The sequence below is a fragment of the Ascaphus truei genome, chromosome 14, assembly GCF_040206685.1.
Source record: "Ascaphus truei isolate aAscTru1 chromosome 14, aAscTru1.hap1, whole genome shotgun sequence".
Taxonomy (NCBI): domain Eukaryota; kingdom Metazoa; phylum Chordata; class Amphibia; order Anura; family Ascaphidae; genus Ascaphus; species Ascaphus truei.
In genome coordinates, this window is record NC_134496.1 from 37,543,020 (window position 1) to 37,687,198 (window position 144,179).

Genomic DNA, 144,179 nt, shown 5'->3' on the forward strand with positions numbered 1-144,179 from the left:
GAAAGAATCCTCAAGCTCCACTTCATCCTTGTGCATATTTTTCAAAGAAATTTTCCTCCGCCCAAAGGAATTACGATGTAGGTAACCGGGAGCTCCTCGCTATCAAGCTGGCTTTGGAAGAGTGGAGGCACTTACTGGAAGGCACAGAGTCGCCAGTCACGATACTTACGGACCATAAGAATCTTCTGTACATTGAGGGAGCACGGCGACTAGGATCTCGCCAGGCAAGATGGTCCTTATTCTTTACTCGCTTTAACTTCCTCATTTCCTACATCCCTGGTTCAAAAAACATTAAAGCCGACGCCTTGTCACGACAGTTCCTGGTAGAGGATAACAATGTGGATCAACAGGAGACCATTCTCCCTTCCACTTGTATTTTGGCTGCAAATACTTTTAGTGCCTTAACGGACATTACTAAGGCTCAGAACAACATCCCGGCAGGACTCAACGTTCCGGAGGACCGGTTGTTCACTCCCCGTAAATTCCAGAGGAGAGTCATGGAGTGGGGACATTCATCCAAGACTGCAGGCCATCCTGGCACCAAAAGAACTACTGAGTTCATCGAACGCACATTCTGGTGGCCCTACATGCGGAGAGACATACAAGCCTTCGTAGCTACGTGCGCTACTTGTGCTCGAAGCAAGACGCCACACAACAGACCAGCAGGTCTCCTTCAACCACTACCCATCCCAGTACGTCCATGGACACATATATCGATGGACTTCATCGTTGAGTTGCCCAAATCTAGAGGCATGGACACAATACTTGTGGTGGTGGACAGATTTTCCAAACAGGCACACTTCATCCCTATGAAGGGTTTACCCACTGCACCAATGTTATCCGAAGTTTTCATCAGGGAGATCTTCAGGTTACATGGGTCCCCTCAGGTCATAGTGTCCGATAGAGGATCCCAGTTCATCTCCCGGTTCTGGAGGGCGTTTTGTAAAAATCTGGACGTTACCCTACACTTTTCATCAGGATATCACCCCCAGACCAATGGACAGACGGAACGCACCAATCAGTCTCTGGAACAGTTTTTGAGGTGCTTTATCGCTGACACTCAGGACGACTGGGCGGAACTTCTCCCATGGGCAGAATTCTCCCACAATAATCTACAGAACGAATCATCCCGACAGTCACCATTTATGGTCAACTATGGCTTCCATCCGTCGGCACTTCCTTCCCTCATCTCCAAGTCTGGAGTCCCGGCCGCAGAGGACAGGATTCGCCACTTACAAGACCTATGGCAGAAGATCCATCGGAATCTACAGCACGCTGGTATATTACACAAGAGACAAGCGGATCATCACCGAAGAGAGGTCCCAGGGTACTCTGTAGGACAAAGGGTTTGGTTATCTACCAAAAACATTCGGCTAAAGGTAGCTTCACCCAAACTGGCACCACGTTTTATCGGCCCTTTTCGCATCACCAAAAGGATCAACCCAGTAGCCTATCGGCTTGAACTGCCAAAAAATATGAGGATTCCTTCTGTATTTCACTCATCCCTTCTTAAACCTTATCATCAAGACTCATCCTCCAAAGGACAATCTAAACCTCCGCAAACCATACTGGTAGAGGGCCAACAAGAATACGAGGTTCAGACCATTCTCAACTCCAGAATATCCAGAGGAGGATTACAATATCTTGTACACTGGAGAGGCTATGGCCCAGAGGAGAGAGAGTGGATTCCTCATCATCAGGTACATGCCAACCGCCTCATCTCTGCCTTCCACCGTAGGCATCCTGAGAAACCATCTCTGGTTCGCCCGGAGGTCTCTCCTCAAGGGGGGGATACTGTCACACTTGCCTCTGATCCGCGCGGAGACCGACTCAGGGAAGCACCACGGGGCAGAGTCATGCGCCCACGCACTGCCAGGGCAGTGCAGGCGCAGCGGCGTGATGGCGGAGCTCCGCGAGACGCATCGCGCACGCGCGTGGGTTGCTCGGCAACCAGGAAGCAGGAGAACGTGAGGGAGCTGCTGGAGCCTCCCACAGGCGGAGACTTGCTGAGTAAACCGCATGACGTCATCACGTCGCGACGCGCATCGCGCACGCGCGCGGGTTGCCCGGCAACCAGACCTAGCATCAGGAAAGCCTAATTGCAAGCTGTTTTTGATCAGTGTCTCTCTGACACCATTGGTGGACCAGTACACACCCCTGCAAAGTAAATGGACCCTTCCCACATATATACCTGCTTCTGCCTGTCCTTCATTGCTGAGCATAAACTCCTGTTTATGCATTGTGCTCACCGCTGCTGTCTAGTTTTGTCTTGAACTTTGTCTGACCTGTTTGACCATGCCTGTTACTTGGATTTCTACACTCTCCAGCACTTTGACCCCGGCTTCGTTACTCGACTACTCTACCTTCTATTACCCAGGACCTTGGCTACGAAACTCTACCTACCCGGACTCTCCAACCCTGGAACACGGCAAGTACCCTGACTACCCTGACCTCTCCAACCCTACGACGCGGTACGACTAGGACTACGCATTCCGGACAGGACTGCGTGGTTGTGGGTCGGTGCCTATCAATCCCCACCTCAGCCCCGCGGTCTTCCGTCCTGTTTGTGGTGAGCGCAGCGTGACAGTAACATACCTAGAGAGGCAGCGTAACAAATCTGAGACACACTCACGATAACTAGCATCCATCCCAACCCCCTCTTCCCCCCCTCCCCCCCTCTTCCTCTTGGATCAATGTTTGTCTACCGGTTTGTCTGTCCGTATGGTTGATTGTTTGTCGGTCTTCACGTTTGTTTGTCTACCCATGTAGTTGTCTACCTGTTTATGTATACGTCGTCTGGATGAGTCGTGTGTCAGCCGACTAATCGGCAGGGCGGTTAATGATCCGGTGACTGAGCTTTTACACCTGGTCCCCCCCGATTAGAAGGGGGGTTTGACACCATAATATGGACCCCGGAAAGCGAGCCGTGTCTCGATACCCCTTTAGGCCCACCAGTCTGACCACAGATTAAAGTTCTATTCCATTGATATTAGTAACATTATACTTCCAGATACACTGAGAAACACCATGATATAATGTATTTTGTAATGTATTGTATTGTATAATATTATAAAATTATAAACTAATAAAATTTAAGTTACAAAAAAAAAAAAAAAAAAATTAATATCTTATTTCCCAAGACTATGGTATGCCGGTCTCCATATCACTAGCTTTTGAGAAGCAGATTAAATCACAGAATATGTAGAATTTTTGTTTTTTCGACTGTATTGGTTCCAAATTAAATGACAATTGCTGGCTGTGTGCTAACCTAACTGAACTTCCACCACCATTGACATCCTGATTATGACATCCTGCTTATTACATATCCCTACTTCCATCAACACCCACTAGTGTCACACCAACCCCACACCCATTATCATCATCAGAGCCAGTTGTCAACTTGCCAGTGGAATAATGTTATATGTTAGTATTTTGCCATTGTGTGTGGGCCCACAAAAGCCAGCACTTATCCACCATTGGCAACAGATGTAAAATCAATGGTGGTACAGTGCTTGGCTTGTTCTATGTATATCCTCACTGTTTCATCTCCAAGACAAGGGTGGCAGAGAGAACCTTTATTTATTATTTGTTTTATATTATTATTGTTTATTATTAGACTAGTGTCCACCATCACTATCATCATCATTATTAGACTGTGATGACCCTTCCACCAAAGCAGCCAATAGCCAACACCTACCCACCACCAACACAAGTGTCAACTGTCCGCCCCCTAACACCACCACCATTGTCATCTTTAATAGAGAACAATGTTCTTTTAACCAAAATGGCCAGCTAGAACTGTTAACCTTTAAACTATCAATGTAACTACACAAACCTATGAAACTCGAACTAGAACTATTAAAGTAGAACTATGAAACAAACCAGAACTACAATTATAAATCAAAACTATAAACCTTGAACCATATGCTCTTGCTAATTTAATGACAGTTGATCCAACATTTTTTCACATTGAGACATTAAACACTTGCACAACACCTGCACAATTCAGAGTGAAGTATTAATATGCAACATTTCTAGATATTTATTGACTTACTGTGCATATTGTTCATGCAGCTGTGTCATTTTTCACACACAAACTCACTTTTAAGATGATGAATATATGGTGCAGATGTTATAAATACTTGAAATTGTTTGCTCTGCTATTCTTTTACTGAATTATAATATTTTATAAATATATCTAAAACTACATTACAATACTCTCCCTGGCCCATTGTGATGGCAGGGGCAAAATGGCATGCACGTTAAAGTCCACCCATTGCCCCTTCCTCTCTGGATGGATCTGCAGGCTTTCCCTTATTAGGACCCAAAACCCTGGGATTTACAATGTATGTCTGTATTCTGTATGTAATGTAATGTTTGGTGCACTGTAAAAATGTATTTCGTTGTTCCCTTGGTGTTCTAATACACTTACCCAGCCTGACCACCAAGGGATCCGGGTTCCCGCTAGTGGAGAAGGGGGAGGTGCAGGGTAGGGGACAAAGGCAGAGTGCAGATGGGTAGCCCTCATGTCTGGAAGTTGCGGTCCAGGACATTTGGCACTTTCGTTGCCATAAGTGACCTCGCCACAGGGACACTCAGGCACCGGCTGCTTGGCCACCAGGGTAAGTCCCTAACCTTAGCCTAACCTTACCCCCAACAATAACCTAACCCAGAGATACTGAGACTGAAAGCTGGCGAGCGGGAGATTTGAAAATGCTTTTGTGCGAACTGCATCCGGAGGTCTGAGAGACCTGAAACCCCTACGTACATGGAAGTACAGCCCAACCCCCTTATAACGCTGTGCTTGGATCCAAAGAAGCACATCACGTTATAAGCGTATGGTGATAGAAATAATGTACAATTGTATGCATTGTACAATAAAGTATTTAAGACACCAATAATCGTGTTGTAAAGTATTCATAAATACGAAAATTGGGAGCCACGCTTGCATCGCGTTATAAGCGGATTCGCGTTGTAACGGATCGCGTTATAACAGGGTTGAGCTGTACTTCTGGGTAAGCCTAACGAAGAGGTGCCCAGAACCTAGTTAGTATCCCCCTGTAACCCCTGTTTTGGTGAGTGTAAGCTCTTTTTTTGTGTTATTCTGTGTCTGCTGGCCCGAGACGGAATAAATATCCTTTGACTCCTTTATCCTGTCTACTGCCTTGATCCTGGTGAATTGTCCTGGTCTCCTGTGATACCCATTTTCTGGCAAAATAATGGAAGAACAATAAAAAGTCTAAAAACAACATCCAAACGTAATCAAGTTTGAAGCAAGGATCAAACAAACCAAACAGGGCCTGGTTCCCATGGAAATGCTGTAATCCAGGGCTGCTCAACTTCAGTCCTCAAGCCCCTCCAACATGTCAGGTTTGCAGAATATCCCTGCTTCAGCACAGGTGGCTCAATAAGTCCTGGCTTCAGCACAGGTGGCTCAATCAGAGGCTCAGTCTTTGACTGAGCCTCTGATTGAGCCACCTGTGCTGAAGCTGGGATATCCGAAAACCTGACCTGTTGGGGGAGCTTGAGGACTGGAGTTAAGCCCCTCTGGTGTAGTGAATTTGGGGCAGGTTTACTTACTGCATCCTATTACATTCCCCAAATAAAAGTGATTGGATATGATCTTTCTTTCACAGACAGTGTGGGAATCATCCAGACCTATATCCTTATGGTCATTGATTTCTATCAAATCTCAAGTGCAACTCCAGCAAGTCCAGTGTGAACCTCATCAATAAACGTCATTGGGATGAATAACCATTGTGTTGTGTTCATGCCACACTGCAAATCTCTCCGCTGCCTAGAACAAAGCTCAATCACTTGGCAGCTCTATTTTTAGCTTGTTGTGCATTGTGAAAGGGTTTAACACAGTTCTCTGCTCAGAGTAGGTGGATTTTGTTTCAATCAAACCCTAGTGATTGACAGCGACTATAGTCATGTAATTGTTAAGAAAAGGTTGAATTGTGGAGACTTTAATGAAAGGAATAAACTGCTATTACACTGTGTAATAAACTCAAAGGGTCCTTACTAAACCACAGTAATTTGGTTGAAAAATCACTACAGTGCTAAACAACTATGCAGTTGTGTGCATATTAAAATAGGCTGTACACTATTTGTTATGCCTACATGGTAACTGTAAGTGTCATAAAGGTCACTGGTAATATTGTATGTATTTATTTTTGTATCTATATAGTTCCAAACAAGTAAGGGCTATACAAATCAGACCTTAGAATTAGATATTAAATTGTAATAAACTACAATAATTCTCAGAGCCACGGCCCTTTTTCTACATTTGTTATGTTGTTCTGTTAAAATGTTGAATTTTAAATGGTATTTGTAGTTCATTTAGTTTAGATTTGAGGCCTGAAAAAATATGTTAACTGTTACATTTGTAAATGCTGGTATTGTAGCTTTTTTGTCAGACGTGCCCAGAAACATTATCAAGATAGGCTTAAGCAGGCATTAAATATTCCGGTAAAAAAAATGCAAAATGAATATCACGGCTTGATAAGCAACCGCAGAATTTTCACTTTACTCATAAATGTATCATTTGAAAGTATTAAATCAAGTGTTATTAAAAAGAAGGCAAAGATACAGGAATCACAATACAATTAGATCTCATTGGGCTGTAAATACAATAGTCAGTATCGAAAGTTAGACATTCAACTGAACGGTCATTATTGATCACTATTCGCTAATCACTATGTCACTTTAGGGAAATGACCACATGGTATTGAATGCTTACATAGCCAAAACATCTTTATAAATGGATCCTTTTCAGTGAAAGCAGCAGTCCAAGCTGCCATTTTTTCCCTTTAATCTGTGCATCAATACAAGCCACACAATGATAAGTAATTAGCTAAATTGCTGATGATCCGTTCTCCTGTGATCGATCGGCGAAGATGCGGCTCGGGAGTCAATGGTTAAATCACTGTCAGTGCAGCAGAAGAGGACCAAAGATGCAAAGTTCTGTGGGGAAGATCATGTGACCGGGCAGTAACTAGATACAATTGGTGCACTGCTAGAGAGAGGGCAGGGCTCAAAAAGGTGTGTGCCATAGCATTTTCAGAAGAGGAAGCAGATGTGACTTTGTAAATGGTTGCTATTGAAACAACTATACACAAAGAAAAACCCGCACAGCTGATGATAACCACAGTGAGGTGCTGACTGGATGGAGACTGATTGTATCATATGGGAGAAAAAAGAACCCAGTCTTCCAGCACTCAATCACAAACAAATGTAGAGTTGTAAATTTAAAATACTTTATTAATGCCAAGAATAAAAAAATGGGTGTTAAAACGTAATTAAACGGTGTATTGTAACAGCACGTGACTGTGTCCAAATGTTACCCACCTTGAGCTGGGTGGGTGGATGTAGTAATAAAAGCCCTTATGGATATTCGGGATTTGGACTGCTATATGTTATAGCTTCCTAAAAGGTATAGGAAAGGAGCCTATAAGAACTCACCCAGAGGTTTTGTCAATGTAAGTGTATCCGGGTATGTAGTGCACACTCACAAGATACACTTATGGTGCAATAGTATTGGTATACTATGCAAGGTCAGACCGTATCCACCCCTGTTGTGGGAATAAACTGCTCCCTGCGTGATGTCTTAGTTGGCGCTAGATCTTTTGCGGATTCATATTACGCCCACATAATAAGGTAAAACACAGGCTTATAAGCAAGTATGAGGTGAGGTATATATTAGCGTTTATCAGGTATAGTTACTGCAGAGTGTTGATTCACCATAGGTGGTAGTAATAATGCCGTGGTGTTTCTATTTGTACTATAAACCCTGAGGGCTCACCTATGGTGGTGTCAGTGAGGTATAGGTAATCTCAACTCAGTATAGAGGTCTGTGTGTATTTATAATAGCCTGTTGAAGCAACCTCCACTATATTGTGGTTGCTGCAGCTGAGGTCAGCACTGGTTATAGGGCTAATAAATACACATAACAACTGACAGAATATATGAATCTCCTGAGTAGATGAACGCACTGACAAAATGCAGCTAATACCAGCTAATAGGGTATGTGTGGGGTTAGTGATGGGATGGAATCAGTGTTCACTCACCCCACCCCCCTTTCCCTGTATAGCAGCTATATACCAATTGTGAGTTTAAATAGGGGCCGGTCTAGCTGTAAGTCGCATAGTCCCCTATATCAGCGCTGATCTTGGTTATATCAGCGCTGATATGTTCGAGGACATGCCTATCTGTAGGTGGGTTGAATAGACACCTAGAGGTAAGAGGATCACGTTGTATGGTTACAGAGCGCGATCCCGGCTTCACATGCACGCCGGGGGGAGCCGTGAGTCACTCAACGCGGATCAATATCCATCTGCTGTTGAATTTCAAATGAGCAGGCTTCCCGCGTGTGCAGGAGAGGATTGCCTGAGTAAGAGGATCGCGCTGTATGGTTACGAAGCGCGATCCCCACTGAACATGCACTTTGGGGGAAGCCACAAATCTTTTAACGCGTTAAAAGATGGGGTGGGGTGAGTGAACACTGATTCCATCCCATCACTAACCCTGACCTCAGCTGCAGCAACCACAATATAGTGGAGGTTGCTTCAACAGGCTATTATAAATACACACAGACCTCTATACTGAGTTGAGATTACCTATACCTCACTGACACCACCATAGGTGAGCCCTCAGGGTTTATAGTACAAATAGAAACACCACGGCATTATTACTACCACCTATGGTGAATCAACACTCTGCAGTAACTATACCTGATAAACGCTAATATATACCTCACCTCATACTTGCTTATAAGCCTGTGTTTTACCTTATTATGTGGGCGTAATATGAATCCGCAAAAGATCTAGCGCCAACTAAGACATCACGCAGGGAGCAGTTTATTCCCACAACAGGGGTGGATACGGTCTGACCTTGCATAGTATACCAATACTATTGCACCATAAGTGTATCTTGTGAGTGTGCATTACATACCCGGATACACTTACATTGACAAAACCTCTGGGTGAGTTCTTATAGGCTCCTTTCCTATACCTTTTAGGAAGCTATAACATATAGCAGTCCAAATCCCGAATATCCATAAGGGGTTTTATTACTACATCCACCCACCCAGCTCAAGGTGGGTAACATTTGGACACAGTCACGTGCTGTTACAATACACCGTTTAATTACGTTTTAACACCCATTTTTTTATTCTTGGCATTAATAAAGTATTTTAAATTTACAACTCTACATTTGTTTGTGATTGAGTGCTGGAAGACTGGGTTCTTTTTGCTATTGAAACAAAAAATGTTTTATTACATTATAATACATTAAAAATGGCAGAGTTTTTTTTTTTAAATGAAAAAGGCAACAAGAAACCTACAATGTATTGAATATAGCAAATAAAAAGATCACTTGTGAGCACATTCACATGTTTTAGGCAGGTCTGCAACCCTGCCTTTCACCATTATCACCCAGCATACAGTGTTTCCACTGCAGCAAGGGATTCTGGGAAATGACATGCAAATGATCACACCTTTTGCCTGAAAAAACATTGTTACATGGAGCCCATGTAAGCTAATGCTCGCTGTTAACACAGCTTTAAAGCACAGCATGGGAATCAGATGCAAAGCCAGAGAAACCATTCACAGACATGTTTCAACCTTAATGGGTATCATCAGTGTGAAGTTGGTTGTACTGCTGGCTTTGCAATTTTCAAGACTGTAGGGTTTACCATCATGTTTTAAGTTATGGGGGGTGAAAAAGGCAACAAGAAACCTCCACTGTGTGTGTGTGTGTGTGTGTGTGTGTGTGTGTGTGTGTGTGTGTGTGTGTGTGTGTGTGTGTGTGTGTGTGTGTGTGTGTGTGTGTGTGTGTGTGTGTGTGTGTGTGTGTGTGTGTGTGTGTGTGTGTGTGTGTGTCTGTGTGTGTGTGTGTGTGTGTGTATATATATATATATATATATTTGCTTTCCTGTGGAGGGTTTTTGTCACTTTTTTTACTCACCATAACTTAACTCAGTATTATGGTATAGCCTATCCCATAGCCTCTTTGCATACCCAGTTAAAATCAACCCCACACTGATGAGACCCATTAAGGTCGAAACAGCTGTCTGTGGGTGGTATTCTGGGTATGCACCTTAACCCTGGCTGTGCTCAAAGCTGTGACCATGCAGCAAGCTTAAGCCTATAGGGAACCATGTTAAAAATGGTTTTTGAGGCAAAAAGTGACACTGCGTGCTCATTTGCATGTCATTTCCCAGAATCCCTTGCTGCAGTGGAAGTGCTGTATGCTGGGTGATAATGGGGAAAGGCGGGGTTGCAGACCTGCCTAAGACATGCAGATGAGCATACAGTTGTATTTGCATATATATATATATATATATATATATATATATATATATATATATATATATATATATACTTATACATACACCTGCAGCCTTTTCTCTTTTTGAGGAATAGTTTTTTTTATATACATATATATACATTTTCAAATTACAGTCTTATGAGTAGCAAGAATAATTGTCTATTTTCATGCTGAAAGGTGTTGGAGTTCCGTGAGCACAATGGCTAATCCAGGGTTTCTAGTTCTTTCCCTTTGGTACATTTCCTGAGGCGTTCCATAAACCTGTCAATAGTTTTTTCTAATTGTTACTGTGAACTGAAATAAAATATCGAATGACTACTAAATGTTACGCTTACAATTGGATTTACAATGGCACTTATCATGCTGACAGACAGTGTTGATAAATGTACATGCTTCTATTGTTTTTAAATAACATTAGAGTTTGTTTTCCCAGGGGAAAGCCCTTCAGGTTAGTGTAAGGCACATTTAGGTGATATGGCACAGGGGTTGAGAAACAACATTTCAAAGGGAAAAGGAGTAGCCCAGAGAGTAAATGCTAAATTTGAAGCAGGGGAACCTAGTTCAGTTTCTGGTGTCAGCGCCTTGTGACCTTGGCTAAATCACTTTATCTCCCTGTGCCTCAGGCACTAAAAACAGATTGTAAGCTCATCTGGGCAGGGACTGTGTCTGTAACATTCCTATGTGCTGTGTGCACTATACTGTAATTGTGAAGCGCTTTGAATCCCATTTGGAGAAAAGTGCTATATTAAATAAAGTTATTATTCTAAAATGTGCTGCTCCCCCATGAAAAAAACTTGAAAGTGAACTCAATCAATGTGATTTTCACCCATTTGCAATGCGTTGCTGGCCCCTTCAGGAACGTTAAAGCGGAATAGAAACATTATTGTTTCCTAAGTATTTTTTTTAATTGTATTTTACATTTTGACTTAAAAAGGCCCAAGCCTGTAGTACGTTCACATAGCAACCCCTGCTGTTCATTTTCACTTGCTTCTCCGCACCTGGCAGCACAGAGCTGCTTTCTATGCAGACTACACAGTGGAGTTATCAAAGAAACTGTTTTAACATTGAGCTTCTTAGACCAGATCCAGAAGTCCGTTACTGACTTATCAAGGCGCTAACCGAAGTTAACGCCTCATCAGGAATTAAATGGTATCTTGAAAAGGGAATAACGTTAGGTTAAGACGTGTTTTCGGCCAGAAGGGGCATTGTGTTAATTGTAACAGACATTAGTGCTAATAATATGCAAAAGCGGCATTCTCCCCCAACGCCTATACACACAGGGTCGTGTAAGTTACCGCAGAGATTTAACCTGATGTTAGTTAGGTCAGACATAAAGGTGGTATTACTCTCATCCAGACCCCAATATGTGGGTGTGGCTATCTCTCCAGCAAAAGCCATATTTCAGGGTTCTGGGTGGGAGTAACGCTACCTTTAATTAAAGGAGCAAAACATGTGAAATCTTAAATCTGTTTTTTTTATTTTTAATAAATTAGTTCTGTAGTATTCGATAATAGTGACTGTTTTTTTTATTATTATTAAACTGTCAGTGCCATTTTTGAGTTTAAATATACTGAGCGTGCTTTAATTTCTATACCAGGCTTTAGCACACTTCCCCAGAAGTGCAAGATCTTTGCAACACTTTCCTATTCTTGAGCATTTGTTGCCAATGTTCCCAGCAGTTTGAGCTGCAAACTGTAACAATAGTCAATGTTACCTTAGTGATATCAGGATACACTGTAGCTGCCGAGTTACACTGACTGAAGGATTGATTGGAACTGAAAGGCAGCCATTATGTTAGGCACACAATCAGGATTTCTACAGATTTATAATAGGATCACCAAATGATTGCCAGCTTGGGTAAGAATGTAGAATTATACATAGTCACATGCTTTACATATTAAAATAATAAGAAAAAGGGGGAATGTAGTATTACTGTTTTAAGACATAATTAACACCAGGTTGTTTGACGTTAACGCAAGGCAGTGACAACTCAATGCGACATTAAGCCCTGTGCTAACGAGAAATACAGTGACTTGTTTTGCAAATAATTTTCTTTGTGCATATGCATTAGCCTCAAGCAAAATAAGTGGGGGGAGGAGGGGGAGGAGAGGGGGGGGAGGAGAGGGGGGAAGGGGGGGGAGGAGAGGGGGGGAGGAGGGGAGGAGGGGGGGGGAGGAGAGGGGGAGAGGGGGGAGGAGAGGGGGGGAGAGAAGGGGGAGAGGGGGTGGAGAGGGGGGGGAAGAGGGAGGGAGAGGGGGGGAGAGGGATCCCAATGTAGAGTATAATAAATAAATACAATTAAACAAAAACATGCAGTGTAACTACACTTTTAGGGCTTTTGCTCCTTATATCTGTTAATGTTGTGAATATGTATGGAATAGTTAGCAGGTAGAACAAGGAAACATTTAGTCAATGACTTTCAGTGGTATAAAAAAATTAGCAGTGTCTAGACACACTTAATAATCTTTTAACTAGCCCTCATTACCATAAAAAAAAACCTTAATTGGCAATACTGTGACCTTTATCCACTATTACGCTAAGAAGATAAGTAGGAAGCTTGTGACATTTACTTTATAAATGCCATGAGTTGAGGCATTATGTAGTGTTATGGGACTTCCGTGCAGTTCATCAACGTCAAACACATAGAAGTCATTCCCTGGAGACCTGGGTAAAACGAATAGCAATGATTTAGATTAGCCAAATAGCTCTATCTAGTGGCGCCAACATTAATTACACTATCGTAGAAATCGATCATTTTTAATTTATAATAAGATTAACTGTTTAAAGCAGGGGAGGTCAACTCCAGTTCTCAAGGGACACCACCAGGTCAGGTTTAAGGATATCCCTGCTTCAGCACAGGTGGTTCAATCAGACTGAGCCACTTGTGCTAAAGTAGGGATATCCTTTAAAGCTGATCTGTTGGAGGCCCTTAAGCACTTGAGTTTTGAATGGTAAACAAAAGTGTTGATGGGTTTTTACAATCTTTATCTAATATATTTTGGTGATAACACTATTTGACAGTTCTCAAAACCAAAAGTTAATTGTTGTTTTGTCCTTTGTATCATAATTATGAAGTCCTCATTAGTCAACTAGATAAACATAAGTAGCTCAAATGCTTAAATTCAGTGAACCCGGAGAAAAGTTAAACATTCATTTGTAAAAGGGGCAAATAGTTACAAAATGTACTTAAAGGATGATTGAATCTTTTTCAGAAAGACAATTTTACCTGCTACAATGGACCGGTCCAAACGGCACTTTTTGTTTTAGGATATGCAGTTTTTGATTACCTTATTGAAAATGAATTACCTAAACTACCAATCAATTAGTTCCCCTTGTGATTGATCAGCAAAGATCCTGCTTCCCAGGATTCACTAAATGGCTGCCTTTCAGTTTCAATCAATCTTTCAGTCAATGTAACTCAGCAGCTACAATGTATTCTTATATCAAGGTAACACAATCTATTGTTACAGTTTGCAGCTCAAGCTACTGGGAATATTGGCAACAAATGATCACAAACAGGAATGTGTTGCAAATATCTTGCACTGTTCACCATTGTATGTTGCAATAAATATTTTTCATCTTCACTCTACTTTGGGACCATGATTTTTTCATTTTACCTAGAAGAGATTTGGATTGTCTTAGGAGTGCCCTGGAGCCTGTTTCTCCTTTTACATGCATTTGGCCTTCAGAGGCACCCGTAATGGGGGAGAAGGAGGAGTTTACACTGCGGATGTGCAGTGCAACCTGACAGTGGAGGACGGTCGCGGGAGCTCGGTGCGGAGTGTGTGTGTATCGGTGAGAGGTGATTTCCCTACTGCCTCATCTCAGATAGGAAGCGGACGCGCAGGGCTGAGGTAGGGGTCCACCGACCAGAGCCAGGAGACATTGACCTGTTAGAGTAGTCATGATCCAGGCAGAGGTCAAGGCAGGCAGCAACGGTGCAAGTCTGGATACAGGCTGGAGTCAAGGCAGGCGGCACAGTAGCAGTGGTCGGGGTCACAGGCTGAGGTCGGCAACAGGGAATCCAAAGAACAGGGTGGGCTCAGGAACAGGGCAGGCTTAGAGACAAAAGCTCAAGAGGGCCCGGAACATACAGGAAAATATACTATGCTCAGGTAGGGGCTGGGAGTCAGTGACTGCTATTTAAGCCCTGGAACAGGTGCAGCCAATAACAAAGTTCAGGAACAGGCTTGCCAGCAACCAAGATGCCCACCACAGCCACATCAGGGCAAGTTCCAGCAAAACCCTGGACTGGAACCCTTACATCCACACACCTGTAACCTGTATGGTGAAAACCGAACTCACAAAGTTTCTGATATTTATGTAGGGTGGGGCCTCCCAAATTCAACCCTGAAGAGCTACCTAATTATTTAATCACCTGATTCTAATTATCCCATATAATTTTGCTGATAAAACCAGGGTTGCACTTACTTTTGCATATTCCCTGATTCTTAATTACTCATTGTTAGTCTGATTCATACATCATTTTGTTTTAAAAGACAGTGAATTTATTAATACTGTATTAACACTATTTGATATTTAAGAAACAAGTGGTTATGATTCAAAAGGGTTATCATGGAAAAAATATGGAATTTCGGTAACTATCATTGGATTTCACAAACATTTTCCCGCCACTGATATATTGAGTTTCTTTTATTTTTATTTGATGTTAATGTATGTCATTGTAATGCTTTATTTTATGTTTACTGGGCTGCTATTAGCCACCTTTGGCTATTAGGGCTATTGGCCATTACATAGAGTGGGGGGTCAGGTTTGTTGGATGAGGATGTGGAGATATTGGGGGTGGGTGTTGTGGGTAGATGCCCGGGGAGGGTGATTAGGCCTCTCAGAGGGATTATGGTAGGGGTTAACACCTTGTTTGCCTTAGCATTTAGCATGCTTTACTAGCCTCTTAGGTAGCCAAGGGGGGTAGGTAGTGTAGTGTTCCACCATTGGTAGACAGAGACAACAAAGGGTTCATGCATTTTCTGCCATAGGGCTTGTAATAACTTTTATTCTATAACCATATGGAAGAAATATGTTTTCCCTCCCCCATTGCATCACTTGCCGGAAATTACTCCTATTTATAGGTGGAGTTAATTACTGCATCGCGGTCGCCATTTTTATATCGCACCAGTTAAATTATTACCACAACGTTGATGACTTGAGCCATCACATTGCAGTAAAAGCCCCCACGTTTTCTATTATAGTATCAGGTGCAATATTAACTCCGGTTTAATGAACTTTGATGACTAGGCCTTTGGAGTTCTATATGTGGTTAAATCCCATTACCATAATTTATACCATAATGTTGTTGAACCCTTTTTCTCACGGAATACATTTGTACTCAGATCCTGTAAACGATTAATGAAATACATAATTACACCATGCATATTTTCACAAAACCAGAGAAATGTGGATTTACATCTACAGGCGCGGCTCTTGACAATCAATGACAATCTATACAGCTATTGGTTTGTACAGTATATTAGTGCCCTTGGTTGTTATCATGGGAAAGGAAAGGGACTTGCAGCACATGGCATTGGCAGTACATCTCAGTGAATGAAAGACTGGATGTGTACACCACTGGCGCAATCTAGAACTGGCATGGTCGGTGGAAACTCTTTCTGATTTAGCTGTATTATCCCAAGAATGATGCAACAGTTTGATGATGTTCCAGGAATACAAATATCCGATCAAATAGCTCTACTAGACTACAAAGCACAAATATAATACAGATGAAAGGAACATTGAACAATTTATAATGTACCAAATAAACTCATATGTTATACTTTATTCTCAGCCCTCCAAAAAGTTCCAAGACTGTGCCTGTCTTCTTTGTGTTGTGCTTATATACAGTTATATACTCTGAATGATAAATGGTTATTTTTGAGAAGGAGTGGCTCAGTGAGTAAACACACTGACTCTGATAACAACAACACTGAGTTGCAAACAGGGGAGCTTGGTTCGATTCCCAGTGTCAGCTACTTGTGACCTTGGGTACTGAGGTATCCCTGTGCCTCAGGCACCAAAAACATAGATTCTAAGCTTTCCAGGGCAGGGACTGACTGTAAAAACATTCCTGTTTGCTGCATACTGCGTGCTATACTGTAATTGTGAAGCGCTTTGCGTCTCATTGGGAGAGCAGCGCAATATGAAATAAAGTTATTATTATTTTATCTTGCATAACAACATGAATAACACCAATCAGCTGATTTCAAGCCACATAGCTGAAATAAATTGCCATTCATTTTTTAAATTGTAATTAGGGAGACACTAATAAAAATTCTCTTAAAATGGAAAAATCAAATTTGTAAGGCCTCAGCCATGTTATTTGCTTGCTTGCTGAAGCGTGCTGAAGCGTGCTGACGCGCGCTCCCGCTCAGCACTGAGCCCCTACAGCCGCAATTAGAGCGGCTTTAGTAGGGGCTTGCCTACGCTTCCGCAAGCGTGCGGAAGCTTAGGTCTTAGGGGATTTTAAAATTCCCCCGCTTGCCGGCGTGACAGGCCGGTCATGTGAGCGGTTCGCCCAATGAGGGCAAACCAGCTCCGTGACGCCACTGGCCCACCCCCGGTCCGCCCATAGCCCGCCTTCAGCACACCCCCGGCCCGCCCCCTGACGGCGCGCAGGGCAAGCAACCACAACTCAGCGCGCCTCAGCACGCCAGCGGTAAGCATATCCGAGGCCTTAATGTTTACTAGTTTTTTAACCGGCCACTGGAATAATTATGAGAACATGTTTAGGTGCAGTGGTTATTGTTAAGTAATGGGGGGTGGAGTGGGGGGGTTGGACAGAAACAGTTATTGAGTTTTAATGAATAGCACATGAGTTCACAGATGTGTTGTTTTATTTTGAACACCAAAGGAATGAACCATGATTCATCCATGTACCAAAACTCCTGCCAGTATCTGTAACTCAGACTTTGGATCGGCTTTCAAAATGTGCTTCAGAAAGGGTTGTTTTCTGTTTCGAGCCTTTGTTGAGACACTAACACAATACATTACATACAGTAAGTTATGGTGGGTAACAAAGTGACAAACTCCCTTCCCCGTACAGTGTACAGTAAATAGAAATACCACTTGTGAGCACATTCACATGTCTCAGACAGGTCTGCCACTCTGCTTTTCACCATTTTCTTTGCATGCAATGCTTCCACTGCCGCCAGGGATTCTGGGAAATCACATGCAAAAGAGCACAGTGTGTCACCTTTGCTTCATATCCATTTTAACATGGACCCCTACAAACCTATGCCTGCCGCATTACAGCTTTTCAGCAGAGCGTGGTTAAAGAAGAGCATTGCCAGTAAACTTACTCATCTATTTCGACCAATTTCCATATTGAAAATGACCAAGCTGAACTGGGGGTTTACGTGGGTAAGACAGTCACGGTGACATTTAGCCGGACCTTAAACTCAGGATATGTTTAATAAATAAAATAAAGACAAGCAGAACAAATTACTGCTTTAATACGTGGTTATATTTCAAAGATTAAGAGTTACCAAAAGCCATTGAATTGCTTCTGCACTTGGCTAAGAAGACAGCTATAATTCATTTGAGTTTTAATCATCCACCCACATTTAATCTGCTGTAATAAATAATTATCTCTGTTGATCGTGGAAAAATGTATTCTTGCAAAATAAAAAAGATCTTGTTTACAGTGTAATATGTAGAATCCATTAGTGCAGATCCTATTATATTTAATATTAAATACTGTATGTTAACAATGTATTGTTGGCCCCTCCTGGAGCATAACCCCCCATCTCCTGGGCCCTAACTCTACGAGAACCTCTGGTTCTGCCGGTATGCACCTCTTGCTCCCAGAATGACTGAGCAGATAATCAACAATGGCACAAGTCAATCAATAACAAGAACACCACATTGTCTTTATTGATTGGTTTGCTGACAGTGACATTGATCATGATCTTATTACCCTCCCTAAAGAATATTCTCTTCCCAGTGAAAGAAAATGACAGCATAGCCCAGGGTCTGGAGTCTGTGTTCCAGGAGACCAACTCGGCCTCAGAAAAATAAAAATCAATATGTATCACACATTGCTGCTTTAAATAATTGTCATTTTAAAAAGTGAACTTGATGCCAGTCAATAGAGGTGTAGATGACTGCCTTATCCACTAGTGCAAAATTATTTATTACATTTAATATAAACGAATAAATAAAAGAATGGAATGTCTTTTCAGGGACAGTGTGTTTGCGATATGAATGGTCTCTCGCATACCTGAGCAGAGATTATTTCATGAATTCATTCTTCTCGTTCATCCACTTGCTTTCCATCTCTAGTTACATATGTATTGATCTGATAACTGTATTTCATATCGTCGCTGTAGAGGTAAAACTTTTTTTTTCACCTTTTTACATGAAAATAAGCTTAGTAAAGAAAAAAATTCTAAGGATTTATTAAAGACACTTAATCTTCAGAACTTGTTTCCTGTCAAAAATAACATTTAATCGCCTTTTCCTCAGTACTCAAAGAACGTAGTTAATGACTTTGACCTCTACAATGATGATATAATAATACCTTTATTTCAAATAGTACCTTTTTCCCAATAGGACTCAAAGCACTTTGCAATTAAAGTACAGTATAAAGTACAGTATAAAGTACAGTATAATGCACGATACACAGCACATAGGAATTTTAACAGACACAGTCCCTTCCCAGAGGATTTTACAATCTATGTTTTTGGTGCCTGGGGCACAGGTAGAGAAAGCAACTTGCCCAAGGTCACAAAGAGTTGACCTTGGGAATTGAACCAGGCTCCCTTAATTCAAATGCATGCCTATACTCACTGAGCCACTGTCCCTGTAAGTACTAAATGGAGAAAGGGCAGAAGTGTTGCCGTGTATGAATCCACTATGGGCAACAACAATTTAGCATTGAGTTCTCATGTAGGAATGGGGGTGATCAATGTCCAATATATGGAATGTTTAGGAGAACTTTAATTACATCTCTTACCCTACTTCAGAAATAGAAAAGTACAGAAAAGTGTAAGGTAAGTGTATCCCCCGCGACATCATTCTGTAAACACTGATGGTAAAATCAACAGCTCGTCTTTTTGGTGGGAGGGTGATCAGATACTAACACACTGGGTGGAAATGAGAAATATTTTACTTCAACGTTGCTAAAGATGAAGCCTACTCTTCTCTATGTTTAGTGGTTGCTAGGTCATAATACTGGTTGGTACCAGAGCAGTAAAAATGCTGCTTGTTACCAGAGCAGTAAAAATGCTGCTTGTTACCAGAGCAGTAATCATGCTGCTTGTTACCAGAGCAGTAATAATGCTGCTTGGTACCAGAACAGTAATCATGCTGCTTGGTACCAGAGCAGTAATCATGCTGCTTGGTACCAGAGCAGTAATCATGCTGCTTGTTACCAAAGCAGTAATCATGCTGCTTGTTACCAGAGCAGTAATCATGCTGCTTGTAACAAGAGCAGTAAAAATGCTGCTTGTAACCAGAGCAGTAATCATGCTGCTTGTTACCAGAGCAGTAATAATGCTGCTTGGTACCAGAGCAGTAATAATGCTGCTTGGTACCAGAGCAGTAATCATGCTGCTTGTTACCAGAGCAGTAATAATGCTGATTGGTATCAGAGCAGTAATAATGCTGATTGGTATCAGAGCAGTAATAATGCTGCTTGGTTTCAGTGCAGTAATCATGCAGCTTGGTACCAGAGCAGTATTAATGCTGCTTGGTACCAGAGCAGTATTAATGCTGATTGGTACATCACTGCAGCTCTCCCTTTTCTTATAACAAACGCCTACAAACCTGAGTACAAATTGTTTCTCATGATCTGTACAAGGTACTTAGTAACTATCTACATAAGCATTATTCCTTTAAAAAAAAAACTATTCTGTTCTTCTTGTAGTTACCAGTGAGTGGAATGGGACATATTGTTATGATTATAATGTAAACCACAAGTATCAGTAGAAGAGAATGCATTGATCTGGAGCGCCATTGTATAGCAGCGGTGAGAAGATTGTCTCTACCATTCACAGCAACTTTATTTCACATGCTTACTGGTACTTCCATGATGTTTTTAATACCATTGGTTGCCTAAATTGCTTTTTTTATGCAGGTGGCAATAATATCATGTGCATTAGACCTTTGTTTAAGGTTGTGTGTGTCAAGTATGACCATTTACACTGAGTTTTAATCGGGATACTGTCCAGTCCTTCTTTTGCGTATTATGAACCGAATCTCAATAGACCTGAAAGCTTCTAAGTGCCGTGTCTAATTTAAATGTTAAACATTCCTATTGCCCAGATGTTTCCAACTATTTTTGTTAAAGTTCAATGATGTGTGTAATCTGTGCTAAGAGCAGAAATGCTCATTATGATTATTCAAACCATTTCTTTTTAGCGATGATGGCTCCTGGTTTATGTTAAGTGAAAGATATGATTTTCTGCATGACATTTCATAACTACAGGTATTTGGAGTATTTCAAGCATGTCAAGCACTTCTCAGGATTCCTCCCATCGTGTACAGGGACATTAGCAACCAAAGGTCTCCTTGAAACAAACTATCTTGCCATATGAATGACATAATCAGATTTGAAGGTAGTTGATGCAAATGAATCTATCACATTATATGCTCTGTATATTACTAATACTAAATCAGGAAATGCTTGGTATACCATTCATGCAATACCTCACATTAGAGCAGGGGTGGCCAACTCCAGTCCTCAAGGGCCACCAACTGGTCAGGTTTTAAGGATATCCCTGCTTCAGCACAGGTAGCTCAATCACTGGCTCAGTCAATGTAACGGGTGCCCACCACAAACTGGGCCACGAGGCCGAGGTGGGGGGCACGGCCTTAGTGTCAAACTCTGGAGGGGAGTATGCTGCTGATGCTGCCATCTCGGGGCAATGCCTGCGCCCGATCCTCACAGTCAATGACTGAGCCACCTGTGCTGAAGCAGAGATATCCTGATCTGTTGGTAGCCCTTGAGGACTACAATTGGCCATCCATGCATTAGAGCAGCGGTGCGCAATCTATGGGGCGCGACCCCCAGGGGGGGCGCGAGACTGCCGACGGGGGGCGCGGGGTTTACAGAGGCCCCGCGCGCTTCCCGAAGGCACTTAAATTAAGTGCCGGGGGAGCTGCAGGGCCTCTGTAAACCATACTTACCCGTGGCTCCGGCGGCTTCCTCCCGGCGTCGCCATGGCAACGCGGCGTCAAAATGACGCTGCGAGGTCATGTGACGTCACGTTGCTATGGCAACGTGACGTCATTACGCCGGTGCGAGGATAACTTGGGGTTGGGGGGGGCGCGGGAGTGAGGGGAGTGCCGGCAGGGGGGCGCAGGGAAAAAAGTTTGCGCCCCCCTGCATTAGAGCATCTAACTTTAGGGACAAGCACCTTCGGGACCACTCCCCCACCAGTGTATAATAGTCAATCATGTGATAATTCAATACTAAAAGTTTTAGCCCCATCTGAGAATTTAAATATATGATCCAATGAAAGTGCAACTGCAAAAAGCTTCACTAAAACAACAAATGAAAATCACTTTTTGTTTCTGTTTCACATTTTTTTATTGAGATTTTACAGGGGAAAGCATGATAATATATCACAGACCTAGGCAGAGGGAGGCAGACCGTCACGACACATGGCTATATGCCGAGTGGAGGAGGCATAGCTCAAGTGATTTCAGATGAAGCGTTCTCTTCCCTAGATCTAACGGCCATGCTCCCTTGCCGCGCACCACACCAGCCGGGCGGGCGCGCACCCAAGGAGCCAGGTCTACGTATCCCCTTTGGTACGAGAAAGAGAGGGATAGAAAGTTGGACTAATGGTGGGAAGAAACGGAAAAAGGAGAACAAGAAGAGAAGAGAAGGGGAAGGGGTAGGAAGGAAAAGGGATGGGTGTGGGGAGGAGGATGAGGGGGAGGCACCCCCCCCCACCGGAGGTCCCGCCCTGGCCAAGTTCCAGGACGCTTCTTAATGACGCCAACATCCAGCGTTTTCGGTTTTAGTCATATGGCCATTCATCCCAGATTTTGTTGAATTTATCAACATCTTGTTTCAAAAGAGCTGATAGCAGCTCCATTGATCTGACCTCCCTTATTCTGACTAGCACCCTTTGTTTGCTACGCGGTTTGATCTGCTTCCATTTTGCGGCAATTGCGCAGCGAGCTGCTATTAGGATGAACGATACCAGTTTTTTGGATGAGTTTGGGAGATCCTCCATAGGTTTTGCTAATAAGAATGTCAGTGGACTCAGCTGGACCTCTAATCCCAACGTCTCCTCCACCAGGGAGTGTATCATACTCCAGAATGGCTGAATACCTGGATACGTCCACCACATATGTACCAGGTCTCCCTTCTGGCCACAGCCCCTCCAACAGAGGTCAGACAAACCTGGGAAGACCTGGCTCAGCCTACTCGGGGTGAGGTACCAGTGAAGTAGAATTTTGTAGATATTCTCTTTAATAGTGGTGTAAATTGATGTTTTGGCTGCTGCTTCCCAAATGTCCTCCCAGTCATCTCTATCTATCTCTAGATTGAGGTCCTCAGTCCATTTTAACATGTAGCAATGGTTGACGGGTATCAAGGACCGTGCTAACCCTTCATATAGTCCTGAGATCAGACCCTACCGATACGCCCCTACTGCGCACCGCTTCCCAAAGTTAGTAGGTTTTTCAAACTTAGAGTTGGAAGCAACTCCCATCAGGAAGTGTCTGATCTGCAGGAAGCTGAACAAGTAGGGAGGACTACTGGGTGGTGTTTCTTCTGTAATTCAGAGAAAGACATGAGCTTTCCCGTCTATCAAATCGGAAGCCTTTGTTATACTGGTCTTTTTAAATTGTTTAAAGTCCCTGGGATCGCAACACTTTTGATTAAATGGGATGTTGCTAAAGGTGCTATTGCACAAGTCTCTCGGTTGCAAAACCAGGACAAAAGTAGAGCAAAAAAAGCCTGCACCAGATTTCTCAATGTAAAACTACCATTGATTTCTATTCTTGGGTGTATATGGTGCAATATGGTGCTAGAGAGACAGAGAGACAGAGACAGAGAGACAGAGAGAGATCAACATTAAAGATTGTTTCCCAACCCCAAAGCATTTAATTGGGGTGTGAATTGAAAAAAATGTGCGTTACTTTTTAACTCTGAGAGAGAGAGAGAGAGAGAGAGAGAGAGAGAGAGAGAGAGAGAGAGAGAGAGAGAGAGAGAGAGAGAGAGAGAGAGAGAGAGAGAGAGAGAGAGAGAGAGAGAGAGAGAGAGAGAGAGAGAGAGAGAGAGAGAGAGAGAGAGAGAGAGAGAGAGATTGGAGAGGCAATAGGAGAAATAAATAGGAGCAAGAAAATGGTGCCATACTTATCAAAATAAAAAATCCCATTAAAAGGCATGGCATTTTCATTCATAAATCTGGTGCTTAATTGTGCAGCTGGAAGACTGATACATAACTCTTAAAGTTGTCATGTGTCTCTTTGCTTCAGTCTACAGACAACACAATCATATTGAAACACTTAATTCATCATCGTATTAGATAGATAGGTGACCTTATTATAACAATATGATCATCAAAGCAAATCTATGAACAGGTTCACTCTGGCTTAACCAACCCTGCAAAACAAATGAATTCTCTACATCAAGAATATCCTACTAGGTAATGGACATCTTCCAAAGTTGGCTTCAGCTGTTATTCCAAAGAAGAACACAGTGTTTGTTTGTTTGTTTAATTACTATTGTTTTATTAATATATGATGACTGCATTGTTTAAAACCAAGGTGTGTGCATTATAAGCCATGGGGTATTTCTTCATTTCGGTTATTTTTAATTCAATCCCAATTTTTTAGTGCACGCTTTAGGTCGAGTACAAACTTGCTTATTCCAGTCTGGAAAACAGAGATTTCATTGTAGGACGGGAAGCCTATTTAAATTAAATGTTTGATGGTGTACTGTAGCCTAATGAAACAATAGTAAATTGACATGGGTTATTGTAGTTATTCATTAAAGAGCTATAGTGCTGATAGGGCATTACTGCACGCTAACTCCCGTTGAAGGTAATAATAATAATATTATTAATAATAATAGTTTGTTTTTGTATAGCGCTGCTAGTTTTACATAGTGCTCTACAGAGACATGTTGCAGACACAGTCCCTACTCAGTGCCAGAGTCAGAGTCTTTACTCGCTGAGCCGCTCCTTCTCCACTGATGGTAATGGGAGTTTCCGCTCAGCAGAGCCTGCTCTTTCGCACTTTATTGAATAACTCCCTATGAATCTACTATTCATTGCACAAGACTCAGGGAGAAGGAGTGACTCAGTGAGTGAGGAGCCTGGTTCAAATCCATGTGTCAGCTCCTTGTGACCTTGGGTGAGTCACTTTATCTTCCTGTGCCTCAGGCACCAACAAATAGATTGTAAGCTCATCTGGGCAGGGACTGTATGTTAAAATTTCTATGTGCTACATATCGTGCACTACCTCAGACCCAATTAGATTCTTGGCTGTATCTCATATTTTGCTAGCCTTGATTCTATCAGCCCCTGTGCGATCACATGACAACGGCGTGACTGCGGCGGAACAGAAGAGAAGGAGTTCTCCTCTTCCAGGCAGATTGACATGAGTGCAGAACGCGATCTCTCATAAAATTGAATAGCACATAGCTACTACATCATGGGACCTCTGGACTGCCAGACCCCGTGACGTACTAGCAACATCAAACGGCACCCAAAGGGTTAATATATTCCACCAGGGCAAGGTGCGAGTAAAGAGCAGAGCCTATTTATTCATTGAGATTTTACGTCTTTACTGGCACTATTCCCTAAGCCTTGCCAGCATTTTATCAGATACGTTCTTTCCTCTGTTGCTCGACTGCTAAAACTCTGACTCAGGCCCTTATTCTCTCCCATCTCGATTACTGTAACCTCCTGCTGTCCGGCCTTCCTGCCTCTCACCTGTCTCCCCTACAATCTATCCTAAACGCTGCTGCCAGAATCACTCTACACTTTCGTAAACCTGTCTCAGCGTCTCCCCTGCTGAAATCCCTCTCCTGGCTTCCGATCAAATCCCACATCACACACTCAATTCTCCTCCTCACTTTTAAAGCTTTACACTCTTCTGCCCCTCCTTACATCAGCCCTAATTTCTCGCTATGCACCATCCCAACTCTTACGTTCCGCTCAAGGATGTCTTCCCTATACACCCTTTGTATCTAAAGCCCTCTCCCACCTTAAACCTTTCTCACTGACTGCCCACACCTCTGGAATGCCCTTCCCCTCAATATCCGACTAGAACCCTCTCAATCCACCTTTAAGACCACCTTAAAACACACCTGCCTAAGGAAGCATATAAGTAGCTTTGTGGCTGGTACTATACACCTCATACATAAATATTGGCCCTTTGCAGACACACTTACCAGAACGCCCTTCTACTGTCTCTTTTTCTTACCTACCAATTAGATTGTAAGCTCTTCAGAGCAGGGACTCCTTTTATGTCTGAAGCACTTATTCCCATGATCTGTTATTTGTATTATTTGCTATGTATATGATTGTCACGTGTAATACTGCTGTGAAGCGCTAAGTACATTAATGGTGCTATATAAATAAAGACATACATACATACATACATACATACATACATACATACATACATACATAAATCACTTGCAGACTCTACTAAAGTGGCCCAGTGGCTGGGGGAATCCTTAATGAATCAGCTTGGGCCCTACCTCTTGCTGCCCTGGAGGTCACAGTCATGGACAGCCTCTGCCCCCCCTTATCCTTCCCCCCCAACCCCCACACCCACACACCAAGTTATCTGGGACCAGGTTACGTAGAGGAATGCCAGGCCCCACCACTAAGCAATTAGCGCAATATAGTAAATGAGATCCTAACTTTTGGGGTAGCAGCATCAAAGCATTGCGTTCCTGGACCATATAGCAGGGAAAGTATGAAGACACTGATCTTAAAAGTGGAACAAGGCAACGACACGATCCAGCACTAGCTCCTTCCTTGTGACATTGACAAATAATATATCCCTTAAAAAGTATTACACTCACACTGTAAACTCTTCAAGACAGATATTCACCGTGACTCTGTTATTCTACTATGAATACAGCTTAGATTTAGCAAAGGCTTTTGATAAAGTGCCACACACAGGGTTAGTGTACATTGTAAAGGAAATTGGACTCGGTAAAACATTTTTTGCGCTTGGATTGATAATGGAAGGTAAGGGGGGAACCTTCTTTGGGAGAGGTTTTCCCCAATTCCTTACACAAGGTAAGTAGGGGGCAACCGGAAGGGGGGCGCAGGGGAAAAGGATTGCGCTCCCCTGCCTTAAGGTTTGAGGAAAGGAGATTTCACCAGTAACAAATGAAAGGGTTCTTTACAGTAAGGGCAGTTAAAATGTGGAATTCATTACCAATGGAGACTGTAATGGCAGATACAATAGGTATTTTCAAAAAAAAGGTTGGACATCTTTTTAGTAGAAAGGAAAGGTATACAGGGATATACCAAATAAGTAAACATGGGAAGGATGTTGATCCAGGGAGAAATCTGATTGCCGTTATTTGGAGTAAGAAAGGAATGACTTTTTCCACTTACTGTATGAGACATTGGGTAATATTTCACAAAGGGCTTTAGTTTGCCTTGCTCTGGATCAAAATACTGTAAATACAAATACAAATATAAGATAAGTACAGTAACTGTCATCTAAACTAAGTATAGGTTGAACTTGATAGATGTATGTCTTTTTTCAACCTCGTCTACTATGTAATTGTTTGCACTGTCAGAGTTATAAAAAATAAGCTACTAATATATTAAAAGTCAGAAAAGCAAAGGTTTTTCCAGCCAGGTATAAGGTAATCTGAGTGAGGTGTAACAAAGTATTTGTTTTTTTTGGCCTCTTGCTATTTCCTTTAATTTAGTTGCTGACAGAGAGGATCTCAATGTTCTTGAATAATGATCTAAATGCAATGCTACTGGCCAGACTGAAAAAACTATACCATGTTGCATATTCAGTTTTAAAACTTAATTTCAATGTTCATGCACCAACATTGTGGTTTTGTAAAATATATTTCGCTATCGGCCCTGATCAATGTGACTTTAGAAGTGTTGCCTCGCAGTTTTTCTCACCTAGAAACTCCTAACAAACCTGTAAAGAAAGAAACACATTATATATTTTGTAATAGTTATTGCTGTTCTTTCCTGAGTCCTCTTGCTTACATTTTTAAATGTAATTTTCATTCATCCTGTGTAGCCAGAGAGGATGGTGTAGTTATTGAAATCAACAGAATATATCATTAGTTTAGTTTTTTTGCTTGTTTAGGGCAGGGGTGCGCAAACTGGGGGGCACAACATTTTCTGGGGGGGTGCGGCAGTTATAGAGGTCCAGCGCTCTCCCCCAAGGCATTTAAATTGGATGCCGGAGGACTGCACAAGGCCTCTATAATCACATTTACCTTACCTTCCAGTGACATGTCGTCATGGTAACCCGGTGTCAAATGCCGCCACGGGGTCATGTGATGTCACGTTGTCACATGACCCGGCGTGTCATTTGACACCGGGGCAGAGCAGGGGGGCGTGAGCCGCAGAGGAGAGCAGGCAGGGGTGCGCACAGGGAAAAGTTTGCGCACCCCTGTTTTAGGGTACAATAATATTCTTTTAATATCATAGCAAGTATCAAAACACCATGCCGGTGTCACAGCCTCTTTTGCAATAGTCCTAGCAGATGTCATGTTTAGGAATGACCAAATAAATATATTGTTTTTCAATAGTATGATTTCATCCAGTTTTGTTCTAGCTAGAAATGGTCATTTGAAAAGCTTCCGATTCTGAGTATGTCAGAACCTTTTCATCTCTCGCGCATTTGCTTTACTTTGGAAGGAATGCTTAATGAGATCCCTAATTAGCCAAATACTCTTAAAGTCACACACATCTTTATCATTCGTTATCTCTTTCAAGACACATCTGCTATAGCCATTATCACATCTGTTTCACATCCTGCTCTGAACAGAAGTCTACAACGGGGGAGGGAAAAGAGAACTCCAGGGGTTACTGTATCAAGGCAAAAGTGGTGCAATCTTGAAGCAAAGATTTAACAAAGAATTTTTTTTATTGATTTCAATTTGTTGTTTTCTAAACACACGGTGCAGATTTTTTTGCCCCAGAATGGATATAATTTAGCTTTATACATGTGACCCCTCCTTACCCGGCTCAAAAAGAGTGTCACATCGAGGTGTCTTATATACAGTGGTGGTGCTAAGCGTCTCTCATGCCTTCTCTCAGGGCGCTGGCATCTGGACAAACAGGTTTTCTTTTATTCTACATCTTTGATATCATACACTCTTCTTCCCTGGGTGCTCAGGCAGCATCCCAGGGAGGCACATGTTTAGTGGATAATTGGCAATCTTTTGCATGTGATCTGAGGCTTTCCAGCCACCTACCAGGACTCTGGGCATGGGGTGCACCTCTCATCAAGGATCCCATCGTCCTATCACCCTGTGCATATCCCTGCTAGTTCATACTTTGGTTGGCTTTTGTGCTACTTGAGCTTGTTTGCAGGCAATCTGAAGATATGAGCCGCTGAACTCCACTCAACAACTCTGCCTGGTTCCAAGGCTTGAGTCCTGGGCCCAGGGAAACTGCATAACCAGCCTGTAGTAGAGTATGCAGAACAAATATAACTGAAGGTCGCAGCTAGGGATTCTGGAAATTACATGCAAATGAGCATACCATAAAAATGCTATTTTTTTTGCCCAGAACCCCTGAATCTCACAGATTTTGATCTCTAGAGGCTGACATATTTTAAGTTCTGTCAATGTCTGCAAGTTAGGCACTACCTTTAGAATTTGCCTATTTCTTTACATACCACCCTGAAATGAGTTCATTTTGGGGTTGTTAACTAGTCTCTTTCATAAAAAAAAAATATTTGATATTTATCCTGAATATGTATATTGCTGGTTTTGTTCCAATTTTGCAGTTCAGAGACTTTAGTAAAAACAAACAAACAAAAAAAAAGACCCCCTTTATTCTGGTCATTACTGTATTTAATTTTGTCCTCCAGGGACTAACTGGGTCATTACCCAGTATGGCCACAGGACGGCACTGCCGCCTTGGATCCACCGAGGTGGGCTGCGTCTCTCACTACACAAGCCTCAGGCAAGAGTCCCAGTTGGGACTGGCAAAGTGAGAAGTGTGAGACAGCTGCTCTCTATAGCATGCTCGCTTCACTTTATAGGTGGCTATTAGCACTGTGCAACGTGGGAGGCTAGATTCCTATCAGCATATTGAACGTGATTAGAACTCATTGGATTCTGTGTCCCCCACCCAAAGGTGGGGAGAGAGGCTGCTTCCTCCACCCTTCCAGGCAGGTGGAGCTGCGGCTCCCACACTGACACAGGAGTTGAGCTACACAACTTCACACCCCCTTGCTGCAAACCTCCCTGGGAGAATCCCCACACAGAACTCTGCTCAGGCTGGCAAGATATGACTTCCGCAGACTCAAGTAAGTCACACAAGCCCAGGCTGCTGCTTCTCTGTACAAACTTGCTGCAGACACTGTATAGAACTTGTTGATCAGAGATTGGGTTTAATGTTGGGGGAAAAGCTTTATACCTTACTGATCTCTGAAAAGAGGTACTGAGTCATCCTTTGGTAGTATCATTTTAACCTCGTGTGTGCTTGGAGCAGAGCCCTCCAGCAGTGGAGAGGTTAAATTGCAAGAGTTACACCACTCCTATCGTAAGTGTTTATTGGGAGGGGGAAAGGGTTAAAATTTATAATCTGGGGGCCCATATATAGGAGACATTTTAGGGACTGTGTGTGTGTGTGTGTGTGTGTGTGTGTGTGTGTGTGTGTGTGTGTGTGTGTGTTACTGTCAGAAGGGCCAGTCCCTTAACATACTTTCTGTAGCAGGTGTGTAATGTTACACATCAGTGCAGGAGTTCTCAACTCCAGATCTCAAAGTCCACCCAACAGGTCAGGTTTTAAGGATAACCCTGCTTCAGCACAGGTGGTTCAATCTTTGACAGCTGGGCTATCCTTAAAACCTGACCTGTTGGGGGGATCTTGAGGACTGGAGTTGAGAACGCCTGCATTGGTGCACAGGGTTGGCTTTCAGCCCAGATGCTTGGCTGGGGAGTGTTTTGACTGATTGGGAACCATTGCTAGGTAATATTGTATATACCTCTCCTCAGGTATTGAAATAGGTCAAGCTGCAATAAGTCTAATAGGTCTAATTTGTGATCACACTAATTTGTGGGGACTTTAAAACCCTTTCCTTACAAAGCTATGTTTTTCTGAACTCCAACACATTTGAAACTTGTAGCAGCTTTTATTGCTGCACTTTCCCCTGTTGTTCTGCCACCCTGAAAATATGGTTTCTATTTTCTTTTCCCATTGAATTTGGCACAAACCAGAGCACAATTCCCTTTTAAGACCAGCTACTTCCTGACTGTGTATTACATTTGGAAGTGAATTAAACTGCAATGGCACAGAGCTAGATTGCAGGGAGGAATAATCCCATTAGACATGGGGGTGAAACAGTTTTAGAAAGATTTGGGGCAGGGCTCCTCTAAGGGAGACACATGAGAGCAAGTAATGAGCAGATAGGGTAAATTATTTTTAATGTTAAGTAGCATATTAAATCCAATATAATATTATTCCAGTTATTACTTTGCAAAGGGCTGGGGCCGTGTGCATTCTGCCTCTGGCATGTGAGCACCCATTTGGAAGCACTTTGGGGGCACAAACAGCTTCTGAATTATGGGAGGAGCGGCTCAGTGAGTAAAGACACTGACTGGCACTGAGTTTGAAGCAGGGGAGACTGGCTCAATTCCCGGTGTCGGCTCCTTGTGAACTTGGGCAAATCACTTTATCTCCCTGTGCCTCAGACACAAAAAAACATAGATTGTAATCTCCATGGGGCAGGGACCGGTGCCTGCAAAATGTCATTGTAAAGCGCTATACAAGAACATGCTATTATTATTATTATTATTATTATCCATCATGCGTTCAATCAATATTAAGGGGGGTCTATTCATTAAACTGGGATAGGGCCCCGATTAGCACTATCACACGGAAAGTCCCATTGACTTCACTCTGCACTATCACAGTTTAATGAATAACCCTGTCAAAGTCAATTATGGTTTGGTGAGCGTTATGTAAAAAGTTCTCGACTCCTCACATTGTGGCTGCATTAACTGTATATTTTCCTCCTTTTTTTTATTTCTTTGTGTGTATCGAACTGTATGTTGTCTGACAAACAAATTTACATCTAATACAGAATTTTTTAATCGCATCATTCACATACTTATAGAAGCAATTCATGTGTTAAGGGACTCCGTTTTGTCATGTGTATCCAGGGAGAAAGTATTTTTAGGATTGACCTTTCTTCCGATGAATAAGAATTGAAGCTCTAGGTTTTTAAATAAATACTGTAGTAGTATTCAATACCACCAAGTTCCATTACTCTGATTCCTGGTTTGTACCATTCTCTCTCTCTCCCCCCCACCCCCCTTAGGAATGACCGAAAGTTTGAGTACAGCCAACCTTCGCTAGGATCTGGTGGGGTTTTTTTTTGGAGGATGAGCAGGCGTTGCTATGGAGGCAGAAAGTGAGGTGGAGTTTTCCAACAATGATGTCAAGTTCATTCCACGGTGGAGGAGATCAAACCCTCACCCTCGGCAAGAAGAGGGACATTACTGTAGCCGCAACCCTAGACCCAGACCACAGTCCTATCAGAGCCCCAGTGGATTGCTGGTCACAGACTTCCCGGTGGAGGACAAACACTCTTTTACATTGACTCAGCCTGCTGAAAGGATCACAACTTCCCCAGAAAGCAGAGTCCCTCGGCAAGGGGAGGTATTCCTGTACAGTCCTAATGGGAGAATACCATCGTCATCATCTCTGGAATACAAAGCTGGATCCCCAAGTCACAAGCTCTCATCTCAGGTCCTAAAGGTGGTTTCAAATAATTCCATAAGTTTTACTGCCAATGGAAGTCTGTACTCGCCAAACCAAAAATTGATTATTTCTAGCAGGACATCAAATAATATTACTCTAACCCCTGAAAAAGAACAGATTGTTTTTGGTTCCACCACTTGTTCTTCAGCTAATGGAATGGTGACTTCTAATAACAGCAGTCAACCTCTACAGATGCAGCCCAGACAGATGTCAACGGACACAGATTTCTTTCCTTCAGACTCTTCTTTACCAGGTTCACCAAACTCTACTTCAGATGAGAAACAAGTGCTCCAAAGAGTCCCATCTAATCCGAGTTCCATAACAGACAAGCAGTCCATCATTTTGAGCACTCATAGTGCTGCATCACTCAAAGTGGGAGTACAGCAAATCATCCCCAAGGGCCTAGCCTCGGGAATAAAGGTGAAAAATAAAAACAGCACTCAGAATATGGAGTCTAACAGAAGGGTGCTTAAGACCCGCAGTATGGTGGAAACCAGCACTGCAGCTTTGGGGGTGGCAGCAGATGATGGAATTGCAGAAGCCAATACAGACAGCCCAGGAACACTGAGGAGAGGGCTTAGGTCTACCTCTTATCGTAGAGCAGTAGTGAGTGGCATTGATTTCAACAACCCAGCAGATCTAAAAAAGAGTCATAGAATGTCTCAACCAATTCTTAAAGCGGTCGTGGAGGACAAGGAGAGGTTTTCTAGCTTGGGAAGGATAACGGTAAGGTTGTTTTCTTCCTCTGGCATTATTTATGTAATAGAAATGGGAAATGTCAACTCAAGAGTGTGTGTGGTCTTTCAGGAGCACCAAGTACCATCTATGTTTTTGTTTTTGATTTAAACACATTTAAACACATCTAAACATGTCATGTATATAGATGCAGCGACCATTATTCTAATGTGTCACGTGTTGTATACCTCGGAATACCCATGTCATGGCGCGTCATTACCGCGTGTTTTATACCTCGGAATACCCATGTCATGGCACGTTATTACCGCGTGTTGTATACCTCGGAATACCCATGTCATGGCACGTTATTACCGTGTGTTGACTCGTGTTTTATCTAGTGCAGAAAATGGCATTTTAGTGTTCTGGTTTTTAAACACCTGCAAATTGACACAGTACTGTACTGTACACATTACAATTCATTATATTAACTGCATTTTGAGTAATAAAGGCATTACCCCCCCCCCCAAATGTTTTAATTTAATCCCTGTATTACACGTGTGTGTGTATATACATACACACTCCCCCCCCCTTTTTTAATAAAAACTACAAAGATAATAGCAGTAACAAACCTATATAATATGTGACAATGATATTTGAATACAGTGTGTTTAAACATAGCTAATACTGTATATAGCTCAGTACAGTAAATATCGCAGAGTGAAAGAGTAGTGATGTATAAATAGGGAATCGCAATGCAACACTCATATGAAAAACTTGAATAAAAGCAGATATAAATCAAACCTGTCCCAGAAGGAGATTATCGTTTCCAAAGACATCTGACAACCGATGACCCGCAAGCTCAAGGAACAAATTCTAGGAGACTTTCGCAGCTTCAGAGATGATAAACTACATAATATGGAAATAGCTTAAAAAAGAGAAGATGGAAGTGCATGCTCCATAGCGCAGTACTGTATACAAATAGATACATCAAAATCTCATGGATATCCACTCGCAAGGAGAGAAGAATAAAGCACATGTTAGATTACAGCTCTTGAGAATACAGGACCTCACACTTGGGGAATATGCTGGAGATGATGTGTGAGTGGCAGTAACCCAATGCCGGACAAGAAGTCCAATACTGATGAGGAGAGCTCTTAATAAGGTGTAAAAGGCCGCAAAACAGAGCACGGAACTGCGCTTGCAGAGTATAAACACAGCAGATCAATACTCCAGCGTGCTCCCAATTCTCTACTCCTGTCCCGTCGAGAGCATAGTGACATCCATCATAGCCCAACGCGTTTCATCATACAAACGTGACTTCAGGGGAAACAATTATTATTATTAAGTTGTTCCCTTGGAGAAGTCGCGTTCCTGTCACGAAACGCTCATCAGTTGTTTTAGTAAATCTATTTTTATACAGTATTGCGCTACGGAGCATGCATTCTTCCTTCTTTTATACATACATACTCTTGTTTTTCCTATTTTGGTTCAATTAAACATATGCCAAAACATCCTAATTAATTAAAACATTTGAATGTGTAACACCCTTTCCCCCACCCCCGAGGGAAACGGCAGATAATAGTTTTACAGTGCGAACCTGTTAGGCTTACAGAAGGCCTAAGCCTCCGCTCCTGGGGAGCCTGGGGTGGCTGGTTCAGCGCCTCCTATCGTGGAGTCCCTCTCTACTCTGATTATATTTATAAGGCTTCAATTCAATCTAATAAATAAGAAGGTTCGCAGGACGACGGCTGATATTTGGTGAAGCACCTGGGTAAGGTCCATTAGCTGTAAACTGAATCATTCCAAACCCCATGAAAACATGCCAGTGAAAAAAGAATGTCTAGCAGAAGTAACAGAGCTATTTACCCTAGAAAAGTAAAGATATTTTTTTAAACATAGATCTGAAACGTGACTAAGTGCATTCCTCTGAAAACGTCTCCAGTAGATGTGTTTTAGGTGGAAACCATTTTGCACCCTTAGAAGCTGTGAAAATATGTTGAATCCCTATGTGGTCCGTTATTTTATCATTGATCAATTCTGCTTTTATGTCTCTTCTTTCTAAAAGAGGAAGATTCTAAGGGGACAAGGGACATTCGGGGGAGAAGGTAAGAAACTAACTACAAATCTTATGCTTCAAGCTTTGCAAGTTTCTTTGTTTGTTACTATGTTTTTATTACATCTGAGTGCAAAAAGAAAAGTAGAAATCCCAGTTGTCCTTATTCCTAGCCTAGCATTATTCCATAACGGTTGGTAATGCTATGTAGACTGAGTAATTGGGTAGAATGTATTTAATTATTCCCATTTGGCACAGTTGGGCAGATATTGAGAGCTGGAAGTACACTTTTGGGTTCCTGCAAATATCTTTACTTCAGTTCTTAGTCAAACTCTCTGATTGGAAACTTAGTGCCAACTAGAAGTGAATTGTAGAAAATCCATTAACAATCAGGTGCTGAAAGTCATGTACAGTACACCATCCAATACGCTGAATAGAGAGACTGTATGATTGTGAAATCCCTTCATACACAGAGAATTACCTAACCTTGATGGTGAACCCTCCCGTACGGTCAAAGTGTACTGATAGGAGTAACATGGTTAATAATTAAAAAAAAAAAAAAAAAAAAATATATATATATATATATATATATATAATTTTTTTCTTTTTTTTAAAATTTATTTATTTTTAAAAACCGGTATAGATACCGGTAACTTCTTTTTGTCTTTATTGACACCAGGGACCCTAAAAATAAAAGGGGGAGGATCATTGTCATGGCGTCTTCATCACCCCCAAAGATCAGATCATTCGTTGAAAGTATGTACATCACTGGATCAGTTGGCAAAAAGGGCAGTGTAGAAGAGAAAGCAGGCAGAGATAAAGGCAGTAAAACCCACCCTGTTTACAAACCTTGATTTATAAATAATGGTATAGCAATACTTCTATATAAAAATATATTTTTTTTTTAAATCAAGGCTTTACTAATTTAGTTTCCAACTATTATTTTAATTAGTTCACATTCGTACCAAGCACTCACTACTTCACCATTAACAGATTACAATCTAGGAGTCAGAGGTTATCTGTTTGAGGATATTGTTGCTAGGCACACGGTATAGTTCAGTACTAATTGAGACTTATTTTGTAAATTGATTTATGTACAGTAACTTAATTGGTTACTTGGATAAAAAGGAATTCATATATGGTAAGGTTTCCAAAGCTATTTGCAATGTGTGATATATATATACCTGTAATGTAATAGAGCATTACACACACTTTAGAGATTTGTTTCCAAGACATTAAAGAAACGTACACAAACACTGGCAGCTTTTGTTGGAAGTTTGCCCAAAGTGTAAAGTACAGCCTTGTGCTATTTGACAGTATCCCTCAGACTGAAGTAGTTCTAGTCTGAATATAATTTCAGCCAATGGGGAGTTTGTGATTCTTTAAAAAAAACAACAAAAAAACCCAGTTTATCACATTTATTAAGCTTAGAGTTGTGTTCCTTTCACATTTCAGGTAGTGCTCAAAAGTGACCAACCCCAAAATTCAGGATCCGCTTGGAGGGAATCAGTTTGTGTTTATATGTAGAGATGGGTGGGGGGGAAAAAAAGGCCAAACCTTAAATCTCGGATTTTTGTTTTTGAGAGATACTAAAAACCTATGGTTAAGACAGCAATGGCTATTATTAGTTTAAGAAAAATTGAACTGCAACATTTTCCTCGCTGGGGGTTAAATATTGCTGTGTGTGCTGGGTAGTGGAAACATTTGAAGATGTACTGTCCTCATGAAAGGATTGATATACTGGATGGTAATTAAACTTAAGGCTGCCTGTTGCCCAAGCAAGCGGAACATTACAACTCTGAAATTATAACCTAGTTCTATCTGTGTTAATAATAATGGACCCTTGTTATTGTTGAGTCAGCAGCCATCTACTGTACAGTCCTTTGTAAAGGTGCAATGACAGTTTTGTTGCTTTTCTGGTTCAGAGAATGCTGTACTGTACCAAAACTACAAGGAGAAAGCTCTGGACATTGACTCAGACGAGGACGCTGATTCCAAAGAACTGAAATCGGAAGACCGGATAATTGTTGAATATAGACCTTTAAGATCGACCTGGAGTCAGCTTTCAGTGGTACGTGTCTTTCTAAGATCTGTCGGCAATAAAATGTATTCTTATGAATGTATTGTAATTTTATGTTTGCTTTCCAATCAAAATGACCCAACTCGCATATCAAAAATAGAATTTGCTGTACCACCCTTTTACCATTTACTGTGATGTTCAATTTAAATGTGATTTGATATTAAGTTGACATGGTTTTTGGGACTTAATCATTGTAAAAGAATGATATCCCACTTTGAGATTCCTTGGACCCGCATTGTACCCCCTCCATTTTCAGAAATGTATGAGCTGAATCCCTTTTATTTATGCTAAAGTTTGACACTTAATTCTACTGAAGACCATATAGACTTTTGAAGCTGTTTCAAAGCTTCCTTTTTTGCTAAACTGGTCCAAAAAATGTAATTACATTGATCAATAAAATGTAAACCCATAAAAAAAAAATGAAAATAATCTGGTCCCCTTTTGACTGCCATTTAAATTGATGTCTCAGTGGTGATTGCGGTGCAATAATCCATGTCAGAGTTTGGGGAATCCTGACGATTGCCCACTCTATTACTTTATATATTCTGTTGCACAGTGTGAAGTTGAGTTTTTGGGTTCCCTCAGAATGAAACCTTTCTATACTTATCTTTAGCTATGGAACAATATTACAATGTAACATTCTTAGGGGTGAAAGGAAGTGATGCATTCTCTAGCAAGGTGTATTGAACTTGCACCAATGAGAGTACTTACCAGTGATAAAACTTGCAGGAGACTGCACAGATCTTTGCCATAGTTTGTACAGTAAAAGTGGGAATAACTTGCATGCCTTCCATCCATTGTCTTCAACTACGTTTATAAAGTACATAAAGCTTTACACTCTTCTGATCCTCCATACATCTCAGCCCTAATTTCTCGCTATACACCATCCCGACTCTTGCATTCTGCTCAAGGACGTCTTCTCTCTACCCCTGTTTTATCTAAAGCCCTCTCCCACCATAAACCTTTCTCACTGACTGCCCCACACCTCTGGAATGCCCTTCCCTCAATATCCGGCTAGCACCCTCTCTACCCACATTTAAGACCCACCTCAAAACACACCTGCTTAAGGAAGCATATGAGTGGCTCCATGGCTGATAAATAACACCTCATACATTAACCTTGGCCCCTTGCAGACACTTAAAAGAATGCCCTCCTATTGTCTCTATACATTCTTCCTACAAACAAATTAAATTGTAAGCTCTTCGGAGCAGGGACTCCTATTCCTAAATGTTCCTTTTATGTCTGCAGCACTTCTTCCCTTTATGTATTGTTTGCTATTTATATAGATTGATATGTGTATAACTGCTGTGAAGCGTTATGTACATTAATGGCATTATATACATACATACATATACATACATCTTTGTGGTTTGAGAAGATGGGAGTGGCACTGCTATGGCGAGCTGTGAAAACCGCGTGGAAGTACTGTAGTAACAGAGAAGAGTTTGTGCATTGATGTTTAGTGTGTGTAATGATTTTTCTTAACGGGTAATTGAAATGCGGATTCCATTGGATGAGGATTGTGTTTTAGTTGAACCAGAGCCAGTCTTTGTGTTAAAAAAAATAAAATAAAAAATATTTAGTGAGCTTGACTCCTGGCATCTGAGCTGTAGCTATTAGCTGAACCTACCGGTAAAAAAACACAAATGTTGCATCTGTTTGATTCATTTTTACTCTGGATGTCTAATGACCTTCGTGTGAACCGATTTTTCATCATCTCTACCGTTGGGGGAAGTAAAGGGGGTTATGTGTATATAATGTTAATGGTGTTTGGCTGTCCATGTTTGGTTAGAGAAATGTATATGTGAATAGTTATGCCATACTAAGTTTCGCTAAACGTTTCTAGCTTCCCAAAACTCTCATACTCTTGTCAGGTCTGCAGAGTGGTTTTGTTTAGTACTGTACTTGTTCCCATGTAGTGAAAATAAGCCCTAGGGATCTCCCTGTGGTGTTTAGAAGATGTTGGATTACATTATATGTGGAAGGTAGGAGTCGGCAAAGGCTTGAATGAAACCAGACATTAAATAGATGTAGTGGACCTTGATGTTCTGGGGGGGGGGAAAAAGCTCCATTGCCCATTGCACCCCTGCCTTCCAGTAGCAAATACTGTACTATCCTGGCCCATGAGATTTCCGCAGGGCTGGCCTTGGGCTTTGCGGGGTGTAAGGCGGCACACTGGTACACTGGCTCTCAGTGTAGGTTTGGAATGCTTGCCCTTTCAGGATATGTTTTGATTTAAAAAAATCTGATACTTTGTTCAGGAAATATGTATAATTGGAATAGTAAGTGTCCGGGAAGTAAAAATGGATGTCTTGCAAGAGCCCAGTGCACGCCAAGGTTACCTCTGATACTAGAGATTAAGAAAACAATAACTTTTAAAACTTTTTTAAAAAAAGAGCATGAAAATGCCCAGAGGGCATGATATGTGTTTAAACTCATGTATTTGCTGCTGCTGTTTTTTCACTTCTACCAAAGAATCTCTGGGACATAACAGTCACCCCAAAGGCATCAGCCGAAGGGCAGCCAAAGGGTGTCGCCGTTTGCTGCTGTGACAACTGCTCGATTTATTGGGTTGGGTAAAATATTTCAGCTGTATAATTGAAGCATTTCCATCTTTGCACGTTACCCTGCTCTCACAGTTCTACCTCTGCACAATCCCACTTGCTTCTTCCCAAACACCAGCTCCTTCAACTAACAAGCAGCTATCACAAACGCCAACCTTCTCCCCCCCCCCTGTACCTTATGTTTCCACTAACCCTTCCTTATAGATTGTAAGCTCCTTGGGGCAGGGCTCTCCTTACCTACTGTAACTGTGTTTGTTACTTATTGTTTTTTCGTCCTCCAACCCTGCTGTACTGCGCTACGGAATATGTTGGCGCATAATAATAATAATAATTTAGGATCCGGAGGAAGGGGATTTCAGCATTAAGTATTCTATTCACAATTCCAAGTTTTTAATATTCATTCTGAGTACTGCACTGGGAAAACCACCCAAGGCACTGGGTATTGTTTCCAGGCACTGGGCATTCTGTTTCTGACGGCAGCGTGGTGAGAAGAGAATAAAAAAAAGTGAGCAAATGAAATGCTGCCCAAGATTCTTCAAAGCGCACATTGCTTATAGATTGTGTTGGTCACAAAGGCCTCTTGAGACATTGGGTTTGTGAACGCTATATGTTAACATAGGAGTTTCTTATCACTTAGCCATAAATAGATAAATGATGATGGAATGTGTGTGCTCTGCCCATTTCTGCTCTAACTGTAATGCAGTAAAACCAGTGTTTGGTGACCGAAACTGATCCTACAGCCACAAGTTTGGCTCATTTATCATATTGTTATGTGCCTAAAGCATTACGGAAATATAAGAATGGAAACCTCAACTTTCCAATACGTCAAACAGAATTCTTCCGCCGATGTTAGTTGGGGAATCGACTTTCCAGGCTTTTGGTGATCCGCAGCTCTCTTCTCCCATGGTACAGCGCCTCCATTCCCACAGGGCCTATCGCAGATAGGTGCAGTCCCCTGTAGAAAACATCTCTCCCCCCTCCCCCTGGCAGACTGCAGCCTCAGACAGGACTATAAAAACAGATAAGTTGGTTCTTTATTCCTGTACAGCAGTAGACGGCATACATCACAGCACACTCTTCTCTCTTTGCTCCCTGGACTCAACCCCCACGGCTTGAGGCCCCAAGGGTCTATCCCAATCTCCCACACTCCCTGGTTAAGCATGAGGTAGCTGCTTCCACTCCACTGATGGAGGGAAGGCCTGAAACAGGTCCCCGGCTCAGCTTGGATTACAACCCACTCCCCCTGAGGGGAGAGGATAAGACACACCTCTCTCACTGAGGAGTGAGAGAGACAGAACCACAACATTTAGAGCTGCAAATCTTTTTTGTTCCCAGGGGAGGGCCCCCAGGTCGACGCCCTTATTATAGGCGGTACTTCGGCCTTGGCCCACCTTGTCACTTCTAGGTTTGTTTTTACTGCAATAGGGTAGAGAATAACCCTAACACTGCCTGCGCTGGTACCAGGGCTTGTGTTAGGCAGGGAAATTAGTAGCCAAGGGGGTAGCTGGCTACACTTACAATGCATCTGATCTCAGACGCGCTATTGGAGAGGGTTGGGGTTGCTTACAATGCATCTGATCTCAGACACTATTAGAGAGGGTTGGGGGTGCTTACAATGCATCTGATCTCGGACACTATTAGAGAGGGTTGGGGTTGCTTACAATGCATCTGATCCCAGACACTATTAGAGAGGTTTGGGGTTGCTTACAATGCATCTGATCTCGGACACTATTAGAGAGGGTTGGGGCTCCTTACAATGCATCTGATCTCAGACGCTTTTCGAGCGGGCAAAAGGTTTAAAAAAAACGCAGATCTAGGTTCTACCTATTTTATACCTGGCAAACTATTACATTGACATGTTCTGCAAGCATTGGAGGATAGGCACCTGCTTCACAGCATTTTAAATAAGTGCCAATGAGCTGCATATCATGTGTGTTCAATGCTGAGAAATACACATTGCAAGTCAATCTTCATATACCTTAGAACATCACAACCTCTATAGTAAAGGAGCAAATGACCATATTGTTTGTTTGTTTACCATCAACAGTTTTGTTGGCAAAGAGAAAATACAGTAACCCAGGAACATTATTCTGACTGAAGGGACCGTTGAAAATATAAACATGAAACTGAAATGAATGAAAGCATTATGCCAGCATTGTTATATACAAAGATAACGGTGTAAAGCTAAAATGAACAGTGTTTGCACATGAATTTTAATATGTAAACATTCTTTCGTGATTTTTGGAGATCAAAGTCATTGTCATCAAATGATTATGTACGAAATGTGTCACTTTAGATGCACATGATGCCTAGGGTCATATTTGATAGAAAATGTCCTTATTTATAGAGAATCTTCTTTTTTCCATATCTTTATTTATCATCCCATTTTAAAACTTGAAATGAATTAATTTTTGTGCATTATTGAGGCCCCTCATATTGTGAGGCCCTGAGCTGTTGCTTCGATGGCTTAGGCCGCGTCCATAGTAGAACGCGCTAGCTTCCGCGTTCCTCCGTGACCCGGCGTCACGCTTGAAATACAAACATGTTTGTATTGCGAAGCGCTGCTCTCCCTGTAGCACATGTGCATGCGCACTATGCGTATATGCATTAGCGTCCTAGTGTTTGTTTCTGCGCGAGCTACGTAGCGCGCACTGTGGATGCTGCCTTGGGCTGAGGTTATAATACCTGCGCGATGGACCGCATAGCCTCGTACACGCCTGCAGCCCCACCGGCCTGTGAACTTGGCGACCGCGTCAAGAAGCTATTTCACCCTCATTGGCTGAAATGCTCACGTGACGCAGACGTCACGCGGCCTTTCTTGAAAATAAAAAACATTTGGTCTCTTCAAAACGCAGTCGCACCATCGAACTAGGGACAGCCACATAGGCATTAAGCAATCTGTGCTTGTCGCGCACGCTAGCACAATCGCGCTGACTATAAGATCAGCCTTATGTGTAAGTCCCACAAAGGGGTAACCATATTCATTAAAGCTTCAGTTTAATGATGACATACAGTAACTCACAATTCTTGTAAGAAAGTGGCCAAGATCCTCATCATGATAAAAGGATCCTGGAATCGAGCAGACCACACAGCTGTTTCATTGAATGCTCAGTTTCTTAATGTTGCCTACTTTGTGTTTTGTGAACTCTCTTTATAGCGGTTTTGGTCCCTGGTACCAGCTGAGAGGGGAAACAGAGATAAGAGCACCGTGGCATCTTTCCAACTCAGACATATGGTAATTAACAGTGTGTAAATATGTCATTATGTACTTTAGACGAGGCATACAGAGAGCGGACAAGCTTTTGTTGACCAAGATGAGATCTATTTTTGCTATCGGATATGTTTATGTTGCTGCTTCCGCGTAAAAACTAAATATTTCTCTTAACTAATTTTCAATTTTGTTTTCGTACCCTCCGGTTAAAAGATGGTGGAGGGGAGATTTTAAAGCTGCAGGAAGCGGCTACACTTTGGAAAATGGGTCAACAGGTAAGTTTTTCAGTATATCCCTGCTTCAGCACAGGTGGCTCAAAGACTGATTGAGCAACCTGTGCTGAAGCAGTGATATATTTAAAACCTGACCTGTTGATGGGGGGGCAGGGGGATTGAGGACTTGAGTTGAGATCCCTTGCTGCATAAGTTAACTCCTTTGCTGCTGGACGAGCCTGCCACACATTTCTCCACAATACATTGTCTGGCAGCAAAATGGTGCATATATTTCCAGCCCACAGAGCACCTTCTTGGATAATGTTACATTTCCATGAACAGGTCTATTACACAGATTGTGTTGCTCCTTTGCTTTGTCTGAGGAAGGGGCTGTGTCCCCAAAACGATACATTTTTGGTCTGCTAGAGCAGGGGTGGGGAACGTCAGGCCCGAGGGCCGAATAAGGCCCTCAAAATCATTTGGTCTGGCCCTGCTAAGGCAACTGCTATAACCGGGGTCGCACTAATTTTTTTTAAAAATGGCCGCCGCGCGCCTGATTGGGAAGAGGGAGGAGGGTGTGTGAGGCGCCGGCAGCCCTACACGATCCCCAGCAGCCACCGTACTAGCCCCAGCGATCCCCCAGCAGTCACCGTACTTCCCCCGCACTCCCCCCGCAGCAGTCCCCGCAGCATTCCCCGCACTTTCCCCATGCTTCTCCAGCAGTTCCCCCCGCACTTACCCCAGCATCCGCCCTACACGATCCCCCCAGCAGCAGCAGCAACTACCAGAGGTAGGGGGGCAGGGTTCTGTGTGCCTGCCTGCCTGTCTGTGTCTGTATGGCCCGCAAACTATGTTATAAATATCCAAATGGCCCTTGGCAGAAAAAAGGTTCCCCACCCCTGCTCTAAAGCTTTGGACAAAGATGATGTGGTAATCAGGTAGCAGAGTAATTATGTAAAAGTTTTCTATACGGTTCAGTCTGTGATATCACCTGCAAATGAAACCTTCTGATGATTTACAGGCCGTCCTCGGTTATCCAACGGAATCCGTTCTGGAAGTAGCGTTGGATAGTGAAACCGTTGTAAAGTGAGTCCCATGTTATTCAGTGGCGGTGAGTGTCGGATAACGCATTCAGGCGTTGGGTAACGCATTCCGGCATCAATAAACGGCCGATAGGGTTGCATTTTAAAGCATTGGATATGCCATTCATTGTAAAGTGAAACGTTGTATAGCGAGGACTACCTGTATGTGGGTGTTAAAGTATTTTATTCGAAAATATTTTACAAGGAAATAATATATGGAGTTGCCTATCGTTTTCAAGTATGTCCTGGGCGCAGACATATGACAACTCATCATGTTGTATTTACAGACCTTTTTTATGGACAGTTAGGGATAATATATGCTATGGGTGTATTTAACCATGACAGACCAGATTAAAATGGGAGACAGGTCAAGTCTTGAAAGAACTTTAGCAGGAGGCAGTTTTGAGAGTCTTGGATAGATTGTTCCAGACGTGAGGCGCACGGTAAGAGGAGGAGCGTCCAGATTCCTAGTTGAACCTGGGGACCGTGAACTATCTCTTGGAGTCAGATCTCAGGTGATAAGTGCTGCGTGTGATAGGGGTGAGGAGCTAGTTCAGATAACTGGGTAGCTGGCCCAGAAAGTATTTGAAGGCAAGACAAGAAACATGTACATGGCACCAGGTTTAAAGAGCGAACCAATCACGTTCTTGGAGCATTTTGCAGTGATGTGGGTTCTAGTTACAATAGAAAAGACCTACAGGTGTGAGTAAATGCAACATATTTGTTGGGGGAGCGGGGAGAAGTTTCCCAGAGAGGTACATCAATGCTAAATAACTGTATTATAATAATAGCTTTGTTTCATATAGCGCTTTTCTCCCAGTAGAACTCAAAGCGCTTCACAATTACAATATAGTGTGCGGTAAGCAGCATTGTACGTAGGATTTTTATAGACACAGTCCCTGCCCAGATGAGCTTACAATCTGTTTTTGGTGTCTGAGGCAGAGGGAGATAAAGTGACTTGCCCACGGTCACAAGAAATCCAGATTCAAAACAGGCTCCCTTGCTTCAAACTAGGTGTTATGGTTTTCAGTCAGTGCCTTTATTCTTAGTATGGAACTAGTACCTGCTGAAAATATATTCTTTTTTTTTTTTTTACATATAATTGTAATAGACATATATAAACATCCTGCTTTCACGAACTGCTGCTTTCACTCTTGTAATCTGTAATCTGTTACTACATTATATTACACAGTAAAGTGACTCGAGATACGATGCCTGCTTGCATTTGTAATGTTTTGGGGGTTTTTTTTGTGAGTGTTGAGGTTGTCTGTCACTTTCTCATTATAAACAATGTGTTGGTGCCTAATATTTACATGCGTGTTATGATCTCAGAATACAGTACTTTGATTTTCTTTGTGATCATTTTCTTGTTGTGATGGGTGGCACTTATCGCCTATTCTGTAATGGGACGTTCTGTGCCATAGTCCTGGAAATTAGAAGTACAAGTACTTGGCAAGAGATGTTTTGGATTGATAAATAGGATGGGAAAATACTAAGCAGTTGTAGCACATCATTTAATTGATGAGTGGCATTGCTGTCCATGGAGGCAGACAGTTTGAAACTGAAAGGAGGTATACAGTTTCTGCTGTAAAATTGTACTAATGCCATGGCTGATATTGAATGTACCCTTGTGTCTTCCAAACAAAGAGCAGATTGTAGACTTCCATTCTGATGTGACTTGTGAAATATGCTTCTGATTTATATTTTGGGATTTAAATCATACTTGGAGGTGCTGTGTGATGGAGTATTAGAAACTCTCTTGCATTCAATGAGTAAATGGAGAAAAGCCAACAGTTACATATGTTTTGTGGTGTTCCAAACGCATTTTTCTGAGACACTCGTGATTCCAAGTCAGAAGTGATGTAAACAGATCTGATAAACAAAAACAACTTGCACTCACCATTAGCATACTAGTTATGCACTGGCCTCCACCGATAGTCATTCAAACAATACAGGAACAATGGTTTGGATCGGCACTCGTAAGAAAGACTTACAGTGTCTGTGTAACTAGAATCTTCTTTTATTGCAGAGTGTTTTGGAGAATTTTCACAAAAATCAAAAAGAGGAGTTAGACCGAATTTAGACATCTGCTGCTCTAGACCACAAAAAAATGCTACGTTTCAGGGCCCATGCCTCTTCTTCAGGCTCCTGAAACAGATCTGATATGTCCAGTCCCAAATCATCTTTCTGATAATGATTTCCAGTTTCTAGGCAAGTGAAAATGCATGTGAATGGTACAGTATGTTGGTGTTTAATTGAGAACATGCAAACACAAATTGATGTGTAAAACAATTAGCTAGATCAGGGTGTATATTTGAAACTTCAGCAGATTCTGCTAGCCTTCCTTCCAGCTGCCAAGCACTGTAGTCTGGAAATAAGCCCAGGTGTTCCAAATGTGCAGAATTCAATCTCTCTCCCCCCCCCCCCCCACCCCTGGGGACACATTATTTTTGCATTCAAAGCCACGGTCAGTTGAATAAGTTGATGGGGTCAGGATGAAATATTGAGAGATAAGAGAATGCATTATGCACAGGTTCTGAGGAAGTTAAAGCTCAATCATTACTCACTTTCAGCATTACTGTGTATATAGGACATTTGTAACAACTAACCCTTGACTACTTTTCTTAAAATAGGCAATATATGCAAGTAATGCAATTCCATACGGAATTCTTCTATTCTACAACATTCTATAGGCAACTGTTTTAAGAAGTGATGTCAATGTTTTATTTGTGACATAAAAGTACTGAAAGTATATTTAGAACTCTGTGTTTTTTATATTTTGGACAATCCTCGTCAGAAACTGATCAATACACATTTGATTAAAAATAAAAAGCCTCCATCTTGCGTGCTCCTGAAAAGAACATGTCTATGGGCCGGAAGTTCTGCTGCTTTTAAAATAAAAGTCAAAGGGGGTCATACAAATCCCAACTGAAAAATTGGTGCCTTATCCACTAGATTTATTAAAGAAATCAATACTTTTGGTGTTAGTAGATCTGGTGCAGTATTTTAAAGCGGGAGGCTTTGATTAAAAAAACATTTGTAGTCTTTATTAAGTGTACACACAGAGTTTAAAAAGAACGGTAGCATCAACAAAACACATAACTGTGTGTGTCTCTGTGTGTGTGTGTGTGTGTCTGTGTGACCATTTTATGCTCTTTAAAAGTTAAGTTCCCCCAATGTTTTTACATAGATATGAAGCAGAGGGTCCCCTGAAACCTGCTATTTTGGGGGGATTCCCTTGTTTCCGAGATACTTAATGGGAAAATTAGCACTAGTACCGTCGCCTCTAGGAGAAACAAAATGGCGGGTTAAATCTTGTGTCACGTGGGCCAATAGGAAACCGTAGCATTATCTGTCTCGGCTTCATACTGTCTTGCATGATGTGGGGGAGTTACGAAGTACCGGCAGCACCTTTTCCAGTGAGTATCTCAGGAATCGGCAGGCACCCGGAACTGAAATGAATGGGGTTCAGCCTCACAGACCCCAGCCTCACAGACCCCCTGCTTCCCAACCATATCCCATTTCCCTATCCCTAAGGGAAATAGCGGTAATTACGGTCACTGGTGCTACCTGTTAGACTTACAGAAGGCCTGAGCCTCCACTCTTGGGAAGCCTGGGGTGACTGTGTGTTCTATCTCTCTGGTGCAGTGCCTCCACCTATGAGGGTCCCGCGTAGAAGGATGACTCCTCATAGGAACACGTATACATTTATGGTATACCCTAATAACACAATCACAACAGGGTTACAATAACTCTTTTACTGTGGTCCCACAGTAGGCCCAGTTAGTATTAAATAGACCAATAATAACAATAATACAGGGATAACAATACAATCCTGGGATAACTAGCCCCAATAATACTGAGGGTGCTTAGGCACATATCGCCCGGTGTCCAGCAAACAACCGTTGGCCAATGTATGTCTGAGACAGCGCTACCCTGCCACTTGTGATGGTGCACGTATACCTTCCTGGTTAAGTCCTTAACCAGGGAATACTTCCAGGCGGAGGATGATCAGCGACAGGGTCCCACATTGCGGGGTCTCCGACAACAGCACCTCACATCCGGCTGCTGCACGGTGACAATGCCCACCGGAGGAACTCCTCTCCTTACTCTGTTCCTGCTCCGCTGCTACAGCTCACTAATGGGAGATCCCTAACTGTTTGGCTGGCTCTGCACACTCCACTAAAGTGAAGGGACTGCCTGGGGCCTAGGGGTAGTGTTTCTGGCCTAGTGCAGGTGCTTGACTGGCTCCCCGGACCTTCCTCTCTGCAGGCTCCGGATCAACTGTCACGCCGTGCCCAGTCCGCTGAGGAAATCCTGCTTAGACAGGACCTCCCCTTCTGGTGGCGCTAACCACAACATGGCCGACACAACTTTGCTGCTTCTCCCGAGCAACAGAGCCTATCCCCCCCCCCCCCCCAGGAGGTAAGAAGGGGGACCCCTGCTACATCTAAAAGAGGGGAGGCTGAGGGGAATTGCTCCTTCTTTTAAAGAGCTACTAATTTTTAACAAGAAGCAGTCCTCCATTATATAGGGTGACCAGATTTCCAAAAGTAAAAACCGGGACACAATAAAAATGTATTTAGAAACAAATTACATTGCTTAAAAATAAATATTATAATGGTATTTGTTCAATGGCGTCGCCATTTATACTCTCCCCGTGTGTGTTTGTGTAACTCTCACCCCTGTGTGTGTGTGTGTGTGTGTGTGTATCTTTCTCTCCCCCCAGGTCTGTGGGTGTTTGTGTATCTTTCTCTCCCCCCAGGTGTGTGTGTGTTTGTGTATCTCTCGCTCTCCCCCCAGGTGTGTGTGTGCTTGTGTATCTCTCTCTCTCCCCCCAGGTCTGTGTGTGTTTGTCTCGCTCCACTCTCGCTCTCCTGACCCTACCTCTCATGGGAGCGGGGGGAGTCCATCTTTGGCCCTGGTTGCAGACAGCAGAAGTACTCGCTGCTTCTGGGTCTTACTGAAAGGCTCCTCTGCTGCTAACAGTCAATTAGTGATATGCGCTCCAACATAAAAGTCCAATCATATATTGTAAATCCTTTAGGTAATAATGTAGAAAAATAGGTACTGGGGCTAGTGAGGTATGTATTCATAATGTAGCATATACCATTAACAAGAACTCTAGCCCTGAAGGCTGAAGGCTGAAATATGAGGGGAGTCCAGAGGTAGGTAGAAAGAGGAATATCTACTCACAATTTGTATTGCCCCAGTCCTGTAGTTCTTGGTGGGCGTGCAGCCAGGAGAATGCAGAGAGATCCAAGAGAAAAAACTCCAACGCACAGCCCTGAACAAAGTAGGTCCCACAAAACTAATAAAAATATATCAAATGCTTTATTCTTCCATAGTTAAAAAAACGGAGGTAGGTACCCTCCTACGCGTTTCGGGCAATCCGCCCTTTAAGGGCGGATTGCCCGAAACGCGTAGGAGGGTACCGATCCTCTGCTGCTAACCCTGCCCCCACCCTCCTCTACCAGGCCAATCATCTGCTCTCCTCCCCTCCGGCATCCCCTGCTCTGTGAAAACTGTGACATTTTGGTGTAGGTCAGCCCAACGGGACACATCATAAAAAACGGGACTGTCCCGGCTAAACCGGGACATCTGGTCACCCTAACATTATAATAAGTAATACGGCAGGCATAAGGTTGTAGGGGTCAATGTTAAAATGGGTGAGAAGTAAAAGAGTGACACACTGTGCTCATTTGCATGTCATTACCCAGAATCCCTGGCTGCAGTGGAAGCACTGATTGCTAAGCTAAGCGATAATGGGGAAAGACATGGTGGCAGACCTGTCTGAGACATGTAAATGCACCACAAGTGGTACTGTATTTTTATTTGCTGTATATTATAATATCAAACTCTTACATGAATTTACTGGGGTTGTCTAACTAGAAATAATTGCTCCTAGTTTCATTCTGTTATACTTTGTTCTTGTAAAATGTTTCTTCTATAAAGCTCTTATTGGTAAGGCTCATATTTAATGAAAACAGAAATTGTCTTTCTAGTTTTTAACATGCTGTTTTACAACAAAACCAAGTGTAGCCAGGAACCCACACGGAAAATTACAGTGTCTGAAAGGTTTTCTGTGTCTGTTCAATTAAATATTTACTTAAGTAAACAACAAATATAATGGATATAATGTTCTGTACTTCGGATTTGTTTACGGTGTCATTTCATGTTTGTTTGTCTTGCATTCCTGAACTGGATATGCCAGTTGGGCTAAAGGGCCTCTCCGTTCCGCAATAATCCGCTATTATTGGCAGTGAAGTCTGGCTAAAATATTGAATGCTCAGTCGCATTTGGCAACTGTTGTGGAAAAGGAACTCTATTACTGGTAATTATTGTATGTAAAAGGACCATACAGAGCTGACCTGGCGGACCATTTAGTCTGCGTGTTGGGGGTATATTTTCTCTCAGGAGATGGTGCTTAAAAATCAGGAATGTGGACATACTCTGTGTCATTATACAGCACAGTAGGTTCCTTTTTCGGGGTTATTCTCCTTTGAACGGCCGTGTGCTCACACAATGTTTTTTTATTTTATACAAGCAATGACACTGAGCCTATTATTGCCAAATGTTTTTAGAATAATTAGAAGGGAAGTAACATAGCGTGACGTGGATGTAAATAAAAATATACATTAAGCCAGACCAGTGACGCTCGATATGTTTGTTTCTGTTTAGATTTGACTGATTTCATACTTCCTGCATATAAAACAAATACACAGATGGTTTCCGGTCTTCAAAACATTAAGTAATAATCAGAGAGAAGTCTTAGCTATGCATGTGAGATATGTATGTATATACATGTTGTATGTATATACATGTTGTATGTAATTCTAGTTTGAGTGTTGCTTTGTATGAAAAGTGCATTCTCCCTTTAGTGTATGTATGGGTCTCTAAAAAGAAGCAGTATGATGTACACTGGATATTTGTTGCGGACTTTTTTTTTTTTTTTTTTGCAACTCCAATTACTGTTGCTAGGTGGGGCTAAACCTTTGTCTTGTGTTCTTTCTCCTGTGTTTCTATTGTCCTGGTTCCATCTCCTTCTGAAATGTGTAAACATCTCTGCCTGACGAGCCCCACATGGGAATTCATTTATAACCACTAGCTACAGTATGTGCAGGAGAAAGCAAGTTCATCCACCATCTCCTTTCCCATTCAGCCCCCGAGGGGCCTTCAACACACAGCTGTAGAGTTCAACACCGAATTAACCAACTACAAGGAAGTAGTAAAATGTTGGAACCTGGCTGACTTTTTATACATATATTCCTCATCCTGATTTTTTGGTGTAAATGCTAAACACTGTTCTTTACTGCACTATAAACTGTTTAGATATGAGTCATGCAATGCTGCTGTGAACATGAAAACTTCATATGATACAACGTAAAACATTCATTACGAGCTAATTTGTTTCTAGGTGAGAAAGAACGGGCTGTCACAGACCATCGGCCAGGAAGAAAGAAAAAGGCAAGAGGTATTTACCCCAATCATTTTTCATGTTCCTCATTTGCTCAGTTGTGTGTTGTGCATGTACAACATTGTTTTGTAAAACAGCCATTTGTATCCTTTGTGTGATTTATGATTTAATGGCTTTGTTTTGGCAATAGTTTGTAGCGTAGCAGTACACAGTTTCACTTGATACTGATTTGATATTATATTCAAATTAAACGTTACAATATACTCATCGTGGTTTTTTATTTATTTAAACGTTCCCACAGGCGATGTTTGAAGTAATATCTTCTGAACATTCATATCTACTCAGCTTGGAAATTTTGATCCGGATGTTTAAGAATTCCAAATCGCTTAATTCCACCTTGACCAAAACAGAAAATCACCACCTCTTCTCCAACATTGCAGATGTCTGTGAGGCAAGCAAAAAGTAAGCATTTTCCTAGCTGCAGATAAAACTCTCTGTCCCCGCGATTGTGTGTGTGAAGTGAACTACTTTGCTGTTGGGACTTGAAAATATATACAGGGGGTTTTAAAGAGGCAATCCAAGCAACTTAAATAGAATGAAAACATTTTTTTTGTTTTGTTTTAATATATGCAGCATTTGATTACCTTTATTGAAAACTAAATACCTAAGCTGCCGATCAATTCGTTCTTCCGTGATCGATCGGCAAAATGCTGCTTCCCAGGATTCACTAAATGGCTGCCTTTCAGTTTCAAATCAATCCTTCTGTCCGTGAAACTCAGCATCTCCAATGTATTCTTATATTACCAAGGTAACATTATCTATTGTTACAGTTTGCAGCTCAAACTGCTGGGAATATGGGCAACAAATGATCACAAACAGGAAAGTGTTACAAAAATCTTGCACTTTAGGGGAAGTGTGCTAAAACCTGCTATATAAATCAAAATATGACCAGTATATTAAAACATTAAAAATGGAATTAAGAATTCATTTAAAAAGAAAAAAGGTAGTAGAGGCATTCCCCGCATTAACATACGCAATGGGACCGGAGCATGTATGTAAAGCGAAAATGTACTTAAAGTGAAGCACTACCTTTTCCCCCACTTATCGATGCATGTACTGTACTGCAATCGTCATATATGTGCATAACTGATGTAAATAACGCATTTGTAACAGGCTCTATAGTCTCCCCGCTTGCGCACAGCTTCGGTACAGGTAGGGAGCTGGTATTGCTGTTCAGGACGTGCTGACCGGCGCATGCGTGAGCTGCCGTTTGCCTATTGGGCGATATGTACTTACTCGTGAGTGTACTTAAAGTGAGTGTCCTTAAACCGGGGTATGCCTGTACTTATTTCCTATTATTACGGCATGTATTTATTTAAAAAAAAAAAAAAACTCGTAGGATATTGTATAGATTGCTCTTTTAAAAGCAAAGATGTTGAGTGGGTAATATGCTTCATCTATTTTGCTATTATCTTAGGCTGGTGTTATCAACCAATAAAAAAGGATTCTTGTGATCTACACTATTCAGCGTTAATTGGTTTGTGACTCTTAATGTTGACTTATATTGGTTATTGGATGTTCAACTTTCTCCCCTTTCTTGTATAATCTTGACCTTTTCTTGGGATGATTTGGGTGTCTGGGCCGACTGCTTCCATGTTTGGGATTGTGTTTTTGATCTTCATCATTGAGGGAAAAAGTCTAATCATGTAGGCATAATAAATTAACGGAGTGGAAGGGTATGGAACAGGAGCGACTACTGTGCAAAGAGTATGTCAAAAAGTGTAACAACTGTATAACACTGCAGTTTTCAAACCTTTTATATCGCAACATCTAGCAACTGAACTGATTACTGCAGTTTCTTAAACTCGCCAACTGAAGAATCGAAGCTTCTTGAGCCATTCAATATTTCACAATGTTTACTTGCATTGATTTTTTTTTACACAGATTTGTTCAGATCTTTTCCTTTTGGCGTACTGGACGTAACTGATACTTGATATTGAGTAGCTCTGATATTATGGATTGGGCTTTCCTATCCTCTATACAGCAGTACTGAGGGCATGTGATGTTGATGTATTATTGTATAATCCGGTATTCTGGATTATGCTTTATTTGCGATTTATGTAAAACTCTGTGTACATGACGCAAAGCGGATAAAAATGATGAGATGTAGCAGATGTTATTGCCCTCCTTGACTATTGTTTTCAATGGTGCTACTGTTAAATAACGGGCCACCATTAATGCAACACATTGCAGTAACGTTTGCTACATCAATATATTCAAAGCAGAAAATTATAAACATTTTCAGAGTAAAGTGTTTGTAGATTGTGTTGTAACTATAGATTACAGGCATACCCCGCATTAACGTACCCAATGGGACCGGAGCATGTATGTAAAGCGAAAATGTACTTAAAGTGAAGCACTACCTTTTTCCCACTTATCGATGCATGTTCTGTACTGCAATCGTCATATACGTGCATAACAGATGTAAATAACGCATGTGTAACAGGCTCTATAGTCTCCCCACTTGCGCACAGCTTCGGTACAGGAAGGGAGCTGGTATTGCTGTTCAGGACGTGCTGACTGGCGCATGCGTGAGCTGCCGTTTCCCTATTGAGCGAGATGTACTTACTCGCGAGTGTACTTAAACCGGGGTATGCCTGTACATTGTTTTAGGGAAGGTTATTGTATTGTATGTCTTTATTTATATAGCACCATTAATGTACATAGCGCTTCACAGTAGTAATACACCTGGTAATCATATAAATAACAAATAATATAAATAACCGGTCATGGGAATAAGTGCTTCAGACATAAAAGTAACATTAAGAAAGAGGAGTCCCTGATCTGAGGAGCTTACAATCTAGTTGACGTTTAACTTATTCTAGATCAGTGTTTCTCATCATTTGTTTTTATTTATTATTTTTTTAGCCCATGTTCTCATTTGATAAACATAAAAATCACCTCCCCCAACAATTGCATTTGAAATTTAATGTATCGCAACTAAAAGCAAATCAAAGCATTTGGAAATTTAAAAAAAAAAAAAGATTTTATTTCGATCTTCAATTTTTTACATTGAACATACATTGTTTGCTTCATTTATTCTCCATGTGCTTGCTTACCACAAGCTTTTGGATTCACGGCACTGTAGGAGACAGAGCACAACGTAGGTCACTTTCAACGTCGAACCTGTCGTGCTGCTTTGTTTTTATAGCCGCAAGTGCAGAAAAACCAGCTTGGCAAAGGTATGTTTGTGAAAATGGGATTCTCGCACGCAGAGCCTGCTCACTTGTTTTGGGGTAGACACAATATTTTAACCAAAAATTCTCTAAAGTGATTTGCTGGAAGTTATCTTTGGCAATTGAATCAAACTTGAGTTCCAAAAACTCCTCTTGGAGATCCTCTGGCAAAGAGTGATCATACGTGGTAAAAGGGTTCCTCACAAGCTTCCAAATGGGACGAAGTCTACAGCGTAACTCAAAGATAAAGAAAGATAATAGGTGCACTACTGCGCATCATAGGCTGATGCAATAAGCTGTGTACTTTCTACAGTTAGAAAGTGATAGGTATAGGTTTTTTATTTATTTTCGTTTCCAAACACAAGCCTCCCCTGAAACCCTGATATACCCCTTGGTTGAGAATCGCCATTCTAGATGTACTGTTATTTTTGTAGCTATTAATGATAATGTAAGCTTGTTTTATCCATCGAAACCTTTTGGAATATGACACAATATCAGCATCTTCGAAAAGGTTATATAAGGAGAAGCACTCAGCAGTATGTTTGAAACATATCAAAACATTTATTCTAACAGTGATGCTGTTCAGATAACTATGTTTTGAATGAACTTTTTGCAAGTAGAGACAGAGACTAATTAACCTGTGTCTGGTATTTAGCGAGGTACTATGTGCCCGCAGCACTTGATCCTTTCCCCTTCATATATCCATTTTCAGAAAAGAATATTGTAGATCTGAGCCTTTTAAAATTAAAATCCTTTGACACGTTCAGAGCGGAATATTGAGACTCATGACATATGTAACATATTTCTTAGATGTTAGATCATTTCATTTACCGTAGTATTGTATGTTTGAATGCTTTGTGCACCCCTCATTGATTTATTGAATGGATAGAAGAATATAACCCTTTGGACATTGATAAATGGAAAATTGGATGAATTTCTTAAACTTTGCCTCGGGAAAAAGTTATTTTTCCAGCAGTGCTACAAAAGGAAATCCTCTGGCTTTTGTTCAGTGAGTGTTTTTTTTCTTTTTTCAGGCTTTATCCAAGGTATCCGATAGTTTAAACATCTTTTCAAGAAGAGAGTGAGCAGTATTTAGTGGGCAAACAGTCCCTAAAGTCACTTGTAATGTTGAGATAATTCAATAAATAGTTCCATTAATTATAATTATTATAGCCATTATCCAATGTACCAGTCCAGTCATTACTAAAACTAATATCGGCCCTGATTTAATTAAAAGTAGTACAGTATCTTGCTTTTAGCTCTGAGAAAGGGACAAATCATTGGTAAACCACTTAGTTTGCTAAATTGTCCTTGTACTACTATAGCCAGTCATTTTAAGTATATCAAAAGTTGTTCTTAAAGTCGTTGTATGTTTTGTGAATGAATGGGAACATTCCAAATTCTAATTCCTGAGCATCCTCCTACAGCTATAACCTGCCAAACAACAAGGTGAAAATACCAGCACAGACCCCTCAGACCTAGATCTTGATGTCCATAAGCTTGTGTTTATTGCTTGCCATATATCATCTATTCTATTTAACCTCTTCACTGCTAGAGCAGCCTGCAGTGCAAATCGGCAACCCATTGTTAATTGCACATTTGTAGTTTATTTCAATGTTGGTCTATGACCCCATCATACGTAGGACATCGGTCAAATGTCTAGATACGGTTACAGCTGTTTCAGACAAAACCCCTTTATTAAAAACTGCATGAAAAGTTATGGAATTCCTGTATCTTAAAATCAACCTGACCTTCCATTCAAGATGGAGCATATTTCATTGTATTTAATTTTTTTCTGTTACTGCTGCAAGGAGTTGAGTTCAAATGTCTGTTTGGCTAGTGACATTTCTCAATGTTTGACAGATGAATGAGCATATCTGAGAAAAATATGCCAAGCAAAAAAAAGAGTTGGTCTATTGTGGGTTTGGCACAAATACTCCCTCATGCATACAGTATGTCAGAGGGTATTGAATGGAGGGGTCATCAATATGTGTTGGAACAATGCTATCTTTGTAGTGTACTGAATACTGACAGAATGCTTAGCCTCTTCCTGGAGGCTCCTTGGAATCTGTGCCCCCTTTACAAGAGGAGAGTGATTTAAACAGTTGGCGGTTCCCAGCCATGTGTGTGTTTATAGTGGCCTTCTCATACAATATGTGGCAGTCACTATGCATACTTTAACTTCCATGACATTTCCTTGGCTTCTCCTTTTTTTCAGCACAGTCCTTTTTTAGGTTTATTGAGAAGTATTTGCCATTGAATGGAATAGTAGAACATAACTGTTCTGCAATGCATTCCAGTAACCTCCGTCAGCTACAAGTTGATGTCATAGAACATCTAACAGATGCATTTTACAGATGTGCATATCAACCCATGCTATAAATAGTTGGTGCATAGTATAACGCTGTGACCCTACTCATTGTCATTATTTTCTCTCCCCGGAGCCCCACCCCCCCTTTACATTCCCTTTAGCAATCTGGTGACATACAGTTCTAGTTTCAGAGCAAAATGCCATCTAAAATAATATTTGCCAGACACATTAAAATACTAGAATACCCCTCACGCGTTTGACTTTAAACCAAAAGTTTCAAGCCTATAAATGTATCTTAGTATATAAAATAAATATTAAAAAAAGCACGAGTGTTATTTTGGTTAGTGCCTTCATGTTATTTTAGCTTCAACATACCATATGTTTAGGACTTACTTCATTAGTACTCTAGCTTATACATTCAGTCCTGGAGAGGCCAGAAATCCCTTGCAGGAAAATGTCTTCACTTGCCGTGTTTAAGCACTGGGATTTGATGCACATTCAACATTTCAGAGATACTTAAAAATGCTTATTAAATTCAGTCACGTCCCATCCCAACCTCTACTTGAAGTGCAAGAGGAGAAAAGGGACTGCAGAGATATTATTCAGGTCCTCTGTAGTGCTTCAGATGCAGGGAGAATGGAGGAGCGAAAGTAAGATACTTTCCCTGATTGTGCTTGCTGGACTGAACTACGTCTTGTTCATAGCTGTGTAGACAGATTTGTTGTAATGCCAGATTTAAACCTAATGGTCCAGTTTCACAAAAGTTGTCTTAATAAATTTGACCTTATTCAATAGTTTAGCTGTGCTACAGAGTAGACGTTTGGCATCCATCCCAATAAGATGGATGATCTTAAGGCTTGTAAATGGAACCCTGATAAATACTGTAGCTGGCAGGTTGGGAAGAGTGAAACCACATAATGATTATGGAGAGATTAATGTTTGTGGTTTCTCGTCTGAGTACAAGTCTCAGAGCCATGGCCATCTAAGAAATCTCTGCGGGCAATATTTGCACTTTATATCTCCTTTTATTACAAACCACTTTATTAACTAAGCATGTGTTTTTTTCTGTTTACAATACAGTACAATACAGTACTACATGCAGAATATAGGGCTAAAAGCATCAGATATAAATATAAGGAACAGGGAATCTAAGTGGTATGGCTTTATGTAGTGTCCACCTGTATGTCACGTATGGAAACAACAAATCGAGCATGTTTTTTTTGTTAGACACACACGTCTCTCTTTGTTTTGCTACATGTTTGCGCCGATAACTAATATATTTTTTATACCATCAGAAGGCCCCATTGCCTGTATTTACTAAGCAGTGCTACCCCATAGGACACCTGTTGTTGTTTCAGATTGATTTGAGGCAGGGGACAAAATAATTTGCCCAAGTTCACTTTGTTGATTGAAAATAAACTCAATCGTGTGCATTTAAGGTGTACCCTTAACTACTCCCATCAACCTGAACCTTACATAATTTCTCCTTCTCTTACTTGTTTTTTTTTTAATATTCAAACCTGCTATAATTATTACAGCTTAATACTTCTAGATATTATTCTTTTTAATGACTCCTTTGGGTTTGCAATGTTCAATTCTTACAATGCGAAAGTGCAATATGTTGTAGGTGTCTGGCAGATCAGATGAAACTGGCTGGTAAATGATATTAAAATATGGTTAAAGCTTTGTCCCATTAACTGTATACATGGACGGCTCGGATAGGGAGATGGAGTGGCCCAGTGAGTAAAGACTCCTGGTTCAATTCCCGGTGTCGGCTGCTTGTCACCTTGGGCAAGTCACTTTATCTCCCTGTGCCTCAGGCACCAAAAACATAGCTTGTAAGCTCCACGGGGCAGGGACCTGTGCCTGCAAAATGTCTCTGTAAAGCGCTGCGTAAACTAGCAACGCTATACAAGAACATGCTATTATTATTATTATTATTATTATAATACTGTACATTTACATACTGTTTGACGCATCTTCCTTCAGCATTGTCCCTACAGCAGATGGCTACTTAAAGAAATAGAAAATGTTTTTGTCACTTTGTGGATCAATGTCTCATGTACTCTTTTTTGGGGGGGGGAGGTTGGGGGAGAGAGAGCATATACATTTTTCATGCAAAAGCTCTGTTTTTTCTCTTCTTTTTTTTTTTTTTTGATCTTGTAGGCTCTGCTTTTCAATTACAGGAGGGGAGTGATCCTGTCAATGAACTTGGAGTTAATAACATTCGGACTCGTTTTTATAATGTGTCCTATAACTGTTGGAAGACCTTGGAACACATGTAGAGAGTAGAGCATTGCAGGCTTTTTTTGTCAGCAGGGGAGTTTTAATTTGAGTAATTATAGCCGACTGATAAAGAATTAATCCATTCGCAGATATCCTTCAGGCTGCAAGTAATCACTGCAGAGGAATCCTTCATTCTATCAGGTGCAGATATCCTATCGCTGTGGCATGTCCGTACACGCTACTTTATAAAAGGAGACGCAAATCATGGTTTCTTTACCCGTCAGAATTGATATTTAAAGATTTCTGAAAGTGAACACTTTATTGTCTTGACACATCCTCCCTGAAACATAGTTCATGTGTACGTAGACTCCGGTGCAATGTATACTTGGCTTTGCCTTTGTTATTTCAAGAATGTTACTGTAACTTGAAGTTTCCATGTGCTGGGATTTTTGATTGATAATTGACTTTTGCCTGCACGCTGGAATCAACTGGAGCTCAAGGTCCTAACTAACTGGCAAGGCTATTGGAAGTAAACCAACACCTATGTTTCTTTTGTGATAATGCTATCAAACCGTGTGCAAAGTGCATTTTAATTTTAGTCCGTAGCTGACATTACATGTTGAAATACTCTGTAGTAGTAACTTCGTCTTGGGAAAAGTAGGAAGGGCTCCGGCCATGTTCTCTAAATTTGTTCTGCACTATTTTGGAAAGAACGATGACTTGGTCTCCTTGTGTAGGTTCGATGACTTGGTCCAATTCAGCAGGCTGATGATATTGCCCAGTGTTATATTTTCTTACTAGATCCAGCAAAGTTAATGTAATGGTGTTTCCCCGCCTCTCTGGGAGACTTCACTGCTACACAGTGGGGTGTGGTGCATATCTGCAGGCTTACAGTGGATCTGAGTATCCTGTGGTGTTGTGGAGGAGAACAGGACAGGCTTGGGGTAGTAACTGATTTTCTCACGATGACAGCGCCTCCATCTCTTGCAGGCACCAGGGATGTGGGGACAATCCCTGCAGGAGAACTTACTTCCCCTCCCCCTGATACATTGTAGTCTTGGGCAGGAAGATATCTTTGAACAGGATCACTTTATTTAGTGCACTGGCAGATGTTACAGCATACACAGCATACTTCACTTCGTTGGGCTTCACCCTCAGGATGTACCCTGGACCTCCACTCCAGGCCAAGGGGCCCTGAAGCAGTCCTTGCTCTTCACTTACTCCCTGGTGGAGTAAAGGGTATAGTCTCCCCCTCCACTCCCCTAGGAGAGGGAATGCAGATTGGCAAAGCCCTGCACAATTGTTAGGGTAGACCAGCCTCTTTCAAGGTGGTAAAGACACTGACTAAATTAAGCAGGGCATCTCCTTAAGTACAAGGGAAGTAGGTACCAGATCTGAATCCAGTGATTGGACACACACAGGCCTACTCCCACCGCCTCCCGTGTCACTCAAAGAAGCTACTATGAGTGGGGAAAACCCATGATAACTCCTGCAGGCCTGCTCTTACCAGGACTTACTGCCAGGGAGGGCAGACTTAGTGGCCAAGGAAACCAGCCTGGCTACATAAAAAAAAAGCAGCGAAATATTAATTGCGCGAGTTGCGTTTCATCTGTGATTTCTGTTCATTGTGTGACTGACAAGGTTTAGTTTCTCTGATGGTCACATCCTCTGTTTTTTTTTGTTTTATATAAATGTTTGGGAAAGAAACACTGTCATTTATAATTCGGTAGAAAAGTCAGATGGCTGTTGGTGGCTAGAAGGGCTTCATCGCGTGTTGTGATCTGGCTTTACTTAAGGCGAAGAGCCAAACTCGCTTATGACATTTCCTGTTAATTTTCTTTGGACATTCCTCCTTCTCTTCTAGCTTAATGATTTTGATCCCCTCCACTTGCTTTAGTGAAAATATCATGGTAATAATGGTTTACACAGGAGTAGAAATATTCTGTCTTGTGTTGTCTGATATTATTGTACCAGTAAGTGTATTTTTTTTAGGCCTAGAGCAGGGGTGCTCAACTCCAGTCCTCAAGCCCCCACCCAACAGGTCAGGTTTTCCAGATATCCCAGCTTCAGCACAGGTGGCTTAGTCAAAGACAGCCTCTGATTGAACAACCTGTGCTGAAGCAGGGATATCCTGAAGACCTGTTGGGGAGGGGGGCTTAAGGACTGGAGTTGAGCACCCCTGGCCTAGAAGTGTGTGTGTGTGTGTGTGTGTGTGTGTGTGTGTGTGTTATTCATACTGGCGGAAGGTGAAAATGGCAAATTGGCCTGACAGCATGATGAGTCATCTGAAGGAAAATGAATACCACACCCTGTAAAAGCGAAAACTTTTTGTCCAAGTTAGATGAAAAGAAAATTGTTCAATAAGAGCATTGGTGTTCAGGGCAAGTTACTATACCATGTATCATGAATGATTATTTCTGTAATGCAATATGAGCCCACCATTCATCAAGTTGTCTGCTACGTTACACCTCAAGCTATTGTTTCCTATTTATATGCAGAGAATAAAAGACCATGTCTCATCACCAGGTCACCCCCCTCTCCCCAAGAAGCAAGATATTGTAATGATTCCTAATGTTAAAAATATACAACATTGGAAGAACCCAAGCATTATACTGTAAACAATCACCACATATTTGAAATATGGACATGTACATATAAATGGAAAAGCTGTTTGTGTTTTGTGTTTTAAACTTTACACTTGGTATTTTCCATTTGCCCAAGACATTACTAAAATATACATTTAACTGATGGGAAAGTGGCATGTCAGTGAGTATGGAAATCACACAATCTCAGCGTCCAGTAAACAAGTTGTCTTTCATGACATGTCGCCATCTAAAATGACTTGCCTTTCTTTGAACTACGTTTTTGAGACAAACTGAGTTATATACAAAAGATCATTTGTTCCTCTTATTCAAAGCAATCCTGATCTTTTTTGGAAAGATAATGCCAATTGCACAGTCCAATTACGAGCATGAGATGACATTTGTTCTTTTCCGGTACACAAAGCTTTATAAAGGGACAGTCTATAAAAAAAAATAAACCGTTAAAGTGAATGCGATATACTATTGCTGGGATTCATATTACTCGGGTGTGGGGTATTGCACGCGATCCGGGATCGTATTGTGACACCATGCATGCAGGCTTGATGAATATGCCCCTCTGTTTTAAACTAGTTCACCAACAATTGGCATAATATCTTGGTGAGTTTAAACGTGTATGAAAGCTGGTACTTTATACGTTGGAATAGGTTGTCCCAAATCTTATGTTTCAATTAACCACACTTGACCGTATATTCATTCTAAACACTTGATTGAGTTTTTTGAGTTGCTGCATAACAATTTAGTAAACAGACTGATTCCGTGGCAAAAAAATGTTTTATTTGACTCAACAGTCAATAACTCATGAAGCTTTCTTCATAATGTCTCAGATTGACTTCTTCCATGTGTCTATTTTAGACTGTTGTTGTTTACAATATTGACCAGACTGGGTTCAAGCCCTAGCTTTGCTTCTAGGACGTTTCTTCCTTCTTTGACTTCTTGTAGTGGTAGAGATATTAAGTTTATTGACATTTCATAACCAACAACATTGATTCCTTTAATCATGATTAAGCAACCCAAACTGTTTATTGATTTCATGTTCCTTAGGCTGTGAACTTGTGTTTAATTATTTAGCACATCATTTATCACAAAAAGGGTGTGGGTATAACTTTAACACATCTAGATATAGGTTTATATAACAATTGTAGCGTGTACATCATCTTTGGTATTTCTGTTTTTGATTAGTTATGAGGAATGGACTTTACACTCATTCTTGTAATGGTTTTTATTGGTTTAGGCTCTGGATAGTCACGTATTCAGTCTACTCAAGGTAATAGTGGCACTTTTATTTTCAAAACATGGCGTGTTCTACAGATCAAGTTCATTCTTCGAACATCCGTTTCATGTACATATCACACACCACCACAGTAAACGTGTGTATATATTTTTCATTACAGTAACCTTTTCAACTTGGTAAAGGAATGAAACATCTGTGGGAAAAATTCCAATTCATTAATCTTATCTAACACTGGAATTTCACCATGTGAATGTAGGATTAAAAAGGAGAAGCTAGTACAGTAGAAAATGTGTTCACAAATAATTAGAACTACATTGGACAATTTTGTTATTTTATAGGGTTATTTCAGAGATGACGTTATAATCATGTGCACGTTTCATTAAAAAGGTGCTTTTGGATGCCCAGTAGAGCCAGATAATACTATTGAGTCTTTGCATAACAGCAAAGGGATTTAATGTCTGTTTCTGTGCTGCAATCCTAAAACTATTTATCCCAGTTAATCTAAGATGTAGAGGAATCATCGTGGCCCTTATTAACATAAGAATGAAAAATATTTACATCTCATGCATCGACCTTGCAGACGCATTTTCAGGACACCCTCCTACGGTCTAAGTTTTCCCCACTTACCACATAGATTGTAAGCGCTTCGGGGCAGGGACTCCTTTTCCTAAAAATTACTTTTAAGTCTCAAATGCATATTCCCATCATGTGTTATATTATCATGTCGCGTGCATTACTGCTGTGAAGCTCTATGTACATAGACAGTGCTATATACATACATACATACATACATACATACATACATACATGAGTAGTGAATTTGGTTGCATTACCCAAATTGGTTACACAGGTACAGATGCAGCGGCCGTTATTCGAACATTTCACAGAGCCGTTTTTGTGTGCTCTGCTGTATTCCACGCGCCATTCACACCGCCATTCACACCGTCAATCACACCAGGCACACCTGTGTTTACCGCGGTTGATTTTTTTGAATTTCATGGATTCTGATTTCTTTGGTGCAATTCTTTGCATGTCCGTGGCAGAAATGAATGAATTAATTGTAATGTGTACAGTACTGTGCTACTGTGTCAATTTACAGGTGTTTAAAAAACAGAACTCTAAAATGCCATTTTCTGCGCTCGATAAAAACACGAGTCAACACGCGGTAATGATGCGCCATGACATGGGTATTCCGAGGTATACAACATGCGTCTTAAGGCGGTATGGTTGGAAGAAATCACGCGCCATGACATGGGTATTCCAAGGTATACAACGTGTGAAATGTTCGAATAACGGCTGCTGCCTCTGTATATGTCATAAATCAATCAATCATTACAGTATTAACAAGTTTTATTTATTTAAAATGGGTTATACAGTTGACCTGTTTAAGGCCAAATGACACAATCATTTTTTGACATAATTACTTGTGAATATGCTCCATTGAGGGGAAGCAAAATAGTTTTCAGATCTCACTGGGGCACCACAGGCCAATAGGAAGCATCAACGTCCTCATTTCTGGCTTCCTATTGGAAACATTTAAATACCCTTAGAAAACAACGGTAATGATGAAAATCCCCCCCCCAACGGTTCAAATGCTGTAATAATAAAAATGAATTGATGGCAGAATTGCTGCTTTAATACTCTGGCAAACCATTTTTTTTATTTGTGCAGAGCAACTCGAAAGTACTTTACGAAAAGCCAGCTCACTGTTGTGATTTCGTTGTTAATACATTTTTATGGCTGTTAGCAGATCACAGGAGACCAAGAGAACTCGATGTTCTACCAATGAGAAGCGCAATCTGTAAAATATTTCAGCTCTGCACTTATTACTCAACACCATACTTAGAGCTGGGATTATCACAAGTAAACATTGTGTTTGGCAATCAATGGAATGCCTGCAACATCATTTCTCTATCTTCCTTTGCGTGTTTCACTCCAATAGATGTGTTAAGTTTAAAGCAGCTATCCGCTTAAATATTGAAATGTATTATTTAACAGGATTGGAACCCCCTAGCTCATGGGGTTAGAGATGGCCGGATCTATCAGTTTGGTTTACAAGAACTTATTTTCCTGAATTTCAGGAAAAATGTCAAAAAAAAAAAAATCTTCAACATCGTGTCTATTTTTTCCTTTTCTTTTGCTTGCGGACTTTCTACACATGGAAGTTCTCCGTGCAAAAGTGTTCCAAATTTTCATGTATGCAGATCTCCGTATTAGGAAGCGACAACGTCATTAGTTGAAATGGAAAGTGAAGACGGGCAATGTCCAGATCCAGGGTGGTCACCAGAGCTGAGAATAGAGCCTCTTTTTTTTTATTATTGATGATTTCTATGAAGATAGGACCAAACACTTGAGCACCACCCATTCTCTACATACTGAGAATAGAGCCATTCGTGTTCGGAAGAACCCTTGGATGCAATGGTGTAGAAAAAAATCAAAAAATCTGTTTTTAGTGTATTACAGGATTTCAGTATCTGAATGCAACTATTGCGTTTGTATTAATAACTGATTAATGATGCATTTTTTTTGTTTCTATAGCAACCATTTATACATCTCTTTCTCTTCTGAAACAGGCTCTGGCACACCCCTTTTTGAGCCCTGCCCTCTCTCTAGCAGTGCACCAATTGTATCTACTGACTGCCTGGTCCCATGATTTTCCCCACAGAACTTTGCATCTTTGGTCCTCTTCTGCTGCAATGACAGCAATTTTGTGAACCCCTGAGCCACACAATGATAAGTAATTAGCTAAGTTGACGATCGATCCATTCTCCTGTGATCGATCAGCATCGTGGCTAATTACTTATCATTGTGTGGATTGTAATGATGCACATATTAAAGGGGGAAAAAACAACAACAAAAAGGACAGCTGGGATTGCTGCTTTAAATATACCACCTTGAAATAGATATGTAACTAAAATCACCAATCTGTGGTTTTCTGCGTGTCCTTATGGTAGCTGATAACTATAATCATTTGCTTTTTTTGTCTTGCAGGTTCTTTAAAGAACTAGAAGGAAGACATCAGAGAAACATTCTTATTGAAGACATTAGCGATATTGTGGAGAAGCATGCCAAGTCCACCTTTGATCCATATGTGAAATATTGCACTAATGAAGTTTATCAGCAACGGACACTTCAAAAACTAATGTATGTAGTTATGCAGGCATTGTATGTTATGCATATAAGTATCTTCATTGATATGTGGTTCATGGGTCTCCTTTTCGCCTGCAATTTGATGAGTCTATTCACTGATAGGGAGTCTGGAAAGTCAGCACTGAACATTTAGGAGACACGTTTTCATTACGTTGCCCTTCCTGCCCGGCACCTAGGGAGTTTACATCAGATGTCTCTTAACTTGGCTTGCTCAACGTTGATTACTTTGTCAGGGTTCTGGATCCATGCAGGCTGGGCATAGATAATGCAATGAAATGCGCCAGTAACCTTATTCATACAAGCAGCATTTTTATTAATCACCATTGATGCACTCTCTGGTATATCGTACACTTGACTTTATGTATAGTGTCACCACTGTTCTCTGTATGGGCTGTCTGTATCTTCTTCCCTAGTTTCCCATATCTCGGCCAGTTTGGAAGGCACTGAGGCTTTACTAACTCCTGTTAGCTGAAGGATCCCTCTGCTGTGTATCGTCAGTAGTTCTCCATTGTCTGTTGGGCCCCTCGCTACTTTCTATCCATCAGTATCCCCGTCTTGGGTAATGAATGCCATCATGTGGTCTTCTGAGTGAGAGTCAGCTAAGGACCCTCCGATGGGGCTTGTCCAACTATGCCCCAGGGCTGAGGCCTGTGGAGCCCCCTTTGGGCATAGGATGCCTCTCTATGAAGTTTTACAGTAATGTGAAGCCATCTCTGAGGGTGCTATCTAAACAGGGCACTGTCCATAACTAGAAAACAAAGGGGATCCTTACCCTAGACTAGTGGTTTCAAACATTTTTTTTGGTTAAGGAAAAATAAGTGAAACTCTGAGGAACACCCAACCATCTCTAATAGCAACTCTGTGATCAGATGCAGTGTCAATTCTTCTGTGTTTGATACAATTTTCAAATGGCCAGAACATTGCAGGGAATACTTTAAGAATGCGTGGGGAACTCAAGGGTTCCTAGGAACCTGTTGAAAAACACTGCTCTAGACTAGGGGTATGCAAACAATTGGTGCTGTGCCCCCCTGGAGCTTGCGCCCCCCTATCTTGTTTTCCGGTGTCAAATGGCGCCGCGGGTCTTGCCCCCCCCAGTTTGCACACCCCTGACCTAGACTATACATACTCCCCTGTGCCCCCGATCAGGTAGTATCTTTCTGGAGGGCACCCTGCACCCCCAGTCAGGTAGTATCTTTCTGGAGGGCACCCTGCGCCCCCAGTCAGGTAGTATCTTTCTGGATTTTATTTTTCACACTTTTTTTTTTTTTTTATATCTTCCATCTATATACGTCACCTACATTCAGGAGTAAGCGACCGGGTATTTCCTTTTCCTTTTTTAGACTATACATATCTATATTATAAACCTATAGACACTATTCACAGTGAGATCCCTCTTCTTAGACTCCTCCTGGGATCTAACCTTTTAGAAGCCTTTTCTCTCATCATATATATATATATCTCATATCTTTCTCTAAAAAAAAAATATATACATCTATATCTCGATCATGCCATGACATCACTTTCACTGGGCCGAAGAGGGCGGGGCTATGGTTCTGCCTAGTCCCCCACCCTTTATCAAAGTTGAAGCATAACTGATGGACAACAAAATACATTTATATCACATCAGTGTTGCTGTCTTTTCCAGAATCTAGTTATAATGAACAACAATTTAACTTTTTTTTAAAACCAGGAATCTAAGATGACTAATTTATTAATTGTACCAATTTTGTTAATCCAGATCGACAAATGCGCACTTTAAGGATGCTTTGTCTCGAATTGAATCTCACGAAGACTGCAGGAATTTGCCCATGATCTCCTTCCTCATCCTTCCCATGCAGAGAGTTACTCGCCTTCCACTCCTCATGGATGTAAGTGCTACTCCTTTATTTTGATTGGCTTCAGTAAAATGCAATTTCTTTTTAGACCCGGACTTAAAGATCTAATTAAAATGATTGTATTCGGATTGCAGCAGAGTTTAGTGCAGACTTGTGTGCCTCTCTCCAATAAGAACATGATCCTATGTTCTTAAAAGTACTTGACAGTCCAGTTGCTAGCAATACTTACACACGTTATTACCGTTTGTTTGTAAAGCGCCAACATATTCCGCAGCACAGTACAATGGGGTACAGAGTTATGTATATAACAAAAAATGTTAAATATAGGTGAGGCCAAACATAAACATTAAGAGATAAAGAGGGCCCTGCTCGTGAGAGTTTACAATATAGACCGAATGTTGAAACAAGATAGTATGGTGGCTTCTCATTGTAGTGTAGTGTGGCTCAGGTTGGAATATGGCCCAGCCTGTCAGCTGAATCTATTAAGGTTGTGTGGTTGATGTTACATAAGGTGGAGATTGCTCCAACTGCACAGCTTGTTCCAATTGGGTTGTAGGGAAGTTGGATGTTAAAGGTATGGCAAGTAAGCTTCTGTGAAAAGGTGGGATGGAATCCAGGTTACAAATAGTCAATCAGGGAATTAGAGGACAGAAAGCGAGTCACAAGTAACATGAAGGCAAAGGGGAGAAGAGAGAGAGGACGGTAATTAGAGGGGGAGGCTGAGTCAAGTGAGGGTTTCTTTATAATGGGCCATGAGTGCATGTTTGAAAGAAGATGAGAATGTGCCAGAGGTGGGTGAGGTTAAAAAGGTGGTGCTTAGTCTGCCAGAGCAGCTTCGGAGGAGATGTGAGGGAATAGGATCAAGGGAGCAGGTTGTAGATTGAGATGATGAGGAGCATGGAGACCTCATCCTCAGCCACATAGGAAAATGAGCTGAGAGTGGATATAGGTGTTGTGCATGGTGCATAGAGTAGAATGAGGCTAAAGGTTAGGAGATGATGATCGGAGAGAAAAGGGTGCATTAGAGAAGGTAGAGAGAGCAGAGTCGAGAGAAAACCAGGTCAAGGGAGTGGCCATTGTAGCGAGTTTGAGAAGTAGTCGGCTGAGAGAAACCATAGGAGGAGGTTAGGGAGATAACAAAGGCAGCTGAAGTGACAGTGGGATTGTCATTAGGTATGTTAAAGTCTCCCAGTATGACAGTAGGTGTGTCAGAAGTGAGAAAGTGAGGGAGCCAAGTGGCAAAGTTGTCAAGAAATCAAGATGTAGGTCCAGGGGGATGATAGGTGACCATGACGTGGGGGGAAAAGAGACAGACTGCATGGACTCCGAGGGAAATGGGGTTATGACATGAAATGTACAGCATGAGGAAAGTAGTAGACCAACTCCTCCACTCTGTCTATTCCCTGGCCTGGGGGTGTGACTGAGGGATTGACCACAGGAGAGGGCAGCAGGAGAGGCCGTGTCTCAGGGGGTGAGCCAGGTTTCTGTAATGAGTAGAGAATTTAGAGAGTTGGAAATGAACAAGTCATGTATTGCAGTGAGTTTATTTCAGACAGATTGTGCGTTTCATAGTGCATTCCCCTATGGAACGTGCATTCCCCTTGCACCCTGCCATGGCAATGTGACATCACATTACCCCGCAGCGCTATTTGATGCTGCGTTGCCATGACAATGCGTCACTGGAAGCCAAGGTAAAGGAATTTAGATAGCCCTCCGCGGTCCCCCGGCATTTCATTTGAAAAGCTTGGGGGGAGCACGGGACCTCTGTAACCACATTGCCGCCACCCCCCCCCCCCCCCTTGGAAACTCTCGCGCACCCCTACCATTGAGCACAGGAAAAGGGAAGGAGAGGTATAATGGGGTGAGGGAGGGATTGGCAGTGTGTGTTGAGGAGACTTTGGGGCAGGGAGTGGGACATGAAAGGATTGGTATCTGGGTAGGGCCAGGATTGGGAGAGAGTAGGAAAAAAGAGTTAAAACATATATTTTTTTGGGGTGTGATGCAAGAGGCAGATGGAGTTGATAGCTGCAGAATAAGAGAGGTGACAGTAGAGAATGGGAAGTTAGGCAAGAGGGTTTATGGGTAAAAGTGTAGGAGGTAGAGGTAAGGTGCAAGTGAGAGCAGTTTCCAAGGCTGAGAGGTGGCTGAAGTGTACCCAGTTGGCCCATGTAGTGCACAAGCAGCATATGGTGTGTACCCTTTGCTGCTAGAAGCTGGGTGCATTAGGCCACGATTATTATGAGGCTGCCCATAGTGTGCACGAGCGCTGCTGAGCTACCCCGCGGGCGCTTTTTGAAAATACAAATCAATTTGTTTGTTTTTTTCGCGCAACAGACATGTCACGTGAACGGTTTAGACAATGAGGGCGAACCAGCCTGGTGACTGGTCCGCCACGCCTCCCCATCGCCTCCAGCCCCAGTGCATGTTTCGCGCGTGAGATCACGCGCTCCGTTGCGCGCCTGCTGCAACTATAATTGCAGCCTTAGGCAATGCAAGGGTGTTGTGAAAGGGGTTGCAGAGGGAATTGGAGGATGGGGTTGTCATGGGTGGGAGATGTGATGAGTGGATGAGGAGAAGTTTTGGACGAGGTAAAGTGCAATAGGTTAGGGGAAGGAGGGAGATTTTAATGGGGCAGGCATAAAAATGTTGCGTTAGTGTAGAGTAGTAGTGAGCTCACCAAAGCTGTCCAGTAATATCTTCACACAGATAAAGTTGCTGGAAGATCCAAACAGACTGAAGTCCACATCTTGTCTATCTCCTTTTTAACTTTTATACACACTTGTAAATGAACATTTACAAGTGTGCCCACTTTAAATGCAGTGCTTTCCCCATACTAGTTTCAAATTTAAACAGTCACTTAACTCTCCCAATAAAACTGCCTAATTGCTCATTATAAAGATAAAATCACACTAACACCCCAACCACTAACAATCCAGATTAAAAAGTTCTTTCAGGGAGGGGGGCTGATTCTTGATCGGAGTGTTTGTGAACCATAGTTTTATGAAAATTCTGATTTGCCAGTTTGTGTGGAGTATGTAGGGACTTGCTAGTCATGAGATCTAGTGCTTCTTCTCTGTGGATGTTCAATATCTGGCCTTGTTCCTAGATCACGTAACAAACATGGAACTGCCAATTCTACGTGTAAACGAGAAGGAAAAGTTCCTGATATGCCTAGCAATATGTAATCAGATCTTATTGACAGGTCATCAATTCATAGTATAGTGACAAATCACCTCAGATCCTGGTCAACACAAACGCCTTCTGAGGCCTCATTAACCTATCATGAAAATTAAAATAGATAGATTGATACTGCTAGAAGTGCGGCTGGAAGTTCCGAGCAGGGTTGCTCAATGAAGAAAGTGATCCCCACATCTTAATTAAAGGGAAGTATCCCCCACAAACTTCATAGTACCCCTGGGCAGTTACAGCAGTAGGATTTACTAATAATTAATCTAATCACTGTGCTGCCTCCTATTTTTTTTTTAATGTTTAATGTAGGAGGACATGTGCAGAGGTACATAATGGAGACTGTTTTAAGGTGAAATTAAAACAAGGCTTTATTGTGCCGGTCGCTTTAAACACAGCAAAAATATATGAAAATAAGCCAAACTAAAAACCTATCTCTGCTTTGGAGACTATCTGCACATGTAGCTCAGCCCTCTCTGACTGGGTTGGTTAGCTAAGCTATTTACCAGCCCCAAAATATAAACATATATACAGATATAAAAAAAAGAGAGAGAGCGCACGCCCCATAACATAAAACTGTGTATTTAATATTAAAAAGGGGAAGGGAAGGGGGGGTGGGGAAAGAAACACACTCACGAGTAAAATGATAATAAGGCAATTTGTGATAATATCACCACCATCCGGTTTCTTTGCTGCAAAACGTCTGTACTTGTGGGCTCCCTCATGGCTGCGTGTAGAGATCACAGCTCACCGGATGCCAGGGGTGCCGTTTGCCGACTAGAATCAGTCCACCGGAGTCCAGACAATCGCCTCTCCACTAAGAATGGCCGCCGTATGAATCCCACGCTGGATGTGGCCTCGTGCGCAGCGTCGTAGTGACGTAATCGCGCTATCAGAGTCCCTGACGGATTTCGTCACCACTGGGCGACTTTCAGTGGTGACGAAACGCGTCAGGGACTCTGATTCGACGCTGCGCACACGCACGAGGCCACATCCAGCGTGGGATTCATACGGCGGCCATTCTTAGTGGAGAGGCGATTGTCTGGACTCAGACGTTTTGCAGCAAAGAAACCGGATGGTGGTGATATTATCACAAATTGCCTTATTATCATTTTACTCTTGTGAGTGTGTTTCTTCCCCCCCCCTTCCCTTCCCCTTTTTAATATTAAATACACAGTTTTATGCTATGGGGCGTGCGCTCTCTCTCTTTTTTTGTTTCTAGATACCCCTGGATGTGGTTTATCCCATGTGAGAGCAGCCGGATACCCCTTTATCAGCATTATTTACCTATATTCATGGACTAACATCAAAAGGACTGGTTGGACTTTATATATTCTTCCTTTACACTTTTGCACTACACTATATTAAGTTTATTGTGTTACACTATATTGTTTATGGATATATATGTTGATTAGAATGTATGTATAGTATTCACAATATTTAGCTTTAAACACTTTAGTCACTATTTAGGTATATTTCACTCTTAGTTCTACTCTGGCGCTACAATCTTTGTTCTCATATATACAGATATATTACAGTTCCAAAAGAAAGTCTTATCTGTTCTCCTGAAGCTGTAGGGGAAGTCCTCTCTGCTCTCCTGGGTAAGCACCTTTGTGTGCTACAGCAATGTCTGTCCAGGTTTTGAGGTCTGGTCCCCTTGTCTTGCTATCAGCATACAGTCTAGTCCTTCTGCAGCTCAAGACAGCAGTTCCTCTGCTCAGTCTCCCCAATTGTGAGACTCAGGAATCTCTGCTCTGTCTCCTAGTTCAGCTCAGGTGTGAGCTAAGGAGTCTCTCTTCCTGTCTCAAAGGCAGGCTTTTTCTAACACCTCTAATCAGCCAGGTGCTGGTCAATTAACCAGCACACTGCTGGATTAGAGGCAAGTTTTCTGAACAGGGTAAGTCCCCTGTTACATTTAGGAATTAAACAATGGGGATTGTTGGTTAAGCTATGGATTCAATTTCAAGTGTAAATGTAATTGTAAAACAAATGCATGTGACATAAAACTATTCTCTTTTATTTTAGACCATCTGTCAAAAGACACCTAAATATTCTGCAAAGTATGAGGCATGCAAACGAGCATTGAAAGAAGTTAGCAAGGTAAGTTTATAAGATCTGTATTTTTTCAGTGCCTTTAGAATTATTTTACAATAAGCGTAGTATAGCGGCACCATTACCTCATGAGGTTTTTGTTGTCTCTTTTTCTGTTTCTTTTTGTGTTTAAATCTATCCCCATTTCCTTGCATTTAAGGCAATGTAATTATCTAAGCTGCCGACCGATCCATTCTCCCGTCATCGATCGGCGAAGGCCCTGCTTCTCCTGGCACGCAATATGGCTGCCATTTTCAAAAGGAAAAGTGCTGTGGCTTCCTAAATGGCTGCTATAACAAGCCAAGGAAGCTTTGTACATTAAGAATCATTAAAAAGGGCATACAGTGTGGAAAAAAAACCGCAGTACGTTTAATCTAATACACAACTGATTTATATAAAAAATAAAACACAATTTTTTTTTTTAATGAAATGCTGCTTTAAGGCATTAAGGTATATGTGTTGCCTCTTTAAATGCGACATTACTTTAAACTGCCAAACTCCGCAATGCTTTAAGCCCCTCCCCCCACCCCCCATGTTTAAAGCACAATTGGAAACTAACCCAGTTTAAAGAAATGTGTTTTTTTTTTTTTATAGCAGGGATCCAATAAAGCAATGACTGCCCTACTCCACTAACCTTTCTGCTACTCCCGTCTGTATTTGTTCTTGCACGCCTCCCTAGGCTTTCTGCACTTGTACTGTATGTCTGCTGCTCTTATCAATGTACTGTTTCTGACCAATGTTTACTAATGAAGATACAGTACAGCAGGAGTGGCCAACTCCAGTCAAGGGACACCAACTGGCTAGGTTTTAATGATATCCCTGCTTCAGCACAGGTGGCTCAATCGGTGGCTCAGTCTGAGCCACGTGCTGAAGCTGGGACCGATTGAGCCACCTTTGCCTGCTTAGAATTAAAAATTATATGCCCTACTTGAATTCAACATGTAATAATGAAATGAGCATTCAGACGATGTGGCAGTGCGTTGTTTCACCCTGTGAGATCTGTAGCATATTCTTTCTAAATGTGTGCTGCAAGGGAAAGTGACTTGAATACAAATCGTTTTGATAACGGGCAGGAGTTAGAGACCTAGATGTAATATGGACAGAACTTACACGGTTAATGTTCATGGCTGACTGTCTTGCTATATACTGTCAAGATCAATGAAGCTGAAGTTCGGTTAACACAAGTGTGAAAGTGACTGGGAATCTCATGCCCTTAAAAAGAGATTTTTCACTGTGGATTTACAGTCTTCTCTTTCTGCCCCAGAGCAGTATTTAAGTGCTGCGAGAATGTCAGAGGTGTTATTGCAAATTAAAGATTTCAGAAAACAAAGTTTATGTTTCGGAGGATCCAACAGAAGCCTAAAAGTAATGTGTGATTTGCTCAAATACTTTGCTGTGTTGTAGCGCTTGGGCACATACAGTATTTAGGCATGCTTAATAACTGCTTACTGCAATTTCAGTCTTGCAGTTCAGTGCTGCTCAGCTATACCAGTACATAAGGCTATTTTAATAATTACTGTATAAAGTTTATTTCTATGTAGTGCCATTATCAAAAACCCACCTATGTTTGCCCCCCCCCCAGTAGTTAAAGAATTACACCTCCAAAAAAAACGAATTTCAACAATGCTTGCATACAGACCTAGGGTGTGTCATTGGCCACTCTTGTATATTTCCATATACGTAACTAAAGAATCCTATGAACATATTTGATACAGCAATATGCTAAATTATCTCTCTGACCATTAACATGGGCTATATCTGCTACATCATATATAAAACTAAGAAATGTTGTTCAAACAGAATCTAATCCCAGTTCCATGCCAAGACCCCTTCCTAACATGAAGGTGCCACTAACGCACACACCGTCTTGGTTCTCCTATTGCGAGCCATGCCGAGAAAATGAAAAGTGTAATAGCATTGCTTTACTAAATAGCCAAATGTAACATATTTACATTTTAGTGTGAAAAATACAAGAGACGTGTTTTTGAACAGTTCTCTACTAGCAATGAGTATCAAAGCAACAATGCATGTGTATAGTGTTAAGCCGCAATATGTGCTTCATGAATTGGATAGCAATGATGAATTAAAGCTTCTCGCATGTTAAGACTGAACACCTCCTAAGGCATTGCGCATTCCTGTCTGTGTTACATTACATAGCTGCTGAAAGTCAAGTTTCTGTAAACTAGAAGGGTTTTAATATACTGAAGCCTGAAGGGTCATCGCTATACTGTATCGTACTTAGAAGTGATGAAATCATGCAGTGTTTCTATTTCAAAAAGTAATAGATCTTGACTAATTGACCATTCATGCGGCCGTGCAGGGTGCATTTAGATCTGAGCCTTTCCATAGAACCAAGTGTAAATTCCATCTAATGTATAGAAACTTGTAAGCGAAAACTTAAAATTTTTTTTCACTTGGACTATTTTTTTTTTTTTTTTGTCAATCTTTCAAAAGCTATGTGTTCACACTGTATTGGTCTCTAAAAAAAGTAATTAGAGTTTAGCCCAAAAAGAGCGGTCATCTGGTATTATGCAGTGTTCTATATTTGCACAAACAAAGCTGCATTAAAACTGTAACCTAATCAGAATATATTCTGTTCTGAAAGAAGGGGAAATATCAGAGAATATCAACTTCTGAAAACAAGCATGCCTTGCGTCAGGGGTGTGCAAACTGGGGGGATTGAGGGGAGATTTTGCTGGGGGGGCGCGGGCGGTTGCAGAGGCATTGAATTAAATGCTGGGGGATCGTGTGAGGACTCTGCAACACTCCACTAACCGGGATTCAGCCGGTTGTGTGACGCGTTGCCATGGCAATGCGGCGTCAAATGACGCCACGGGGACATGTGACGTGACATCCCACGCGTCAAATTACACCGTGGGTCATGTGACGTCACATGACCCTGCAGCGTCATTTGACGCGGATACAAGGTTGGGGGGGAGGCGCGAGAGCCGGGGAAGGGAAGACAGAGGGGCACAGCTTCAAAAGTTTGCGCTCCCCTACCTTACGTGGAGTATAAGATTTGCATAGAAAATCAAGATTGCTATGTTGATTTGAAGCAACAATACCCCCTACTCAAATTGTTTTTAATTTTTAAAAACCATTTTTTTAAATGTATTATTATTTACTTACTTAGAACCAGGGGAACTCCTGGAGGTAAACTGTGCTACTTTTAACTCTGAAGACCACCCGGTTCCTGAGAGACGTAACATTATAATTTTTAATGTGCAGATGTTTCCGTATGGCTTCTATTCAAGCCTCACTCTCATGGGCAAATAGGAAGCCGCCATGTCATCAGAGCACGACATGGCAGCTTCTTATTTGAAGAAGCCATTGGCCACCTTCGGTTTCTCTTTAATTTTTGCGGCATATAAAAAGGTAAATATCTCGGTAACTGAGGTCCCCGGAGTTAGGAATAGCACGGTTCTGCTCTAGGGGATTTCCCAGTTCTAATTATACAAAAAAAGAAATTCCTACTATGGGGGATTTCTGCTTTTTAGTGGCATTTTTATCTTTACCGCATATAACATTACCATTATTTGTCCTTAGTTGGTTCGTCTGTGCAATGAAGGAGCACGGAAAATGGAGAGGACAGAGATGATGGTGACAATTTATTCTCAACTGGAATTTAAAATTAAGGTACTGAATCAACATTTTATTTCATGCATTTGTTTATAGTAGCTTTATCACTCCATTGTGTTTAATTGGGTACATTCAACACAAAGGAGTTAGGTGCTCTTTTTTCACAGAACATTATTTTTCATATACGAATTTGTGAAGCTCGATCACTCTGCATGGTTTTGGAATCTTGTTAACCCGTGTGTGTGTGTGTGTGTGTGTGTGTGTGTGTGTGTGTGTGTGTGTGTGTGTGTGTGTGTGTGTGTGTGTGTGTGTGTAAAAAGATCAATATAAAACAAGACAAATGATGTCCCAAAGTGCTGCCAGAGTGTCTTAAGTCTCACACAAAGACCAAACTAAAATATAGTCGTTAGACTTAGGGCGCAACAGTGCAGACAAACAGTGGCTGGTAGTCACTGTGAATACAAACTATCTAAAAAGTTCCTGATAGGATGTGAGTGTAAAGTCCCCGTTCTGAATAATCCTGTAAATGATGAGAAGAGAAGCAATATGGTGAAGTCCTGTGAGATGAGGTTTATAATGCAAAAGACACATGACTACTTACATTGTAGCAGGTTAAAATAGACAGTGTGGGTGTTGGCCACCACACGGGCAATCGGAAAGGGAAATACCGGCGTCTCCCACTCCTCTCCGGTGCGTCTGTGTGATCTGCTCCACCTCAGTGGATGGATCACGCGATGTTTGCTATATATTGCAGTTGACAAATGGATCATATCACAAATGAAATATGGCTAGATCATGAATCTGGAGGGGAAATTGCTTTGAAGTCAGCTGACATACTGTTCCCTTGTGCGTGTTTTTGGAGAGACTTCCATGTGCACGCTTTTAGAGTTGCTCTAAGTGCGCGCGCACTCGTGGACTGGCCCTTCGCGAGTGTTTGTTTTTGGGCAGGGATACTGTTTGATAAGGATGCCAGCAAGATCTCCATTTGTGCTCATCCTTGTGTAACCCCTATTTTTTCTACTATTCCTCAAACCAGGGATGCGCAAACTGGGGGCACGCAAGATTTTTCAGGGGGGGTGCGGCGGTTGCAGAGGCCCCCCTGGCATTTAAATTCTGAGGATCACGTGAGGCCTCTGCAAACCCTTTTTCCCCCACCCCTTTTCCCCCCACCCCTTTCTCCCCCACCCCTTTCTCCCCCACCCCTTTCTCCCCACTGCAATGCGTCCCCATGGTAACACGGCATCATCAGTGAGCGGTCACATGATCATAAGGGCCAGAGGGACTGGTGCCGCACCCCCTTTGGCACTCAAAGGGTTGAAAACAAAGGTAGAAAACACAAGGTAAAGCGATCTCTTTGGAGTAGAGCAGGGTTTTTCAACGGGGGTTCCTAGGAACCTTTGGTTGCCCGGGCATCCCTAAAGGGATCCCTGCAATTTTCAGGTCATTTGAAAATTGTACCAAATACAGAAGAATTTACAATACATCTGATCTCAGACGTGCTATTAGAGAGGGTTGGGGTTCCTTATGTAGCAGGGTACCCTCCCTTGCGTCCTCCCTGGCAGTAGTCCCATCGCGTGGGAGGGTTTAGTGAGCTGTGTCGGCCATGTTGTGTTTGGCGCAGCCACGTACATTGGAACTGTGTGTAAGGCAGTGGCCATCTTGAGGTTGGTGCTGCAGGAAGAGTAGGTCCTGTCGTTTCTAGGTAGCTAGTCAAGCCCCTGGACTAGGCCAGACCCGTTCCCCTGTAGGCGCCAGCTAGTTCCTACACCGTAGTGGAGTGTTGTAGGGCTGGCTAATAGTAAGGGACTTGCCCCTTAGTGTGCGGACAATTCAGTGGAGCAAACAGAACCACGGCGAAGGATTCCCCAGGCCTGGTGGAACGACCGCGCGGTGCTACCGGACGTAAGGCGATACAGAGATTGTGTCGGAGGCCCTGCATCGTGGGATCACGGATGCGGCCTGTCTGAATATACCCTGGTGTACCCGAATACCCAGGAAGGTACTCGCGTGAACCAACATCACACTGGGAGGGTAGCGCTGCCCTTACATCTATTTCTGGGAGGGACTGTTCTGATGGACATTGGGTTTCCGGTGCCCAGGGCACTCTCAGTACTTTGAGGGACCATAGTAAATAGTGTTGCATATACTTTGTGTGGATTGTGGTTATTGGAGGCATACCATATAGGTATACCGGTTCCCGTGAGGGGCTTTCCTGCCAACGCAGGGATCCTCATCGGTGGAGGTGCTGCACCAGCCACCACAGGCTCCCCAAGCACATAGGATTAGGCCTCTTGTAAGCCTTACAGGTTAGAACCATAATACCCGTTTTTGCCATATTTCCCTGTGGAGGAGGGAAGGGGTGTTACATTTACAATGCATCTGATCTCAGACGCGTTATTAGAGAGAGTTGGGGTTCCCTAGAATGTCACAATATAATGATAGGGTTCTTTAACCAATATTGAACATTTTTACAATATTACGATATAAAGGATATACTGATCAAATCGCTATATGGCCCAACTATAGCCCTACGTGCTGCACTTTCTCTTTTTTCTGTACAGTTAAATGGTATTACTAATCTAATTCTGTCTAAGCTGTTACTTTTTCTGTCAACAACATTAATGTTTAGCTTTTCATATCGGTAGGAATGCAAAGACAAACACTGCTCAATGCATCTCAGTTGGGCAACGCATAGGTCTAGCTGCTTTCCCTTTCCATTGTAATCTATACTTTATCACTAAAGCAGTCCGTATCTTTTTACACAACACAGAAAGCGCCTATTGTGTCAACACTAGTGCAAATATTCTTAGAAGGAACGGTCCGATTCCTTTAATGGTGCACGCCTGGGGAGACATGCGTTTAAAAAAAAAAAAGGTTTGAAGCAACGGGTCTCCGGAGTTGCACTGCATTGATTTTAGCTTTGGGGTGGTTCACAAAATATTTGTCTCCGTAGTGGGTACCGGTATCTCTACGCAGTTTAAATGTCCCGCGTCATGTGGGCCAATAGGGAGCCGGAAGGGATGACATAACGGCTTCCTATTAGCCTGCAGAATGTGGGACATTTAAAGCCACCCTTTCGATAGCCCCGACTAGCTTCTTCTGTGCTGCTAACGGCACCCCCCCAGTAAGTATCTCGGGCAGCAAGGGGTCCCCGGAGCTGAAAACAATGCGGTTTAGCTCTGGGGACCCCCTGCTTCAAACTGTTTAAAAAAATTTAAAAAAAAGAAGAAAAATTGCACAAAAAAGTGTTGCCAGGAGGGTCTCTTTTAACAGGAGTAAAAATTGGCCAATGTTAATGAACACTATGTCCTACCCAACTGTTTTTCAACAGGGGTTCCTTGGGCATCCCTAAAGAGTTCCCTGCAATTAGCAGGTCATTTGAAAATTGTAACAAATACAGAAGAATTTACATGCATCTGATCTCAGGCGCTCTATTAGAGGGATGGACCGTTCCTTACAATGCATCTGATCTCAGACGCGCTATTAGAGAGGGTTGGGGATCCTCAGAATTGTACAATATAATTATAAGGTTCCTTAACCAAAAAAAGGTTAAAAAAACAGTCCTACACCTTTTGAAATTACATTTGGTGGTTCATCGCTTGAATTGTCTGACCAACTGCATTAAATTTCGACTGCAGCTAGCTATAACTTTTTTGTATTAATTTATGTGCAATACTTCTGGTCTGGGCGGTTAGAGGAATGTTGAGGTATGATTGCAAGCGATGATCATGAAACTATGCTCGGCAGCAAATAATTTCCAAATCTTTTGCTATGACTTATGTTTATAGCAATTATTATTGTTTCCCACTAATGTTGCAGTAATGTGTCAACTTTATCCCCAAAACTCCAGACACTTTACATGGTATTTTGACATGATCTGTCTACACATACACACTATTATACACAGAAAATCCGGTATTACTAACAATGGCATATAGATATATTGCACACACAAAGTTGAATTCGTAATTAGAGAATCGGGCTTTAGTAGGAGAAAGGATACTGAAAATAAGAAGTGACAGTAATAGGTTTAGCTTGTACCTTTTTGTTCCATTATTTATACTTGTTGATAAGATCTTACATCATTTTCTCCACACCTACTGTGTGTATGTATGACCTGCCTTCATTTATCTGCCTCTCCTTTGACATTCTTTCCTTTCGTGGATCTCAAGTCTACTAAATTCAGTCTAAAACACGCAGAGTTACGCCACCTGGAGACATTTTGCTGCCAGACGCGCTATTAGAGAGGGTTGGGGTTCCTTACATTGTATCTGACCTCAGACACGCTATTTTAGAGGGTTGGGGGTCCTTGCAATGTATTTGATCTCAGAAGCGTGATTGGAGAGATTCCTCAGAATGTTTTGTAAACAATACGGTGAAACAATTAGGCGCTCCTACACATTCAAATCGTGACGTGTTATATTCAAGTGACAATATTATATTACAGTGACATTTGTGTAGAAGTTGTGACTTTATAAAATAGATCATGTGTCAAGTGCACAGTGAAAAAATATATATATGATTGCAACTCCCTGTTCAGACCCACTGGTAGGGACTGTCCTTGTTGGTCCTTGCGGATTCAAAAGGTCTTCAAACATTCAGGTGGAGCATGGGAAAATGCAAAAAGAAAAAAAGGAGAAAACCCAACAAAGTGCAGATGCTTTAAATTCAGTGACTTAATATTGTATCTTGGCTCTGGTCTGAGGGGCTAACACTCCGCTTTTCACTTCCACACGCTTCGTCACTCCTGAGTGTTAGCCCCTCAGACACTCTCAGAAGCAAGACGCGTTACCCAGCTGTAAGTCCGCAACCGGGTGTGAAGGTGGTATTACCGGAAGTGACGTATCGGGACCCAGGGAGTCGCCGGTGCAGCTGGATCAGGATCCGCTGGAGAGGCGCCGGGGAGCCCAGGGGAATGGTCAGCACAGCTGGGGAACCAGCACCGGTATCAACCACACACAAGGAAGTGGTGGCGGTGACATAATTGTGACGTCAAGCACCATTACACTTATTGTGTTGCATGCCTTTTAATACTGCACTAAATGTTAGTGCGTTTCTTTTTTTTTTTTTAATTATAAAAACATATATTTTCAATCGGCGCAATGGTACCTTTTTACGGCGATCAACTCCTTGATACTCCGAAGAACAGATTGCCACGGTTGTGATGTGCCCTAAATAACCTGCCACCTAGTGAGTAGTCACCATATAGATACGATATTAAGTCATTGGATTTAAAGCACCTGCACTTAGTTGTGTTTTCTCTCTTTGCATTTTCCCATGCTCCCCCTGGATTTTTGAAGAAGTTCCTCAGAATGTCACACTAATTATAGGTTTCCTTAACCAAAACAAGTTTAAAAAAACCCACTGCGGTAGACTAATAAAGCAGGAAATTATCAAACATTCACCACCGTGATCACATATTACAAGTCTAATTTTGGTAAATAGTTCATAATTTGTATATTTTTGACCTCTTGAAAATGGCAGCCTTTGCGAACTGCACCTTTTTTTTTTAATTATCCCTCATGCACAGAACATTGCAAAGTCCAATTGTCATCCTGTCTCTACAAACCAACATTAATGTAAACCTCCAATGGTTTGCTATTTGCTGTGTTTTTTGATTCCTTCACTAATATTTTGGCCATGCTATGTTACCAGTCAGAGGTGCATAGCAGTGTGCACAATCCTGATGCAATGTAGCATTCTCATTTTCTTTGGGGGCCCTGAAGCAGATCTGCTGTTGAAGTGGGAATTTGTATTAAGTAAGACTTTTCAAACAGTTACTGTAGCTGCGAATTCATGAAATGATAATCGGCCAGAAATCTGAAACAATGTCCTTGCTCTACAGATCTTTGTGAAACTAAAAATGAATGGCTGCTTTCATTCTTTAGTGAAAAAAACATATGATTTATGTCCCGATGGGATTTCCAACAGCTGAGCTAATAGTGTTTAAATTGTATATATGCAATGCTTTTGGAACATAATACTTAAGCCAGCTTAGTAAAATACAGTATAGTACTGTAGAGGTAGCATTGGAAAATGAAATGTACTTTATAATATACAGTATATTCATACTATTCCATATTGCAGACTTCTACATATTTTTTATTGCATGTAAGTGTGTTGTGCGTTTTAAAGTTGTTTTTGTTCATTCAGTATTAAACGTGTAGTCCTGAATTTAGCTAGTTTAGATATTATCTGTCTTATCTGTTAATAACTTAATTTCTATTTGAAATGCTCCATCCATGTAACATTCCCTTTCTTTTTTGCCTTCCATCAGGGGTGCTCAACTGCAGGCCTCAAGCCCCTCCCACAGGTCAGGGTTTCAGGATATCACTGCTTCAGCACAGGTGGCTCAATCAGCTCAGTCTTTGATTGAGCCTCTGATTGAGCCACCTGTGCTGAAGCTGGGATATCCTGAAAACCTGACCATTCCCCCCTAACAGGTCAGGTTTTCAGGATATCATCTATGGTGAAGCAGGGTCTGATTGAGCCATCTGTGCGGAAGCTGGGATATCTTGAAAACCTGACCTGTTGGGGGGAGGGAGGGAAGAAAGGGGTCTTGAGGACAGGAGTTGAACGACCATGTCTTACATAGTTGGCCAAACTTGTGGACACGAGCAGTTGCGGCACATAAACTCTGGCACAGTGACACTAGAGATCCGGGTACCTGCTGCGTGTCATCCAGAGATAATTGCTACTCGGATAATTATTTGATAGCTGTTGCTTGTTTAAAACCTACTTTTTCTGCCCTTAAGGAAAACATACACTGTTGTAAGATGTGAAAGATCACAGAATAAGTATTGTAGCTATCCCAGAGCATTGAGGTTATTTTTGTCCTGTTTCTGCAGTATTTTCTCCATATTTTAAATTCCTTCGACTAATAGTTAAAAAAATATATTTTCTCTGAAACACCTGGCTCTTAAATTCTGGGGGACAAGCTATGTATCCCCAGAGCACTGAAAGTCTTTTAACCTGAAACATCATAGTTATGTGTTGGGTGTTAATAACCTGCATTGCTGTCCAAAGCTGAAGTTCTAGTGAGGATAGGTTATGGGCAGGTGCCTACATGTTATGAATTCTGCACTGGAGTCTGTGGCATGTTTAACAGCGAAAAGCATACCGAAAAATAACAGAATATTATCGACGTTTTGGTGGGATTGGCTATGGGCTTCGTTCCTAGCGGAGAAATGTACAGCCAAGTTGTGCAGTCCAAATGAAGTGGAAAAAGTGGTGCACAGCATTCTCCCAATGCTGTGCACTGCATTTTCCACTTCATTTGGACTACACAACTACCATCTGCTGCTGGAAGCATGTCCCTGAACCAAGGACTACTACTCAGTGAGTACTACCCATTTATTTGGGGGCTGTACCCTTTTATGTCCTGCACTTTGATCTACTATTATCCTTACACACTCTAAGTAATACTTCCCATAAGTGTGGTGGTGAACAGGCTACAACTGCTTTACAGGCTAAATCTTCCCTTAGTTTACCATAAATCCCACTTTGAGTTAAACCATTGATATGGCATCTACTCAAGTTTGAGTGTTAAGTTTCATTATTTCTTGATCAAGCGGGCTACAAGAATCTATTTAAACCCCCATTATTTGCACTACCTGGCTCTACCTATGGGACTTGAGATTTATGCATTCAATCCAACCTTTAATACCCTGTCGCACTGGTCCTTGGACGGATTAGTCCAAGGACTTGTAAATGTACAGCCAATCTTGTAATTGTTGCCCTATAACCAGCGAGAATTGCAGATAATCCCGATAATGGAAATTGCAGAAACATTACGTCAAAACGGTATGAAAGTAGAAAAATGCCGAACAAAAGCAAGTTACTGGGGCAAATTGAAATATATACAGGTAGATTAACACCCTCCCAATTAATACATTGCAGGCCACCTTGTCAGCAGAAGCATTAAGTGGGCGATTATCTCCCTGTAAATATTAAATGTGTCCCCCAGTTGTTTTTGTATTCGAATGGTCTCATCACATTGCTCTTCCCAGGAAATGGCCTCTTTTTATTTAGGAAAGGAGTTACCAGTTCTGGCAGGCTGCCCATTCAGACTTGGCACAATTTGAAGGGACTTTCACCAGTCCCATGCTCTGGCTGTGGACCAGGAGGCCCATTACTTTAATCTTTGTAATCTTTAACCCCTTCCCATTGGAGGAATACATTTCTAGTACTGTGTAGCATTCCCTGATGAGGAAAATCCATGGTATGGTAAGAAGTACTTGACTATTTTCAGAGAGATAACTCTATTGTGAGAAGGATGGTTATCTTGTTTTGGTTAAAAATGACTGACTGGGATAGGAATGGGAGATCGGAGGGGGTGGGTGGATTCCTATCCTACACCCCTTCCCTCCTCCCCTTTTTTTTTTAAATTTTTTTAAATTATTATTTGCTAGTGTTGTTATTATCCCCCAACCCCTCACAATAAGAGTGACTATCCTCTCCCGCACGGTTAAGTAGGGCTCGAAAAACCGGGCGGGTCTGATATGCGTAAATTAATGTTTACTATATGCTAATTTGAACAATGTTTGTCTGAATGGCTTTTTATGTATAACAAGCATGTATTCACCAATAAAATTCAAGTTATAAAAAAGAAAAATAAATGACTGACTGACTGGTGGAAGTGTTGGCTAAGTGTTACCCTGAAAGAGGCAATCTCTCCTAGCACTAACATCAACTATACAGGCATATTTTTTTAAAGGTGTGCGTGTATGTATATGTGTATATATCTATATCTACATTTGCTTTACACGTTTAATGTCTACATAGAAGAAATCAAATACTTTGAAGTATTTGTATAATCTTTACCTAATCTTTTTAGTACTAAGATGGTTTACATCAAACCAACTCCAATCCTCGAGCTACCAACAGTTCAGGTTTGATTGAGCCACCTGTGTTGAAACAAGGATATCAATCTTCAACTTAGCCACTGGCTGAGCCACCTCTGCTGAAGCAGGGTTAGAGGACTGGAGTTGGTTACCCTTGGTTTAAATGTATATAGAAGAGTTTACAGATTTAATTCATGCGTTTTGTTTTGTGTAAACTATAGACTGCCATCATTATTCTAACAGATTAAGTGGGGGTACCAAATTATATTAAAATTACACAGCTCTCAGAGACAAACTTTCTCGGGATGCCAATGACTGAGGTTGCAGAGTGTTTTTTGCCTGCTATATAAGACTGCACTTGAAACCACACATTAAATAAAAGGCTCAATGTCTTAATTACGTTCTGTTTATCTTGCAGCCATTCCCACTGGTATCTTCCTCCAGATGGGTATTGAAGAGGGGTGAGCTAACAGCCTATGCAGAAGACACCGGGATTTTCTCCAAGCGAACCACAAAGCAACAGGTCTACCTCTTCCTCTTCAACGACGTGCTCATTATTACAAAGAAGAAGAGGTAATTGTCTTGCTGCTTAGCCTTAGAGCCATCATTTATGGTTTGTAATAACCATTTATGATTATGACTGCTAAATCCCATGAGTGCTGGAGGGAAAGCATTACCTGCTGTGGATTGAAGGCTCCTCAGCACTCAAGGGATAAAATATTTCCCTGGTTTTTCAGGAACGTAATTATAGTACTATGTTGTACTGTAATATTGAGTGTCAAGTACTGTATTATATTCCGTTGCACGCATGCTGTAATTAAGCCCATCACCGAAAGCCTCTTTCATGGCATAATTTGAACATGATTGGTTAGTTTAAGTTTTGAATTTTGCACGGTTACGAGTTGTCATGTTATCTCTATTATTAAGGCACTGAGGAGATTTGATCTACCTCCGCAACCAGACACCTGCACTAACGCAAAGGGCGAAAACACCAGTGCGGAAGGGATTTCATTAGAAATATGCTTGTACTGTACTTCTATACACGCAATCATTAGTATTGTATGTTAACTAAGCCTTTTTGTTGTGTCTGAATATGGAAACGAACTTGCAAACCCACATCAATGATTTAACATTATTCTTCCCTTTTTGATGCATTTGGAAATGAAAATCTTCATTCTGTAGATGGCTGTTTCGGTCTTATTTATGAAATATAGATGTCCTATTATAGAATATAGGTTATCGCCGGCAAATGGGACTTCTATTCACTCTTTGTTAAAAAAAAAAATATATATATAGTATTATTAATGGTCATTGCTTTGCATGCATAGCGCTTTTCTCTCAACGGGACTCCTTTTTTGTTGTTTTTTATATGCACAATCTTGTTAGGCTATTTATGGGCTTCTAAGAAATAGCTTGTTTCCATAGATTCTTAGAAAACACTATAACCAACTGTTATCTGTTCTAATTTCTCCCAGCTGCTTGACATTGCAAAATCCTGGTTAACCTTGCACCAGGCTCAAGATTGCATTAATAAAGGCCTCAGTTAACATATCTACTGTGTACACCGCTGAATAATAGAAAAATCTAGAATTGGTTTATTTTGGACACAACTTAAGTAGCTACTAGGAAAATCTTTCGGTTACAGGAATTGTTTAAATGTTTCTTTTAAAAATGAGCACATGGAGTTTGAAGTTGTTCTGGAGTTACAGTAGAATGACCGGTAGTGCATTGCTTTTTAACACAGAATAGCACAGAAATCTCAGCTCAACTTCATCATGTTAAAAACAGTATTGTAAGGGGTATGTAGGTTATTGTATGTAAAGTAAATTGTTTCCTATTTTGATCTGTTTAGTGCTTTGCATTTTCCAGAACTTGAGTGCATATACTTGAATATTCTTCAAATCTTACAACATGTTAAATGATTCACATGTTGACTAAGAATATACTGTATAACTATATATGTATGCATACACACAAGTACAGGTGCTGTAGGATTAGTTGAGGAAAATAAACCACAGGCTTGTTTGGGTTGATAGAGTGGTTGAAAACACGAGGCTTAGTGCCACATGTCCACCCGTGAACAAACACACACTACTACACTTAAAGATGTCCCACTTCATCCTGCCTCTCCCATTAAGGGAGCAATCCATGCTGTTATATTTATTTAGTTCCCTGTGAAACTGCTGGTAACACTCACACTTAAATATTTTTTTTTTTCTGGCTGTCCTAATTTCCATTCCTTAGTCTTGAAAGACTGAGTCTCAAAGATCGATTGAAATGACTCCCAAATTTGCCAGAGACTCCACATAAATAAAAGAAATACATCAATAAAACTTATAAACTATAAAAGAAAAAAGCAATTATGTTGGAAGAAAATAGCTACATCATAATATCAATGCAACTCCTAATGCATTTTGCAGGGTACAGCTATTCTGAGCAAACAATACAGTATGTTCAGCCAAAACTATTAATAGTATGAAGTGTAACCTGTTATATTAGGTTGTACGGATGTTACTTTTGCATTGAAAATGTCAAATGTTTATGGCCTTAAACTTTTTAACGTCTGTCTTTCATTACATTCAAATAAAGTATTTTGGCTTGTACCTCTGACAAATGGGCATTTGGAAGTACATTTGGAAGGCTGCACCTGTGGCCCTTTTACAAGCCGTAGGCTGTGTGTTACAGACTTGGCAGCAGGGTGTAATTCCACCCATATTACATGATAACTTGTATATTGGAGTGTTGATTATTGTAAAATCAAAGTGCAATGAGTTACATTTGTAAACATATTCGCACTCATGTTTCAGAACCAGGGATTGCAAATAATCCACTAATTTCACGTAACTATCTTGGCAAAATCACCAAAGCTTGTGTCCAACAAAGTGAATAGTTCCTGCACAAATATATTTTCCATGTAGTACTGTAAGACTTGTTGGCTATTGTAGTCTTCTCCTTGGACATCTCTGTTCCAATTACAAGTTAAATAAGGCAGCAACACCCAGACTGAAAAATTCTCCTGTTCAATAGCGGTCTCCCTGAAAATAAATCTATTTATCTTAATGCAAGTCATTGGGAACTTTAGAAATGTTTGCCATATTTATGCCACGTTTACCTGAAAGGAGCTTTCAGCTTGGCCAGTATGTCGATACAAGGAGTTTAGCTCTTATGGAGAATGTACATCTTGTTATGCAATGTCCACGTTATAACCTTCAATTCTTCTGATTGACTTTGCTGGTTCTTTACCATATGCTTTTGGTCAGATATTTGAGGTTCTTTATTTAAATAAAGCGTTGCTCATTGGTAGACCATAGAAATGTAAATATTTTACGCTCAACTTAAACCATTGGTGGCTGATTTAATGTAAGGGTGTCCAATTTTATTGTATTTTTTTTCCCCAAGGAAAGTAAAAAAAAAAAAAAAAACCCCACTCGGCAATATAACAGGTTGATCTTTTTTTGGAATTCTTACTAGAAATCTTAAACTAGGCTCTTGATTACATGGGCCTTCCAGTAACTTTGTTTACAGGAACAATCAGAAGCAAATCTCTCCGATGTGCTGTTCCATACTGTACATGTGAAAAAGGGAAAAAGTGTTTTTAGAACATGAAACAATGTTTTAAGGGAAACTGCCTCAACGCACAATTCAAGTCTCAGGACTTTGCTATAGATAGTCAAATCAATAATTCTCAGTTTATGTAATAACTTGGTGCTCTTGATGTTGTCTTATGATTTCCCCTGCCCTATGTAATTTACCATTTAGTAAACTATTTGAACAGTGTATTCCTTTCCTTAAAGCAGCCTGCCTGGCAGCATTTTATTTTTTTAATTTTTTTATTTTAATATATGCAGAATTTGATGACCTTTTAATATAAAACTATTTACCTAAGCTGTCAATCGATCCATTCTCGTGTGATTGATCAGTGAATATCCTGATCCCTGGGTTCACGTAATGGCCACCGTTGAAAAGATCCTGCAGTCAGTGGAACACAAACATTGTCTATTGTTGCAGCTTTCAACTTGGCCACAGTCTCCTGCTGGGAACATTGGAAACAAATGATCAACAAAGGGAAAGTGTTGCAAAGCTCTTGCACTGCAGGGCTCAAAAAGAGGTGCAACCAAAGAAAAGGATGCACAGTACATTAAAACACATAAAAAATAGCAATGAGTTGATTTTTTTTTTAATGCAGTAAGTATTCTCTAATATTACAGAACTGCTTTTATAAAAGAAAAATGTCTAATGCTCCTTTAAGGCAGTTAGATGTGTAAGCGAAGCTTTGGTAACTCTATACTTTACTACTTGGCTTTATGAATAACATTACGAGTTCTCTGTGTGCAGGTAGGGACAGAGCTCACCTGTACTGCATTATTTCTGGGAAATGCTGTGCTGGGCGGTTAGGAGTATTGCAGCATTGCTGTAAGAAGTGTTTCACATGCCAGAATTGAGCAAACGCATGTGAGAAATGATAAATATTCCAGGTTGTTCATCACAAGAGCTTTAGAGCAATAATTTACACCCTGCTGTATATTTACTATAACTACTGTATGTTGTTTCTCAAGATTGTGGCCAATATATACATTTTCTGAGATGATTATGGAAGTTAGATTTTTATTTTATTAAAGATGAACATGAGGATTCCACAGTACAATATGTTTATAAAATGACCTCTACTTTTACATATTAGTTTAACAATGAAGAGGTGAAACATTACACATTTACTCATTTTTATTTTATTCCTATTACTTTCTATTTTATTTCAAGGTTTATAGTTAATGTTTATACATATTATTTAAAAGTGGATAAAAGAAAAAACAATAGCACAATATATTCTGTTGTAGTGTAATTGATGTATAACTTATACACCGGACTTTAAGAATACAATATTGGAATTATACTTATTGGAAACTGATAATACTATGGAGAAAAGAGTGTGCAGGTGACACTGTGTAACGTAACAGAGTTGAGCCCTAAATACAACCCTATAAAGCAGTGATTCTCAACGGGGTTCGGCAACCCCATGCGACTCGTGAGATGTCTCCAAGGGGTTTGCCACAAATCTGTAATGGCGGATCCCTGGCAGTATACTGTGTTCCTGAGCAGGGCCGCCAAGAGGGGGGGACAAAGGATACTGGCGTCCCGGGCCCCGTGAGTCAGGGAGATCCGGGCGCTAGTTAAACTAAACTTTAAAAAAAAAAAAGTGCCGGGTCTCCCTATTGGCAGCGCCGGAAGTCAGCTGCTGGGTATGCTTCTGGCGCGCCAGCATGAGAGGGAGGCCCGGCGGGTGCAGGAGCAGCCTCGTAGGACAGGTGGGAAGTTTTTTGGTATATATCTTGTGGGGGGGTGGATGAGTGAGCGTGGGGTAAATGACAGAGGGAGAGGAGAGAGGGGGTGAGTGAGGAAAAGAGGGAGTAAGGGTGCGTCCTCGCTAGCGCTGAGTGGGCAGCGCTTACTGCGGTTACTTACATATATAGATATATGTAAGTCCCCGCTCACGCGGTGCTCGTGCGTGGGCTCATCCGCACTCGGCCCTTATGTAAACAAAAAAGACTAACTTTCTAGCGCGCTCAACTACCCGCAATGCCCCCCGCGCACGCTTGCGTGAATGCCAGGACACCCGGCACTCATGCTTGGAGCGCTTTCCGAGCATGAGCGCGCTCAGCGCCAGCGGGGCCGCAGCCTTAGTGAGAAGCAGAGGAGAGAAATACATGCGAGGCGGGAAAGTGCTGTGAGACAGAAGGGAGAGAAATACATGGGAAGGGGGGAGAAAGAAAGAGGGCTCGTGAAGTGTGAAATGGGGGGGAGGGCGGCGGGCAATACCGCCGACACGGGGGTGGGGGGGGCTCTGCTTAAAATGTTTGTCCCGGGCCCCACGATTTCTTTTGGCGGCCCTGTTCCTGAGCCTGTGTGAGGACTCCACACTTGGTAAAGCCCCAAACTATAACTTGGCATGGGTAGTATAACTTAGAAGCTTTCAAAGTTGCTCACCATAATGCTTTGCATCCACAGTGGCAAGGCATTATGGGGCGTGACTTTGGAAGCTCCCACAGTAATTGACCGCTATACCACCCATGCTGCACACTCAGCTATAGCCTGATGCTAAGATTTATTTATTAGAGGTTCACAGAACAAATATTTTCTAGCAGGGGGCGCACAATGTAAAAAAGGTTGGCAACCACTGCTTTACAGTAAAGCCACATCAATATTATGTATGGTAACAAACACCAGAAAGCATGTGCTTAGCAGGAGGACCTGCTCACAACTATACATTTAGTGCTGTTCTCTTGTAACAGACAAACCCGTCGTGCAGTATCTGTTTTGTATCTTTGTGTATGTAGTTACTGTTGACATGACACAAGCATTTCCCCTTGTTTTCTGTAGCTCCTGCTAAATTTCTCAATTGTATATTTTATCTCTACTTGAGAGACTATTTGCATATTTTCTTTTTTTTTTGCATGGATATCAATGTGCCTGTTGTCTACAGAACAATAGGCACCTACTTTCCAGTTTATGATGATTGTGTCATATGTATGTGTTAAGTAGCGTAAAAACCTTTTTATCAGAAGAAATGTGTCGGCTTTCCTGACCATAGACCTCTAGTGCTCAAGACCTCCCAACAGGTCAGGTTTTAAAGATATCCCAGCTTCAGCACAGGTGGCTCTTTGAGCCACTGATTGAGCCACCTGTGCTGAAGCTGGGATATCCTTTAAACCTGACCTGTTGGGAGGTCTTGAGGACTGGAGTTGAGCACCCCTGCTATAGATGATCACCCAGCGCTATACAATTGAATTCCTCCTACAAACCATGTGAGCCAGTGGTGAACTTGTCCCCTTGGGTGGGTGAAGGAGGCAACTTTCCCAAAAAGTGTCCAATTTATCAAAGATACCCTGAGGGGTCATATATCAAGCATCTAAAAATGGCATGTTGATGAGTTGATCTGCATTTGCATTCATGTGCGTCAAATGTAACAACTTGCTGAGTGTTTTTTATTTTTTTTTCACCATTTCCTCAGATTTAGTAGCTGGCGCGCTTTACATCGCCACAGATTTATTTGTTGGACAACAAAAAAAAAGATAAGAAAATACCAACTCAAAATGGTTAATTTAGATACATGGAGGAGGAGGAAAGCATCCAGGCACACAGACTTGTAGAAAAGGTGATTTATTCAACAACAAAAAAAATCACCTTTTCTACAGGTCCGTGTGCCTTGATGCTTTCTTCGTTCTCCGTGATTAATTGGGGTGGTGCAGGATCTTCCCCATCTCCATGTGCAGCAGTTTACCTTTATTTCTGCGTTCCTGTAGATACATCCCATTATATTGTAGGTATTGCAAAACTCCTCATACAGCTCACTCATGCAAGTGGAGCGGAATACTTTTGATCTGTTTATCTGCTCTGTTCTGTATTTTCAGTGGCCCTGCATCTGGTAATCTGAATTACATCTCCATGTTAATTTTTAGTACTGGTGATAACACTTTGTAACCGCAAATGTGACAAGATGTTTTTAATCTAAAGCTCTGTGGATAAAATACATTTTCACCTTGAAGAGCCTTTTTGCCTTTTATCTCGAACTTACATCATTTTTTAAAAATTTTTTACGTGCAGTCGTTTGTATCCTGTCATTTTGCTGGGCAAGCAGGGTCATCTATTCTGCTTTTCCTGCTTGACCGGTATCTATAGTTGGCCTTTCCTTGTCAGCCCTATAGCACAGGTCAAGGATTCCATAAAGTACATAATTGGCACGTGCGTGTGATGGATACTGTATTCATATTGATGATTGCAGCCTCTGCTGTGTTTCCAGAGGGTAATAAATCAACATATGCTTTGCACGTTTGGATTGGGAAAATGTAAATATGTAAAAGGTTCAAGGCCAGCAGTATTTGGCTGGGGTTTGTTCACTGTGCAGCTTTCTGTTCTTTGTCTTGTTCCACTGGGATTCCAGTAATTTGCTGAAGCTTTTGGCATTGTGCCCTGTGGAAAACAGATATATTTGAGAAAATGCAGCTGGACTTCCAAAATTGGACACAACCCAAAGATCAAACAATACAATGGAATGTTACCTGTATGCAGCTGCACACGGACACATTTTAGTCTTCTAATGTTCCAAATATAAAATAGAAACGTGGACCTCACATGTCACCTTTTTTTTTTAATAAATGTTTTTGTGTTTTTATATATTTTTTCACTAGCACAGAAATTGTATTTATTTCAATTGTATTTTAACGTGCAGATTTTGTTTATAAAGGCGGCTGTATGTTTTAGAAGCCAAGCTCATTTTTATTGATGGGACATGGACGTTCTCCACTGTAAGCTCTCACGAAACGGCATCTTTCTTTAGGTATTGTACAAGTCTCATCATTTCCATGTCCTAGTCTTTAATGCAGTAGTGTACCACTCTGTGGAATACATTGGCAACGTGTGAATAAACAATAGTGATTAATTTATAAGTGGTGTTGGCATAGCAGAGCTTCATTTTCACCTTCTTGTTTATTTAATGCTGTATTACTGAATCTTTAAAGCTCTTAATACATTCAGAGAATATGCAGAATAGCTTTGCTTCTGTATCGGTGTGCCAATGTTAAGCAGTGTAACATTCATTTCAAATTCAATAGGTGCTTAAGGGGTCAGGTGTTTAATGGCAACCATGTCCCAGCAATGCACAACATACTTTTTGGCCTGATTTTAGAATTGCTGAAAAACTAGGATTGTCTTCAAGCTGTGAAATATGTACCACAGCAAATTGCCTGTCGAAGGTTTGCATCAAAGCGGTATGGGTTTTACCTTTTCAAAACTAGAAAGTAAAAGCAATATTATAATTTCCTGGAAATACTTAATTGATGACTTGCCTAACTTGTACATAGAAGTTAGGTAGTCCACGCAGCACTTTAGAAAAAAAAAAAAATCTTTATTTTTTATTATAGGCTAAAACTGGTAAATTCTCCCCCTCCCTGCCTGCAGCCAGGCACTGACTCCTCCCCCTCCCTGCCTGCAGCCAGGCACTGACTCCTCCCCCTCCCTGCCTGCAGCCAGGCACTGACTCCTCCCCCTCCCTGCCTGCAGCCAGGCACTGACTCCTCCCCCACCCTGCCTGCAGCCATGCACTGACTCCTCCCCCACCCTGCCTGCAGCCAGACACTGACTCCTCCCCCAACCTGCCTGCAGCCAGACACTGACTCCTCCCCCAACCTGCCTGCAGCCAGACACTGACCCCTCCCTGCAGCCAGGCACTGACTCCTCCCCCACTCTGCAACCAGACACTGACTCCTCCCCCACTCTGCAACCAGACACTGACTCCTCCCCCACCCTGGCTGCAGCCAGGCACTGACTCCTCCGCCACCCTGCCTGCAGCCAGGCACTGACTCCTCCCCCAACCTGCCTGTAGCCAGACACTGACCCCTCCCTGCAGCCAGGCACTGACTCCTCCCCCACTCTGCAACCAGACACTGACTCCTCCCCCACTCTGCAACCAGACACTGACTCCTCCCCCACCCTGGCTGCAGCCAGGCACTGACTCCTCCGCCACCCTGCCTGCAGCCAGGCACTGACTCCTCCCCCAACCTGCCTGTAGCCAGACACTGACCCCTCCCTGCAGCCAGGCACTGACTCCTCCCCCACTCTGCAACCAGACACTGACTCCTCCCCCACTCTGCAACCAGACACTGACTCCTCCCCCACTCTGCAACCAGACACTGACTCCTCCCCCAACCTGCCTGCTGCCAGGCACTGACTTCTCCGCCACCCTGCCTGCAGTCAGGCACTGACTCCTCCCCCAACCTGCCTGCAGCCAGGCACTGACTCCTCCGCCACCCTGCCTGCAGCCAGGACCCCACTTCTCCCCCACCGTGCCTGCAGCCTGGCACTGAATCATCCCCCACCCTGCCTGCAGAGAGCTCCGCAAAGGAGAGTGAGGGGAAAGGTGTGTGTGTCTGTTGTGTGTTTTGTGGGTGTAAAGGGGCCAGCAGAGTGTTTATTGGTGTGGGTGTGTGTGTGTGTGTGTGTGTGTGTAGGTCTGTCTTCTGTTTGATGTGTGGTTTGTGGGTGTAGAGGGGGCAGCAGAGTCAGGTTTGTTGGTGTGTCTGCTGTATGTATTTTGTGGGTGTATAGGGGGGGGTGCTGCTGTGTGTGTCTTCAGTGTGAGTTTTGTGGTCGGAGGAGGGGTGCAGAATATTTTGTGTGTGTCTGCAGTGTGTGGGTTTTACAGTGGGCTGCAGTGGGTGTATAGGGGGGGGGGTGGTGGCGGCTGCGGAGTGCGTTTGTGTATATATGTATAATGTGTGTGTGTGTGTATATACAATTTCCTTTGAATAAACTTGCAGTCAAAGCAAAAACAAATGTAGACAATTATGCTAATAAAAATCAATATGATTACAAAAGTGTATCTTTTTTATGAAAAAAAAAAAAGCCTACATTTAGCCTAGAATAGTAATAATCCCCTCAGAACAAGACATTACTGGCCAATAATGCCCTCTTCTTCTGGGATTATTACTTAAATATATGTAGCCTTTGATTATCTTTTTTTTTTTTTAATTGAAAACTAATTGCCTAAGCTGCCGGTCGATTTGTTCTCCGTGATCGATCAGCACAGATCCTGCTTCCCAGTGTTCACTAAATGGCTGCCTTTCAGTTTCAATCAATCCTTCAGTCAGTGTCACTCAGCAGCTGCAATGTATTTTTATATTACTATGGTAACATTATCTATTGTTACAGTTCGCAGCTCATATTGCTTGGAATATTGGCAACACATTATCACAAACAGGAAAGTGTTACAAAGATCTTTCTCTGCTGGGGCCGCGCTAAACCTGCAATGGAAATCAAAGGATGCTCATTATATAAAAACAACTTAAAAATGGCATTGAGTTGAATAAGAAAAAATATAGTAAATATTATCTAATACTACAGAACTGATGTATTTTAAAGAAAGAAGGGGAAAAAAGGGTAAGATATTGCATGGATTGCTCATTTAAAGGCTCGACACTGTCCTACCTACTTTAAAACTGTCTGGTATTATTCTCCTGTAGTGGAATTCATCTTAGAGATGTGTATTGTTGTCCCAGATCACTTTACAAAGGTTTGCTTGAATAATTAACCTTTATCGTGCCCTTATGATGTACCTGATGTGGCACTTGGCCTAGCACGCCAGAGGTCCTATTGACGTACTGTACCAGGTATGTCGTGGCAAAAATGCTTGTTTTCAGAGGGATGATCGGACCAAAGTGGAACCCCTTCCATTTTCAGTAACGTCAGCCAGGGGTAGCCCTCTGATCACTTCTGGAGCGATCGCATAACCGCACATGCTAGAGGTCTGCTGCCGCCGGATCTCCGGCAGTGATCCTGTTAAATAGTCACAAAAGCTTGTTTCGCGTCTCTCTTTTTGGGAATGGGAACCATGGCCCGGAGCTGAAAATAGCGCAGTGGAAATATAGGTGCAGGAAAGGGGAAACTGTGGTAACCGATTCCCTGCCAGGATGTGCAAGGCAAAGGCTTACCTTGCGTGGAAGTTGGTAAACAGGCATCTACATGAGACAATTGGAGGAAGCATTTCTGTAACAAACATCTCAGTGCCAAGAAAGTATTTAAAGTCTGTGTTGTCTCTGAGCTAATTTATTATAATACACACATTCCTTTTGGGATGTTTCCTAATTGATATTTTTTTTTTTTCACCTCCGAACCTTCAGAGCTCTAAATGTTTCTGGGATTAGCTGTTTCTCAGAGTTCCTTTTCGGTCAAACCTTCACCTAAATGGAGATTTAAAAATAACTAGTCACAGCTGATAAGCATCTGCTTGATGTCATAGATTGAGGGGTTTAGATCTGTTTTCAAGATTACTGGAGATTTCTCAGGGTGGACACCTGCTGCTGATCTCAGATGTTGCGTGTTGGATCTGCGAACATGTGTGGGTGTTCTCAGGCTCTTCTGTTATCCAGTTTTCTTTTACTTCTGCAGCAGCGAAAACATTTTTGAGACTGAATGATTCAGTATAGTGATCCTAACACTTTTTGTATTGCATAAATAGGTAGGAGCATATATACGGTAGATATGGCGATCCTGCTGTCATTCATTTGACCTTAATGGATCATATAGGTTTGCCCTCTATGAACGAGGACAATAAAACGTAATACAGAGGTCCCACTACTCTAAGATTTTAATTAAAGATGCTTACTGATAAGTGTATATATTTTGTTGGATGGAGAATCTGGAGTCTAGTGGTTGTATTTTCAGAGCAGCGGTAGTTTGGAGGATATGAAATTCCTTGTGACCTGTGATACCAAAACAGATGGTTCCATTTGAATGTTCATATGGGACATTTGGGCTAGTTTATAATATTATCACCTGCTTATTCCAGAGCTGTGCGTGAAACATGTAAGGTTCCACTGGGGGAAGGAAATGGGGCAGAAATATCTAAAGAGTTGGTGGTGAAACTGCAGAGAAACTTTCTACAAAGAATGTGAGACATGAAATATTATTTTCTCTTTTTGTTGAAGTTGGAATTAATTACATTCTTATCCTTGGGTCATGTTTGACTGACAGGTCTGAAGCAGAAATGCCTGTTTTCTACATGCTGTGTTGACGACGTATATGGAAGAGCACTTAAGCTTTAGTCATTGGCAAGTGATCAGAAATTGCAGATGTTGCTGCAAATTTCACATGTTGTTTTGATTTCCTTCCAATGTGTTTCCTATCTATGCTTTGAGCAGTAAACATAATTAATGTTAATATATATTATGGGTGGGCCACTTGTTTTGGTTCTAAACAAAATCTTTGCGTTTTGGTTTTGCCAGAACCCGGTTGGTTGGGGTTTTGGTTTTCAATTGGCTGAAAAAAATATTTATTTTCCATAATTTGTTTAATCTGGAAGCATTTTCGTTTTTAGAATGTATGCCAATGTTGCTCTTTTTCAAATTTTGGTCACATTTGAAAGTTTATTCCAATTTTCAACTCAAATTTCTGGAGTTTGGATTTTGAACCCGCAAACATACAAAAATATCTATCTATCATGTATATGTGTGTACACACCACACACTCCCCCCTCCCGCCCCTAAAAATGTCCTTCCGAAAACAGTACTCTTATTATACGCGCAGCCTAACAGTACTATATTTGAGCCAATACTGTATGTATGTCTATATATATATATATATATATATATATATATATATATATATATATATATATATATATATATATATATATATATATATATATATATATATATATATCCCATGACAGAGCTACAGATTAGAACCAGCTCTAACACTAATCTGCACTCAGTTATTAACTTTAAATATTTGGGAATATGGTTTGACTCCAATTTAACATTTGGTTTGCATATTGACAAACTGACAACCAAAATCTATCCCAAAGTGGGTGTACTAAATAAAAATAAATCCTGCCTAACCCATTGGTCAGAGCGCACATTGCATTATGGGTAAATAGTGTCTGGTACAGCACCTCAAATTTACCTCGGCAAACTTGACATTCTCGACAACTCTATGCTGATTTGTCGTCTTATGTAACTTTAATACCCACCGTTGTGATACGTTAACTGGACTAGGTTGGCTATACCTCGAGTCCAGACATAACATATCTTTCCTGCCTCACCTTCAAAATCTTAGGCGGCGACCATGGTCGGCGAGACCAAGCAGAGGAGTGCGCATGCGGTGCAATCACAATGCCTTAAGGCAATGATCGCATCTATAGACCGTGCGCGAGGAATCCAATCAATTTGATTCCACGGCGCGACGGCAGGTCACGTGAGCGGTTCGCTAAATGAGGGGAACCAGCTCCGTGACCTCACGGCCACGCCCCCACACACGCCTCCCCATCGCGTTTAGCCTGGCCACAAAACCCTCCCGCTATAACGCAAGTGATGTCACGGGAACGGACACGAGTGTGCCGTCATCAGGACCCAGCCTTACTGGACGAGCTACCTAATTATCTGAGCAGGCTTCTCGCCCCGATTGTACCTGCTCAGTCTCCCAAGGTTCAATAAGGAATCCGATCATTCTTCCTTCTTGTACCAATCACCCCACGGTTGGAACAATTTACCCGAGTCCCTCAAATCCACTTCCTCTCTAAGTTCCTTCAAGACCTCTGCTTTAAACATGTTTGTAACTGTAAATTGTAACGTTGTCAACTTCACTTTGTGCCCAGGACATACTTGAATACGAGCAGTAACTCTCAATGTATTACTTTCTGGTAAAATATTTTATAAATAAATATACGCATACCGTTCACATGTACTTGTTTGGTGAATAATTTGTTCATATCTTAAACCTGTCTTACAGTGAAGAAAACTACAATGTCACCGACTATTCCTTACGAGACCACCTTCTCGTTGAGCAGTATGATAATGAAGAGACAACTTCTTCTCCATTAAAAAGTAGCACAACAATGCTTTACTCGAGGCAGAGCTCAGCCAGTCATCTGTTCACACTAACCATCTGCACCAATTATGCAGGAGAGGAGGTGGAGATACTACTGGGAGCGGAGACTCTGTAAGTAAATGTGGCTGTAATTGGTGGTGTTACGTGGTCTTTCCAAAAAAGTAATCCTTTCTGAGAACCACAAGGTTACAGAGAGGCTAATTTTGAACCCCTTCAGTGCCAGAGGAGCTTGCAATGCATTACCATGCAGTGTTTCCCTTTTGTAATATAGGAGTAAGCGCAGTGGTAGAGTAGACATTCGGCAATGTGTTTACCAGCATTGAAGGCAAGACATGGTGACAAAAACAGGCATCAATTGTGGTGGTACATAGTGCTTCTGAGGACTGTTGCCATCTTGTATTAACACCGTGGCTGTCTGAGGACCATTCTGGCAGCTAAGAGGTTTAAGCATATGTAATGTCAAGGGGGTGCAGACTGACCTAGTGCAGGGGTGCACAAACTTTTCAATCAGAAGTTTGTTGAAAAGTGTTGTCCAAGAAGCTGCTTCTTTAAAACAATGTGTTGTGCAGTACAGCTACTGTTCATTTTGTTATTTTTCATTTATAAATGTATATAATGCGCCAACATATTTCATAGCACAATACAATGGAGATGTGCAGACAATTATACATTTGCAACCTTAACATACACTGGTTCAGTATGTAAGGATCCTACTCTGCTGAGTTTACAATCTAAAAAAGCAAAGTATTATTTTAGTTGTTATAGTCCCCAGAAAGAAACACATTATAGAGTTTTTTTGTGTTGCAGCTTCTGCAAAAATGTGTGTTTTCAAGACCAATTTTTTTTTCTAAAATATCAATTACAGTCATCACGTTTACAAAACTTGGTGCTAGCTTGGCCATGGAATTAAACCAAACTGGGATATTAGATTATTTAGCTTTGATTTAATTAACCTTACCAGTGAACTTTGTAATTTTTTTTGTTTATAGCTGGTGTTTTGTAAAGAGGACCCAAACACACTTTTAAATAGGGTAAACAGTGATCCTATTGAGGGATAACCGTAATAATAAATTAGGAACACTTGGGAGTGCCTTTAAGCAATGTTGGCGATGAGGGAATTCCTCAGAGCAGACCATTTATCTCCTGGCTGCTGATGTATCTGTGTTTTATCATCCCATTCCCTGCCTTGCTCTTGAAAGTGACAAGGAATCCCAGTGATGAAGCATTTTAAATGACAGTGTGTCAGTAAATGCCGAGTGTTTTGGTGCTCCTATCACTGATATCAATACATGTAAGACTTGTTCGGTATAACCCCCTTGGTTTTAGAAGGGGCTGCTATGCTTTGCCTCTTAACATGGACTCATGTTTATTCTTGGTGTTATCGATCATGTTTTCTCCACCAAGAGCTTTTTTTTGCTGGGCACCCCTGACCATATAACTAGTATTATATATGATGAATGGTGAGGGGAGGACTGTTCCTTCAGTAACTGGAAAGCTCATATTAAGGTGTGGTGGAGCTACTCTAAAGCATCATGTTCTGTTTATTACCTGCACTTGGAAAGAGCATTATGGATTGTGAATACTTCCAACCTTTTAACATTGGAAAACTCCATTAATGACATTACTTATGTCATCGGCGAACTAGCATGTTGTATGTTTTATGTTGTATGTTCATGTGAATGACTTGGGATAGGGTTCAATAGACTCAGAAGCGGTCGTAAGCACAGTTGGAGTTTTTGGCCAATAACTGTGTTATCAGCCATTTCAGAATATATTGAATAACGCTCTTTGTGGTAAGGTGAAAAAGTTTAATGTGTCAGTACATTTCGCACCATTATAAGCATGCTAAATGTTGGGATGGGATTGTTTCCTTTCAGATAATGTGCTTCTGCTTTAATGCATGCTATGCACAGGAATGAATTTGCCCCGTTCTGTTTTGCAGGAGTGACCGAGCTCGTTGGATCACTGCATTGGGGCAGAGCAAAGACAGACAACACTTGGACAGAACGAGTAAGTAGGAAGTTGAGGCGTTCTTGTACTGCATCACACTGCCCCCAGGTGCACGGTATGAAAACAGCCATGGCTTGGCTGTTAATATTAATCACAGTCTTATCTATCATTTGTGCATAAATAAGTTTTATGACATTGAAAAATAAAGATGTTTAAATATTTAAGGATTGAATGATTTACTGTTCTCTTCTCGTTTCAGTTAATGAAACCAGGGGTTTTCGACTGCAGTCTTCAAGACCCCCCCAACAGGTGAGGTTTTAAGGATATCCCAGCTTCAGACTGAGCCATCTGTGCTGAAGCTGGGATATCCTTTAATACCTCACCTGTTGTGGAGTCTTGAGGACTGCAGTCAAGAATCCATGAATTAAACTATTTAAATGGTTCAATTGCCCATGAATTACATCTTAAATTCTCTTATTTTTTTCCTAGCTTTAACTCAGGTGGAAATTACCAGAACCTATACAGCAAAGCAGCCAGATGAACTATCCCTACAAGCTGCTGATGTGGTTCTGGTCTCGCAGAAGGTTAATGATGGTAGGTTAATTGTTAGAAATAAATGTTTAACGTGCTCCAAGTCATTACCCCACTGCTGAATGACTTAGTGCACTGTTGATTATATGGTAGCCGTTAAGTCAACACACTGAGATATGTACACCTGTGCCAAGATGAGATTTTACACCAAAATGTTAAATAACACGGTTTGGCTACTGTCTGATTTGTTTTGTAGTTTTTCAGTTTGATATCACTTATGACAAAATGTACAAATTAAATCGAAAATGCACTGATTTAATGCCACTCCTGTTGGTGATTATCACCATACTGATGTGTGCAGTGCTATTCACAAACTGCTTACTAAAGCACTTTGTTACATTAAACCAGGGTGGCCTACTCCAGTCCTTAAGGGCCACCAACGGTCAGGTTTTCAGGTTCTCTGCTTCAGCACTGATTGAGCCACCTGTGCTGAAGCACAGATATCCTGAAAGCCTGACCTGTTGGTGGCCCTTGAGGACTGGAGTTTGCCACCCCTGCATTAAACCTATATTCCTTTTTTCTACCACTTACTGTTAGAGGCCAGTGCTTGCCACAAGCATTTTGTGGCAGGTCTATCACTGAAAAGATAAGTCTTCCCTAGCGACCTCCGATTTTGTCCTGGCTCTGCCCGCTATTCTGTTTCATAGCCCCGACTTTGTCAGAACTCTGTCTGTACCAAATGCAAAGCAGCAGAGAGCACAATGGCACGTTTGTTTTCTCTGAAGTAGCACAGAGTATAGTGACAGGCGTGTAGCAAGTGCCTTTTTTGTGTGTAATGAATGTGATGGTAGAGAGAATGTTCCATGTTATCAGGGAAACATCATTTGTACGGTCTAACCCTATTACACCAGTTGCCATAGTAACAGAACGTATGTGATACAAATCCATTGTGGTCACTTGAATTCCGCTTTCTAACACAGGATAATCATGCTGGTTGTTTCATGGTTATCAGTAGGACAGTGACAGACTAGTAATTTCTCAAATCAGTCCCTAGGGGATGTTTTGGTCAGTTGTTGGACCAAGGCAAGGGTAATCTGCCCTCCCCCAATATTTTGTTTTACTAAAATGTAAAACGGAGCACTTGTTTTAATATTGTATGCATTCTGTAAAATTTAAAATAACGTTTTCAGGGGATTAAGGCAATCCAATCAAGGAATTTAGCAGTGTCCCTGTGATAATAGTGCTGTATTTTAACAATGTTTTGAGATTTGTAACCTTGGTCAAACCACTTTCTCACACTGTTCCTGGACACCAAATAATTAGACTGACTTCTTCTTCTTCTTCTTCTTCTGGACAACACCGTTTTACCATGTCTGGGCATAGAAAAATAAATGGTATTAGATTACTGCTGCTTGTCTGTAATGTCATATTATAACCTGCTATTTTAATACAGAGCTATGTGGGGGCTAAGAAAAAGCATTCAAACGCACTGTTGCCGATGGTTATTTTATTCATGCAATAGACGAGTGATTTCTGTGCATCTCTGCTTTTCCTTTTCAGGGTGGTATGAAGGTGAAAGGCTGCGGGATGGAGTGAGAGGTTGGTTTCCTATGGAATGCGCCAAGGAAATAACATGTCGGGCTACAATAGAAAAGAATATGGAGCGCATGGGACGTTTGCTTGCACTTGAAACTAATGTATAGACGCCAGGGCCGTGTTGTCAACCAGCCACCTCTATACAGCAGGATTTGCACTACAGTACCAGCACTGTGTGGGAAAGTGGGAGTGGACATGGGTTTAAACAGCCCTGCCATAGTCTGCCTAGCACTTCACTACATCGACCTTAAAAAGAAGCTTGGTCTGCTGGTAAACTCATTGTCACCTTTGCAGTGACTCCTCCAGTACTGGACTGCGGACATCCCACCACTCTCCTTGTTTATTTCAGTCACTTTTAGCTTCTTCCCTTTATCTCTGGAATTTCACAAGGGAAAGTAATTCTACCACCAAGTAAACAAAGCCAAGGCAGAGAATTGTTTTACTATAGGTCCTTTGTATGTGATAAAAGGATTAGCTTGTAAATCAAGTTCACACTGCAGATCTCTGCAGAGCCCCCCTGGATCTCAGGGGTTTCAAAGAAGTAGACTTCAGAAAGGACATCTTTAAGAAATGCCTTCTTCTAGAACAGTTACACATTTCATTCTTAAGAGATGGACGAGAGGGAGTCTGAAGCAGATGCATTTAGTTAATTTAGTGTCCTGTATAGGAATAAAGATTGGTCATTCAGACTACACTCTTCAAATGTGCTAGGACCAAGCTTCAACATGAATTACGTTTTATAGGCACATTAATGTTGACCGTGGTGTAAAACCTTGTGGATGTGACTTGAACTGCTATTGAATTTAGAATGAACTATACGTGCTAAGAAATGTAGTCTTATTTTAACACAAGGAAAAACACTGCTGATGTTATAATATGAAACCATGATTTATAGTTTGTTGTATAACATTGTTTTTATACACTTGAGGTATGGCATAGGACTGTGATGGCAAGAAAGCACAGGAGGAGTTAGGTTAACACCTTCACTGCCGGAGGGGACTGCAACACATTGGTAATTCAACTACTACTGTAGTTACTTATTGAACCTGATTACGGCCAGAGCTAGCCAATGCATACTTTGCCATGTGTTGTAGCACATCTGACCGTGACAAAATGAAGATCTAAGGGCCCTTGTCACGTGGAACCATGAGGTATTTCATATTCTCTGAGGCGGACAACTGGTCTGTTTTCAGCCGAAACTCCCCATTGAAGTCTGGGGATATTTGTCCAAAAAAGTCCCAAATGGTCACTTTGCCGTATATAGAATAACATCTAATAAAGGCCACCAATGTCACCAGCCAATGGGAGTTGAAAGGGAGCATCATTTGTTTTTTTTAAATTAAAGTTACAGCAACATAGGTGTGTGTTTCCACAAATATAAACACTAAGATTTCTGAGATTTAGGTAAGGAAATGCATACTAAATTATCCTGCACCCTGCTGATGGCGTTTGACTTTAAGGGTCAGGAGTTTTAGTAGTGTATAATGCATTAAAAACAAAGGGTATTTTTATATTAGTTAGATATATTGTAAGAAACATGTAATTATACAGGTGACACAGCCTCAAAAATATAAGCAAGTTTGTTGGTGGTTACAGCAGGGGTTCTCCGCTCCAGTTCTCAAGACCTCCCCAACAGGTCAGGTTTTCAGGATATCCCTGCTTCAGCGCAGGTGGCTCAATCTTTGACTGAGCCACCTTTGCTGAAGCAGGGATATCCTGAAAATGTGATCTGTTTGGGGGGAGGGGGGGGAGGAGGAGGAATGTCTTGGAGCTGAGAACCCCTGGGTAAATAATCACTGGATAAATAATTTTAAGATTTATTGAAAGTGCATTTTAAAGGCCAGAAAAACTCATTTTAAAACTATCACTTACATTTTGCCATCCACGAGAGAGGCAAATCTTAAATGGGTAAGTGTATTTTGTCGGTATATGCTAGCGACAGACAGATGCATTTTCAGGATAGCCAGAATATATTTAATGCTGCAGCACCTGTAATATAATTTCTTGTTCTACAGGGTCCAGAGCAGCAAAACCATGGGATTTGTTTACAGTAAATTGTGTTTGTATAAAATATATGTACATTTAGAATGGCTTAACCAATGTATGCACATAAATTCCTTAACCGCTTTGCTGGCAATGGAAAAAAAATGGCAGTGAAGTGGTTAACACGGGTGCGTATCGATATTCAAGTACTGGGGCCAAGTATCATGTGCCTTATTGTCCATGTCAAGCCTGTTTAACATTGTTTAAGCTGGAGCTATTTCTGTTTGGTTTATTTTTATGTTAGATAAATCTTATGTAACGCAAATTTTAATTCCGAATACTGTGACTTTTTATGAATTTTACCACTGTAAATAAAAGATTTTAATGATGTAAACATTGATTTTTTTGTGATGTGGTTATGTTGGCATGGACTGGCTTACATAATCCTTTAAAGCAGGGTTGTGCAAACGGGGGGGGCACAAGATTTTTTGGGGGGAGCGCTGCAGTTTCAGAGGTCCCGCGTTCTTCCCCAAGGCATTTCAATTAACTGGCGGGGGATCGCATGAGGCCTCTGCAACTTCCCTTACCTTGATTCAGACGGCTGGTGTGACGCGTCGCCAGGGCAAAGCGGTGTCAAATGACATCGCGGGGTCACGTGATGTGATGTCACATGACCCCACAGCGTCATTTAACGCTGGATACAAGGTGAGGGGAGGCGCGAGCAGAGTGGGAGAGCAGGCACACAGATGCAGGACAAAGTTTGTGCACCCCTGCCTGCTTTAAAGGATCCTTCTATAGCAGGTTTTAGCCCACTTCCCCAAGCAGTGCAAGATATTCATCACTTTCCTGTTTGTGATCAATTATTGCCAATATTCCCATCAGTTTGAGCTGTAAACTGTAACAATAGATAATGTTAACTTAGTAATACTGTATAAGGATACATTGTAGTTGCTGAGTTGGGCCTTAGTGCCTGGTGCACAGGACTAGAGTTGTGTCATCTGCATAGCAGTGATAACCCAGGCCAATCTGTCTGATTTAGGTCACCTAGTGGCAGCATGTATACTGCGAACAACATTATTTATTTATTTATTTTTATTTATAAAATATTTTACCAGGAAGTAATACATTGAGAGTTACCACTCGTTTTCAAGTATGTCCTGGGCACAGAGTAAAACAAATAATACATGGTTACAAGTACAGTTACATAAATGAACAAGGTATACATTATATACAAGACATTGCGTGCACAGTTAAAGAAAATATATATTATGAGCGTATGAAACAGTTACAGACCAGATTAAAGTGTGATACAGCCTTAGATTTGAAAGAACTTAAGCTGGTGGTGGATATGAGAGTCTCTGGTAAGTTGTTCCAGTTTTGGGGTGCACGGAAGGAGAAGGAGGAACGTCCGGATACTTTGTTGAGCCTTGGGACCATGAATAGTCTTTTGGAGTCTGATCTCAGGTGATAGGTGCTGCATGTGGTAGGGGTGAGGAGCTTGTTCAGGTAGCTGGGTAGCTTGCCCAGAAAGTATTTGAGGGTGAGACAGGAAAGGTGAACTTTGCGCCTAGACTCTAGTGATGACCAATCTAGTTCTTTGAGCAAAGAACTAGAACATAGGAGATAGGATCAAACAATGTGGCACGCCACAGGACAGTGGCATGGGTGCTAGGGTTGCCAGGTGGCTTCAGCAAAAATACTGGACACAATGGTGAAAAATATGGCGTGCTTGAAAAGTCGGTGTGGAGGTGTGTTATTTATAAATTCCCAGACCGTTGTGCAATTTTTTTTCTAAATTTCACTCCATGTATGCACCAATTTACACCATGTCCTATTCTATTTCGTTAAAAAATCTGGGGAGAGGTTTGGGGATTGAGCGCCCTCCCAGCATTTTTTACGAAATAGAATATGAAATAGTGCAAATAGTGCAAATTTGTGCATACGTTGCGTGAAATGTAGAAAAAAATGACATAACGGTCAGATCATTTATAAATAACATACCTGCAGTAATACATGGCGAGCTATACTGATCTTAATGCTTCTGTCCCACTACTTCCAAGATTGTTGCAACCCCCCTCATCCTCCCTCACCCAGCCTCATACCACCACCACTACCCCCTCCTCATCTCCTCACCATCATCTAATTTCCCCATCATTTAATTCCCTTCCATCATCTTCCCCACTCAACATATCATTCCCCCATCATCATCATCATCATCTCATTCCCCCCCACCCCCACCCCCACCAATATCATCTCCTCAACCCAAATTGTGTTTCTTCTTACTTTATCTCCTGACAGAACCTGTCCCTGCAGGAGTCGCTGACGCCGCCGGGGTGTGGGCTCCGCCCCCGTCGTTCTCTGATAGGTCAGCCTCTCCTCCACTCAGCACTCATCTCCTCACTGCTCCCGACCCGTCCACAGCCCGCCCCCTCAGCACCAGTGCTTTCAGCAGGCCGCCACCTCCGCAGCCGCAATCACACTTCTCGCCACCACCCTCGCGCAGTGGTAATACCGGACACATACATGTCTGGTATTACCTCAATTTTTTTACTGGACACGGTGCATAATTACCGGCCTGTCCGGTTCAAAACCAGACACCTGGCAACCCTGATGGGTGCAGAAGAGTACACTCCTAAAGATACTCAGTGACCTGTCCGTGAGAGGATCTGAACCAGCTGAGAACTGTGCCGCAGAAATCCTTCAGGCACTCCATTAAGATATGCCAGAAATATATAGAGAATTGAATGGGTTAATTTACCCTTCTTATTAATTTCTGCCTGATAAATGGTTTGTGATTTCACACACCTCTGCTATTATTTAGTTCATACTAGCTGAGAGACCCGGCGTTGCCCGGGATGTAATGTTCCTGCTCTCCTCTCTCTCTTTTTCCCTGTCTGCCCTCTCCCTCTGCCCTCTTTCTCTCTCCCTGTCTCCCCCCATCTCTCTCTCTTCCCCGTCTCCCCCCCTCTCTCTTCCCCTGTCTGTTTTTCCCCCGTTCCCATCAATCCAGCTCCCCCCCCCCCCTTTACAGGTCTGGTCCCTCCCCCCATTTACCAGTCCGATCCCCCGACCCCTTTTCAGGTGGGTTTGCGCGTGCGTCAGTCGGTGGGTGTACGCGCGCGTCACTCGGTCGGTGTGCGCACGCGTCAGTCGGTGGGTGTGCGCGCGCGTCAGTCGGTGGGTGTGCGTGCGCGTCAGTCGGTGGTTTTGCGCGCGCATCACTCGGTGGGTGTACGCGTGCGTCACTCGGTGGGTGTGCGCGTGCGTCAGTCGGTGGGTGTGCGCGCGCACACACGTCATGGCTCACAAATTTGTGCAGGGGCAAGAAATGGCGCCGCGCAGGAGACACGCGGCCGCCCCAGCGCGAGCATACTCTCCCCCGGCGCCACCCACCCCAAACACACCACCACAGCCCTCCTGCTGTGCTGGAGGCTACACCACGCGGGGAACCTGCACACCCGCCCCCCGATTACGGCCGGAGCCCCCACCCCAACCGCCAGCCAACAGTAGCCGGACCACTGGGGGCGAAGGCAGCACCGCCGCGCGGGAGATATGCGCTCCCGGCCGAGCACACTGTCCCTGGCGCCAAACCACCACCGACCATCTGCTGTGATGGAGGGGGCAGTGCGCGGGCAACGCGCGCCCCCGATCCGTAGAGCGGGAGGGGATCAAGCGGCCACACCAACGGCTCCTAGAAATCACACTCTCCCCCAGGCATCGCCACTTGGATTAGGACGGGGGGCGGCTCGCAACCAGCAAGCGCACGGTGATCCCCCCCGTGCCGGCATCAACCGCGCAAGCCCAACCGGACAACGGGACTCCGGGTAAGGGAACCCACTGTGCCGAATTATTTCGGGCACCGGGAGAGGGAGGGTGGGGGGGGGGGGGTGTGTGGAAGTTGAGGTGCGGTCCAGCTGACGGGGGAGAGTGACGGGCGTGTGTGTGTGTGTGTGTCTGTGTGTCCTTTGGCCCGTCACTCCGCCTCAGGCCAATGAGAGGTGTGCGGGGGCGGGCAGGCCAAGGGACCAATGAGATTTCCCCTAGGGACACGGACATCCAGACAGGCATACAGTGCTTTCACTAATATAGTATATAAGATGATAGTATATAATTACTAATTGTGGATAATTACAGCTAAGAACCCAGGGTATTTAAGGGTTACGTGCAAGGGACAATTCATGCTCCTGGGGAAGCGGAGTGCCTCAGCGAAACACATTGCGTTCCTGGTTGTAGAGGGAGAGGGGGGGTTGGCCCGGTATTAAATGGGTTGCACCCCATATGGCCACCCCCAGACCTCACCAGGGAGGCACGGGGTTAACTGGACTGCGGTCCAGGAATGTGGCTTACACCTCGTCATGTCAGGAAAATGTATGTTCCCATGTTTCATTATAATCCTGTATTTTAAAAATGTTTTAAAGTGCATTTCTGTATCTCCGGTTCTGGAGGTCGCAGAGTTGAAATTTGGCCAATATGTAGTCACTGTAGGCATTAAAAACTGGCAAATTTCGACCCACTGGGCCCACCAGAACGGAACTTATTAATATGTGAATATATTAAAGTGTATATGGTATTTTGGATCTGCTCTGAAAATGCAGACTCCATCTGCTATGCTAATAGGTCAGGAAGGGCAGCCGGATGATTTAGCATAAGCCCTGTGATCAAAAGTTAACTGCCCTGATTGTTTACACTAGGAACCAAGTACTAATCAAAAGACTCTGCCACTCTAACTGTTTACCTGAGGGCGGAGATGCATCAAACTGGAGTGGTTTGTAAGTGTTATATCTACACCTACAAACAATGAAGATCCTGCCAGATACTTCATCTGGTAGACTGGTCGTCGCCCTTGATTTAATTATGGGGCTACAGAAATAAGACCCTCAGAGTTCCAGTACGCATGGGCTAACTGGCTGGGGGGCATGGGTTAAACTGTGTTTCCACGTTAGGAATTGGATACAGATAATTGTTCACCAATAGTCTGTATTCAATGTTAAGAATAGGGTTACAAAGGTATATAAACTGTGTCAACCCTACAGTTTGGATTGTTCTTCTGATTTCATCTTGAATGTCACCGGATTGCTGGAGAATTGCTAGCTGATACTTCTCCATTCCCCAACCCTAAGTAAGTGTTACCTTCTTGCCTGTTAATTGTACTATATTGCTATGTTCACTTTTAAGGAATAAATATATTTTATTATATCTAAGCCTCGTTCAGTTCAACCCAGATATTTGGTGTTCATTATATCTTGTCATAAGTTACCGTGACACTGGTCTGCATGGAGAACTGAGGAGACACATCTGTGTTTCCCGGACGACCAAAACCGGAAGGCAGTGGAAGCGCTGAGATTGTGGTGTGGCTGTCACACTTGGAGATTTTCTCCACTATGTTTTAAAAGGTTTTTTTCTATGTGCGTGTGCATTCTTTACATTTGTCCAGATACATTTTGCTCTGCTTCTCTCCCCCACCCCCCGAGATCAATTGCAGTTCACAGATTGACACATTATGGGATATGCCTATTTAATCAAATTACATGTGCGTAAATACTTCAGATTAGTTCAGACCACATACCTAGAGCGACGATATTGCACCATTGGTTCTTCCTGTTTTCTTCCGCCAGCACCGTTCAAGCTTGCGGCCCTTCTTCAATTCCCTAATAGAACGTCAAACCAAGGGGTGTGGTAGTATGAGGTGAGGGGTTGCATGTGAACAGGAGCGCTCGTATCCACTGCGGCTCCCAAATCCCGATTGTAGTAATCAACGAGAGCACTGGGATCCACGCAGGAACTTAATGTGTCTGAGACAAGCTTGTTCCATAGGACAGGAAGAAATTGTATTAATTATGTGTAGGTTCACGGTATATTTGGAGTTCACCTTGACTGGGTCAGCTGGCTAAAATCATGTTTTGATCAAAAGATGCAACTAAGTGACTCCTTGGTTATGAGACTTAGGTTCTAAATGTAGAAATGTTGCTAGTAAATTGCAAGCCAATTTGGGAGGAGAGCTGGAATTGTATTTTTGTTGTACACAGTGTTAAATTCCCTTTATTGGAAGGTGTGATTCTGGCATAGATACACATTTTTATATTCACTTTGCATACTGTAGATTCACAGTTTACAGGCGGCTGTTTTTAGGAGCGTACTATTTCTCCCTTTTTTTTAAATTAGAGCTCGTAATCGTTTGTGGGGGAGTCTTTTCTATCAGGAACAAATATTGGCCATTTTGGGTGTCAGAGTGGTAATTTGCCTTTGCTTGACATTTTCTGTTGCTGACATGCAGCCCAAGTTAAGTGACTCGATAAAAAAAATCTCATCTTTAACCTGTACGGTTCTGAAAGTATATGGAACGCTGATCAGAACCATGCAAACTAAAGCTTTGAATGATTCATTTTTATTTAAGTGCGAATAGATGATTGTTGCATAGTTAAGGAAAGCAGTCAGTTCTATTTATATATAGTACTATGGGCTGCCTTTTAACTTTGTGACCTTTTTATTGTACTAGTAATAGTGCCTGGTACCCATTTAGTATACTGTAGCAGTGAAATAACACATAATTGCTCCTAGACATGTAAACATTTTATGCATGAGGTAACACCATGTAAAATGTCCCCTTTTTGCATTGCAAAAATCTGCGGCTGAGTCAGTTTGCAAGCGATTTGCCAAGCATTAAGTCAATGTTGCCCAACTGTGGAAACGGGCTCTAGTGGTATTGCCACATGCTCAGGATTCAGACCTGGGTACCATGCAGAATGACTATGCCAACTTCAACCCTCAAATGGGTTAATCAATAAAACAGGGCATGATCTAGGCCAGGGGTCTCCAAACCTGTTCTCAAGAGCTGCACACAGGCCAGGTTTTATGGATATCCCGGCTTCAGCACAGGTGGCTCAATCAGTGCCTCAGTGCTTGACTGGGCCACTGATTGAGTCACCTGTGCTGAAACAGGGATATCCATAAAACCTGGCCTGTGTGAGTCTCTTGAGGACAGGTTTGGGGACCCCTGACCTAGGCAATCAGTTCAGGGGCACAGTCCTTAGGGTGATTAGGCTGGCTTCTCAGGCTCTTGGTGCATAGTGCCTGGAGGGGCTAGAATGCTGGTTGTAGTTTATCAGCTCCCTAGTGCTACTATAGCTTCCATCTCTAGCAACAATATTTGTCCCATGCCCTGGCTTGCACCTCTGCTGGACCCATTCATTTCTAGTTCTTCCTACATAACTACACACATACTGCAAGTTCTAGCCTATGTTGAAGCTACTCCCCCTAGCTAAGATTAGCCAGTATCATCTGGAGGAAAAACTACACCCTTGTGTTGAGGAATTAACCCATTAGTTGGCTGACCACAATAATTGGCAAAATCCTGTAACATCGCTGGATTCACTTAATGCAGATCATAAATGACACACTGGTGTTTAGTGGCAGGATGTTGATTAAAGGAGAAGGGCAACGCAAAGCACAACGGAGTGTGCTTTGTGTTGCCCTTCTTGCATCATGGGCTCTGCTGCAGGCTTCTATCCTTTCGCAGGAGCACCGGTAATTGTTTCATACTTTGCAAATGTTTTGGTGTGCAGCTTCACATCATTCCATAAGGGATTCTGATTAAAGTCTAGTAATTTGGCAACATTATTAGCGCTTTGAGGCTTGGTGAAATGTTTTGCACGTAATCAAATTTGTTAAAGTTTAATTTTCACATATGCATTTGATGGGTTTTGCATATTTCTAGCAGCCCCGATCCCAATATACATTTAAAAAAAAAAAAAATGACAGATTTACCAAACACACAGCGCATTCTCAGGGGCATTTTTTTATTGATAAATTATAGTGCTAACTTTTGTAGCCTGGAAACTGACATAACACCAGGGCTCCCAGACGGAGAAGTCAGGGTTTTGAATTCCTTATTGGAGCAGAGAAAGATGCAAGTTCGATTGTCTACAAGCAGCAAAACCCTGTTTTTTTTTTTGGTAAATCTGTTCTGTAGATCATACTTGATGCATTATAAAAAGTAAAAAAAATATTGTTTTGTTTCAACGTATCGAATATTCGTTGGTTGCTATAGCAGGTTTTAGCAACAAGACAATGTTACCCGTAGTAATATACAGTTACATTGTAGCTACCGAGTTACTGACTGAAGGATTGATTCAGCAGCAGCCATTAAATGAACCCAGAGAGCAGGCTCTTTGATTTATCAACAGCTTAGGTCACTATAGTAGTTTCCCCGTGAGGAATGCTACTTTCACTGCCAGCCTAAGTGGGGCCTCCAGTTTCTCAAGATACTTCCCGGTCTCTCTGCCCCTTCAGGGGAATGAAAAGCCATCCAAATCTCACGCCACCAGTTGCATAGTAATATGGAGTATGAAAATGTTAGCAAATCCACGCTATTTAAAAAAAAAAAAAATGGTGACTGCTAGAGTAACAAATGCTTCACAGAGCAATGCATTGGCTGGCCCCTTACGGCAGTGGAGGTGTTAAAATGTAAGAAATGCTATATTTAAATTGGTTTATATGTTCACCCTTGCACTCCAAGGTAATTAACCCCCCAACCCCATGTCATTATGGTCACCGGGTCTACCTTTACAAAAAGCTTCAGTTACGGTTGCTGAGTTCACCAACAAAACCTCAAAAATCACGTGACAACTACCAAAAAATAATAAACCGGGGAGGTGTCACTGGAGCTGGGAACAGCGAGGTTCAGCTCCACAAGATAAATCTAGTAAGGAACAAATATATTGGGGGGCAGGGGGATACTGCTGCTTTATAAAGCCATATATTTAAAAAAAAAAAAGTGCTGGTATAACTGAACATGCACCAAATGTTTAAATTACAATTAAAGAATATGATCAAGCAAAGCAACGTTGCAAAACAATGGTCATTTCCATATGATAGTGTCCCGATCGGCACTATTACAGTTGAATAAATATCACCCTATGACTACCAGTTTGAACTTGCAGTCAAACCACAACACATCTGAAAAGTATTTGTGTATTAATTGTTCAAAATATCTTAATGTGAAAATTTTCATTTACCATCCCTTTATTTTTAGTAAAGAAAATAATTTGTTGCCGGATGTCTTGTACACTAATTTACTGCCAAATAACAGATGAGACAATACAATGGGATTATTTATTGGTTGGAGAACATAAAGGTGATACTGCAGTACATTGTATTTCCGGGTATCCGGCTCCAACGCCTAAACTTAGTCAGATCTGCACTAGGCTTCAAAAGCAACATTTTTTGTTCCATCACGTACGAGGTTTAAAAAACAAACAAAGTGGGAGTGGTACAAACCGCACCTTGGGTCTTAAGATTCAATGATCTTTTCTCCCCTGCAGTAGTTGTCAGATATCTGCTCGGGGAGTTCTGGCCACACCAGGTTTTAGGAATATCAAGTACATTTTGCACACAGGTGATGCATTTGATTTGCACATAAAATATGATACTGGGATTTAACAGGTGTTAAGAGTTTGGAGAACTATTGTGCAAAGGATATAACTTACAAAACAAGTATTACAGCTGCTGGAGGTAAACTAAAAAAAAAGGACAGACATTCTTGGTAAGAACAGTGCTATTTAAAAAAAAAAAAAAAAAAAAAAACACATTTAAAGCGACTGCTTTGTATAATTTTCTGCCAGCGTCTTGGAATACCCAGTGCGGCCGAGACAAAGTACAATGACAAGATTCATGTAAACAATGAGTATTCTATGTATGAAAGAGCTAACAAGGCATCTCTTACAGACTTTCAAGCCACCTGCAGCTTGGGCAGCAATGTGACATTTTTATTCTTCCATCCTAAAACCATCCTTGCCAGCACTACACTGCAGAGTCCACTGGCAGCAAAAGGTTAATATACAGAGGGTGATTTCATTCTATGTGATTCAGAAAGTAGAAGTTTAAGTTGCAGTTGACATGCACCAGCCCCCTAGTTACACTATGAAAGACTGCGTGTGTACAATGACATATTTGGGAAACATTTGTTTACAACGACAAACAAGAAAATGGAAGTGCAAGAGAATGTTTCTAGCCAGAACGTAGCTGCCAGGAGATCACCTGTAATATCCTCCCTGGAATCGAGGGGCAAAACTTTTGGCTTCTCCGTCCTCTTGTGTTGTTATGAGATCTATGATGGCTGAAAGAACAGCGCAGTCTCGGGACTTGGTTTCATTCCAGTCCACAGGCTGAGGATTCTCAATCTTCTCTTGTAAAAGAACATCAAGTTCCGTTTTTAAATCCTGCAATACATAAAAGCAGAGCCATTTTTTGTAGATTTTTTTTTTTTTTTTAATTTACGGCTATTTCTGGAAAATTAGAAAAACTATATCATACCAAATATTTATAATCCATCAGAAAAAGTGACTGTGTATAAAGCTTGCTAATTATTGCCTTTGCTTTATGAAAATGCCGTGTTTTTCTGAGATACCTTTTATATACTTTTGAGAAACATGATCGATAAGTTCCATGTGTATGTTGGTAATAGATGCATTGTACCAGTATTACATTTCAGTTTAACGTAGTTTCAAGAAGACAGCTGAGTAACTGGGTGTTTGAGGAATGTGTTTTAATTGAAGGTGGCTCAATATTTTTGATTGAACAATTAAGCATTCTGGCAGTAATGAAAGTGATTAGTAGACCCTGTACTGACAGTAGTGGTTAAATGCTTTAATGTCTGCTGAAGAACAACATATAGAACAAGGGCCACCCACAGACCAGCTTTTCTGGATATCGCTGCTTCAGCACAGGTGGCTCAATCAGTGCTGATGCAGGGATATCCATCAAAGCTGGCCTGTTCGTGGCCCTTCAGGACTGAGTTTGAGACCTCTGCTTTAAAGAATCACAGAATTATCCCCAAAATAATGTGCAAAAAAGTGTTAATACAAATAAATTCCATTCGGTCTGATCACCATTTAAAAGTTGTTCAGTTGATATCCATGCAGAACGGCACTTTGTTCTCCAGTCACTGATTGCCAAATGTGTGCTATGGATAACATAGATCCTGGCCAGTTTCACAACTTTCCATGTAGGAATAACTCCTGACTTTATTTTTCACTGATCAATGGTCCTTGTCGCCATAACGGACGTGCACTATGTATGCTGCTCAATGTGCAACCTGCAAAGGATCCAAAACTATACATATACACATGGTCATGTTTCAACCAAGACTTTAATAGGGATATTTTAAAATACATACATTTGTATGTATACACTTGGATACAGTTGTGTGCTCTCCATTTTTTTTTTATTCCTGTGTTACCTTGACTAGATGTGCAATCCTTGCAGGCGACTGAAATACAATCCATTCATCCACAGCAATCGTATCCTGATCTTTGTCCTTCTGGATAGAAATATCTCCCCCAAAGAAAAGAAGCGAGTATGGCGAGACTTCTGTGCAATCATACAGGTAAATCTGGAAGGCAGGGATTTTATAGTGTATTAAAAAAAACAACCAACATTAATATTCAGCAGTCTCATTGCACCACATTATCTTGTTTATGAAGTCTGCCAAACCAACAACATTCAATCAATCTTGACTAAAAGCTCCTGATCCACCTTCCCCCCCTCCTGTGTGTGTTCTAAACACACACACAGACACACACACATGAATGACTCCACTTACACTGCTAGTTCTCATCTTTAGATGGTAGACAAGCCAGGAGTAGTGGAATTCGGCCTCTTCCACATTGACAGATTTCGGGTGAATACTAACTTTACCATCTGATTTTGTATAAACCTTCGCCCTAAAGTAAACATATTTCGAGTTAGATAGAAATACACTCCAATGCCAGAGGAGAACAGATTTCATTCGGTACTCTTGTATTTGGCAATATAGTGGACAAGGCAATTACTGCATCTACTAGTTTAATGTACCAAACATACACGCTTGGGAACGCTATTAATTCTAATGTCCCATGTCAACTCAAATCTCCAACAGGAAACCTGTTATTTGGTAATTATCTCTCTAGAGAAAGCAGACATTTAGCAAAACAGCTTGGCACAATTAGTCCTAATATAACGAGGAGGCAGATTTATCATGCACCGGTACAGATTAGTACAGCGGTGCTCAACTCCAATTATTAAAACCTGATCGGGGGGGGAGGGGCATGGGAGTTGCGGACTGGAGTTTAGCACCCCTGGGTTAGTGCATCCGTTTCAGTGTTAATACCCATTGATGAATAGGAGAAAAGGTCAGATTGGGTACGCTAACTAACCCATACTAGTGCTTAATGAATCTTCCCCTAAGGGTGCAGCTAAAACACTCAGCTTCCCACATTAGTGCAAAATGAGATTTTAATACGCCACCAGTTACATGCAGACGTTTCATCCCGCATAATAAGGATCCCCAAAATAGGTTACTCTAGGCAAAAGCAAATGTTTACTTCTCAGCTTCCAGATAACTTCACATGTGTTTGTTTTGGGCCCAGCCCTCTGCCAGGGGGTATACATGTAAAAACCAATGGATCTGCACCCGTAGTGAAGCAGTAACTTTCAAAGTATATATTATTTAGGATTAGAACATGTCAAACAGTACAGCCCCCTTACATTGGTCTCTTCTTGCTGAAGCTTGGTCGAATCTTTGCGACTTTTGGGTACAAACCGGCACAAATTACAGCTTTAATGAGTTTCTCGTTATCTGTGAAGAGAGCAAAAAGTTTAAAAAAAAAAAATGAATAAGCGCACAAATGCACCAATGTGGTGTTCTCTCACCCCTTGGTTATGCTTACCGGAATTAATATTCGATGTGGGATCTTTTGGATTCCTGCTGCTCACAAACCCCACTCCAAGCAGATGTTCAGCAAACTGGCCTTTCATGTTACTCAACATCTAAGAGAGACACCGATAAAGCACAGAAGGGGACATGTATATCTATCTCAATGTCTGGTATAGTGCAGGGGAGCGGAACTCCAGTCCTCAAGCCCCCCACCAACAGGTCAGGTTTTCAGGATATCCCAGCTTCAGCACACGTGGTTCATCAGAGGCTCAGTCGAAAACAGCCACCTGTGCTGAAGCAGGGAGCCTTAAAACCCGACCCACTGGTACATTACAGTAATATTCCACAACCACCATTGCTTTAATGCTCTATTCCGTTCGTCACCGTGCTCATTAGCAAAAGAATATTTGCAAAGTTACCTTGAGCGAGTTGGTAGACAGAAAATTATCCCAACAGTAATCTCTCTCTGCTCTGGCACCACGCCACTTTGCTTCCTCCCATCCCTGAAAATATAAAGAACAAACCGCACAGTATGAGATGAAGGGACACTGTACATTCGTTTATTATTTACACGTATGTGTTTGAATATCAAGGCAAAACAGAATTGGGTGCAAGCTTGAATAGAACCATGGTAGGACTTATTGGCCATATTAATATACAAAAAGGTATAAATGATAAAAAAAAAACATTAAAATAAGTTCCAGTGTCTATGTATCAAAGCACTTATGGAGCAAAAAATAGTGTTATTTTCACCCTGAATCTGTGTGCCAAAGTACTTTGCTCCAGCTTGTGACTTGAGAGTGCCAGGAGGAGTTGGGGAGGACTTACATGGTGCATATATAAGATTCTGCATCATTCTTTTTGCCTTTTATTTACCCCAAAAAACCTCCATATCTAAAGTGCTTCAACTCTAAAATGCTGCACCGGTTGTAAAAAACTGTTCTAACATATTCCGCCTCAGCAAAAAATGGACCAGTGCGTCATAACACTTTCTTTACCTTGATAGATCCCATAATGTTGTTTATTTAATAGAGCTATGTAATAGTGAACGTGTAAGGAAGTTAGAACTGTAGCCTGTACTTGTCTAACTGGATAATCTAGAAACTTGCAACATAGAACCTAATAAAAAACTCACCACAAACGCATTCACCACAGTCAGGTGGTCACTTTTAGTATTCTTGGATAATACTTTCCTTCTTGCATCTGCCACTTTCTCCTTACCCTTAAAGAATGACAAAATCGAACATTAGAGCCCAATAATTGCACTCCAAGCATCTCCAGACATGCGCAGAAAATCATTTGAAACGTTTTTTTTTTAACAGTGGTTTATCAGTATAGGGCCGTCATGTCGACAGGCCTCAGTATCCCTGTTTTTCTGCACTCTCCTCTATGCCCAAGCATTGCTAATATGGCTATTCTGCGATACATTACATTTACTTTATATATTGACTGGAACAACAGGTCACCAAAGAGCAGCTCTGCAATGGAAGAGTTGGTGCAGAGTTCACAATAGCAGTTTCTTTCAAAAGAATATAATAAAGTAAAAGTACTAAATGGGGGAATCCTCCCCCCCAAAAACAAACAAACAAACAAACATTACCTGCCTTGATAGATCTCGATTGAGATATAGTACAGGTATGACACAAAATTTAGCATAGATTGAACTTAATGGACATCCAGATTTACTGTTTTCGGTCTCGCAGACCAGCATGCTGAAATCCGCGGCTCCAAAAACAATACGTTTGACCCAGGAGAATTAAAGCTGCAGGATCCCCACAGTGTTAATCCTTCCCTTGATGGGCCATCAAGAAACAGATGCTAACCTTTTAGATGAGCTATCCTGGGAAGTAAGAAGCAGTCTCTGGTCTGTCCCAACCCCCAGGATGACGTAGATGCCCTGAATATGGGTCTCTACATCATGAGGGAACACTATAGGATCATATTAGTCGAGAACCATATTCAGGGCATCTACGTCACCCTGGGGGTTAGGACAGTTCGGAGACGGCTGCTTACCTTCAGAGCTGCTGGAGACGGCACACGGAGATGGAGACAGCTGGGCAGCTCATTTAAAAGGTTAGTATCAGTTTATTGATGGCCCAACGGGACTAACGCTGCAGGGTCCCATTCAGAAGCAGGGACCCCACAGAGTTAATCCTCCAGGGCCGTTTTCTGTTTTATAGCCGTGATCGCGCACGGCAATGAAAACAGTAAGTCTAGCTACTGTACATCTGTAGGTCTTTTTTTCAACATCACCTACTATGTAACTATGTAGCTGGAGGAACAAAGAGGAGGTGCACAACGATGCAGACAAAAAACCAAGCCCTGGAAACAGACAATCTTTGAAAAATGTGCCAATACATCTTGGATGGGTAAAAACCGCTTACACATTTCACGTCACGCGGGCGCTTTATCAAAGCGTACTGTACCTTAGCAGTCCCATGCATATTGGGTTGTGTATTACTACATTGGTGACTGCGTTATTGCCGATTATATAGTGGAGTCCGGTGTACGAGAACCAGGACTGTTTCTTTCACCAGGTTTCCCCAGCCCTGTTCTTGACTATCCCGTACACATGGACAAATTAGATCAATCTAACCAAGGACTCGCTTCAATTGGGGGATCTTTATATTCACAAATACTGATGGACTTTTATAATGAAATGGTTGAAGATCACACAGGATATATTTACAAAATCCCAGTCATATGCAATAGGATATATCTTTTGTGCGGATTTTTATGTCTGATGAATAATAGTGAATTATGTTTCAAGCAATTTATACAAGATGATTCATTTAGATGAACTCGTCTTTCAGTCATTGCACACAGAGGTTTTTTGATGCATTATGTCTTTGGGTCATTCCCAAATATTACTCTGTAACTATGTAAGCTGGATCACATTGATAAAGGACTAGTCTAGTCGAGGAATCTTGGAGTGGATCTCTACTTCCTCTTCCAATTTCCTAACGGGACTGGTTAAACATAATAGTAGAAAGACCATAATAATATTGTAATATAATTCTGAATGCATTACAACACGTTTAAGTATAATATAGTGCAAGTATTTCTAACCTTATATCATGTTTATTTACATTCCCTTCAATTAAAAGTGAATTTTAGTGTGAAAAGTTTTACGTAGCTGCCCGAGTAACTACACTGAAATCAGCAGTAACAGTCAGTACAAGGGCCACACTAGGGCTCTTTGCGACTGGATTTGAAAAGAACTACTTTACCCTATAATTAAACTCTATCCAGAACAATCATCACTCAACAATGATGATGCTACTTGAAAGAATAACTCTTGAAATGATGCCCGTGTACATCTTTGTGGAATAAATGCTAAAATATGAAAGAGCACAATGCAAAGCTGTACAATAAAATGATATGCATCCTAATGGACACTTGCCTTTAACAAGTTTGTGATTTGAAAAAGAAACAAGGTAACCCACGATGCAATGAATTCCCATAGTAAATAGGGAAAAGGGGTGTTTAAAAAAATTCACTGTATCCAATTTATAAACAATTGTAATAATGAGCGAGGCAGTACAGAATTTAGCAAAACCGGATTACTCTGCAGTAGTTCTTTGAATGCTAGAACATTATACGCCCCGACATGATAGCTTACCAAAGGGATGACAAATGGATCTTTGAAGCTGAGACTTGCTGCAATGGTTAGTACTGGATCTAAACAACAGAAAAGGGCTCCAAACAGAATCATCTTTCCAATATGTGGCTCAACAGGTAACCGTGCCAAGTGAAAGCCCAGGGGGGTCAGTTCCTCTCGTCTATCTAGAGCATTCTGGAAGGAAGAGAGGATTACTCCGATATTTCCTATAGCAGATATGGCAATTAGTCTTTAACCCTCAATGCTTTGCAGCCCCTCTGGGGTTAAGCTGCAGTACACATGCACATTTTACAGAGAAGTGGCTGTCTAATAGCTACTCTGGTTTAAAAAATCTAAACCTATTTGCAGATAAACATACCCCTTGTGAGCACATTCACATCTCAGGCAGGTCTGCAACCCTGATTTTCACCATTATCTCTGAGAATGCAATGCTTTCACTGCCACTAGGGATTCTGGGTAATGACAAGCAAATGAGCACACAGTGACACCTTTTGCTTCTTATCCATTTGCGAAACGTAAGGAAATAAGTACCAAGTCAATACATGGTATGGTATAGCTACAGGGTCACCAACGGTAATCTTTGGCCCTGGAACAAATGTAAGGAGCAGTACAAAGAAAATCCACCCGAGTGACTTCTATGCAGCAACTTCTACTGGAATGCATTAAAGACAACACAAAGCAAAATATGAGGTGCAAATAGAAAAAGTCTGCGTACAACAAACTTGAACATTTCATTATGAAATCAGAAGCTGTACACAAAGATGTCATGTGGCCGTCCTTAGGCCAAATAGACAAATGTGTCTTACCTAAAACTGTCAGTAGGATGAGTGGTGGCATGATGCCTCAAGCCACTCTGAACATAAATGCCCTGGGGGGCAGCCTCAGATCAGGGGGCATTAGTTGGTGGGAGAAGGAGATTAAATGTTAAAGTGGAGGATTGGTACACAAGGAGTTGAGGGGCTGATGAGGCCAAAGGTGGAATGAGGGCTGGAAAGGGTTTAGGGGGACTGAAGAGGAAAAGCTAAAAAGTTATCTGGTAGCTAGCAGTGGAAACTGGGGAACGATCACTTATTGTCCCCACACGGACTCCATGGTCTTCCTGTTTGGCCTAGTCTCCTACTGTAGCAATGGTGGAGAGCCCACCCCATATAGTAACCCTGCTGGCAGTGTTAAGATCCACGGACCACGACGGGTAAGATTGGCTGCCTGTGCGTTGATGCGGTCACAAGTATCTAACCATGTGCTGGGAATCAAACTCCACGTGAAAAGGTGAAAAAAAAAAAAAAGGAGGCAAGGGAACCTTGACATAAGGTTAGCCTACGGAGTAGTGGAGTCCTGCGGAACGGCCCAAAGATGGATGCGCCTGTTAGAAGGCACAAGCATGATTATTGGGAAGAAGAGAACTTCTTCCCAACATGTTGGCGGTATGGCACGCAGACAAACCAACAGAGTGGGGTGAAGGGACCTACGCTAGAGGATGCATTTGTGGGGCCGTTGACAGAGCCAGGCTGGGGAAGGTAACCGGTATTTGGGAGAAGGGAATCGGAAGACAATAGGAGGCAAACAATGGAGATAAGATATATAACAAACTCCCCTAAGATTATGGTAGCATCGTTCCAGTGACATATTTTCTGGCAAATTTGCTGACCAGTGTTTTCATTCTATTCCCAATGAATGCTGGGGACATCTCCGTTTGTTGTTTTATAGTTTTGGGAGGGTTAAGGGTCCCTCCTGTTGTTCCCGTGCACCAGACATTAGTTTGTTTATATTTGCATTAGGAGTGCTGTCTGTAATACCGTACTTTTTGACTGGAGACAAGCTGTACTCACAGGAAATCAGACAGGGGATGGATGGTCTTGTTGGAGCCTCGGGGAGTCACCAGGGCAATTGCACAAAATGAGCAGGTGCCCTGAAAGAACGTCAAACACATTTTCCCCGTACTTTGCAGGTGCTTATATTTCACTCCTCAGTCCCTGCCCCACTCGTTTTGTTTACGTATTGGGAAAGGGTTGTAGTCCTTTTGACATCCTTGCTGAGTGACACCAGTTACTCTGCTCTCACCAGGCCCGGGACCACAGTACCGCCTGTCTCCTCCCTCCCCCCAGCAGCCCTGGATGGCTATACCAATACCATGTCTTGTAGATGAGAAACAATATTCTTGAGTGGCTCATTTAATATTTGCAAGTCCAATGTTCACAGTGTCTGATTTGATGTTCAAATGTCAGAACATACCAATTCCATGAGATGATTTATTGCCAGGCATATTGCTTCTCGAGATGGTGGATCCATTAACTTTGTGAGAAAACAGGCAATACCGCCAAGCTTTAAAATCTGGAAATATATTAAAAAAAGGGTAGTTATATAAGCATCATACCACTTACCAAGCAATACATACAATCAATCACCATTATATTCATACCTTGATTTGTAGGCAGAGTTCTTCCAACGGTGTCCTTACAATCTCTGGTAGTTGGTAATCATCCAGTAGACTATCCCGCAAGAAGTTATACAGGTGGTAGCAATAGCCTGCCTGGACTCTTAAAAGACCAAAACAAATATAAGCCCCTTTAGCCACAAACTCAATTTAATTAGAAATGCTATTCGTTCTACTTCATATTATTCAATGCAATGCATATCTAAAAAGTTAGAAGTGGCCGCTCTTATAGTAGCATCGTCGTGCTCGCGACCGCTGACATCACACGTCGCGATAGCAATAGTTGCACTTTGGTGCAGGAGACATCGGGAGGATGACAGGGGGCGTGGCGAGCGGTTCGCCATTATTGGCCGAACCGCTTCATGTGACGCGGCGGCAGCACACCAACACAAAATCCACGGACTTCAGCGATTTTGGTTGCCATGTCACTGCGCAGCGCCGTCTATGGGCATCCGCGACAGACTTCATGCTTTTGTTTTCGCGCTGCGCACCGTCGACGCTACTATAAGCGCGGCCTTAGCATTTGTCCGAGATAATTCTCTAGATTAACACAAATAATAAAACCATGTCGCTGGCAGAGCAGATTCTTGTTGAGAGGAAAGCAAATGCAAAAAGTAGCAGACTCCATTGTTCTCTATGTTGTTATACAATGAGCTAACAGTGCTTTTGAATCCTATGGAAGCTCTACTGATATCCGTAGTCTTACAGAGATATGTTGTTATCTGGCGGGAAACACACTACATCCGCATTTGTGAATTCCAGCGGTCATACCAAATCCTCCTTCTGTACAGGCAGCCCAAGGCTTTGGATGATGGACCGTTCCAGAAATCTCTATGCACAGGTCATTATACCTGATTGAAATGATGTAAACAGTGGTTAGTCTCACCGGCCTGCGCGGCCTTTCCGTTGCTTGGCATTGGCATGGCTGACCCATTCTGCAGTCATCGTGCTGATGTTGTTTTGTGTATCGTAGTGGGTCTCCTTTATTTTGCCTCCATCTATAACGTGTACCACATCATCTATGGTAATACTGAAACAAATGCAGAAATACCATTAGAAAAGGGTATAATTTAGCTACTCCCAACCAACGTGTACATTTATGATCACTCCAATAATAGCACATAAGACCAAAGAAAAGTTCTACATTTTTAAATGATGAGCGTGAAAGAGGCATTGGCTGACCTACATGCCTTAATGTGATCATGTACAAATGCATTGCCACATAAATAATTAAATGTGACCATTCCGTAAACTTTAACTGAGGGTGCTGCCTGCAGACATCAGGTATCGGGTGTTTTCAATGTTTCAACAGCAAGGTCATTTGTAAGGTACAAACCAGACATTTAACTTCTATGAATAATTTCTCATTAGATGTGCAGCAATGCTCCCTTACAGGAAGAGTTTTTAAGCAGCCATTCTCTGTTGATTGTTCCTCATTCCAACCGGCCAGGCACCTCCAAATGACATTGTAAATGTGATATATTTACCTTGTCTCTGCAATGTTGGTGGCAATTACTATTTTTCGTACTCCGGGAGGGGACTTTTTAAAAACCTAGAAGCGCAATTGTTACGTGGAGTTAGTTATAGTGATTGTTTGCATTGTTATTTGTTTTAGATTTCCCGTTTTTTTTTTAAACATCACATGATTTCAGGTACCAGGGCTAATAATATTTTTCACGATGAAGTGATTTAAGGGTCTTTAATCAATCTAAAGATCAAAGACAGATTAATCACACTTCGGTACGGGTTAATGCGTCCGATTCTGCGCTCTCTCCTATCGGTTTGTAAAGACCCCCCTGCTTCAAACATATGTTAAAAAAATATATATGTTAAAACCACATGACTTGCTCCTTTAAGATGTATGAATGTGTTTATACAAGTTAGTGAATTTCCCCTTTGGAGTAATGTATTGTAAGTAAACACACAGTCATCCTACATTAACTGCAATTCAAGTCCATGGCAGGTAACCCGGAATTGTAGTCCGTTACCCAAAACTGGAGGTTAATGAATTTCCTCCCCCTCAAGGGTCTTCTTCATCCTGAGGGTAGATTGTTAATTATGCTTTAGCAGAATTTATTCTATTGTGGAACAGATTCACTTTTTGGGTACCAGAATATCTGTGACAGACTGTGATCACAATGCCCTGACCCACCCCTGACATAAGGAGCAGAAAGAAACCGCCACAGCTCTGAGAAATGTGGTTGCGAGAAAACCGTAACACAAGCGGAAAACGGGACGACTTTCAGGGAAGCTCATAGGGACCAGGAGAATGCTGGTTCCTGTGAGGTTCTCTGAATGTCATAAGGGCATGGAGGAAGTTAATGTGAAAAATACATATACTCATTTCATACCTGTGTCTGGTTTACAGTTGGCATCAACGAATGTAACGGGATAATGATGAACTTATCTGAAAAGAACAATGTAGAATATTAAATATTTCAGGTATTTGATTAATAGCAAACATAATGCTTTGCACATTATGTCATGAAAACCTGAATGTTACTGGAAAAATCTTGGTGCGTTTGCTGTGCATTTTGGTACCGATTAATTTAATACCAATACTGTATACGTCTAATCATTTAAGCACCAAAAATCAAAAGGCAACGGATGAGTTGATACTTAACGCATTTTGATTATACATCGGAGATATGATGGCACATTGTTTCTTCATGTGTTATCTTGTGATTTGGGTCATTGCAACAGGAGCAGTTAATGAGGAATTTTACATACAAGATTTGCCACATTTCAAATTCCGTGCCTCTGTCATTTATATAATTTATTGTCAACTCTTTCTTAAACATGAACTAACCATTAACCAGAGAAATTTACACTACCTCAAACCTGGCAGAGGTTTAACATTTTAACAAAAACATTCACATTAAATTAAATAGCAGTACTAGCCATATTGGTCCCGGAGAAGACTCATTGGTTGTGATACGTTTCAGTGGACCAACTTGAAGAAACCTTTGAGGGTTTGAAAGTTCTGTACACTATAGTTTCACCTATGAAGAACTCCAATGTAGGTCCGCTAAAAGGCATCACAACCTACCCTGAATCTGCTCTGGCCAAGGACAATGGAAATCAGAAAGAGATGGATTCATTTCTACAAATAACAATAAAACCGTACCTGATTTAAACATGACCTGTGACATCAGCAAATCATTTAGGGTACTAATATTGTCCCATCCAGGCAGAAATACCAAGATTGCTCCATCCTGTTCAAATGGAAACAAAGTGGTTCAAAAGATTTTTTTAAATGTGGTTATTTCTTTGGTTTCTAAATCCTTGCATCCAACAGTATAGTGAACACATACGTTGTTTAAAATGGAAATAAAATCACTAACATAATAGTAGAGTTAAAAATACTACTGGACCTTTAGAAACACTACATTAAACCAAAACAAGCAATAACAAAATGACATTTACACTTAGAAGAAACAGAAATATTTCTTCCAGACTAATTCTTTCAACCCAAAGAACACTTTATAATGACGTTTTCTATTATGGAAAAAAAAACACTGTATGTATAGAAATTCTATGAAGGCCTCCTAAAAATGGCTACAATTGCAAGTTAACAAAAACAAAAAAAAAGCTAGAAATATATGCTACACCTGAATGGACACGTTTCACAATGCCAGTTCTTCCTCGATATCAACGAATATTTTAGAAAATACATATACTGTAATGTATAGGTCCACAAAAACTGAAAGAATGCTATTCAGGGACTTCCAATAAGTGCTGGAGAGGCTGTGGAGAGGTGGGAGCAATGCTTCATATTTGGTGGGAGTGGAAGAAAAATAAAGCAGTTTTGGGATATGATACTAGAACAGATTTTAAATATTACCTAGATTAGAATTCGAAATGACCCGGAGTATCATGTTGTTAAACAAAAGGGGCCAAAGCGCATAGAATTAGGAAATCTCTATTAATAATTCAAATGCTAAAAATGCAGCAAGGATGTGCTAATCGCTGCCAATTGGAAAAAGCTACAGGCACCCACCATAGAACAATGGGATTCATGAATGTGGGAGGTTATGAAAATGGATCATATATGACCACTAACCAAAGGTCACAATTTGAACTCCTCTGGTTACCACAGACAAGAGTTCACTTGTAACAGAACCATGTGAGAAGAGCTGATAGAGACAATAACTGCCATCGTAAGAATAATGGACTAACAATTTGGGATTTGACTTGTTTTTAATCTTTAATTCTAATTTGTAGTTATGTTAACTGTTATAAAAATGTGGATTACAAATAAAGAATTGTGTGTGTGTAAAAAAAAAGCCAGCTCTATATACAAGTTATGTAGTGAGCAAAGGATGAGTGGATTTTAAAGCCATTCATTGAGATTGTAAATGAAGACCATGGTAAACATTGTTAAATTAATATAACTGCTGGTTGTTCTAATGGCCTACGATAAGATCTATACACAGGACATGCTTCATTAACACAACATTCATTTAGAACTGTAAAAGTTAAATATGTAAGTGTATATAAACACGTACCTCCCCTTTCAGAACAATATGCCTGATGAGTTCAGCAATCAGATCAAGGTCGACCTTCTCATCATCTATGAGTTCCAGCGCATCGATGGTACTAGCTGAATATCTACAGGCGGCGAAGAGAAAACACGGTCTAAACACGGGCTCTGAACGCTTCAAGTTTCATTTGTAGCGTTTAACAGTAACGCAAAAAGGACATCCACCTTCCTTGGAGTTTCCTTACGAAGTCCGGCCAGCGCTCTCGGTACAGTTCTTCCTTCTCTTCTTTTTCGACGCGAACCATGCGTCCCTGCATAAAGCGTTTCTTCCACTGAGGTCTTTTGTCAGTGTCTTTAGGGAGATACCTTCGGATAACAAAGGCAATACATACACATTATATTTTCAGCTACTAGACATTTCATAAATATATTTCTGCAGATCTGTGGTGTGTATATCCCAAGTGATCATAATAATGCACAGGTCTTAAAAAGGATGGGGAAGGGAAGGATGGTTTCCCTGCTTTATTTAGCCAGAATGTCTAATGAAATCCTACACTTTACCATTTCATTTGACATTTTTGCCCTGTCCTCTGATCAGTCCCAATATTTGAAAACGAACATTATTAAAAAAAAAAGCTGTGTGTGCTGTGCACGCGCATAGTAAGTGAAACTTCTTTTGACTTTTGTCACAGAAATTGTATTTGTATTGGTGATGTTTTAATTAAAAATCAAAATACAATTTCATTGACAAAACGCAAATAAATTTGACTTAGAACATGCGTACACATCCCTTGTATTTGCACTAAGCGTGAATTCCTCGTGTGTGTGTGTGTGTGTGTGTGTGTGTGTGTGCGTGACTGTGCGTGTGACTGTGTGACTGTGTGTGTGACTGTGCGTGTGACTGTGCGACTGTGCGTGTGACTGTGCGTGTTACTGTGTGACTGTGTGTGACTGTGCGCGTGCGCGTGACAGTGCGCGTGCGCGTGACAGTGCACGGTGCACGTGACAGTGCGTGTGCGCGCGACTGACTGTGTGTGTGTGTGCGACTGACTGTGTGTGTGTGTGCGTGTGACTGTGCGCGACCATGTGCGTGTGTGTGTGACGTGTGCGTGCGTATGACCGTGTGACGTATGCGCAGCCCCCCTGCACCTCACACATCCCCCTAACCTATTCAGTCAGTGTGTGTATGTGTCAGTCAGTGTGTGTGTATGTGTCAGTGTGTGTGCATGTGTGTCAGTCAGTGTGTGTGTATGTGTGTCAGTCAGTGTGTGTGTGTGTGTATATATATATGTATGTGTGTGTTTCTGTCACTGTATGTGTGTCTCTCTTTCTGTGTCCTGCCCCCTCTCTCCTGACTCCCCCCCCCCTCACAGACAGGCAGAGCTGCGGACCCGCTGCGGCTCTGCCTGAGACTCTCCTCACACCCCCCCCCCCCCCCCTCACAGACAGGCAGAGCTGCGGACCCGCGGCGGCTCTGCCTGAGACTCTCCTCACACCCCCCCCCTCCCCTCACAGACAGGCAGAGCTGCGGACCCGCGGCGGCTCTGCCTGAGACTCTCCTCACACCCCCCCCCCCCTCACAGACAGGCAGAGCTGCGGACCCGCGGCGGCTCTGCCTGAGACTCTCCTCACACCCCCCCCCCCCCCCCTCACAGACAGGCAGAGCTGCGGACCCGCGGCGGCTCTGCCTGAGACTCTCCTCCCCCCCCCCCCCCTCACAGACAGGCAGAGCTGCGGACCCGCGGCGGCTCTGCCTGAGACTCTCCTCCCCCCCCCCCCCCCCCCTCACAGACAGGCAGAGCTGCGGACCCGCGGCGGCTCTGCCTGAGACTCTCCTCACACCCCCCCCCCCCCCCCCTCACAGACAGGCAGAGCTGCGGACCCGCGGCGGCTCTGCCTGAGACTCTCCTCCCCCCCCCCCCCCCTCACAGACAGGCAGAGCTGCGGACCCGCGGCGGCTCTGCCTGAGACTCTCCTCCTCCCCTCACACCCCCTCACAGATAGGCAGAGCTGCGGACCCGCTGCGGCTCTGCCTGAGACTCTTCTCCCCCCCCCCCCCCCCCCTCACAGACAGGCAGAGCTGCGGACCCGCTGCGGCTCTGCCTGAGACTCTCCTCACACCCCCCCCCCCCCCTCACAGACAGGCAGAGCTGCGGACCCGCGGGGCTCTGCCTGAGACTCTCCTCACACCCCCCCCCCCCCTCACAGACAGGCAGAGCTGCGGACCCGCGGCGGCTCTGCCTGAGACTCTCCTCACACCCCCCCCCCCCCCCCTCACAGACAGGCAGAGCTGCGGACCCGCGGCGGCTCTGCCTGAGACTCTCCTCCCCCCCTCCCCCACTCACAGACAGGCAGAGCTGCGGACCCGCGGCGGCTCTGCCTGAGACTCTCCTCCCCCCCTCCCCCACTCACAGACAGGCAGAGCTGCGGACCCGCGGCGGCTCTGCCTGAGTCTCTCCTCACACCCCGGCGGCGCTCAGTCAGCGGGACGCAGGAAAGCGGAGGTAGGGAGGAGAGAGGCTGCGCGGCATGGCAGCGGCCGTTAGGAGCGGCGGCTATTGCCGCCGCATATGTCACGGTTTGTGGGGGGTGTGGGGCTCGGTGGGGGGGGGGGGGGGGAGGGGCATGGGGCTCGGGGGGGGGGGTGTGGGGGGTGATTAGGAGCGGCGCCGGCAGCTATCGCCGCCGCATCTGATTTGTGGAGCGGGTGTGATGTCAGTGTCGGGGTCGGGCTGAGCCAGAACACAGCCCGGCCTCAACTGCCAGCACTGACGTCACATCCGTTTCATTTCTGTCTCCACAATTCTTTTTTGCCCCATCACGAATGAGGTGCCACTAAGGAAGTTTCACTTCAAAAAGGTTCAAGTTAAATGATACGTACCGTAACATTTCAATAACATCTTCCAAGAGGTACTCTTTAACAGGGAAAGTAAATCCAGGGATATGCAGCATTGGACAATTGTCTGTAGATTTAATAAATAGTCATTTATTTACACAAACAACATAAATCTAAAGGGTTCATTTGATAGTGCTCCTCCAATCAGTGCTGGGTAGTTACCCACATCTAAGCATACTACACAATTAAATGGGCATGTGAAGGTTTTTAAACCTAAATTGGAAAAGACCAGTAGATAAAGAAGATTGTAGGACCATGTGTGTTGCTTGCAAACAGGTGGGAAGGCACTTTTCAAATGTGTCAACATAAACTGCACAACGATAATGAAATATTAGCCAGGAAAATCTGCTGCATCCAAAAGTCTTAGCACAATGGCCCTTATTCTATAAAGTGCTATAGTACCGACCCAGTACTATTGCACGGAAAGCTCCCCCGACATCAATGGGACTGTCGGTGCAATAGTGCTGGATAGGTACTGTTGTAGTTTATAGAACAAGGGCCAGTCTAAAGCTTCAAAATAACCTAGATCAGTATCACATAGTTGCGTTGTGTAAAAGGCAATACCAACCACAATTTCTAGGGATCTCGACACGTGGCTTGAGAATAATGTGTTGCAATTCAGAGGGACTTCATTGAAGGAAAAATACTGCAGCAATACTGAAGTTGCAGTGTTCAGAACAGTTGCAATAGTAACTATTTACAAGTGATGTTTTCGGATTGGGATTACAACTTTAGCACCTTTACTGCTTAAAGGGGGTTAAATGAGCAGGAGTTACAGGGGGAGCGGCAGCCATCACCATCAGAGCTCATTGCTTGGTAATTGTTGTGTCGCTTAGGGATTTATTTTTTTTATCCACTTAAGCGGCTGATCGGGTCACCTTCGGTCGACATTCCCCATTGATTTTAATGCGGCATTTCACCTGAAAAAAACCCTAATCGGCGGATATAGAATAAGCCCCTTCGTTACTTCTCAGGAGGCATCTCCACATTTGATTCCATATGATAAAAGTCACTAACCGAAATACTGTGAAAACTTCTCCGCGTTCAGTGTCGCGCTCATCAATATTACTTTAAGATCAGCCCGTCTTTTAAGAAGATCCTTTACAATGGCCATAAGAACATCCGACTGCAGATTCCGCTCGTGGATTTCGTCTATAACAATGTGACTGACACTGGACAAGCACCTGGGCAAGAGAGAAAATGGAATAAATGCTGTAAAAACCGCGGCCAATTAGTTTTGCTGGATTTCTTCAGACAGACGTACTTACTGATCTGACTGGAGCCACTGTAACACTATCCCCGTAGTGCAGTATAAAATAGAGCCTTGTTTCCGTGGCAACTGACTAAATAGGGAGAAAAATACAAAGAAAATAGGGGGATGTTAGCAGAGAAAAGGTTCGGAAAAACATTGCTAGTAAGCTCATCATGTACAATGTAACCCCTTTACTGCCAAAAAGGACAGGCATGCAAAACAAAAATGCAGCAACATCCAGTTGCAAATCATACACGTCGCTAAGCATTGCTATCCCATCTAGTCATTGTGAAGACGGTTAACCTCATCACTTTCCCAGCGCAGTAGATATAGCAGGCTTCCGTACCTCCTCTGGTGCTTTATGATGGGATATATTGTAATATTCTGCACTATTCAACCCTTTGGAAACGCGGATATTCTTACAATGGGACGTGTTATTTGCGCTGTGTAAAGGGCTATATGCCAGGGGTTCTGCACTCGTCCCCAAGACACCAACAGGTCAGGTTTTCAGGATATCGCTGCTTCAGCACAGGTGTCTCAGTGGCAGACAGCCACCTGTGCTGAAGCAAAAATATCCCAAAAAACTTCACCTGTTGGGTGTTCTTGAGGACTGCAGTTGAGAAGCTCTGGGCTATACTAATCAGCGGGTCTCGGGATCCCAACGTCTGAATTGAGACTAATGTGTTGGAATATAGGAGGGACTTAATCTATTCCCCCCCCCCATCTATTACAAAATTGGTGCGCAACAGGTGGTCCCTAACCGCTGTCCACCCCTGGAGTCCACCCTCCCGTGTTGAGGGAGTGGAGATGTTGTTGATGTGGATTGTACTGTAGCATGGATTAAGAGAAAAAGGAAGATCCCTTGGTAATGCACTCAACCTCACTGGTTCATATAACATGTAGACTGTGTTGTGAACTCAGTCATATACTGGAGAGATGGAGTGCGCATAGGGGAAGCTTCACCTCCACTAAATACAAAATAATACATATTTAATGAGAAAAGATTGTTATGTTCTCATTAAATATTTATTATTTTGTATTTAGTGGAGGTAGAGCTTCCCTTATGCGCACTCCATCTCTTTCCAGTATATGACTGAGTTCACACAGTCTTCATGTTATATGAACCAATGAGGTTGAGTGCATTGCCAAGGGATCTTCCTTTTTCTCTTTGCCAATATATCCTAACCCAAGGTGCACCTCTCTCTATATATAGTATATTAGGCTGAGCAGAGGCCATCCCCCTCTTTTTGTACTGTAGCATCACTGAGCTCCCTAATGACCGTGCTAAGTTCCAAGTGTAAGAAGAGGTGTGGGACAGGATTGGTCAGAGCGCCAACATTAAGACGTGGACTACACAGCTGCAGCATCCCTTCTACCTGTGCACCACACATTACATATAGTGTGCAACCCTATTGAGGGCTTAAGGGCAACACATCCAGCAATTGAGATATACCATGTTGCCTACCACCGAACTCAAAGAAGGGTGGGTAGCCGTGTTGGTCCTTCCTTCCATGTAGTAACAAACGAGGAAGCGGGAGTAGTTGCTATGATACCTTTTATTGGACAAACAAGTGGTTGATATGTTATGGGTCATTCATCGAGTAACCCCAAGTGGTTTGAAAGCTTGTAATATTTCAACTTCTTGTTGGTCCAATAAAAAGGTATCATACAACCTACTCCCTCTCCCTGCTTTGTTACTACCACTGTACTACAAGAATACAGTAGAACCACTTGACAGTAAATATCCCTCCTAAATTTATCCTGAGCTGGGATGTTGTTTTATGGTCTATTGAGCTGTGATCACTTGCCTTTCGAGGCGGATTTGGTAACCCGTGCTGTTTCCTTTCCCACAGGCTTCAGCTCTCTCTGCTGCCACTCGCTCTGCTACCTTTAAGAATAATGTACAGGTAACAAAGTTGCATATATACACCAATATTTGTTAGTATTACTAAGTTACATAAACGTATGCTGTCAAAAAACAAATGATCTTCTCACAATTAAGTACACAGATGAACAGTTACATTAACTCATAGGCTGCCAGTAGGAGTGTCCAGTAGACAAGATGCCATATTGAATATCTGGCCAGCAGCTTTCCTGTGCTGGATTAAAATGTTGTCCCATTCAGTTCAATGGAGCGAATCCCTTCTCCAGCATATTAATTAGAGGCCCCAACATACGAACAGGTGACAGCTTCATTAGGACCATAAAAAAACACACACACACACACACACACGTTAAGCTGTCTATACTAATTAATGACTTGTGAAGCGTTTTACCGAGATAGCACTGATCCTCCTGGGCTGTGTACACACTATGTGACACGCAGAACCTTTACCCCTGTTGATATAATCGTCCAGAATGAACTGTGTTACTTGTGTAGTCTTCCCACAGCCAGTCTCGCCACTAACGACGGTCACTTGACTTGAATTTATCACTTTAATTATTTTCTGAAATGGAAACAAAGGAGAGCTAGGACAGATCGTAATGTTTCCAGCATCAGCAGGACCACCTACTAGGCTGCATTTGCGTAACAGGCCAAAGAAGGTGAACAAATAAAGTGTACAGTGCTATTGCTTAGATAATGTAAATGTGCTCAACACCAAGAAATAATTCAATTGTAATAATAATAGTGAATAGTTGATCATAAAGTGAGCAGTATTATCTAAAAGTGGGTTCTAAATAACAAACAATTAAGTAATATAGAGTGGGTGCGAGGCCGCCTGGGGAGGTCATCTGATTGATCAAAATCAGATCGCATAGAATAAAAACAAAACGTCACTATCCGGCGCCTCCAGAAATATTGGAGTCCAGAACTTATTGATGGAGTGCATGGTAATAATGAATTCAGCAAGTATGAATAATCAAACCATATGGTGATGTCCTCACAACATCATCCGTGGTGGTAGGCTTCCCCAAATGACATCAGATGGACATCAAGACATAAAAAGGGAAAATAACAGAAAAAAATAGCGTGATACTGTATTATGTGAGCTACTGTGAAAGAGAATGGTGAAAACAAAAAATGGGATAAGTTCTGGGCTCCAATATTTCTAGAGCGTCGGATAATCACTTCTTTTATAAACAGGCCAAGCTGTTACCTCCAAAGCCAGACAAACTAATATTCTGAGCACTGGTAGTAACCGAGAGTACCTGAAAATGGAATGCTACCTTCGCCTATCTAGTTCCATACAAATTAATCTGTTTAGGTGGCCGTATGTCTATATTGAGCAATGTCTCAAGTAATATAAACAAGGCTTTACATTGTCAATGTTTTATTAATGCACTGCAAACGTTCGCTTTACCTCTTTCATGCTGTATGAAGGCAGCTTCTCTCGAAATCTCTGCAAAGGTAAAGAAAAATACATACATTTGTGAAAAAGGGAGACTGTATTGCCAAATTGAGAAGACATGGTTTCTGTTAGGGCTGATCACTGTTATACGCTTATCCTTCTAATGGAGAGCGATTGCCTAGCAAATGAAAGTATTTTCTATGTATATTTTAGTTGGCAAAGTTTTCGCTACCTTATCTTAGAACTCATTCAATGCTAGAGGGGTCTGAAATGTGTTACTATGCAGTGCAGCATTAAAGCAGCATAACACGATGCATGGTGTTTTAAAAAAAAAAAAAAATTTTTAATTACAGTATTGAAGCAGGTGGTCTCCGGAGCTGAACTGTGTTCATTTCAACTCTGGAGACCCCCTGCTTTCAGAGATACTAGTGCCGGTATCTCTGTAGTCAGAGAAACTGTGCGCCTAACACGAAAGACGGATTTAATTGTCCTGCGGGTCAATAGGAAGCCGTGAAGTCATCCATTGCAGCTTCTTATGGTCCAGTGTGACTGGGACATTTAAACTTCACAGAGATACCTTCACCCCCTATGGGGGCAAGTACCTCTGGAAACAGAGGGTCTGTGCGAGCTAAAATTAACAGTTCAGCACCAAAGACCCCCTGCTTCAATCAAATGTAAAAAAAAAAATGTTAAAACGCAATGCAGCCTGTTCTGCTGCTTTAAAAAGGAGTTCAAAAACCTATGATTGTATTATATCAATCAACATCAGTGAGATGATTCGATCGCCAATCATAAGCCAGTACCTGCATTTCAAGATATCGATAATCTGTTCTTTTCTTGCGCAGATCTTCTCTGAGTTGTTGATCCAAATCAGTGTCTGCCTCATTTTCTTGAAGGACGTATTCTAAAACTCGGGTTTTCCTCTCAGTAGCTGGTGCCTCTTTTGGTTGAGGGGTAATACTGATCCTGAAAAACAGTCAGAAACAAAACTCAGTAAACAACCAATTAGCCTCTGTCCCCAGAGGGTCTAGCAAAGCAACATATTTGCCACTGCGGGACAAAACCTCATCCTGATAAGAGTCCAGCTTCACAGTCAAGGCAATGAGTGGCATTGAGACTACAGGGGAAGTTCAAACTTATCTTAGGCTAAGGCCCCACTCCCAGAGTCAGCGCACCTGCGCTGCTGACAGGCGGTGCGCTGAGATACACAGACCGCGATCTGCGGTCTGTAGGGAGCGGGAGCCGGAGCGGGAGGTGGGAGGTTTGATCGGGAGGTGGGCGGGAGGTGGGCGGTTTGACAGGGAGGGGGGGCGTGGCTTGAGCGGAGGGACCCGCTACTCTCCCCCCCCCCCCCTCCCTCCACGGACTCGGGCTGGAGCTGGAAGGTAAGTTTAAACACACACACGCAGGCACTCATTCACACACACACACACACACACACACACACACACACACAGGCACTCACGCACTCATACACACACACACACACACACACACAGACAGGCACTCACGCACTCAGACACACACACACAGAGGCAGGCACTCACGCACTCATACACACACACACACACACACACACACAGAGGCAGGCACTCACGCACTCATATACACACACACACACACACACACACAGACAGGCACTCACGCACTCAGACACATACACACACAGAGAAAGGCACTCACCTGCTTTCACTCCACACTCCTCCCCGCTCCCCGAAGCCTCTCCTCCTCCCGCAGCCTCCCCTCCCCATTGGCTCACAGCCACACACGTCACGCGTCAACGCTAGGAAACACCATTCTCTGGTGTCTCCAGCGGCTGACGCGCTACAGCGTGTAGTCAGCTGTGCAGCCAGTGGGGACCGGGACCGGCTCGCGAGGATTCCCCTGCTGGTGGGGAACTCGCGACCCGCCGCCCGCGCCAACGAGCGCAGCGGGACCGAGGCCTTAGCATCTAGATCTCACAGCTCTGCTTGCTACCACTGAAGCAGTTATTGCCTTTGAAGATTGAATGGAGTGGAACTCCTGTAGACAGGTTATATTGATATATTTACAATATAACAGCACCCAAAGAGCCATCATTTGTTAGGAGTGTCCATTTGGGGTTTAGGGCTTTCAAAATAAAGCGTTCCGTAGTAATAGCAAAACTTGAAACTGAATATACTTTAGCACCCAACACATATGCTTCTTGACGACCAACCTTTGAAAAAAAAAAAACACATAGGTCAGAATTTATCAAGGTGCAATGTGAGGTATTGCAGCCGTTCTGGTTGTTACTGCCACTGTAATGTGGGGGGAGGGGGGCTTGACTTGAATGTCTGAACTGGCAGGATATACCTCATCGCACTTTGATAAAACTACAAAAAAAAAAATTAACAAAAGTAATTTGTGACTCTGCGTGGGCCGTTGTATTTCTAGAATGAGGCCAGAATATTATCCATACCAATGTTGTTTAACAGGAGCACACAACCTACTTGGCATGTGACAAAATCAGCAGGTTCATTCCACTTACGTTATAATATATTACCTTTCATTCTCGCAGTCCCACCAGGATTCTTCTGAGCTTAACGGCTTTACATCACTTTGCGTCTGCACGGAGTTTAGCAGTCGTGTTATATGCTCCTCTCTGGATTCATCCATCCGCACGACGGCTCTCTAGGAAAGATTGTTTTTCTCTTTAATAGGTAGAAATGTATACATTGCATGTCAAATTTTGCAAAACATTTCCGGCATTTTTTTTTTTTGTTCTCCTTTTCTGTTCTTAGAGATATAATTTAAAGGGTGTCCAACATGCCACATTACTATGATTAATAGGATTGTGCTGTGCCGCCATAAGGTACTCAGCAGTATAATTTATGTCATTTAGTCGAGTGCCTCGGTTAGTGCTGTTTTGCAGCTCTTTGCAGGAGCAAGCGAAGAGGTCACGAAGCACCGTCATTCATTAACACCAAGTGACAGCACAAAAACTAAACGCTAGGAGCATTAACTAACATACACATCCCCTTTCCCTTTAAGCCCCAATACAAAAAATAAATAAAAGGGTCTGCAAGGAATACATAGCTATTTTTTTTTTTTAACAATTTTACTACTGCAGATAAGTTACATTTAAACAAGGAATTTCAGTGTTTAACTCTGATCATGTGCCACATCTATGGCCTACATAATGATGGCAGCAAATTGTCTAGAGTAACCTGGTGACTTCCAGAGGGTTAGACTAGTTACACCCTCTTCCCCTACCCCAAACTGGATAGGCAAATAATGCAGCAGCACAAACACCAACCTAAATAGGTTTTACTCACATGAATATCCAGGTTTATTTGTTGAATTATTATTTTTTTTAACTCTTTGAGCACCACTCTCCTTCACTTTACTTATCCCACCCCGACAACTACCTGCAGGTCAACAGTAGCTTTGTTGAAGGTTGCAATACCTTTTAGGGGACAAACATTGTGTTTTCCAGAGATGAGTGCACAGCGCTTTCCAAACCACACAGGTAAAAAATTTTTTTTAAAAATGTGATTTTAAATGTATGTATTATTTACAGAGACTCCAACAATGTACGCAGCGCTCTACAAGCTTAAATTAGTACGGTAAGTAAATGACACAATGGGGAAAGTGCAATGACACAATGGGGAAAGTGCAATGGGTAAATGACAGCAGGCAACCCTGCCCCAAAGAGCTTACAATCTGTGTGTGATGATGAGGTCCTGGGTTATTACCCTAGACCTAAGGTGCGGGTCTATTGGTAGTGAGATGGGATTAGAAATGGTCTGGGTCAGGACTGGCTGCCCCGGGCCTACCTCCATCCTCTCTTTGTCTTTGCTCTTCTGGCCCTGTTTCCTCGCATACCACAAGCCGATCTCCCGGCCTTTCAGGTGCGGCGGTGGCTTCTCTCTCCCGCCTCCTGCATTCTCCCGGGAGGATGAGCCGCCACCTCCACCGCCGCCTCCACCATCATGTTGGGATGAGAAGCCCCTGCCCCGTCCCCCGCGCCCCCGGCTCCATCCTCTCCGCTGCTCGTAACTCATGATCTACAAGGTAAAAGCAGAGACAACACCGGCCGGCGACGCGATCACAGGAACGTCGCTGGGGATTGAACCAACACGGCCACCGTAGCAACACAAGGCCTTTCAAACTTCCTCAACGTTTATTAAACTGAATCAACGCGGCTTCCGTAGATTAATACGTGCAGCGCTCAGGCCGGTGTGTTGTGACGTCACTATGCCTCCCGCTCCCCATGGTAGTTGTGCAGTGATCATAAATGGGAGTGGTGTGACGGAGTATCTTCCCAGCCACACACAGTGCGTGCTGCCTGTGTTCAGAAAGGAAGAGTGACGCTGCCAGATTGCCTGTGTAGCGGTCCAATCGGATTGGCTGGTCATTGTAGAGTTTTGAATCGGATGTTCTGATTGACTAATGTACTGATGTACTGATCTGAGCTGGCGAATTGGGTGTTTGTATAAAGAAGCTGAAGCCTCAGGCTGCGCTTATAGTGCCGGCGACGCGACGTCGCGTCAAAATAAATGCATTCTTGCTGTCCTCGGTGCTTAGGCGGCGCTTACAGTGCTGGCGACAGCGACGCGATGTGGCGGCAAAACAAATGCAGTGCCGCTGTCGCGTGCACTTATAGTAAGTGCGACGCAACAGATTGGTCGCGATCGCTGGAAGTCATCTCTATTTGATTTTCCAGCGACCGTCGCAGTCACCACTATAAGCCTAGTCTTAGGCCGCGCATATAATGCCTGCGACGCGTGACGTCACCCTGCGCCGCTAGCAAAAGTTGTATTTTGCTTTGCGGCGGCGTCGCGGGCGACCAGGGCATTGATTGGTTCAGGGGCTGTGACACGTGGCGATAGCCCCTGAAAAATCAAATATTCCCGGCTTCCAAAAATTGCATCGCCCCGTCGCTTTGTCGCCGTCGCGCTTACTATAAGCGCACACGGCGGCGACAATGCATTTGTTTTCGGGCGCCGTCGCTGGCACAATAAGGTTGCCCAAAACCACCAGAGATAAGGTAAGGGACCTTACAGAGGTCTCATGCGCTCCCCCGACATTTAATTGAAATGCCTTCGGGAAGAGCGCGGGGCCTCTGTAAGCGCCGTGCCCCCCAGTTTGCGCACCCCTGGTCTAGAGGTTACATTCGACTCCCTTTCCTTCTCCCCACATAGAAATATTGTTACTAAATTTTGCCTCTTTTTCCTTCGCAGCATTGTTAGATACGCCCCCTCCTATGGTTCCCTACCACAAAAAAGGTATGCATACCCTTGTTCTCTTCCGTATTGATTATGGTAACATTCTTTTATCTGGCCTCCCTGCCTTACACCTCTTTCTTTTACAATCCATTCAAAATGCTGCTGACCTAATCTCCTGCTTTTCTAGGCGCGTATCTATCTGCTTCAGATCTCCTGAACTCTGATGGCTTCCTAATAATTTATGTATACAGCAGGGCCAAGCTTCTCTGCGCTCCGCTTTTTGTCGATCCACTGATGCGGTGGCACCGAGAAGGGGGTCGCCATGTTGAATTTAAAATCGCGCATGCGCAGAACGGGCGGGTGCGCCCGGCGCGCATGCGCATACTGCCGGTTGCGCGCGCAGACCGCAGGTCGCACATGCGCAGAACGGCGAAAATGCCAGTTTGCGCATGCGCAGCACTGAAAATCGCCGGATCCGCTTTCCGGCGATTTTCACTATACGGCGGGACTCTGGAACGGAACCCGCCGTATACCCGGGGCCCTGCAGTACATAAATATACATACACACTTGGATCATTTTTCTGCTGTGTCCCTGAAAATACAATATCCTCATCCCAATGGATGTTTAACAAATCTCCTGAATTTTCATCCCAATTCTCCCTAATAAAAGAAACCAGTGTTTTATTTGTTTGTTAAATATTTTACCAGGAAAACACACATTGAGACTGTTATATCTCGTTTTCAAATATGTCGTGGGATGTTGGCCAGTATGGCTTACAGAAGTCAGCAGCTGGTTGCTAAAGATTAATACGTTATTTATGTTCTGTCAGTGTAGTCCACAAGAAACCATCAAAATCAGCCCAATGAATCTCCAATTCCACTATTAGCATCGCAGAAGAGAGAAGGAAGGAAGGCCAAAGCTACTGGGAATAGAGAAGATTTCAGAAGGCTGAATGCAGAATTCCAAAGAGAGGCTGGAAAGGACAAAGAGAACTACTGGAATGAACAGTGCCAGAAGATGGAAGAATTGAACAGGAAAGGTCATACGCGAGAACTCTACACACACGTGAAGAGGACACGGTCAACATTCAAGGCTCGGAGGGCAATAGTTCATGGGAGCAATATGCAAGGAATTGCATGACCAGCAAGCAATACGCAATCTGTGGAAGGAATACACAGAGAAGTTGTATGAAAGTGAACATCAGAACCATCCGACGGAGGAGAATGAGACACTGGAACTGGAGCCAGATATAATGGGGAAGAAGTCGTATGGGCAATGAAGCAATTAGCCAACGGAAAAGCCCCATGAATCGACGGCATACCAGCAGAATTGCTCAAGCCCATACCAGCGGCAGCATTAACAGCATTATGTAAACCCATATGGAGCACATGTGAGTGGCCGAAAGAATGGAAAAGAGCAGAATTTATCCCAAGGGCGACACGAATGATTGCTCGAATTACCGCACCATAGCCTTGATACCACATGCAAGCAAAATCCTTCTGAAGATTATCCAACCACGCTTGAGTACAACTGTCGACGCAGAAGCTGTCATGCAGCGAGCATGCCTGGATGAGTCCCAGATTGGCATGAAAATAGGTGGCAGAAACAACAACCTCCGATACGCAGACAATACTATCCTGCTGACTGAAAACAAGAAGGATCTCGAAGATCTGAACATGAAAGTCAAAGAAGAAAGTAAGAAGGTTGGATTGCACTTGAACATTAAGAAGACAAAGATCTTGACAACAGCAAAAAAATGCGAACGTTAATATCAATATCAAGATCAATAATGAGGAAATTGAAGTGGTTAAAGATGTAATCTTCCTTGGCTCCAAAATTGATCGCGATGGCGACTGCACCCCTGAGATTAAGAGATGGTTGGCACTTGGAAGAAATGTGATGATCAGTATGAACAACATCTGGAAGAGTAAAGACATCAGCTTGGCAACTAAATGCAGATTGGTCAGTTCAATCGGTTTCCCAATAGCAATGTACGGCTGCGAAACCTGGACTATGGGAAAGGCATAGGCGAAAGATCGATGCATTTGAATTGT

At 42.3% G+C, this 144,179-nt stretch overlaps 2 protein-coding genes across 3 annotated transcripts; one reads left to right on the top strand and one right to left on the bottom strand.

The window, feature by feature from the left end:
* The first annotated feature begins 29,453 nt into the window (after positions 1–29,453).
* On the top strand, positions 29,454–106,667 carry ARHGEF26 (Rho guanine nucleotide exchange factor 26). Of its 2 annotated transcripts, XM_075570506.1 has the most exons (16): positions 29,454–29,787; positions 31,804–32,972; positions 34,987–35,026; positions 36,900–37,045; positions 42,776–42,853; positions 51,541–51,597; positions 51,842–52,002; positions 66,139–66,291; positions 68,036–68,165; positions 73,344–73,418; positions 76,956–77,045; positions 86,250–86,404; positions 100,109–100,318; positions 102,150–102,217; positions 102,647–102,751; positions 104,249–106,667. In XM_075570506.1, exons 2-16 carry the CDS (start codon positions 31,884–31,886, stop codon positions 104,389–104,391), a joined length of 2,700 nt encoding a protein of 899 aa, XP_075426621.1. In that variant the 5' UTR covers positions 29,454–29,787; positions 31,804–31,883; the 3' UTR covers positions 104,392–106,667. The 2 variants fall into 2 exon arrangements, with proteins under 2 accessions (XP_075426621.1, XP_075426622.1); XM_075570507.1 differs by lacking the exon at positions 42,776–42,853.
* An 8,692-nt stretch (positions 106,668–115,359) lies between these two features.
* Positions 115,360–141,250, bottom strand: DHX36 (DEAH-box helicase 36). The gene is made up of 25 exons (XM_075570508.1): positions 140,733–141,250; positions 139,460–139,587; positions 137,739–137,901; positions 136,948–136,986; positions 135,922–136,092; positions 135,454–135,533; positions 133,662–133,736; positions 133,411–133,577; positions 132,379–132,460; positions 129,723–129,863; positions 129,523–129,625; positions 128,142–128,229; positions 127,366–127,421; positions 126,502–126,566; positions 125,901–126,044; positions 125,000–125,117; positions 124,813–124,911; positions 122,581–122,754; positions 120,094–120,180; positions 119,378–119,461; positions 118,972–119,071; positions 118,790–118,880; positions 117,867–117,987; positions 117,504–117,656; positions 115,360–116,484 (listed from the first exon to the last, which is right to left on the bottom strand). Exons 1-25 carry the CDS (start codon positions 140,958–140,960, stop codon positions 116,299–116,301), a joined length of 2,943 nt encoding a protein of 980 aa, XP_075426623.1. The 5' UTR covers positions 140,961–141,250; the 3' UTR covers positions 115,360–116,298.
* Between the last annotated feature and the right edge of the window lie 2,929 nt (positions 141,251–144,179).

Bases quoted from the DNA above. Each gene is read 5' to 3' on its own strand.
- ARHGEF26 (XM_075570506.1), top strand. From the start codon at position 31,884: ATGGAGGCAGAAAGTGAGGTGGAGTTTTCCAACAATGATGTCAAGTTC. The intron at 32,973-34,986 runs GTAAGGTTGTTT...TCTTTCTAAAAG, and splicing joins CTAGCTTGGGAAGGATAACG to AGGAAGATTCTAAGGGGACA. The intron at 102,218-102,646 runs GTAAGTAGGAAG...TTTTTTTCCTAG, and splicing joins ACAACACTTGGACAGAACGA to CTTTAACTCAGGTGGAAATT.
- DHX36 (XM_075570508.1), bottom strand. From the start codon at position 140,960: ATGAGTTACGAGCAGCGGAGAGGATGGAGCCGGGGGCGCGGGGGACGG. The intron at 135,534-135,921 runs GTAAAACGCTTC...TTATTCTTAAAG, and splicing joins GGAGGATCAGTGCTATCTCG to GTAGCAGAGCGAGTGGCAGC. The intron at 133,737-135,453 runs GCAAGTGATCAC...CTCCCTATTTAG, and splicing joins TACCAAATCCGCCTCGAAAG to TCAGTTGCCACGGAAACAAG.